The following is a 144,179-nucleotide window of genomic DNA, read 5'->3' on the forward strand; positions in this document are numbered from 1 at the left end:
TTCATTTAAGAAAGAGTTGGATAGAGCTCTCAAAGATAGTGGAATCAAGGGTTATGGAGATAAGGCAGGAAAGGATGCTGATTAGGAATGATCAGCCATGATTATATTGAATAGCGGTGCAGGCTCGAAGGGCTGAATGGCCTACTCCTGCACCTATTGTCTATTGTCTATTGTCTATTGTCTATTGTCTATTGTCTATTGAATGGTATATATTACATACTATGTTTAATAGGTAGATACCCTTAAAAATGCTTTCTATTATTTATAAAAATATGGAGAATATTAATTTGGGCTAATAAGTTACAGGTAAAATTGCAATCTGAAGATACCAATCCAGAACTGTCTCAAAAAGACAATAACTAGCCAACTCTGCAAGATATATTCAAAAGACTGGGTTTCACTTTAATTGGAAAGGGACCAATATTGTGGTGGGAAGATTCCTTGTTCCATTTCGGGAGTCTGTAAAGTATTAGAGAGGGGGGGGAGCTGCGGGGGTTACCTTAGTGGCAGTGAAAATAGAAAGACAGGCTACGATGGTTTTGAATCAGAAAGGAGCAATTAAATTAGAAAAGAGAGACAAGAGCAAGTCAGAGAGCGAGGTGACTCTGAAGAATCAAACTGAGTTTATTTCAATGCGAGTGCTCTTAGAACTAAGATTGATGAACTCGGGCCATATATCAGAAAATGGGACAGGGGTATCATAGCTATTACAAAAACTTGGCTGGGGAAGGACAGAACTGGCAGCTGAACGTTTCCAGTTGTAGATGCTATAGCGAGTATAGTAAAGGAGTCAAAAGAGGATTGGATGTGGCATTTTTGATTAAGGAAAATGTCACTATTGTAATTAGGTTATTTCTGAGGGATTGTCAAGTGGAAATATATGGATTGAAATTAGAAATAAGAAACAGATGATCAGCTTGCTGGGCATGTCCCATAGGCTCCCCCCTCCCAATAGTCAGACGAAATTGAGGAGTAAATATAGAGTGAGATAGCAGATATATGTAAGAATAATAGAGTTATAATAGTAGGGGATTTTAATTTTCCAAACATTCATTGGGACTTCCATAGCATTAAAGGTTTGGATGGTGAGTAGATTTTCTTTATCAATATGTAAATATTCCTCTTACAGAAGCAGCAAAACTTGATCTTCTTTTGGGAAATAAGGGAGGACAAGTGATTAAAGTTTTAGTAGGGGAACACTTTGGGACTCATGATCATAATTCTACTAGTTTTAAAATAGTTATGGAAAAGGATCGGCGTTTCATAAAAGTTAATGTTCTTAAGTGGAGAAAGACAAAGTTTAATTGCATGAGACAAGAAGATTTAAAGCTGATTGGACTAGACTGTCAACAGGTAAAGGGACATTTGAAAAGTGTGAAGCTTTCAAAAGTATGATAGTGCGAGTTCAGAGTTATTATTTTCCTGTTAGAGTGAAAGGTAAGGCTGGTAGGATTAGGGAACATTGGACAAATAAAGATATTGAAGTTCTAACCTCCATGATTCCCTTTTCAGAACCATGCCCCCTACCAGCCCACCCTCCACTCCCAGCATCTTCCTCTGCCACCCAAATGAAGTGCAAAACCTGTGCCCACATTTCCCCCTCTCACCTCTGTCCAAGGCCCCATAGGTTCCTTCCACATCTGAGAGAAATTTAGCTGTACTTCCATACCTGTTATCTACATGTATCCATTGCACCCGATGTGGTCTCCCCTACATCGGGGAGACAGGGCGCCAACTTGCAGATAGTTTCAGACAACATCTCTGGGACACCTGCACCAACCAACCTCACTGTCCTGTGCCTGAACACTTCAATTCCCCCTCCCATTCCACCAAGGACATGCAGGTCATGGGCCTCCTCCACTGCCAAGCTCTAACTACACGAAGCTTGGAGGAAGAAAGCCTCATCTTCTGCCTTGACATATTACACCACATGGGATCAATATAGATTAGATTACATTAGATTACTTAGATTAGATTAGATTACTTACAGTGTGGAAACAGGCCCTTCGGCCCAACAAGTCCACACCAACTCGCTGAAGCGCACCAGATTTCACCAGTTTCCTTATTTCTTCTCCCCCCAACTTATCCCAGTCCCAAGCCTCCAACAGGAACTGTTGAGCCGTCCATCTTCCTTCCCACCTATCCGCTCCACCCCCTCTTCAACCTATCACCTTCACCCCCACATTCATCTATCTGTCACATTTCCAGCTATCTTTCCCCTAGCCCCAGCCCCTTCTCATTTATCTCTTAGCTCTCCCCCCCCCCACCCCTCACCCCTCCCCCACAACAAGCCTCTTTCCTGATGAAGGGCTTATGCCCAAAATGTTGATTCTCCTGCTCCTTGGATGCTGCCTAACCTGCTGTGCTACTCCAGCACCACACTCTTCAACTCTGATCTCCAGCATCGGCAATCCTCACTTTCTCCTATTAGATATAGACTATGGGATTAAATGAATCTCTTGAAGAGTTTAAGAAGTGTAGGGACATTCTTAACAGGAGAATCAGGAAGGCAAACATGGGATATGAGATAACCTTGGCAGATAATTTTAAAGCTAATCCAGAGAGATTGTACGAGTACATTAATAGCAAAAGAACATCTAAAAAGGGAAGGCCCCCTGAAAGATCAATGCGATCATCTTTGTGTTGAAACTCAGGAGATGGAGACGTAATAAATGAATATTTTGTGTCAGTTTTTAATGTAGAGAAAGAAATGGAGGCTCGAGGACCTGGGAGATAAATACTGATGGTTTGAAAACAGTTCATGTTACAAAAGAGGAAGTGTTGATGCCTTATAAAGATGTATAAATCTCCTGAACCTGATAAAATGTATCTCAGGACTTTGTGGGAAGTTAGAGAGGAAATTGTGAAGCCCCTACCAGAAACATTTCTCTCATCTATAAGCACAAATGAGCAGCCGGAGGGCTGGAGTGTGGCTAACATTGAGTCTTTATTTAAGAAAAACTGTAAGGAGAAGCCTGGGCACCTGTGAGTCTGTCATCAATAGCGGAAACACTGTTGGAGTTGATTCTGAAAGATAGGGTTTACATGCATTAGGAGAGGCAAGGAATGATAAGATTAGTCAGCATGGTTTGGTGCATGGGAAATCATGTCTCACTAACTTGATTGAGCTTTTGAGGAAGTAACCAAAATGATTAATGAGGGCAGATATTGCTTTACTTGGACTTTAGTAAAGCTGTTGATAACATTCCATATGGTAGACTAATTAGTAAAGTTAGAGGACATTGGATTCAGAGTGAGCTTTCCAACAGCATGCAACATTGGCTTTACAGTAGGAGGCAGGGATGGTCGTGGAAGATTGGTTTTCGGACTGGAGTCATGTGATCAGCTGTGTTCCAGAGGGATCGGTACTACATCCACATTTGTTTGTCATTGATATAAATGATTCGGATGAGAATTCAGGATACATAGGTAGTTAGTTTGCAGATAACACCAAAATTGGTGATATAGTGGACAGTGAAGAAGGCTATCCAAGATTACAAAGAAATCTTGATCAATTGGGTCAATGGGCTGAGGAGTGGCAGATGGAGTTTACTTTGGATAAATATGAGGTATTGCAATACAAACTAGAGCATGACTTATACAAATAATGGCTGTGCCCTCTGTTGTAGAAAGAGAGACCTATGAGTTCAGGGACATAGTTCTTTGAAATTTGCCTCACAAGCAGACAGGGAGGAGCTGTAAAATGTGTTGCTGGAAAAGCGCAGCAGGTCAGGCAGCATCCAAGGAGCAGGAGAATCGACATTTCAGGCTTAAGCCCTTCTTCAGGAGTGAGGAGGGTGTGCCAAGCAGGCTAAGATAAAAGGTAGAGAGGAGTGACTTGGGGGAGGAGCGTTGGGAATGCGATAGGTCAAAGGAGGTTAAGGTGAGGGTGATAGGCCGGAGAGGGGGTGGGGGCAGAGAGATCGGGAAGAAGATTGCAGGTCAAGAAGGTGATCCTGACTCTGAGGGTTAGGACTGAGATAAGGTGGGGGGAGGGGAAATGAGGAAGCTGGAGAAATCTGCAATCATTCCTTGTGGTTGAAGGGTTCCTAGGCGGAAGATGAGGTGCTCTTCCTCCAGGCGTTGTGTTGCCATGGTCTGGCGATGGAGGAGGCCAGGGCCTCCATGTCCTTGGCGGAGTGGGAGGGGGAGTTAAAGTGTTCAGCCACAGGGCGGTTGGGTTGGTTGGTGCGGGTGTCCCAGAGGTGTTCTCTGAAACGTTCCGCAAGTAGGCAGCCTGTCTCCCCAATGTAGAGAAGGCCACATCAGGTGCAATGGATGGAGTAAATGATGTGTGTGGAGGTGCAGGTGAATTTGTGATGGATATGGAAGGATCCCTTGGGGCCTTGGAGGGAAATGAGGGGGGAAGTGTGGGCGCAAGTTTTGCATTTCTTGCGGTTGCAGGGGAAGTTGCCGGGAGTGGAGGTTGGGTTGGCGGGGGGTGTGGACCTGACGAGGGATTCGCGGAGGGAGTGGTCTTTCTGGAATGCTGATAGGGGAGGGGAGGGAAATATATCCTTGGTGGTGGGGTCTGTTTGGAGGTGGCAGAAATGACGAAGGATGATACGATGTATCTGGAGGTTGGTTGGGTGGTATGTGAGGACCAGTGGCATTCTGTCCTGGTGGTGATTGGAGGGGCAGGGTTCAAGGGCGGAGGAGCAGGACGTGGAGGAGATGCAGTGGACAGCATCGTTAACCACGTCTGAGGGGAAATTGTGGTCTTTGAAGAAGGACGCAATCTGCGTTATTCGGTATTGGAATTGGTCCTCTTGGGAGCAGATGCAGCGGAGGCGAAGGCGATGGCATTTTTACAGGGGGCAGGGTGGGAGGAGGTGTAATCTACATAGCTGCGGGAGTCGGTCGGTTTATAGTGAATGTCCGTGTTGAGTCGGTCACCCGAGATAGAAATGGAGAGGTCTAGGAAGGGGAGGGAGGAGTCTGAGACGGTCCAGGAAAATTTGAGGTCGAGGTGTCAGTAAAGTGGATGAACTGTTCAACCTCCTCGTGGGAGCACGAGGTAGTGCCAATACAGTCATTGACATAGCGGAGGAAAAGGTGGGGGCTGGTGCCAGTGTAGCTGCGGAAGATGGACTGTTCCACATATCCGAGGCAGGCATAGCTGGGGCCCATGCGGGTGCCCATTGCTACTCCTTTCGTTTGGAGGAAGTGGGAGGATTGGAAAGAGAAGTTGTTCAGAGTGAGGACTAGTTCAGTCAGTCAAAGGAGGGTGTCAGTGGAAGGGCACTGGTTGGGTCGGTGGGAAAGGAAAAAGCAGAGGGCTTTGAGGCCTTCGTGATGGGGGATGGAGGTGTATAGGGACTGGATGTCCATGATGAAGATAAGGCGTTGGGGGCCGGGGAAGCGGAAATCATCGAGGAGGTGGAGGGAGTGGGTGGTGTCCCAAACGTAGGTGGGGAGTTCTTGGACTAAGGGGGAAAGGACCGTGTCAAGGTATGCAGAGATGAGATCGGTGGGGCAGGAGCAGGCTGAGGCAATGGGTCGGCCGGGGCAGTCAGTTTTGTGGATTTTGGACAGGAGGTAGAAACGGGCGGTGCGGGGTTGTGGGACGATGAGGTTGGAGGCAGTTGATAGGAGATCCCCTGAGGTGATGAGGTTATGGATGGTCTGGGAGATGATGGTTTGATGGTGGGAGGTGGGGTCATGGTCAAGGGGGCAGTAGGAGGAGGTGTCCGCGAGCTGGCGTTTAGCCTCAGCAATGTAAAGATCGGTGCGCCAAACCACCACCGCGCCTCCCTTGTCTGCGGGTTTGATAGTGAGGTTGGGGTTGGAGTGGAGGGAGTGGAGGGCTGTACGTCACAAGTAGACAGCATAGTTAAGAAGATGTTTGGCAGTCTTGCTTTCATTGCTCAGTCCTTTGAGTGTAGGAGTTGGGTCCTCTTGTTGGGATTGTCCAGGACATTGGTGAGGCCTTTTCTGGGGTAATATGTGCAGTTCTGGTTGCCCTGTTATAAGAAGGATGTTATTAAACTAGTGACGATCCAGAAAAGATTTACTAGGATGGCGTCAAGAAAGAAGTGTTTGTCTTATAAAAATAGGCTGGGACATTTTTCACTAGAGGTTGACAGAGACATTAAAAAGAGTTATTAAACTCATGTGGGTGAAGGATATGCTGAATAACAAATGTATTTTCCCTAAGCTGTTGGTGTTCTAAACTCGGGGGCATTTTTTAAGGCCATAGGAGAAAGATTTAAAAAGGACATGAGGACAACCTTTTACACAGAGAGTGGTTAGTTTGCAGAATGAACTGTCAGGCAAAGTTATGGATACAGATACAGTTACAATGTTTAATCTATGTTTGGATACGTACATCAATAGGAAAGAGGGATACAGGCCAAATGCAGGCAGGTGGAACTAGTTTAGCTTAGGAACGTGGTCAGTGTGGACTAGTTAGACCAACTAGTCCATGCTGTATGATTCTATGCCTCCATGACTCTAAAATCCATAAGGACTATGTAAAAATACATCATTGACATCTTTTCTTCCAATCTCTTCAGTAAAAGCAATTATGCTCATCAGACATGATCTTCCCTTTGTAAATCTGGCTATCTTTAATTAATTTGTGGCTTTCTAAACAGTGCTTCATCTTGTTCACCAGAAATTTCTCCAATAATTTTCTTACCAATCAGGTTAGTTGGGCTTGCTGAAAAATGTTAGTATTATCCTTGCTTGAATACTACAGCTGCAACTAAAGAAGATTAAAATAATTCTAGTATTCTCTTGATTACTTCTCTGATTTTCCTTAACAGCCAAGAATACATTTTGTCAAGCTAACATAGTTTATTCTCTTTCAAATATGTTAAAACCTGAATACTAACCCTCTCACTATGTTAATTTCATCCAATATTTCACATTCCTTTCTTCTGAGCGCAATGTCTGCATCACCTACTCTTTTGTGCAAACACAAATGAAAAATATTCATTCAGAACCATAATGCCAAGCACCAATTTCCAGACACATCTTACTATTATAAATCCCTAATACACCCATACTATATTGTTTTATTTTATTGATTCATGGGATCTCATCGCCTGCAGCTGGTGCAGCACTTGTTGGCCATTTGTTGTTGCTAAATGACTTTGAACAGAAAGGCTACTGCAGAGGGCATGTAAGGGTCAACCAGAATGCTATGGGTCTGGAGTCACATGGAGACCAGACCTGACAGAATGGCAGGATTTCATTCCCTAAAGGGCATGAGTGAGCCAGGTGTAGTTTTTAACTATCAATAACAATTTCCTCAGTCACCATTACTGAAGCTAGCTGTATACTACAGATTTATTAATTAAATTTAAATTCCACCAGCGACCACTTTAGGTTTTGAACTCACATCACCAGAACATCAGCCTAGCTCCAGATTGATAACCCAGTGACATCATTAATCTATCCTTATTTTTTGTTATTTATCTTATTATAAAGACGAAAACTGCATTTTTTCATTGTAATTTGCAATATCGTACATGCCTTCATTTTACTTTCCTAATTTCCTTTTTAATTGCACACCAACACTTTTCTTTCAATTCTTCATGTTTTTTTTTTGCAGTATTGAGTCCTCACTATCTCAGAAACTTTGTATTCTTCTCCATGCTGATGTTTAAACCTCTTGCCCTCTGGATATGCCTGGATTTAATTTCCTGCCATTTATTGTTTCCATTGCTCCCGATGTGATCTCCTCTACATTGGGGAGACAGGACGCCTGCTCACAGAGAGCTTCAGAGAACACCTTCGGGACACCCGCACCAATCGACCCCACCATCTCGTGGCTGAACACTTCAACTTCCCCTCCCACTCCACTGAAGACATGCAGGTCCTGGGCCTCCTTCATTGTAACTCCCTAACGACCTGACGTCTGGAGGAAGAAAACCTTATCTTGCACCTCATCTTCAACCCCATGGCATCAATATGGATTTCACCAGTTTCCTCATTTCCCCTCCCTCCACCTTACCCCAGTTCCAACCTTCCAGCTCTGCACCGCCCTCATGACCTGTCCATCTTCCACCTGTCTATCTTCCTTCCCACCTATCCACTCCACCCTACCCTCCAACCTATCACCATTATCCCCATCTCCATCCATCTACCTTCCTCCTGGCCCCACCCCCCTCCTATTTATCACTCCACCCCCGAGGCTCCCAGCCTGATTCCTGATGAAGGGCTTTTGCCCGAAACATCGATTTTCCCGCTCCTTTGATGCTGCCTGACATGCTGTGCTTTTCCAGTGCCACACTCTCGACTCTAATCTCTGCAGTCATCACTTTCACCTACTGGATTTCATAGATCCACTTTTTCAGCTGAGCTTTGACTTTTTTTTCTCTAACATGAAATATGGATGTCATTGCCAATTCCATCATTTGATACCAAGTTCGGTGGATAGGTTAGCCATGGGAAGTATGCAGAGACCAGAGGACATAAGAGCAGAAATTAGACCATTCACTCATTGAGTCTGCTCTGCCATTCAATCATGGTTGATAAGTTTTCCAATCCCACTCTCTAGCTAAAGATGTTTCTCCTTATCGCCATTCTAAAGGGTCTTCCCTTTACTCTAAGACTGTGCCCTTTGGTCATTTTCTCTTCTACCAATGGAAATGACTTCCAAATGTCTACTTTGTCCCTGCTGTTCAGTATTCTGTAAGTTTCAAATAGATCCCCCCTCATCCTTCTAATCTCCATTGAGTATAGTCACAGAGTCTGCAAATGTTTCTCATATGTTAAGGCTTTCATTCCTGGGATTATTCTCATGAAACTCCTCTGAACCTGCTTCCATGTCCAATTCATCTTTCCTGAGGTATGGGCCCAAAGTTGTTCACAACACACAATATATGATCTTACCAGAGCCTTATTACGCTTCAGAAGTCCATCCCTGTATTCATATTCCGCGATGAATGACAACATTGTATTTGCCTTCCTAACCACCAACTCAACCTGCAAGTTCACCTTAAGAGAAACCTGGACCAGAACTCCCAAGTCTCCTGGCACTTCAGATTTATGGATTTTCTCCCCAATTAGCAAATACTCTATGCCTCTTTTCTTCCTAACAAAGTGCATGACCTCACACTTACCCACATTGTATTTCATCTGCCAATTCTTTGCCCACTCTCCGAACCTAAGTCTTTCTGCAGCCTTCCCACCTCCTCAATACTACTTACCCTCCATCTCTCTTTACCCTCCATCTACCTTTGTATCATCTGCAAACCTAGCCAGGATTTCCTCAGTTCCTTTATCCAGATCATGAATGTATAAAGTGAAAAGTGTGGTCCCAACACTGACCCTTGTAGAACATCAAAAGTCACTGGTTGCATCCTGAGAAAGACACTTTTATCTCCATTCTCTGCCTTCTGCCTGACAGCCAAGCTTCTATCCATGCTAGCATCTTACCTATAACATTATGGGCCCTTATCTTACTCAGTAACCTTTTGTGCAGCACCTTCTCAAAGGCCTTCTGGAAGCCCAGATAGACAACATACATTGGTCCTCCTTAGCCTAACCTGCTTGTTAGCTCCTCAAAGGATTCTAACAGATTTGTCAGGCATGACCTCCCCTTGATGAAACCATGCTGACTTTGCCCTAGTTTGCCATACACTTCCAAGTATTCAGAGATCTCTTCCTTCACAAAGGACTCTAAAATCTTACCAATGAGTATACTTAAGAGGAAAATCAGGAGGGCAAAAAGGGGGCATGAGATAGCTTTGGCAAATCAAGTTAAGGAGAATCCAAAGAGTTTTTACAAATATATTAAGGACAACAGGGTAACTAGGGAGAGAAAGGGCCCCTCAAAGATCAGCAATTCAGCCTTGATGTGCAGCTGCAGGGGATGGGGGAGAGGCTAAACAAGTATTTTGCATCAATGTTTACTCTGGAAAAGGATAGGGAAGACGTAGAATGTAGGGAAATAGATGATGACTACATTACAGAGGAGGAAGTGCTGGAAGTCTTGAAGTGGATAAATCCCCACGACCTGGTGGGCGGCACGGTGGCACAGTGGTTAGCACTGCTGCCTCACAGCGCCTGAGACCCGGGTTCAATTCCCGCCTCAGGCGACTGACTGTGTGGAGTTTGCACGTTCTCCCCGTGTCTGCGTGGGTTTCCTCCGGGTGCTCCGGTTTCCTCCCACAGTCCAAAAGATGTGCAGGGTCAGATGAATTGGCCATGCTAAATTGCCCGTAGTGTTAGGTAAGGGGTAAATGTAGGGGTATGGGTGGGTTTCGCTTCGGCGGGTCGGTGTGGACTTGTTGGGCTGAAGGGCCTGTTTCCGTAATGTAATCTAATCTAATCTAATCTAATATCTTAGAATTCTGTGGGAAGCTAGGGACATGATTGCTGGGTCTCTTGGTGAGATACTTGTATCATTGATAGTCACAGGTGAGGTGCCAAAAGACTGGAGGTTGGCTAATGGGGTGTCATTATTTAAGAAAGGTGGTAAGGACGAGCCAATCTTACTGGTGAGCCTGATGTCAGTGGTGGGCAAGTTGTTGGAGGGAATCCTGAGGGACAGGATGTATATGTCTTTAGAAAGGCAAGGACTGATTAGAGACAGTCAACATGGTTTTGTGCATGGGAAATCATCTCTCACAAAGTTGATTGAGATTTTTGAAGAAGTAACAAAGAGGAGTGATGAGGGCAGAGTGGTGGACGTGATCTATTTGGATTTCCGTAAGGCATTCAAATGGTTCCCCATGGAAGACTGGTTAGCAAGGTTAGATCTCATGGAATACAGGGAGAATTTGCCAATTGGATACAGAAATGGCTCAAAGGTAGAAGATAGTGGGTGGTGGTGGAGGATTGCTTTTCAGACTGGAGGCTTTTGACTAGTGGAGTGCCACAAGGATCATTGCTGGGCCCATGACTTTTCATTATTTATATAAATGATTTGAATGTGAGCATAAGAGGTATAGTTAGTAAGCTTGCAGACGACACCAAAATAGGAGGTGTAGTGGACAGTGAAGAAGGTTACCTGAGATTACAATGGGATCTTGATCACATTGGCAAATGGACTGAGAATGGACAGATAGAGTTCAATTTAGATAAATGTAAGGTGCTGTGTTTTGGGAAAGCAAATTTGATAGGACTTATACACTTAGTGGTAAAGTCCTGTTGAATGAACAAAGAGACCTTGGAGTCATGTTCATTGCTCCTTGAAAGTGGAGTCACATGTAGATAGGATAGTGAAGAAGGCATTTGGTATGCTTTCCTTTATTGGTCAGAGTATTGAATACAGGCGTTGGGAGGTCATGTTGCAGCTGTACAGGACAGTGGTTAGGGCACGTTTGGAATATTTTGGGCAATTCTGGTTTCCTTCCTATCGGAAGGATGTTGTGAAACTTGAAAGGGATTAGAAACGATTTACAAGGATATTGCCAGGGTCAGAGGATTTGAGCTATAGGGAAACATTGAATAGGCTGGGGTTGTTTTCCCTGGAGCGTCCGAGGCTGAGGGGTGACCTTGTAGAGGTTTATAAAATCATGAGGGGCATGGATGGGAAAAATACACAAAATCCCTTCCCTGGGTTGGGAGAGTCCAGAACTAGAGGGCATAGGTTTAGGCTGAGAGGGGAAAGATATAAAAAATACCTAAGGAGCAACTTTTTCACGCAGAGCGTGGTACATGTATGGAATGAGCTGCCAAAGAAAGTGGTGAGGCTAGTACGATTGCAACATTTAAAAGACATCTGGATGGGTATATGAATAGGAAGGCAAAAGTGATGACTGCAAATGCTGGAAACCAGAGTTTAGATTAGAGTAGTGCTAGGAAAACACAGCAGGTCAGGCAGCATCCGAGGAGCTGGAAAATTGATGTTTCAGGCAAAAGCCCATCATCAGGAATAGAGGCAGGGAGCATCCAGGATGGAGAGATAAATGGGGGATGGGGGATGGGGAGGCTGGTGAGAAGGTAGCAAAGCATACAATAGGTGAATGGGGGTGGGGATGGAGGTGATAGGTCAGAGGGGACGGTGGAGCGGATAGATGGGAAGGGAGCTTGGCAGGTCGGACAGGTCATGAGGACAGTTCTGAGCTAGAAGGTTGGAACTGGGGTAAGGTTGGGGGAGGGGGAATGAGGAAATTGTTAAAGTTCACATTGATGCCCTGGGGTTGAAGTACACCGAGGCAGAAGATGAGGCGTTCATATGAATAGGAAGGGTTTGGAGAGAAATGGGCTGGGTGCCAGGTGCTGACAGGTGGGACTAGATTGGCTTGGGATAAAATGGACCGACAGGTCTGTATCTGTGCTGTATATCTTTATGAATGTATGATTGAGGTCAGGCTAATTGGCCGGTAGTTTTACATCTTTTTCCTTATTCCCTTATTAAATGGGGGTGTTACAGAGAAGCTGTGAAGAGATGAATCAGTCAAGTAAGGAACAAGTTGTCAGATGGAGTATAATATTGTGAAATGTCAAGCTTTTCATTTTGGTGATAAGAATTTAAAATTAGGCAATTTTTAACATGTGAAATATGCCAATATCAATGCTGATAGAGATTAGTGCGTCAGAAGACAGAAAAATAGCATTCAATTGTGGCAAGCAATTAGGAAGCTGCAGTGGAAACTAAATCTTTTTTTTTCTGGAAAGTTTTGACAACAGGAGTTAGGTGACACCTTACAAGCTTGTATTTATGGCACTTTCAGCACAAGTGAACTTTGTTGCCCCTTAGATACACATAACTGTTCACCAAAGTTCTCCCAATTGATGCCTCTACCTGCCCAGGCTTCATTTCCAGATCTCAGTCCGGAACGGTCCCTTTCCTGTTGGGATACCACGTGGTACATGAAATACATTTTTTGAGGGAATTTTGAGAGTCATATTTCTTTTGTTCCTTTCAAACTACTTCTGGCCCAGTTAATGTCAGACTGACAGTTATTTCCTACTATTTCTACACTGTTGTTTTCAAATTTCTCAGTGATTTCCCTCATAGATGCTCTTTGATCTCACCCGAAATGTTTGAGCCTTTATAATACACTCCAAGTTATACAAGTGCATTCATCGGAAGGGATATTGAGTACAAGAGTTGGGAGGTCATGTTACAGTTGTACAGGACTTTGGTTCGGCCACATTTGGAATACTGTGTACCGTTCTGGTCACCACATTACCAAAAGATGTGAATGCTTTGGAGTGGATGCAGAGGAAGTTCAATAGGATGTTGTCTAGTATGTAGGGTGCTAGCTATGAAGCGAAGTTGAGTAGATTAGGATTATTTTCATTAGAAAGACATAGCTTGAGGGAGCACCTGAATGAGGTCTTCAAAATGATGAGAGGTATAGACAGGGTGAATAGCAAGCTTTGTCCTAGAGGCGGGGACTCAATTAATAGGAGTTGTGAGTTTAAAGTGAAAGGGGAAAAGTTTAGAAGAGATATGGGAGGAAAGTTCTTTACGCAGAGGGTGGTGGATGCCAGGAACACGCTGCTAGTGGGGGTGGTAAAGGCGGGCACGATAGCATCATTTAAGAAGTATCCAGATAGATACATGAATGGGCAGGGAGCAAAGGGATACAGATCCTCAGAAAATAGATGACAGGTTTAGATAGAGGATCTGGATCAGCGCAGGCTTGGAGGGCCGAAGGGCCTATTCTTGAGCTGCAATTTTCTTTGATCTTTGCCTGTTTTTTTTAGTTCTTCAGTTCAAAACCTATGATCACATCGAAAGATTCCTTCTCTGTGGCTATTCTAAGTCTGGTCTTTCAGTGTCTTGTGGCAAGTCTAAGCCTGGTCTCTCGGCGGATCACGGCAGGTCTTAGCCTAATCTCAGTGGCTCGTGGTGGGTCTAAGCCTGGGCTCTTGGCAGCTCGTGGTTGCACCTTGGCTCAGTGTGTGAGTGGGTCCTGGCCAAGCATGTTCCTAAGACACCGAGTGAAATCAGAGAGGCGGCAGCTTCAGCAGCAGCAACGGCATCACAGCCCAATGTTGGAAGGCTGAGCGGTGAGGGGGTTCTGATCATATCTGTGTAGCGACATCAAGAACATGCAGCCGAGGTCTCCCGGAGAGTGAGATAAACAGGGGACTCATCAAAGAAGTTAAACTTGGGAGTGGTGTGGTCACTTAGTGGTTAGAACAGCTGCCTCATCATGCCAGGACCCAGGTTCAATTCCAGCCTCGGACGACTATCTGTGTGGATTTTGCATGTTCTCACCATGTCTGCATGGGTTTTCTCTAGGTGCTCTGGTTTGCTCCCACAATCCAAAGATGTGCAGGTTAGGTGAATTGGCCATGCTTAATTGCCCTTAGTGTTCAGGGATGTGTGGGTTAGGTGCGTTAGTCAGGAGTAAATGTAGAGTACTTAGGTAGGGGACTGGGTCTGAATGGGATACTCTTCAGAATGTTGGGGTGGGCTTGCTGTGCTGAAGAGTGTGTTTCCACACTATAGGGATTTTATGAAACTTTTCATTTATTCCGTTATTTTCTGAGTTTAAATTAAGAAAGACTTTAATATTAACTATGACCTTATTTCTTTATTTGTCTACTTATGTGATGAAGGTAATGGTTAACTTTTTAATGCTGCTTCTCTTACTATTTTGTTCCTAAACTTTTTGTGCCTAGCTACTTTAGATGGTGCTGTGTGTGTGCATTTTCACTGTGCTCCTATACTTCTGTACATGAGTGCATGTGACAACAAAGTCTAAATCTAAACTGCTCACACTTTCCATTAGTTTAAACAATGCTGCGACTCACATCCTCCCTTTTAAAAAATGCTCTCATCTGGAAATATCTGTAACAGGAAACGTGAACTGCATTCCAGACTTTCTTACGGGTTCTTTTGAGGAGATGCAACTGTTTGAGTGACTGCGCTCGAACGTCTTTGTTTCTGGGCTGTATTTGGCTGTGGGGCTGTCATTGTTTCAGGAGCCTTATCAGGTTCAAGTGGCGAAAAGACTTTTACTGGGATCTGAGAGCTTGCTGAAATATTGAGTTATCACCTTCAATGGAACATTGTTTAGAGATGAATCAGAGCAGGCGACTCTCAAAGAGATGGTGTTACTGGGAGGAGTGGTCAAATTGTAGAATTGTGCTCAGTGTGAACGGGTAAACAGAGTGGAGCACCTGAACCCACTGACTGTGCAGTTTTCAGACTAATTACATTGTGGAATTAGCTTAGGGGTGTAAGTGAAGGCCTGAATTGATTTTGAGACCTAAATACAAATTCCTTGCTTGAGTCATTTAACCAAACAGTCACAGTCACAGTCACAGGGAAGAGCCTTAAAAACAGGTTCCAGTGCAGCACCCTGTTCGGGCAATACAATTTGAATATTAAATGGTATGCGAACACAGCAGAATGAATTGGCTACTGAAAGGAGAAGATATCTGGAGATGAGTCTGATCGTGTTTGAATGAACAACACCATTGCATACATTTTCCAATTTTCGTTAATTAATCAAATCAAAGCTGCTCAGTCTTTAGGGGTTTCTAATTTAATCTCAGCTCTAATTATATTCGATCACAACAGGGAATTAATGTTGCTACCATAATCTATTTGCACACATTTTAAAAGAAACTAAGTTGAGCGCTGGAGATTGAACAGGGGAAAAACTTAAAAGCGCTGTGAGTTCATGACCTCAGAGTTTAATTAGGAAGATTGCCTTCAGCGCAAAGGGACAGATGACTTCACACAGGAAAGAAGGGATATGTTTCCCTTCATCAGGACAACATAATACATTATTCTTGCTGGCATTGATGCTCCAGGTAAGCAAGTAAGTCCATTGGAGTAGTGTAAACCTGTGTGAGAGCTAGTTATTAATCCATGGCTAATTATATGAAAGCAAACCACTCTGCAGGCCTGCAATCCTTGACATTATTTTGTTAAGTGAAATGTCATGAACTGCCTTTGTAGTTTTCTTCCAGTGTTTCCACTGAAGGTAAATCTGTTTGTAACTTGGAGTCTTGCTGAATTACAAAATAATTGTTTTTAGTGGGATACTGCGTACAGCTGAATCAGAGATTAGTATAAAAATTCTCAGAGGGAAGGTATTAGTCAGAGAATCTGTCATTGCTCAATCTGCAATGACAGCAGGGGGTGGCAGGTAGCTCAGCAGTTAGCACTGCTGCCTCACAATGCCAGGAACCCAGGTTTGATTCCAGCCTTGGAGGACTGTCTGCATGGATTTCCTACAGGTGCACTGGTTTTCTCCCAAAAGATGTCTAAGTTAGGTGGATGGGCAATGCTAAATGGTCCTGTAGTGTCCAGGGATGTGCAGGCTAGGTGGATTAGCCATGAGGAATGCATAGTTACAGGGATAGGGTAGGAGGGTGGGATGCTGTTTGGAGGGTCAGTGTAAACTAGATGGACCAAATGGCCTGCTTCCATACAGTATTTATTCTATGATTCTGTCATAACCTACCATTAAGGCAGGTTCAAAGGAGAATGCAGGAGGGCATGCCTGGAGCAGCACCAGGTATACCTGAACATGAGATTTCAACTTGGTGAAGCAGTAAAAAATTGTGTGGCAAACAGGGTAAGCAGAAAATCACTGGCAGTGCCATGTGATTCCACAATCGGCAGTTCAAATCTAATACCATGAATGATGGTGGACTTTGAACAACTCACTGGTGGAGGAGGCTCCACAAATATCTTCGTCCTCAATGATGGGGTAGCCCAGCACATCAGTGCAAAGATAAGGCTGAGGCATTCGCAACAATCTTCAGCTGTAAGTGTCAAGTGTGTGATCCATATCAAACTCCTCCAGAGATCCCCAACATCACGGTTACCAGCCTTCAGCCAATTCTATTCACTCCATGTGATAGCAAGAAATGTCTGAAGGCACTGGATACTGCAAAGGCAGTTCAAATATGGACAAAAGAGCTGAACTGCGGAAGTGAGGTGAAAGTGACAGCCTTTGATATCAGGTGGCCTGGGAATTGGGAGGATACTTTGCTGGTTGGAGTCAACCCTAGCACAAAGGAAGATCATCATCATTGCTTGAGGGCAACTGTCTTACCCCAAGGTCACATGTGTAGAAGTTCCTCTGGGTGGTATTCTCGGCCCAATTATCTTCAAGCTGCCTTATCATTAACTTCCCTCCAACACCATTAGAGGTGGGGATACTCTCTGCTCAATGTTCAGCACCATGCACTACTCCTCAGACTATGTCCATGCACAGCAACGACTCGGTAATATTCAGTCATGGGCTGCTTTGTGTCAAGTAATATGTGACACAATTGCAAAGTAGTGACTATCTCCAACAAGAGAGAATCTAATAACATTCCCTTAATATGAAATGCCATTGTAATCTCTGACTTTCTGGAATTAACAGTACTTGGCAGAAGGATCAAAACATAAATGAGTGAAATGTTCCAATCTGACTTTTGAGGGTTTCTGAAACGTACTACCTGAAAGGGGGCATTGGCAGCAAACATCATGGTATTTTCAATGTAGATTAGGGTGTGTGGGACACTTTGCCACCTGCAGAGATACAGACCAAGTGTTGGAAAGTGGGATAAAGTTGTTTATTTTTTTTATCATAGAGATAGACACAAAGGCCTCTATTTGTGCTCTGATGTTCTCGGATTATATTATTCTCCCTGGCACGTGAACTCAGTGTTGGTTTCATTCCGAAACAGAAAGCATGTTTTGGAGTTGTTGTTCTTCACAATTGTCTCCCACAAAATGGTGTTATGTGAAGCAGTTAATATTTAAATTGTGAAGTCTGTTGCTGTCATTGTTTGAGAGGTTTCTGTCAAATAGTCTGTGATGAGAAGCTTCAGAGAATACTGAAGGAGATCGTAAGACAAGTTCCAAATGTGAAACAGATGTGACTCAATGGATAATGCTCAGTTGCGATTCAATATGCAGTGGAGATTCTTAAGTGCAGAATTCAGGCTGACACTGCTACTACCAGTCCTGAGGGAGCACTGCACTGTCACTAGATAATACCGAGGGAGAGTTGCACTCTCTGAGGAACAGTATGGCAGATGTCTGATTGTAACAAGGTCAGCCAGCTGGAGTTCAGTTATTTGGTCCAATCAGGCTGACATGTAAAAATGGTTGACTATCAGAAATACTGATGCAATGGTACCCGACTCTGAATGAGGCAAAGCCATGGACTGTTCATGTGTAAACAAAGCTAGACTTGTTGATGAGATAACAGCCTCTGTGAAGTTATTTAGTGATGTCAAGAGTGGGATAACTCATAGAACAGTATCTGGAAGGATATCCAGGTGAGTTTGTACTCTTGAAAGTTCACCTATATCTGGTTTGGAACAAATAAATTGTTGAGTAATACCAAAATCAGAACCAATCAAGATAAACATTTGTTAAACGATCATTCCATTTTAATGGAATTCGATACTGGCACAGCCATATCGGTGATCACAGAAACTGATTTTACCAAAATTCACTCTGGACTCCAGCCCATAACTTTACATAAAACTTAAGCCTGGCTGAGAACATATACCAGGGAACATTTACAGATAAAGGATACAACTTCATTTCCAAACTCTTAAGAAAAATAGCTGATTCAGTTACCAGTGATTGTGATAAAGGCTTTAGCCCAAGTTTGATGAGACAAAATTGATTGAGAGAGATTCACCTAAATTGGCTTGACATTTTTCAATTGGAAAATGGCTTTCTGAGTGATGTGTTGATAAATTACCCAGAAGTCTTCCGGAAAGGTCTATCAGAGGAGCCTAGGCCACCTTACATGTTGACTAGAAAACAATTCCATGATTATGTAAGGCCCTCCCAGTGCAATTTGCATTATGGGCAAAAGTAGAGGCATAAATCAGGAGGCCGAAAAGTGAAGGAATCTTCAAATCAATCCAACTCATGGAATGGACAGCGCCAGTCATGCCGATTTTAAAGCCTAATTTACTGGTCCAAGAAATGACCTAAGTTCGTGGATAGACATGGTTTGCCTTTGTGGAGATTTTAAACAAATGGCAAATAGGTTTTTGCTGCTAAATAAACACCCAAACCTTCAGATGGACGATTTATACACAAAGCTGACAGAGGGGATGCTCTCCTCCACAAAGCTGGACATCAGCCAGGCTTATTTGCAATTGCTTTCAGATCAGCATTCCAAGAAGTATGCTGCAATTAATACTCATAAGGGTTTGTACGAATAGACCAGACTACCATTTGCTGTATCATCAGCATGTTCAGGCGAACAATGGATAACATTTTGCCATTTACCAAAATGATGCGCTAATAATAGGAAAATTTAATAATCAACACTCAGAGAACTTGAATGCAGTCTTAAGGCGCTTTTCCAAGGCAGCCATATGCCTAAGAAGGAAAAAATGTGTGTTCCAGGTATCCCAAGTGACCTACTTGCAATGGTTAGCACTGCTGCCTCACAGTGTCAGGGACCCAGGTTCAATTCTAGCCTTGGGAAACTTTCTGGTGTAGTTCGTACATTCTCCCCATGTCACCATGGATTTGCTCCAGGTGCTCCGGTTTCCTCCCACATTCCAAAGATGTGAAGGTTAGGTAAATTGGCCATGCTAAATTGCCCATGGTGTTCTGTGATGTGTAGGTTAGGTGCAGGGGTAAATGTAGAGCAATAGGGTAGGGGAATGGTTTTGGGTGAGTTACTCTTCAGAGGGTCAGTGTGGACTTGTTGGGCTAAAGGGCCTGGTTCCACACTGTTGCAATTCTACGATAATTAGGTTATTAAATCGACAAGACCTGGTTATACCTATTGGAAGATAGAATGAGGTCAATCAAAGGTGCCCCAGCACCCACGTCTGTCCAGGAGCTTGGGTCATTTTTTGGACTGGTAAATTATTACAGAAAGTTCATATATAGCCTGGTATCTATCCTTGCACCTTTGCCTCAACTCCAAAAAAAGGGCCAGCATTGGAGGTTGTCACAGAGACAAACCCTTGCTTTCAGTGATTAAAGAAACAGCTATCATCCTCTAAAGTGTTGGCACCCTATGATCGCAAGCAAGATATAGTATTGATATGCAATGCCTCCCTGTGTAGCATCAGGGTAGTATTATCTCATAGGTGATCCAATGGAGGGGAAACCCAATAGCATATGCATCCAAGACTTTGGCTAATGTGGAGTATAAATGCATCCAGATAGAAAATGAAGGACTAGTGGTCATATTTGGAGTCTGGAAGTTCCACTTTACATGTATGAACATTTGTATTAATGCTGTGGTTCTGTTCGCTGAGCTGGAAGTTTTTGTTGCAAATGTTTCGTCCCCTGGCTAGGCGACATCATCAATGCTTGGGAGCCTCCTGCAGGAGGCTCCCAAGCACTGATGATGTCACCTAGCCAGGGGACGAAACGTTTGCAACAAAAACTTCCAGCTCAGCGAACAGAACCACAGCAACGAGCACCCGAGCTACAAATCTTCGCACAAAATTTGTATTAATCACGGACCACAAATCCCTACGTTGTCTGCATCTTAACTTCGGGCCACACTTAGCAGTGGGTTCTAATATGAAGTGCTTATAATTACAAGTTAGAACACTGTCCGGGAGACCAGGTAGTGAATGTGGATACATTGAGCCAACTCCCATTAAGACTTACGCGACCAGTGGTACCCTCAGTGGAAGAGTCTGTTATATTAAATTTTCTGAACACACTCCCAGTCACAGGTAACAATATCAGACTTTGGATGTAGCTTCCAGTCCTTTTAAAACTGTAACAATTGGTTTTAATGGGGTAAACTAAAAGGTTATCACAGCTAGAATTCTCGCCTTTTGGACCCGTAGAGACCTAAATACAGTAGAAGATGGCATATTATTACAGGGAGCAAGAGTGATTGTCCCAAACAAAGGTCTCCACAAAATTCTGCCTGAATTCCATGAGCAGGAGTCTGGAAGAACACGGCAAGTCAGGCAGCATCGGGAGATGGAGAAGTCGATGTTTTGGGTATAATGCTGATTCAACGTCTACAGCTTTTTTGGTCTCTGAATTCCACTAGCAGCATCCATGGGTCTCCAAAATGAAGATGCTGGTGACGAGCTACGTCTGCTGGCAGGCCTGAATGCAGACATAGCTGCATGGGTAGAGCAGTGCCCAGAGTGCCAACAGGGACAAAAATTACCACCAGCAGCTCCCCCGCATCGTGAGAATGGCTGGGTAAATGTTGAACTCACATCGACAATGCAGGTCCTTTCATGGGTTAAATGTTCTTAGTCATTATATATGCTCACTTAAAGTGGTTGGACATGTGTAGAGTCCATTCGTCAAATACGGGGATGACCATAGAAAGACTATGCACATCTGTTTCAACACACAGAGAAGTGAAAGTGTTGGTCTCAGATAACAGGGAATTTTGTTATTTCTTAAAGTCAAATGTGATCCAACATAGAAGGACAGCTTCATATTACCCATCATCCAATAGCCTGTCAGAAAGAGCAGTCCAAACTTTGAAGGATGTCTTGAGGAAACAGCTTACAACCTCGCTGGATACCAAGCTGTCATGATTTATGTTTGAATATAGGACCACCCCACATCCAACTACAGGGATTACACCAGCAGAGTTGCGAATGAAGAGAAGATTCTATACCATGTTAAGTCTGATCTTTCTGGACCTGGGGGTGAGACTGAAATGGCATCAGGAACTCCAATGCTGGACCCAATACTCCACCAATTAAAATGGACAGTTTGATACAGGGAATGAAGTTTGGGTAGGTGGGGATGGTTCTGAATAAACACGTGGAACATTTGAAAGCTGTGCATTTGCAAACGGTGCCCAAGCAAAACGTGCCCAGCTCCTCGAATCTATTAGAAATGTTGCAGGAATCCGTAGATTCACCCTCTTTGCTAAATGTTGTTGAGTCCTCTGAATCAGAGTTGGACTTGACGGATATAGCCACTTTGATGCCGGAAGAAGAGAGTGAAATTTTGCTGAGGTATTCCTGGCACAAGAAGCAAGTTTTCAGAACCCAAGTCAGAGGAACCTCGCCCAGTGCTCAATCACCTCGGGGGTTCTCTAAGAAAAAGGATTACCCTATGTCCTCAGACTCAGGGGGAGAGGGATGTAATGATTGCAACAAGGTCAACCAGATAGACCTCATAGAATGTGAGTTTCCTGATTGTTCCAGATTAGAAGCACCAATCAGCGAACCCCGGCTGACTTATAAATGGCTGACTCTGAATGAGGCAGTACTAAAATCAAGAAATCTTCACTTGTAAATAAAGTGAGACTTGGTTACAGGATACTGGCCACTGTGGAGATTTCTTCAGCAGGGAACTGAACTTTGTAGTACTGAGGCAGTACTACACAATCCCTATGTCAGAATAGAGTAAGAGCTTGCATGTTGGGGGGTAGCAGCACTGAGAGAGTACTTCACAATCAGAAGGGCAGTTCTGTGAGGTTTGCTGCACAATCCATGGGCTAGTATTGAGGGAGTCTTGTGTGATCAGAGGAGCAATATGTAGGAGGACAACTGCACATTCAAAATGATGATGCCGCCTCACTATTCAGAGGGTAGTACTGACAGAGTGCCGCATGGTTTGAATTTTATTTTGTTTATTGAGGGAATCATCAATCTGAGCCTGCCCACGAGCTTACTTCCTCGTAAACTGGTGGAACAAAAATAACACGCAAGGAGAATAAAAAGTTAATGTTTCAAATGAATAAAGTTTTATCAGAACTCTGTTTCTCCCTCAACAGACCCCCGCTGACCTCCTGTGGGTTTCCAACATTTCCTGGTTTGATTTCAGATTTCCAGCATCTGCGGTACCTTACTTCAGTTTGAGAGAAGAGAAGTATCATGTCATAGATTCCCCTAAATGTAGAACGTATCCCCAGTGAACTGTCCTTTCAGTAAAATTACTTGGGAGATTGAAATGACAGGAAGATAATGACCATGAATCTGAGCTCAGTGATAGTACAGGCTTCAGTTTTAAATATGGAAGGTTGACTTCACAAGAGACCTTTATAGTTAAAGTCATCAGCATCAAGGCCTTTAAAGGTCAAACACAGAAGCGGAGTGAAAATTAGTTCAGTAGCTGAACATTGAACTAACCTGAACTGGAAGAAACCAGCTTTGATTTGATTTCAGCTGGATACTATTGGAGATGACTAAGTAACTCATACATCAACAAAATCTTTAAAAATCTAGGAAGACTTCCCACTTGCTTCGTGGGACCAAATAAATTTCAGCTGGCACCAATTTACATAGTCGCTTTAGAGTTCAACCCATGGTGATCAGTGTCAGCACAACTATTCATGATATTGACTTCTGGATGCAGAACAATAATGAAAACCAAAAAGGAACAAATATCTTCTCTGGAAAAGGAGGGGCGGTTGGGGAAAGAAAAAGCCTCTCCTCCAAAAGAACTGTGACATCATTTATTTTTGTAAGGGTGAGAGTCACAAATATTTCTGGCTTCAATTCAGTTGCAGCCTTCACTCATAAAGTCATGGAGCTCGACAGCATGGAGACAGGCCCCTTTGGCCCAAACTAGTCCATGTCAATCAAAATGTCCATCCGTGCTAACCCCATTTCCCTGCACTTGGTCCATATCCTTCTGAACCTTTCCTATCCATGTATTTGCCAAATGCCTTTTAAATGTTGCTATTATACTCACCTCAACCATTTCTGCTGGCAGCTCATTCCATATGCATACGACCCTCTGTGTAAATAAGTTGCCCCTCAGGTTCCCAGTCATTCTTTTCCCTCTAAGCTTAAACGGATGCTCTCTCGTCCTTGATTCCCCAACCCTGGGAAAAGACTGAGTGCATTCATTCTATCCATGCCTGTCATGATTTTACACACTTCAATAAGATTCCCACTCAGTCTCCTACGCTCTAAAGACAAAAATGTCCGAGCTTCCACCATCCAATCTCTCTCTATAACTCAGTCCTTTGAGTCCTGGCAACATCTTTGTAATTTTCTTCTGCACTCTTTCCAGTTTAATAGCATTCTTCCTATAGCAAGGTGACCAAAACTGAACACAATACTCCAAGTGCTGCCTCACCAATGTCCTGGACTACTACAACATAACTTCCCAACTTCTGTATTCAGTGCCCTGACTAATGAAAGCCAGTGTACCAAAAGCCTTCTTCACTGTCCTGTCTACCTGTGACTACAGAGAACATTGCACCGCAACTCCAAATTTCCTCTGTTCCACTACATTTCTTAAGGGCCCACTATGCCACTCATACCTTGAAGGACTTTCCAAAATACAAGAACTCACACTTATCCGTATTAAACTCCATTTACCATTTCTTGGCCCATTTCTCCAGCTGATCAAGATTCTGCTGATATTGTTGATAACCTTCCTCACTCCATTCTTGATTGTCACTTTTTGTATTTGATTTGTAACCTCAGCTCTGAACTCAGACATATGATAGGTGACTGGTAGGAAAAGAACATTTCACAACTACCACCTCAGTACGGATTTGTTATCACTTTCTTCTGGTACCCACTTGCAGCCACGTTGCCATCATAATGTTTGACATGGCTTTCTAAACCAGGCAGCAACTGAACTGGCAGCAGTGTGATATGCCCAGATTGGGGACTACAGGCATTGGCGAGATGGCAGCTTCATTTGAGCCAAGGTCTCCTGGTTCTTCTCAGCCTGGTTCGAGGATTTCAGGCATCACCGAGGTGGCAATGGCAGTAGAAATAGGGACTCTGGTTGCGATAAGCCCTTAGTAAGGAATCCTGGCTATCGGTGTGACACTGGTGATGGCAGCTCCTGATGGTGGTAGGCCGAGAGCTAGGGTCTCCTAGTTGTCAGAGATTTGGTGGTGGCAGTGGCAGCGGCAGCAGACTCAGGGGCTCCTGGTGGCAGGGCGAGTGTGTATCCAGCATAGGAAACAGCTTTGGCAGTCTGTCAGAGAGGTGGGCCCAGTGATGAAAATATAGAGCCTGAAGAGTAGCAACTCTAATGTTGGTAGGTCCAGCTCAGGTAGCATTGGTTGGCCGGCTCGGAGCTCAGGACTCATGGTGGAGATAGCAGTGTGAAAATGGGCTTTCTTTCAGATTTGTCTTATTTTCTTTTCACTATTAAAATGTTCAAATGATGCTGAATTGTGTCAAAAGTTGAAGCTTTTCATTGTTTTTTACCATGTTGTTCATGGTCGCAGACAAGTGACAATAAATAATCACTAATTCAAAGTGCAAAACACAAAAAGAATCGGGTTCATATTGAGTCAGATATCTGGGAGCTTATTAACTAACTAATTATGTAATTATTTACATAACTATTTATGATCAGTGCAGAAAATCTCAGATTTAAATGCACAGTCTAGGTTTTGTGGTTACTTAGATTATAGTTATCTTATCCACAGAAGTGACTGACTGACCAAATGATTTAAAAGTTTACTGAACACTGACTGAAAGAACGTTGAGCAAGATAAGGACCTTTAACAAAACTGTGCCACAGGTAGTGATACCTTCTTAGCTGTCTTAAAGATATAGTTTTTTTTTCTGAGATCTGTGTAGTCATACAACATTACTTGTCTCCTCAACTGCAGCACCTCCAATTTTCAGCAGATCTCTTGTCTCCAAATGCAGTAACTTCCTGCTCAAATAAATTGCATCAACAGCCCTTCTCCCCAACTGCATCAACTCCCACTCTCCCAGCTGCATTTAAGAACACCTTGCAGTTAACTGGCAATGAAATCCATGAAATCTCCTCAATCATTTGAAGGCCATCCACTTATTAATCAGCACTGTCCTTTCGTAAAGTATAAATTTGTTTTCTGTTTACGTTGCTATTTTGTGTGAATTGTCCCAATGAGTGTAAGACAAAATACTTACACAAAATTCATTTTTTTTCAGCAAATACAAGTTGTTGCTACAAATCAATGAATTGAATATTTGTTTATTTAATGCAAATTACCTGTGCTTCTGTCAGCGCTAATGCAATGTTCCTTTTATTGGAATAAAGTGATAGACTTTCTTTGGTGTGAACATGTTCTTTGCCAACCACTGATTCAAATATAGCATTTATTTTACTTTTACCTCCAGTTGCAGTCAGAGGACTGTGCCAGACTCTCAATGTGCAGTAAGCCAGGATATCCCTCTGTAATATTCATCAAAATTATGAAGGAAATTGCATACATGGAACAGTGTATGATTGGGAGAATATTGATCCTCTATAAAATTTACCCAGATTTTACTCAAATTTTACTTGTATTGTTTTGTTGAGACTCAGCTCAGCAGTGTTGATAGCATCCCAAATTACATGCATTTACTTTCCATTTCCATGTAAAGATTTAAGTAGCCTTTGGCACCATGACTGGCTCTGCTGTAAAGCAGGTTATGGCAAAGTCCAAGTGAGTAATTGTGATAGGGACTGTCTAGTCCAGGGCACAGACAGGCATTTCTGCAGCTGGAAGCAAGACTCTAGGATAGCGTATTGTCTCCTTGCTGCCAGGGTCAAGGATATCTCCGAGCAATTGCAACAAATTCTCAAAGCGGGTCATGAGGAACCAGAGGCTGTTGTACACACTGGTACCAATGACATAGGTAGAAAAAGGGATGAGGTCCTGCAAAGCGAACAGATGGATTGAAGCAGGAGTGGGACTTCAAGGGTAGTCATCTCAGACTTACTTAAAAGTTAGACAGCATAGGTTTAACGTGAGAAGGGGAGGATTTGAAAGGAACCTGAGGGGCAACTTTTTCACATAGATGGTGTGCAGGTATGGAACATGCAGCCAGAAGAAGTAGTAGAGGCAATTAAAGTTACCTCATTGAAAAAAAACATTTGGATAGGTACATGGACAGGTAAGGTTTAAAGCGCTATGGGTCAAATGCAGGCACATAGAGTCACAGAGATATACAGCACAGAAACAGGCCCTTCGGTCCAACTAGTTGATGCTGAAGAGATATCCCAACCTAATCTAGTCCCACTTGCCAGCACCTGGCCCATATTCCTCCAAACCCTTCCTATTCATATACCCATCCTGATGCCTTTTAGTGTTGCAATTGCCTCCACCACTTCCTCTGGCATTTCATTCCATACACGCACCACCCTCTCCATGAAAAGGTTGCCCCTTATGTCCCTTTTATACCTTTCCACAATCACCCTAAGCCCATGCCCTCTAGTTCTACACTCCCCAATCACGGGGATAGGACTTTGTCTATTTATTCTATCAATGCCTTTCATGATTTTAAAAACCTCTATATGGTCACCCCTCAGCCTTCGATGCTGCAGGGAAAACAGTCCCAGCCTATTCAACCTCTCCCTATCACTCAAATCCTCTAACCCTGCCAACATCCTTGTAAATCCTTTCTGAACCCTTTCAAGTTTTACAACAACCTTCCGATAGGAAGCAGACCAGAATTGCATGTAATATTCCAAAAGTGACCTAACCAACGTCATGTACAGCCTCAACATGACCTCCCAACTCGTGTATTCAATACTCTGACCAATAAAGGAAAAGACACCAAATACTTTCTTCACTATCCTATCTATCTGCCACTCTAATTTCAAGGAATTATGTACCTGCACTCCAAGGTTTCTTTGTTCAGCAACACTCCCCAGGACCTTACAACAAATTGTATGAATCGTGTTCTGATCTGCTTTTCCAAAGTGCAGCTCCTCGTATTTATCTAAATTAAACTCTACCTACCACTCCACAGCCCATTGGCCCATCTGATCAAGATCCCATTGTTCTCTGAGGTAACCATCTTTGCTGTCCACAACACTTTCCATTTTGGTGTCACCTGGAAACTTACTAACTGTAACTCCTATGTTCACATCCAAATCATTTATATAAATGACGAAAAGTAGTGAACCCAGCATCGATCTTTGTGACACTCCACTGATCATAGGCCTCCACTCTGAAAAACGATCCTCCACCACCACCCTCTGTTTTCTACCTTTGAGCCAGTTCCACATCCAAATGGCTAGTTCTCCCTGTATTCCACAAGATCTAACCTCGGTAACCAATCTCCCGTGGGGAACCTTGTTGAACACCTTACTGAAGTCCATATAACTCACATCTACCACTCTGCCTCATCAATCCTCTTTGTTACTTCTTCAAAAAACATCAAGTTTGTGAGACATGATTTCCCACACACAAAGTCATGTTGACTATCCCAAATCAATCCTTGCCTTTCCAAATATGTGTAAATTTGTCCCTCACGATTCCCTTCAACAACTTGCCCATCATTGACATCAGGCTCACTGGTCTATAGTTCACTGGCTGGTTCTTACCAACTTTCTTAAATCGATGTACCACGTTAGCCTATCATCAATTTTCCAGCACCTCACCTGTGATGATCAATGATACAAATATCTCAGCAAGGGGGCCAGCAGTCATTTTCCCAGCTTCCCACAGAGTCCGAGGGTACACTTGATCAGGTCCTGGGGATTTATCCACTTTTATGTGTTTCAAGACATCTACCACTTCCTCCTCTGTAATATGGACATTTTTCAAGATGTTACCATCTATTTCCCTATATTCTATATCTTCCATGTCCTTCTCCACAGTAAAGGCTGATGCAAAATACTTGGTTAGGATCTCCTGTGGCTCCACACAAAGGCCGCCTTGCTCATCTTTGAGGGGCCACATTCTCTCCCTAGTTATCCTTTTGTCCTTAATGTATCTGTAAAAACCCTTTGGATTCTCCTAAACTCCACTTGCCAAAGTTATCTAATGTCCCCTTTTTGCCCTCCTGATTTCTCTCTTAAGTATACTCCTACTGCCTTTATACTCTTCTAAGGATTCACTCGATCTATCCTGTCTATACCTGACATATGCTTCTTTCTTTTTCTTAACCAAACCTTCAATTTCTCTAGCCATCCAGCATTCCCTACACCTACCAGCCATTCCTTTCACCCTAACAGGAAAATGCTGTCTCTCGAATCTCATTAGGAGAAAGTGATGACTGCAGATGCTGGAGATCAAAGCTGAAAAATGTGTTGCTGGAAAAGCACAGCAGGTCAGGCAGCATCCAAGGAGCAGGAGAATCGACGTTTCGGGCGTAAGTCCTTCTTCATTCCTGAAGAAAGGCTTATGCCCGAAACGTCGATTCTCCTGCTCCTTGGATGCTGCCTGACCTGCTGCGCTTTTCCAGCAACACATTTTTCAGCTATCAACTCTCATTATCTCATTTCTGAAGGCTTCCCATTTTTGAGCCGTCTCTTTACCTGTGAACATCTGCCTCTAATCAGGTTTTGAAAGCTCTTTCCTAATACCACCAAAACTAGCCTTCCTCCAATTTATAACTTCAGCTTTTAGATCTGGTCTATCCTTTTCCATCACTATTTTAAAACTAATAGAATTATGGTAGATAGCCCCAAAGTGTTCCCCCACCTCAGTCACCTGCACTGCCTTATTTCCCAAGAGTCGGTCAAGTTTTGCACCTTCTCTAGTAGGTACATCCACATACTGAATCGGAACATTGTCTTGTACACATTTAACAAATTCTTCTCCATCAAAACCCTTAACACTATGGCAGTCCCAGTCTGTGTTTGGAAAGTTAAAATCCCCAACCCCCATATCTGCCTTATTATTCTTACAGATAACTGAAATCTCCTCACAAATTTGTTTCTCAATTTCCCACTGACTGTTAGGGGGTCTATAAATATAATCTCCCCCAATAAGGTGATCATCCCTTTCTTATCTCTCAGTTCCACCTAAATAACTTCCCTGGATGTATTTTCGAGAATATCCTGCCTCAGTACAGTTGTAACATGATCACTTATCAGAACGTCACTCCCCCTCCTCTCTTGCCTCCCATTCTATGCTTCCTGTAGCATTTATATCCTGGAACATTAAGCTGCCATCCCTGAGCCATGTTTCTGTAATTGCTATGATATCCCAGTCTCATGTTCCTAACCATGCCGAGTTCATCTGCCTTCCCTGTTAGGCCTCTTGCATTGAAGTAAATGCAGTTTATCAGTCCTACCTTGTTCTCTGCTTTGTCCCTGCCTGCCCTGACTGACTCACTTTTCTCAACTGTACCAGTCTCAGACTGATCTCTTTCCTCACTATCTCCCTGGGTCCCACCCCTCACCTTACTAGTTTAAATCCTCCTGAGCAACTCTAGCAAATCTCCTGCTAGGCTCCTTCCAATTCAGCTACAATCCCTCCTTCTTGTATAGGTCTCTTCTACCCCAGAAGAGATTCCAATGATCCAAAAAATGTGAACCCTTTTCCCATACACCAGCTCCTCAGCCACATATTCATCTGCTCTACCCTTCTATTCCTACCCTCACCAGCTCTTAGCACCAACAATAATCCAGATAGTCCTACCCTCGAGGACCTCCTTTTTAAATTCCTGCCTAATTTTCGATATTTTCCATCCCTTGGTCAAGTTCCAATGTGTACAATAACCTCTGCTGGTCCCTTTCTCCTTTGAGGACATTCTGCACTCTCTCTGAGACATCCTTGATCCTGGCACTAGGGTGGCAACACACCATTCTGATTTTTTGCTACTGGCTAGATAGTTCCCTAACACCATCAATCACTTGGAACCTGATGTATCCCTCATTACATTACAGCCTGCCGTGATACCAGAAATTTGGCTGTTTGTGCTACATTCCCCTGAGAATCCATCACCATCTTTATTTTCTAAAACAGCACACTTGTTTGAAATGGGGATGGCCACAGAAGACTCCTGCAGTATCTGCCTACCACTCTTACCTTACTTGGAGTTAACCCATGGTCAGTGTGGATGAGTTGGGCTGAAAGGTCTGTTTTCATGCTGTAGGACTCTCTAACTCTATGACTCTATTCCAACTTTTGGTCTGAGTTTTTCACCTGGATATATAGAGATGTAACTGAAAAGTCTTCTGAACTGCACTTTAACCCAGAGCCAGCATTTGACAGATACACAGACATGCACACATAGAAACACTCACAAGTACACACACATGCACACACCCCCTGCAAAAACACACACACAAGACTCCCTCAAATACACACATCCATATACAAAAGGATCCACAAACACACATTCAGACACGTACATAGACACCTACAAATATACAGATAGGTGCACACACAGACACACAAATTCACCAAAGCTCCTTTGATAATGTGTACCAAACTCACGACCATGTCTAACATGAAGGAAAAGGGCCTTAAGGTTCACCTCAAAGCTCCACACATCATCCTACCTTGGAAATACTGTATATCTTCACTCCTTCAGTATCCTGAGTCAAAATGCTGAAACTCCCTCCCTAATGGCAGTATGTGTCTATCTATATCAAATGGACTGCCCCAGTGATTCAAAACGTCAGCTCACCACCACCTTCCCAAGGGAAATTGGGGATAGGCAATGAATGATTTACAAAAAAAACTTCCAAGTCTACAACATGGAGGTGTATCAGCAATAAATGCAGCACGTAATTGGAAATATAGGTACAGTGGGACAGATTGGAAGAATAACCAGATTGGACTAGTACTACTAATGATATCACCAGCTTTCCTTGCTCTCCTCAATGGACTACCATTTCAGAATTCGACTTCAATTACCACTTCAGGACTCGGTCAGATGGTAGCAGTTTTACTATCCATTTTTCCCCAGGAGGATGGTGTTTTATGTTATAACAAATTGATGTAGGTGATCTGCATAAGGAGTCACGTTATGATTATTGGCTCTTATTTCACATCCCATGACTCGGTTGAGGTGAAACTGTTCGGTTGTATGAAGCTTCCCAAGCTGTGGGTCTGGATCTGCATCTTGCTGCATCTGAATTAAGCTGGTACAGACAATTTTTACTTTCGTTTGCGAACTATGTGGGTGTGGATTACTCATGACTACTAGCATTTTGTCAGCATCACTCCAGGGCTGTGCAGTTTAGGTGGATTGGCCATGCTGAACTTCCCCATAATATCCAGGAATGTGCATGCTAGGTGGAATGGCCATGCTAAATATAGAGTTACAGGGTTAGGGTGTGGATGTTCTTTGGAGATTAGACGTGATGGGCCAAATGGCCTCTTTCTACATTGTAGAGATTCTATGATTCTGTCAGAGGAGGTCCAAGAGCAAGCGCTGGCTTCATGCATTTCATGAAGCAAACCATGCATTCCCAATTGACAATCTAGAGGGATCAGCCATTTGTAACTCTAATTTAAAATGCATAACTCAATACTTCAGCCGCCTCAAAACACGTCCACCCTTACCTCCGGGCGCTGTTAACAGTTTGAGGAAACTGCATCAGGTGGGCTTGTCCACTGGCCTTAAATGGAGGTCCATTCGAGAGCTGCCGTTCAGCAGAAGCAGCCTCCATCCTCGTCACCTGCTGTGGACTTGGGAGACATCTCCACGCCCCGCCCCATAACAGCCACCACCATTTCTCCCCAACCAGATCCCATTTGCTATCTGCTCACAATCTCAGCAAGCAGCTCCTTCAATAACATATCTCCTGGAAGGGACAGGAGCCAAAAAAAGTCAATTAAGACCCCTGACCCCACCCCAAAACGCACACACACAAAAGCTGAGGTTCCAGTACAACTCAGTGTGGAGTGTCTTAGTTGAAAGAGAAGTTTTTTTTCCATATCAGGGAACAAGCAAATGTTAAAACTGTGCATGAATCTTTAAAATAATCTCTTAGACAAGCGTAGAGTGTAAAGCTGTGATAACGATACCCTGCGGAGACATTTGAAACCTGCTGAACAATTTTCCAACATTTAATCATCTGAAGTATCAGACAAAGGAACGAAGACAATTCCTTGAAACCAAGGAATATACGACAGCAGTTCAGAAGCGATAGTTTTAAAACCGTACAGGTTTGAAAAAAAATTCTCCCAAACCAGGGAGAGAGAGAAAAAACTCAATGGTGATTAATGCCCTTGTCTGGGAAACGATCGGTTGAAACATTTTTCAAGCGAGAATATCTCTTCTGTTTTATTGCAGTTAAAAGCTTTGAACCCTCTGTGAAAATATGACCTCTTCGAATGGACCTCTTTAATGTTAATGTTGATCTCTCTCTGCACCTTCTCGGCAGCTGTGACATTGTATCCTGCATTCTGTTCTGTTACCCTGATGCACTTGTATAGCGCGATCTGTCTATAGAGTAAATAACACGACACTGTTCAGCTACCTGGGTACACGTGACAGTACTAAATCAAATCAAATAAACTCAGGAAGAGTTTTCACGCAGAGGGTGGTACGTGTGTGGAATGAGCTGCCAGAGGATGTGGTGGAGGCTGGTACAATTGCAGAATTTAAGAGGCATTTGGATGGGTATATGAATAGGAAGGGTTTGGAAGGGTATGGGCCGGGTGCTGGCAGGTGGGACTAGTTTGGGTTGGCATGGATGGGTTGGACCGAACGGTCTGTTTCCATGCTGCACATTTCTATGACTCTATGACTCGAAGTGATCTCCTTGCATGGAATGGGGTGTCACAGCAATAACTCACAAATACCTCACAAGTGTACTTTGTGCAAAGTAGCCAATGCGTCAGTGCACAGCAAACATCAAGGTTGGCCCCTGCATATTTTATTTTTTCATCTTGTGCCACAGGGTCGGATGGAGCAGTGGAGCTTATTTTGTACCCCCCTCGTCAACAACTACACTGCGGAAGAGCGATCTCCGTTCCACTGCTTCCCGGAATCTGTAAACCGGCTGGAAAAGATCCGGTGGGAAAAATGCCGCCAACTGCTGGAGACACCCCACTTACCTTCTGGCGAACTCCTTCACTTGTACACAAAGAGAAAGGGAGTGAGGGAAAGAGAAACAGTGAGGGAAGGGATGGCAGATTCATGAAGGGAAGGAGCAGGGAATATGTGTGGCAACAATTAAGATGGTCTTTTCAGATGAAACACTAAACCGACAATTTGCTTCATCGTAAAAGATTCCAATTACGCATCTATTATGAAGAAGAACGTTTCAGTCTTGCGCCCTGATCAGTACTCATCCCTCAGTCATAAATCTGGTCATTTGCCCATTGTCACATTGCGCTTTGTTGGGGAAAAAAAGTTCCTCCAAAGCGCTTCAGAGTGTCCTGAGGTGAGGAAAGATTCTGTCCCAAATTTTGACGGGCCGAGCGGCTGAAAATTGAGAGGATGAGTTATGAGGAGTTGCCCGAGTCCCGTGAAGAGACACAGAGTCCAGTTTCCCCACTGACTGTCCATTCCCTCTTGAAATCCAGTCGGCCTGGGTGACTGGGCGGGCTCAGACCTCAGCTGCAGTTTTCCTTTCCGGGGGGATGGGGGAGGGGGGAGAGGGAAGGTTGGAGCGTGTTTGAACGGCGCCGCAGTAAACGCTGCATCTGTCCTGCCGCTCTCCTCAGCTTTCCGGTGGCGCTGGAAGCGGCTCAGAGCAGCGGGCGGCCGTGGGCGGCGGTGAGCAGCGCGGTCAGCGAGAGCAGCGCCCGGTGCAAGGAGGGCTCCCGGGCCGATTGGGAGACGCAGCCTTCCGCTCCCTTCCTGCACTGGACTTTCTCACACAGGAGCCCGGTGTAGGGAGCGGGGCACCGGCACCTCCCGTTCTCCTCACACACACCTCCGTTCTCACACCGTGTTAGCAAGTTATCGCACACTCCCCCTGCGAGAGAGAAAACAAAACAAAATACACAATAAGGTCAGGCCGTTGAAAATTTGCCCACAACACAGACTGTCGCCACTCTTCATTTTTTTTACAACAAACTTTCACATGTGCAGCCCCTAAACCAACACAATACTATTCAGAGTGGTTAAAAAAAAAACTTGACGCAGAGACACTTGAGAGTTAAGGTGGGCAAAGTGGAATGTTTTTAAGGAGCTCCTTAATGAAAGGGGGAAGGGTTGGATAGGTTTGGGAGAGGGAACTTCAGGGTTTAGGACTGGGACAGCTGAAGGCAGGGCCAACAATGGGAAGATTAAAATCAAAGAAGATCCAGAGGTCAGAATTCGAGGCTTGCAGAGATTTTTGAGGGCTGCTGGGGATACCTCAGGGTTGATAAGTGATTGGGTGGATGGTGAGGCCAACAGAGGGATTTGAATGCAAAAGAGAAATTGCTGGAAAATCGCAGCAGGTCTGGCAGCATCTGTAAGGAGAGAAAAGAGAGCTGACATTTCGAATCTAACGGACCCTTTGTCAAAGCTGGGATTTGAATGTATGGATTAGATATTTCAATTCAATGCAATTGTCGGCTAAGAGCTTTCATATTAGGGTGCAAGAGTCGGAAAGAGTTAATGCTGAGGAGTGCATCCAGCACTGTACTGCCTAACTTGGGTAGAGGTTTGGATTTTGCAAACGCCAAGTTTTAATATTGAAGTCTCCCTCTCAGTGTAACATGTCTAAAGTAAAGGTTCTCCTGTACCTTGGATGCTGCCTGACCTGCTGCGCTTTTCCAGCAACACATTATCAGCTCTGATCTCCAGCATCTGCAGTCCTCACTTTCTCCTTAAAGTAAAGGTTAAGTCACCATTGTCTAACAAAACCAGAGAGAAAAGACACAACTGGCGATGGTATAACCTGAGGGTCATCACATCTAAGATGAGGGGAAAGATTGGGAAGGGGAACCCTTCATGGTCCCCCCCAGCTAGTGCAGGAATTGAACTTGTGCTGTTGGCATTGTTTTTTGTTGTCCAGCCAGCTGAGCTAAACCAACCCCCCCCCAGCCCATCATCACACTATAACTTGATCTAATTGTCATTGTTCAATAAACTACATGTTTCATCAGACAAGGAGCTCATCATTAGACTACCAAGTAGTTTTCCCCTGTCTCAGTGGACCAAGTAGCCCTGTTGGTCCCTGTCAGTAAAGAGGATGTTAGCAATAATTCCAAGATGAACATTTACACCAAGATGAGCTGAGGATTCATCATATAGCATGTTGGCAGCGACGGAAAAATTTCACCTTGCAATTAGATAGCAATCAATGGAGCGCTGTGACCCTATCAATGGCACAAGACTGATTAATAAAGTTAGATCACATGGGATTCAGGGAGAGCTTGGCAAGTGGATGCAAAATTAGCTTGATGATAGATTACAGAAGGTGGTGTACAATTGCCATTTTTCAGACTGGAGACCTGTGACCAGTGGTGTTCTGCAGGAATTGGTGTGAGGCCCAGTGTTGTTTGTCATTCATTTAAACTATTTGGATGAGAATTTTGGAGGACAGTTCATAAGTTTGCAGATAACACTGAAACTGCTGGTATAGTCAACATTGAAGAAAGTTTTCTAAGATTACATAGGGATCTTGATCACTTGGACCAATTGGAGCAGCAGATGAAGTTTAATTTGGATTAATGTGAGGTATTGCATTTTGGTAAAGTGAACAAGGGCATGACTTATACAGTTATTGGTAGATCTCTGGGTAGTGCTATCAAACAGAGAGACTGAGGGGTTCAGGTACATCATTCTTGGAAAGTTGCATCACAGGTAGACAGGGTGGTTAAGAAGGCATTTAGCAGCCTGTCTTCACTGCTCAGATCATTGACTGTCGAAGTTGAGGTTGTACAGGATGTTGGTAAGGCCACTTTTGGAGTACTGTATACAGTTCTGGTTGAGCTGTAGAACTGGTGCCAAGTCAGAAACAGAGAAAACAGGAGCTGAAGTTGGCCATTCAGCTCTTCAAGCCTGCTCTATAATTCAGGATGATCATGGCTGATCATGCAAACTATTTCCTGTTTTCTTCCATACTCTCTGATCCTTTAGCCTGAAGAACTATACCTAACTCCTTCTTGAAAATGATCGAAACTTTAAACATAGAAGCAGGATAATAGAATAGGCCATTGCGTGAAGCTCAACTGGAGAGTGATCAGATGATGAAGACTCAGTGGATGAACTTGTGGAATGGGAGAAAGCATTAAAAACAAAAAGGTATAGTTCACAGGCTGGAAAGGGTAAATGAAAACAAATGACTTACAGGCTTACAGCTCACATTGAACACTGCTATCTTAGTGAGTGGGCACAAAGTGACACAGGGACAGTATAGGAAATCAAAATCAAAAAAGTTTTCTTTAAAATTTCAACAAATCTGGGGACATTGTAACACCAGAATTGAAGAGATAAAGGAGCAGTGTAGAAGCCCATTCAACAAAGTCTGGTGTATTAATGCACAGATCTTGTAAAGCTACTGTACCTGTGAAACAGCTCAATGACATCTAGTGATAATCTAGCACGAAAAGTCTCCACATTTCTCTCAGTTAGTCACTTATGTATATTATGCAATAGTAACATAACCAAGCATAGAACATATCTAAGTCTAAAATATCATAATCACATCATTAGTGTTGTTGATAAACTTCAAGATATCTTTCTCAACAAGAACTTCTTGCATGTGTTACATGGGCTAACATATAGAGAAGCACGTACGGCAATATAATTCTGGCAGTGTTTTTCTACCCAAAGTAAACCACGTCAAAGTCTAATGGAATAAGACAGATCGAAGACTACTGAAGCTTTAGGAAAGGTGAGAGATCCATTATTTAACACCATAGCAAAGGCAGGGAGAATTTATTAAACCATAGGCATTGGGACTATCCAGGAATAAAAAAAACATTAACAGGAATTATGAGCTGAACTATAGACAGGGCTAATCATCTTGGAAAATCCATTTAAGAAACAGGATTAATATTGCAGAGCACAAAGAGGGGGATTATTTTGGTTCAACCATTAAGAGCAATGGGGTTGTTTATTAAAGCCACAGGCAGTGGAAACAATAAGCTTCAGCTTTTAACGAAACAGGAATCATTTATAAAAGCAATGATTCATGGGACTCATATAGAAAAGTCATGTAATAGGCAGCTACATCCATTTTACTTTCAGAAACTTTGACCACAGAAAGATGGGATAAGCTTCCAGCATACAAGCAGCCTGCCGAATTAACAGCTTTTAAAGCAAGGAAAATAAGTAATAATAGGAGGAAGACATAGAGTCATAGAGATGTACTACACGGAAACAGGCCCTTTGGCCCAACTCGTCCATGACCAGATATCCCAAACCGATCTAGTCCCACCTGCCGGCATCCAGCCCATATCCCTCCAAACCTTCCTATTCATATACCCATCCATAGAAACATAGAAAAAATACAGCTCAGTACAGGCCCTTTGGCCCTCGATGTTACACCGATCCAAGCCCACCTAACCTACACTAGCCCACTATCCTCCATATGCCTATCCAATGCCCGTTTAAATGCCCATAAAGAGGGAGAGTCCACCATTGCTACTGGCAGGGCATTCCATGAACTCATGACTCGCTCAGTAAAGAATGTACCCCTAACATCTGTCCTATACCTACCACCCCTTAATTTAAAGCTATGCCTCCTTGTAATAGCTGACTCCATATGTGGAAAAAGGTTCTCGTGGTCAACTCTATCTAAACCCCTAATCATCTTGTACACCTCTACCAAGTCACCCCTAAACCTTCTTTTCTCCAATGAAAACAGCCCCAAGTGCCTCAGCCTTTCCTCATACGATCTTCCTGCCATACCATGCGACATCCTGGTAAACCTCCTCCGCACCAGTTCCAGTGCCTCCACATCCTTCCTATAGTATGGCGACCAAAACTGCACACAATATTCCAGATGCGGCTGCACCAGAGTCTTATACAACTGCAACATGACCTCAGGACTCCGGAACTCAATTCCTCTACCAATAAAAGCCAGTACGCCATATTCCTTCTTCACAGCACTATTTACCTGGGTGGCAACTTTCAGAGATCTGTGTACATGGACACCAAGATCCCTCTGCTCATCCACACTACCAAGTATCCGACCATTAGCCCAGTATCCCATCTTTTTATTACTCTTACCAAAGTGAATCACCTCACACTTACCTACATTGAACTCCATTTGCCACCTTTCTGCCCAGCTCTGCTTATCTATATCCCGCTGTAACCTGACACATCCTTCCTCACTGTCAACAATTCCACCGACTTTCGTATCATCCGCAAACTTGCTCACCCAACCTTCTAGCCCCTCCTCCAGGTCATTTATAAAAATCCAGATGCCTTTTAAATGTTGCAATTGTACCAGTCTCCACCACATCCTCTGGCAGCCCATTCCACACATGCACCACTCTTTGCATTAAAATGTTGTCCCTTAGGTCTCTTTTATATCTTCCCCTCTCACGCTATACCTATGCCCTCTAATTCTAAACTCCCCACCCCAGGGAAAAGACCTTGTCTATTTACCTTATCCATGCCCCTCATAATTTTGTAAACCTCTACAAGGTCACCCCTCAGCCTCCAACGCTCCAGGGAAAACAGCCCCAGCCTATTCAACCTCTCCTTATAGCTCAAATCCTCCAACCCTGGCAACATCCTGTAAATCTTTTCTGAACCTTTTCAAGTTTCACAACATCTTTCCGATAGGAAGTAGACCAGAATTGCATGCAATATTCCAAAAGTGGCCTAACCAACATCCTGTACAGCCACAACATAACTTCCCAATTCCTATACTCAATACTCTGACCAATAAAAGAAAGCATACCAAATACCTTCTTCACTATTCTATCGATCTGTGACTCTACTTTCAAGGAGCTATGTACCTGCATTCCAAGGTCTCTTTTTCTCAGCAATGCTCCCCAGCACCTTACCATTAAGTTTATAAGATTAGTGAAGATTTACTTTCCCAAAATGCAGCACCTTGCATTTATCTAAATTAAACTCCATCCACCACTCCTCAGTCCATTAGCTCATCTAATCAAGATCCCCTTGTGATCCGAGGTGACCTTCTTTGCTGTCCACTGGTAATGCGTTGGATTTTCTGAGCACTGGCAGTCTGCCACTCTGCCCCTCTTTGTTCAAAAGGTGGGAGATCTGCAATGCTGGCAGGAAATTCCAGTCAATGCTCCCTCAGAAATACAGAGCTGTGCTTCTCCATTCTCGTCCCTTGGTTATGCAGATCAGTCAAGGAACTGGGGAGAGGGGTGGTTTCATATTACATTCACTCCTGATGACAATCTACCTTCACATTCTGAACCGTGAAGATCAAGAACAACAGACAGCCCCTTTGAGGAGCTGCCGTGAAACAGTCAAATACCTCAGGTGTGTGTGAGGTTCAAGTGCCAAGACCATAGTGTGCCATTGGGTTAGAAGCCAGAGAGCCACATGGATAGAGTGCCAACTGGATGGAAGAGAATTGACAGGTGCAAGGGTGGGGAAGATTGAACAGCGGAAGGCAGTGGGATGGAATTTGGGTTGGTTACAAGATGAGGATGATACTGGGGTTGACCAAAACAGAGAATGGATCCGAAGCAGGACAAAATGTTTCAGCTCACAAGCATTGAAGTGTCAGTTCTGAAAGCAGATGAACGGTAGTAGGGAGGGGAATCCTGAGTGTAGTAGTGGGAAAGAGGGGTCATTTTTTAGTGGTGGGGGAGTGGAATTGTGTCCAAATCTGATCAAGGGGGGTCCAAAGGAGAGAAGGGGGTGTCAGGTCAGTTGCTGTAGGAGTGTAAGTGGTCTAGGATAGTTGCAGATTGGAGCTCTGGAAGCAATTATAGAGTCAACTGAATCGTTACTCAGATGCTCAAAAAATGTATTTAACAGAGAAGCTTTTCCTGATAATCATTTGCTTAATTTTGATCAGAACCCTGACTTCTTTGTAAGCTTATTTTGCACTCAAATAAGTGTTGTCAGCCCAGAGATGCCCTATATGGTGGCTGACATTTACCCCTGACATGGCAGCAAGGTGTAAATTTGGGGCTTGTTTTTTGTGAGCAGGCACCTGGAGGTTCTGAGGAACAGGACAATGCAGAGGAGGGCCATCCTCTTCGCCCAAGCCCCGCAATAGAGGCTGTGGCACTGTAATCTACCAGCCTGGTCAAGGTTTCCACCCAGGCCAGTTTGTCATGAGTCATCTGGAGTGTGGGAAGAAAGTCAATGTCCTTCTCCTCTCTGTTAAGGTGACAGCTCTTTCTTTCCTATCTCACATTCACTCCATCACTGCTATTGCTCACAGCTCCCACCAAGGCTGAAGTTCTACCATTCTTACTATTGCAAGCAAGATATGTCCGCGTTTGTCCTCATCCACCTCAATATCCAATATCACTAACCCTGCATGCCCAATACGCCAGCCTATTTACTCACTTGGGGCAGCTTGCCTATTTCCTCCAGCCTGTTCCATCAACAATATTTGTGCAGCCATTTTCATCTCACTCAATCACCATTCTCAGCAGACAGGAGAAAATAGCCCACAAGAGAACAGAAAAAACCCGGATCGGTGGTGGCTGCCAGAGATTCGACTGCTGACTCCCAATCAAGATAGAATCCTGACCAAGTGGTTGACTGACCATGTCCAAGCTCCTGGACTGGTATCAAAAGCTGCTGTTGACTTATTATGCTGGAAGGCTCCTGATTGAAGGTCATCTCCCATGCTGTATCTGTGCCATGCGGAAAACCAGCTTCCTGCCTTTGTATCTGCACTGAACAGCAAGGCAAGACAGAACTACTGTGCCTGACAGCTTTGCCTGAGGGGGCAAACTTCAAAAAGCCAAGGCAAGGCAGTGATGCTTTTGAGAATCAAGGTGCGTTCAAAGCAAGTAAGCAAGATGAGAGTGAGCGAACAGCCCTGAGGTGCAGCCTGGTCCAGTCCGTGATCAGAGTGCTTGTCTGTGTGAGGCTGCCTGCCCCTCTGCAGAAACTGTCCTTGCAGTAGCATTTCAATGCTAATTGCCTGTGAATCCCAGCCCCTGAGTTTCAGCATTGAAGTTCAGAGATGTGCCATCAGAATACAGAGAATCTGGCAAGCTGTTGGGTGCAAATGTCCATAGACAAAGTTGTTTATGTGGCTAGTGCCCTGGAGGACATTCTGCAATATCATTGCCAGGTGTTCAAGATGATAGCCCAGGGCACCATGCAGAGAGCAGGAATCTCCAGTTTACCACTGTGATACTGGTGTCTGGAATTGTCAAATTTGAGTTTCCTCGTGGCAAGTGGTAGGCTGGGAAACAGAATAGCAATGAGGCAATATTCAGTGTTAGTTAGGCTGTTAACAGGCAATAATTCCCATTCATAGGCCGCTCACAAACATGAAGGTCACCTTGATGCCTGGAACTCAGAAAAAGCAGACGTCGTGATAGGTCTAGCTAGATTTCACATGTGCCTCTCCCAAATTTCTCACCATGGTCCACATCATTCATGCCCCTCTAAGATTCCACCTAAGAGCTAATGCCAAGATAGCAAGGAGGCCTCACAGCAATAAGCCGTGCCCAGCGCTTAAAAGTGTGCTCAGTCCCATGGGGTCAGCACATCCCATTTTTTGGACACAAGAGTGGGCATGGATTAAAGTGGTGCTGGAAAAGCACAGCAAGTCAGTCAGCATCCAAGGAGCAAGCATGTCTTTTGGAGGCAGACTCATCCATGTGTTGGAGAGCCAAAGTGCACATATTATAACTGAAAGGTTGGCCTAAAGGGTATAAAGTGTCTGGTCAATGAATAGAAGGGAGTAGAAGGCATATGGAATACACAAGTCTATGGAAGCAGGGCTGAGGTGATGGAGGATTCATTCGAGATGAGTTGGCATGAATGGGGCATGAGGTGTATGTAAGAGTGAGAAGAAGTGAAAAGGTTTTGAGTTGTGAAAGCTAGAGGAACACTTCATTATTTATTAGGACACAATGCTAGATGCCTGAGATTGTTTTCTTGCCCAGCCCACCTCAGAAACCAGCAGAACCATGATTCTCAATCGAGCTCGCTTCCCAAGATCAAAAATGGGAAACACAGGTCATAATTTTTTGAATTTGAGTTTGTCAAAGTTGGGTATTCTCCCACCTCTGTGCCCTGACCCCAAGTCGGTCGAGGTGACTTTCAGAAAATGTACCAGAGTACAGCCCAGTCACAGAACCACAAGAACATAGAACATAGAACATAGAAGAATACAGCGCAGTACAGGCCCTTCGGCCCTCGATGTTGCGCCGATCCAAGCCCACCTAACCTACACTAGCCCACTATCCTCCATATGCCTATCCAATGCCCACTTAAATGCCCATAATGAGGGAGAGTCCACCACTGCTACTGGCAGGGCATTCCATGAACTCACGACTCGCTGAGTAAAGAACCTATCCCTAACATCCGTCCTATACCTACCCCCCCTTAATTTAAAGCTATGCCCCCTTGTAATAGCTGACTCCATACGTGGAAAAAGATTCTCACTGAAGTCAAATAGCAACTCACACACAATGATGTTCATGAGGTAGAACAGGTAACAACCGAAGAAGAATGAAAAGTATTCTTGGGAGAACTATGTAATCCAGAACTAGCCATTTGGCAATAAGATATTTAAATCAATGGGCATCTCATTAATTTTGAGTTCAAAATAGGGGCAACTGTCACTGTGTTCTCAGGTAGTATACCATGGGTGGAAAGAAGACTGCTGACAGTCCACAACACAGTCCAGGATGTATACTATTTAAGATTAATGGTATGTTACAAGCAAATCTTACAACCTAAGGCATTCCAGATAGTAGACCATGAAAACTCACTTCAAAATAAAAAGTTCTCCCACTTGAGCGTGAAAGTTTGTCTTGACCTCAAAAGTTTTCAAATGTCAAAGTAAGGAACCAGTATCAATCAGTATCAGTTTGGAAATGGTGATGTTGGCTCAACCTGGAATTTCATATTTTGCAAGATGAGTTCAGACCAGTTCCACCATTTTCACATTTTACTGTTGTTGCTTCTGGTTCAAGTCAAGAAAGAAAATATTGATTTACTTGAAGTTGCAAAACCAAGATGGGACACTTCTGTTCATGAAGAGAGGGAGACAGAAAGCAGGAATCCATAGACCAGTTAGCCTAACTTTTCATTGTATAAAAGCTGAGGTCCATGAATAAAGAATAAATAAAAGGACATTTAGAAACCATACTGCAATCAAACAGGATCAATTAAAGGATGAAATAAAATGCCCACTTAGATTCATAGAGTCATAGAGTCCTTCGGTCCATTTTGTCCATGCCCACCAGATATCGCAACCCAATCTAGTACCACCTGCCAGCACCCAGCCCATATCCCTCCAAACCCTTCATATTCATGTAGCCATCCAGATACCTTTTAAATGTTGCAATTGTACTCACCTCCACCACTTCCTCTGGCAGCTCATTCCATACAATTACCACCCTCTGCTTGGAAAAGTTGCCCCTTAGGCCTCTTTTATACCTTTCCCCTCTCATCCTAAACCTATGCCATCTAGTTCTGGACTGTCCCACCCACGGCAGAGACTTTGTCTACTTATCCTATCCATGCCCCCCATGATTTTATAAATCTCTGCAAGGTCACCCCCACACTTTCAAGTTTCACAGCATCCTTGCAGAGTTCTGGGGATAATGTCTTAGCATGGACTGAGTGTTGGTTAATTGTGATGATGTTGCTCCTTTAACAAGGTTATGTTGTCCTTGTTTTTTTTCAGGCGGGGTCGTGAAGGCAGAAGTTTTGATAAGTCTGGAAATGTCTACTTTAAAACAATGACCGCGGAGTGGCCAGTTCTCCCAGTTCAGGTTTTTATTTTCTAGTTTGCTTTAGTTTTAACGAGGTTGAGGAGGTGGGGGGTCGGGATTGGTGCACAAAACCACTGGGGACCTAGAGAAGCCACTAAAGTTGAAAAGAGGTTTTATGCTTCAACAGAGATCTTGCCTGGATTGTCTCTCTGAAATCTCTCCTGCCTGTACTAACTGTGTTTGAATTTATCTTTTGCCAAGGGGTGTGTTTATGGGATGTAGCAGGGATTAGAACAGCTTTGTTAAATTGTGATATCATGTCAGTTGGGTTATTAAATAAGTTGTTATTCTAAATTCTGCTTTCTTCGTACATGTTTCATCCATAATGTTTAATTAAATTCTGTTTTATTTAGAGCTGATCACTCCTGGAATATCCACGTTACATCTGCCTTTACAAAAAAATAAAAGCTAGTGTCTGGACTACCTTCTTAGAATCTTTTGAGGGGGTCTGACCTGGTCCATAACATGAACACAGAGTCAAGACTAATGTGTCTTTTCCAGGTTAGAAAGCTGCAAATATTTCAGTGCCACAAGGATCATTCAAAACCTCAATTATTTAGTGTTTTTACTAATGATCTGGAGGAGGGACAGAGTTTAATATCTCCAAATTTGCTGGTGATACAAGAATAGGTGGGGATTGGGTGACATGTTGTGATGAGGATATAAGGAACCTGGAAGGGCATATCAATGAATGGGCAAAGACTTGGTAGATGGAGAGTAGTCTCGCAAACCTTATATGTCTTTATGTTGGCGGGTGGTGTAGAATTTAAATCTAGGGAACAGTTGTACAGAGTGCTGCTGAGGCTTCATCTGGAGTGTTCTGCACAGTTTTGGTCCCCATATTTCAGAGGAGATGTCCTGGCATTAGAGGCACTTGAAAAGCGATTCACTCGGCTGATTCTCTGATCTCTAGAGTCTGCTTTAGAAAGGGAATAAAACTATTTATTTGGTGGGTGAAAGTGGAGCTCAGCGTAATTCACTCATTGATAGCCTCTTTGTTTTACCCCAGTAGTATCTCTGCTATTGGATACATAGATAACACAGATCACAGAAACTGGGGTGCAGTGGAAGGGCTGAAGGACTTGTGCTGGAACAGTCACTAAACTCAACAGACCTTCCAAGACTGATTCCTGAGATGGCATGACAGACACATGAAGAGAGACTGGATTATTTAGTATGATAATCACGGGAGATTAGAAGAATGAAGGTGGATCTCATAGAAATCTCCACAACTCTAACAGGACTGGACCGGGTAAACACAGGAAGGATGTCCCTGATTACCAGGTAGTGCAGAATCAGAGGTTACAGGATAAGAATACAACATAAGCTATTTATGACTGAGATGAACATAGAACATTACAGCATTGTACACACCTTTCAGCTCTCGATGTTGAGACAACCTGTGTAACCAATCTAAAGCCTATCTGTCCATTTTTATCCATACTGTTTATCCAATAGCCACTTAAATGCCCTTAAACTTGGTGACTCTACTTCCGTTGCAGACAGTGTGTTCCATGACCGTCCTACTATCTGAGTAAAGAACCTACATCTGACATCTGTTCTATATCTATACCCCTCAATTTAAAGCTATGTCCCCTCATGCTAGCCATCACCATCTGAGGAAAAAGGCTCTCACTGACCACCCTATCTAACCCTCTGATTATCCTGTATCTCACAATTAAGTCAACCTTCTCTCTAAAGAAAACAGTCTCAAGGCCCTCAGCCTTTCCTCATAAGACTTTCTCTCCATACCAGACAACATCCTAGTAAATCTCCTCTGAACCTTTTCCAAAGCTTCCACATCCTTCTGTAATGCAGCTGCAACATGACATAGTGGCTCCGAAACTCAATCCCTCTCACAATAAAAGCTAACACACCGAATGGCTTCTTAACAACACTATCAAGCTCGGTGGCAGCAACATTCAGGCATCTATGTATATGGACACCAAGATATCGATGGTCATCTACACTACCAAGAATCTTACCATTAGCCAGTACTCTTTATTCCTGTTGCTCCTTGCAGTGAATTACCTCACACTTTTCTGCATTAAACTCCATTTGCCACCTCTCAGCCTACTCTTCAGTTTATCTATGTTCCTCTGTAACTGTAGTATCCTTCACCACTATCCACAATTCCACTGGCCTTAGTGTTATCTGCAAATTTACTAACCTTTCTTTCTACGCACTTATCTAGGTCATTTATGAACATGACAAACAGCAATGGCCCCAAAACAGATCCTTGCAATACATTATTAATAATTGAACTCCAGGATGAACATTTCCAATCAACCACCACCCTCTGTCTTCTATCAGCTGGCTAATTTCTGATCCAAACTGCAAAGTCACCCTCAATCCCATGCCTCCATATTTTCTGCAATAGCCCACCATGTGGAACCTTTTCAAAAGCCTTACTGAAATCCAAAAACACCACATCAACCCTCATCCACCTATTTGGTCACCATTTCAAAAGAAATCAATAAGCTTTGTGAGGCACAACCTACCCTTCACAAAATCATGTTGACTAATCAATCTATTCCTCTCCAGATGATTATAAATCATATCTCTAATAGCCTTTTCCAACACTTTTCCCACAACCAAAGTAAGGTTCACAGGTCTATAATTATCAGGGTTATCTCTACTCCCCTTCTTCAACAAGGGGACAATGTTTGCTATCCTCCAGTCTTCTGGCACTATTCCTGCAGAAAATGATGACATAAAGATCAAAGCCAAGGCACTGCAATCTCCTCCCTGGCTTCCCAGAGTTTCCTAGGGTAAATCACATCTGACACAGGGAAACTGATATACTCATTTAGCTCTTCCCCTATCTCCTCAGACTCGATGCACAACTTTCCACTACTATCCTTGATTGGCCCTAATCTTTTCTCTCATCTTTTGTTCCTGATATACCTAATTTTAGGGTTTTCCCTGATCCTCTCTGCCAATGATGAGGAGACATTTTTTCACACAGAGAGTGGTGAGACAGTGGAATTCTTTGCCACAGAATGAGATTGAGCCCAAAACATTGAATATTTTCAAGAAAGAGCTGGACATAGTTCTAAGAGCTAAAGTAATCAAAGAGTATGACGAGAAAATGGAAAGACAATACTGAATTGGATGGTGAGCCATGATCGTACTGAATGTATTAGCAGACTCAAATGGCCAAAGGACCTACTCCTGCTCCTGTTTTCTATGTTTCTCCTAGGAATATTCTGGCAAACATTTGTCAAACTATGGCACTGCTGCAACCTTCTTTCGGCCATATAATCAGTGCCGTGATAGCAATGGTGGAGTGAGCTCCCAGGGTGTTGCACAGCTTGCAGGACATCATATGGATCTGACACACACACACACACACACACACACACACACACACACACACACACACACACACACACACACACACACACACACACACACACACACACACACACACACACACACACACACACACACACACACACACACCAGAAACAACAGTGACCCAAGACACAGGACGGTCAGACCTGGACAATGAAACAAATCTCCCACACTTAAACAGCTTCAATCCTTCACAGACTGATCATAGTCTATGCCTCAAACTATGTACAAGGCCAGAAAAAGCTCACCAAGCACTAGGTTCATCACCATAGGGTTAAATTCAAAAGCAAAGATGTTGTTTTAAACTTGTACTGATCCTTGGTTAGTCAACCTTTGAAGAACTGCAGACAGTTCTGGTCTCCAAAATTGTAGGAACCACATGGAGCACTGGATGAAGTTCAAAAGAGGATAAACAAGAATGATACCAAGGCTGTGAGGCTCTGTCTATCAAGAAAGTCTGAAGCAGCTGGTGCTCTTTCCATTGAATGAGAAGACTGAGGGGTGATCTGTGAGAAACCTTAAAAGCAACGATGAAGCTTTAAGTACAAGAATGCAGTTTCCTCTGGGTGATATGGAGGCTGCACTGCTGCCTCACAGGGATCTGTATTCGATTCCAGCTTTGGGACGCTGTCTGTGTGGAGTTTGCATATTTTCTCTATGTCTGCATGGGTTTCTTCCAGGTTCTCCTGTTTCCTCCCACAGTTCAAAGATGTGCAGGTTAGATGGACTGACCATGGTAAATTGTCTATAGTGTATAGGGATATGTATGCTTGGTGTATTAGCATTGGGAAATGCAGGATTATAGGGATAAGGAAGGGGGTTGGTCTGGATGGAATGATCTTTAGACGATCAGTGTGGACTCAATCGCCTGCTTCCATATTGTAGGGATTCTATCAGTTGTGAGTGAGACAAAAAATAGGGGTTTTACCTGTAACATAGATGATCATAAATCTAATTAGGATGTTAGAAGAAACTCTTTTATCCAGACAGTAGTGAAAATGTGGGGAATGCTACCACAGGCTGCAGTTGAGGCAAATTGCAGAGATGAATTGAAGGGGAAGTTATATAAACAGAGAAAGAGTGCTATATAAACACAAGTTCTTGCTCTCTCTCTTTCCCTCTCTCTCTCCACATGAAAGCATTCATATTGTTTGAGTGCTCCTACCTTGCTTTGGGTTTGTGACCTGAAGTGAGGAGATGCTTTATCATGTGTGAGTCTGCTTTGCATCAGCTGCATGTGTCAGGAGAAAGCAGCAATTATTAATCACAGCCAGAAGACAATGCCTGGCCTGTATGTCACATCTGTACCACAAAACAATATGTATATACATGCACACACTGAAACCGTAAGAGCGTCCAAGAGACAAGCAGCTGTAGCCATCTCACAATTTATCAGATCAAAGCTGATTCTGAGACTATGCAAAGACATCAGGACAGCTGCCCAGAATTTTTCTCAAAGAGGGAGATTTTAAAAAGCATTTTAAAAGAGGAGAGAGGGCTTAAGAGATGGAGATATTGAGGGAGGGAATTGAAGAGGCATAAGGCTTGAGTAGCAAAAATCACTGATCCCAATCCATTCCTGCTCCAGTGTCATGCTTCTGATTAGTCTACAGAATTATGGTCAGTCCCAGTCAATATGGGAAGTTATGATCAATCTCAGCCAACAGGAGGAATTGTCATCATTTTTTGTCGGTGCGGAATATTGGTCACTCTCAATCACTGCGACTACAACCATTTTCAGTCAATGTGGGGAAGTTATACACACTCTTAGATAGTATGTCACTCCTCATCAATTTGGACAGTTCTGGTCATTGTGGTGAGGTTGGGGCTTATGATTATTCTCAGTCTGCATGGGGAGGTCTGCTCACTCCTGGTCTGTGGGGAGTTACAGTCACAGTTGATCCGCATTTGGATTTATTGTAATTTTTCATTAGCTTTTATGAATTTGGTCACTTCTCAGTGTATGTATAAGGGATTAATGTAACAGGTAGTTCAGAATGAGGTGGACAGCACGCAAAGTGTTAAATATATATGAAGCAAAGGTAAATAGATTGATGCCAGAGACACTTATCCAGTTCCCATTCCTGTATCAGGAATAGTAAAATTAAATTTGCGTTGGGAGCATAGGCTGTCAGGGAAGGATGTGGTGGAAATGTGGAACTTTTTCAAAGAGCAGATACGACGTGTCCATGATATGTATGTACCTATCAGGCAGGAAAGAAATGGTCGTGTGAGGGAGCCTTGGTTGACGAGAGAGGTTGAATGTCTGGTAAAGAGGAAGAAGGAGGCTTACATAAGGTTGAGGAAACAGGATTCAGACAGAGCAGTGGAGGGATACAGGATAGCCAGAAGGGACCTGAAGAAAGGGATTAGGAGAGCTAAGAGAGGGCATGAAAAATCGTTGGCGGATAGGATCAAGGATAACCCCAAGGCATTTTATGCGTATGTGAGAAACCTGAGAATGACGAGAACGAGGGTAGGTCCGATCAAGGACAGTAGTGGGAGACTGTGTATTGAGTCGGAAGAGATAGGAGAGGTCTTGAACAAGTACTTCTCTTCAGTATTTACGAACGAGAGGGACCGTATTGTAGAAGAGGAGAGTGTGAAATGGACTGGTAAGCTAGAAGAGATACCTGTTAGGAAGGAAGATGTGTTGGACATTTTGAACAACTTGAGGATAGACAAGTCCCCCGGGCCTGACGGGATATATCCTAGGATTATGTGGGAAGCAAGAGAGGAAATTGCAGTACCGTTGGCAATGATCTTCTCGTCTTCACTGGCAACGGGGGTGGTACCAGGGGACTGGAGAGTAGCGAATGTTGTGCCCCTGTTCAAAAAAGGGAATAGGGATAACCCCGGGAATTACAGGCCTGTTAGTCTTACTTCTGTGGTAGGCAAAGTAATGGAAAGGGTACTGAGGGATAGGATTTATGAGTATCTGGAAAGACACTGCTTGATTAGGAACAGCCAGCACGGATTTGTGAAGGGTAGGTCTTGCCTTACAAGTCTTATTGAATTCTTCGAGGAGGTGACCAAGCATGTGGATGAGGGCAGAGCAGTGGATGTAGTGTACATGGATTTTAGTAAGGCATTTGATAAGGTTCCCCATGGTAGGCTTATGCGGAAAGTCAGGAGGCATGGGATAGAGGGAAATTTGGCCAATTGGATAGAAAACTGGCTAACCGGTCGAAGGCAGAGAGTGGTGGTAGATGGTAAATATTCAGCCTGGAGCCCAGTTACAAGTGGAGTTCCGCAGGGATCAGTTCTGGGTCCTCTGCTGTTTGTAATTTTTATTAATGACTTAGATGAGGGAGTCGAAGGGTGGGTCAGTAAATTTGCAGATGATACGAAGATAGGTGGAGTTGTGGACAGTGAGGAGGGCTGTTGTCGGCTGCAGAGGGACTTAGATATGATGCAGAGCTGGGCTGAGGAGTGGCAGATGGAGTTCAACCCTGCCAAGTGTGAGGTTGTCCATTTTGGAAGAACAAATAAGAATGTGGAATACAGGGTTAATGGTAGGGTTCTTAGTCAGGTGGAGGAACAGAGGGATCTTGGGGTCTATGTACATAGATCTTTGAAGGTTGCCACTCAGGTGGATAGAGTTTGTAAGAAGGCCTATGGAGTATTATCGTTCATTAGCAGAGGGATTGAATTCAAGAGTCGTGAAGTGATGTTGCAGCTGTACAGGACTTTGGTTAGGCCACAGTTGGAGTACTGTGTGCAGTTCTGGTCGCCTCACTTTAGGAAAGATGTGGAAGCTTTGGAGAGGGTGCAGAGAAGATTTACCAGGATGTTGCCTGGAATGGAGAGGAAGTCGTACGAGGATAGGTTGAGAGTTCTCGGCCTTTTCTCGTTGGAACGGCGAAGGATGAGGGGTGACTTGATAGAGGTTTATAAGATGATCAGAGGAATAGATAGAGTAGACAGTCAGAAACTTTTTCCCCGGGTACAACAGAGTGTTACAAGGGGACATAAATTTAAGGTGAAGGGTGGAAGGTATAGGGGAGATGTCAGGGGTGGGTTCTTTACCCAGAGAGTGGTGGGGGCATGGAATGCCCTGCCCGTGGGAGTGGTAGAGTCGGAATCATTGGCGACCTTTAAGCGGCATTTGGATAGGTACATGGATGGGTACTTAATCTAGGTTAGAAGTTCGGCACAACATCGTGGGCCGAAGGGCCTGTTCTGTGCTGTATTGTTCTATGTTCTATGTTCTATGTTCTATGTTCTATGTTCTATGTTCTATGTTCTATGATTCAATCATTTGTTAAGAGAATAGTAGCAGAACACTTAGAAAATTGCAATACAATCAGGCAGAATCAATATGGTTTTCTGAAAGGGTAATAGTGTTTGACAACTTGTTTTATAAACCAGTCTTTGAGGATGCAACACGCAGGATAGTTCAAGGGGAACCAGTAAATGTAGGGAATTTAGATTTCCAATAAGCGTTCAAGAACATGTCACCTAAAAGGTGACAATGCAAGTTAAGAGCTTATACTTTTGAGGGTGCTATTTTCACATAGAAAAGAGGAAGACTGGCTAACTAGCAGGAAACAGAGAGTTGGCAGAAATGGGTCATTTTCAGTTTGGAAAATTGTTACATGTTAAGTGCCACAGGGATCAGTGCTGGGGCCTCAACAATGCATGATCTATACAAACGGCACGTTGCAGGCAAGAACAGTGTTGAAATTTGTTGAAAAGGTAGGAAAATATGTCATCATGTTGAAAAGGTAGGAAAACATGTTCTGAGGAAGCTATAAAGACCGATTTACCATGAAGACAATGGCAGAAGAATTGAGGAGCCCAAATTCCTGTCTTGAAAACCCAGTATTCTTCATGGTCAGGGGAGCAACGTGGTGCACAGTTTCCTGAAATAGTTGGATGTTCAATGATCAGCTAATCATACTGAAATGAGACTTCGAAATGCCTCGGGTTTGGAACCACAGTATGGAGATCAGACCAGGTGAGAATAGGTCCACTTTCAGTTCATTTCTCATGGATTGTCATCCTTTTGAAGAGCTCATATCTTCCTGCAGTTATGGTTTCTGTGCATCATGGAGGTGGTGCTCAGCAGTTTGCTTGTGAGGCAAAGGTCAGCTAATCATTTCGAGTGGGGGTTAGATATCCATTTGGTGGTTCAGATGCCCTTTGACACTGTCCACTGTGGAAAAGGGCCCTCCATTTTTGTTTAGCAGCAGGAAGAGCGGGCGCATGACCAGGAGGCTGCCAGGAAGGTCAATCACTGCTTTGCGAACTTACCTCAAGCATCGAGACCCTCTTTTTTTTTAGCAGCAGGAAGAGTGGGAGTGACGACCAGGGGACTACCAGGAAGTTAAATCACTGCTTACTTCATGAATAGGCAGAGCACACGCTGAGCACGAGCAGACACAGGACTGCTGAGTAAGTGAAGTAATATATTTGGGCTGTTGCATTACCCAAAACACTATGTAGGTAGTGTCTCCCACACATCCTCCTTCTCCATCCTAAAAATAAGTTCTGTGCGCCATATGGGGGAGGTAACTAGCTTTTTTTATTCTTTACTTTTTAACAGTCTCTTTGGGAATTTAGAATAGTGGGAATAGAGGTTAGGGCAGTTGAATGTTCCTACTTCAGCATGTGGGAGGTAAGGGTCACCACTGGTGTTCCCACTGGCTTCATCTGCAGGAAGTACACCCAACTCCATCTCATTGAACCCACATTAGGGAGCTGGAGCTGAAGCTGGATGAACTTCGGATCATTTGAAATGCAGAGGGGATTGTTGAGAGGAGTTACAGGGAGGTAGTCACGCCTCAGGTATAAGAAAAATGCAGGTGGGTTTCAGTCAGGAGACTGAAAGGGTATCAGCAGACAGTGCAGAGATACCCAATGGCCATTCCCCTCAATACCAATACACCATTTTGGATACTGTTGGGAGGGGGGACTTACCAGGGGTAAACCATGGCCTACAGGTCTCTGGCACAGAGTCTGTCCCTATTGCTCAGAGGGGAGTGGGGGAGAGGAGCAGCATTAGTCATTGGGGAGTCCATAGTTAGGGGGATAAATAGGAGGTTCTGTGGGAACGGGAGAGACTCACAGTTGGTGTGTTGCCTCCCAGGTGCCAGGATTCATGATGTCTCAGATTGTATTTTCAGGATCCTTGACAGAGAGAGGTGTACCAGCCCGAAGTCATGTTCCACGTAGGCACTAACGACCTAAGTAGGAAAAGGGATGGTGATTTAACGCAGAAATTCAGTGAGCTAGGGTGGAAGCTTAGTGGTAGAACAAACAGAGTTGTTACCACTGTTTTGTTACCCATGCCACGTGCTGGTGAGGTGAGGAATAGGGAACGAGAGGAGTTGAACACATAGCTACAAGGATGGTGCAGGAGGGAGGGTTTCAGATACCTGGATAATTGGGGCTCATTTGGGGGTAGGTGGTACCTCTATACACAGGATGGTTGACACCTGAACCAGAGGGGTAGCAATATCCTGGGGGGGATATTTGCTAATGCTCTTCGGAAGGGTTTAAATTAATTCTGCAGAGGGATGGAAACCTAAATTCCAGTGTCCAGGAGGTTGAGAGTAGTGAGGTCAGAAATAATGGTTTCCAGGTCACAAGAGTGCACTGGCAAGCAGGAAGGTGGTTTGAAGTGAGTCTACTTCAATGCCAGGAGCATCCGGCATAAGGTGGGTGACTTGCAGCATGGGTTGGTACCTGGGACTTCGATGTTGTGACCATTTCAGAAACATAGATAGAGCATGGACAGGAATGATTGTTGCAGGTTCAGGAATTTAGATGTTTCAGTAAGAACAGAGAAGATGGTAAAAGAGGGGGAGGTGTGACATTGTTAGTCAAGGACAGGATTAAAGTGGCAGAAAGGACATTTGAGGACTTGTCTACTGAGGTAATATGGGCTGCAGATAAAAACAGGAAAGGAGAGGTCACCCTACTGGGAGTTTTCTATGTCCCTCTGAATAGTTCCAGAGATGTAGAGGAAAGGATAGCAAAGATGATTCTGGATAGGAGCGAGAGTAACAGGGTAGTTGTTATGTAGTTGTTAGCTTTCCAAATGCTGACTGGGAATACTATGGCTCAAGTACTTTAGAAGGGTCAGTTTTTGTTCAATACGTGCAGGAGGGTTTTCTGACACAGTATGTAGACAGGCCAACAAGGGCTGAGGTCACATTGGATTTTGTAACGGTTAATGATCCTAGCCAGGTGTTAGATTTGGAAGTAGGTGACACTTTGGTGCTCATGACCACCATTCAGTTATGTTTACTTTAGCAGTGGAAAGGGTTAGGTAGGCGCAGGTAGGTTCACAAAGGCTCAGTTAGGGCACTTGAGAGTTACAAGTTAGCCAGGAAAGACCAAAAGGGAGCATGAAGAAGAGCCAGGAGGGGACTTGAGAAGTCATTGGCGGACAGGTTCAAGGAAAACCTGAAAGCTTTCTGAAGGTATATCAGGAATAAAAGAATAACTAGAGTAAGATTAGGGCCAATCAAGGACAGTAGTGGGAAGTTGTGCATGGAGTCCAAGGAGATAGGGGAGGCACTAAATGAATAGTGTTCGTCTGTGCTCACACCGGAAAAAGGCAATGTTGTTGAGTAGAATACTGAAATACAGACTACTAGACTAGAGGGGATTAAGTTCACAAGGAGGAGCTGTTAACAATTCTGGCAAGTGTGAAAATAGATGGGATTTATCCTAGAATTCTTTGGGAAGCCAGAGAGCTTGCAAAGCCTTTGGGTTTTTTTCTTTATGTCCTCATTGTCTACAGGAATAGTGCCAGAAGACTGGAAGATAGCAAACATTGTCCCCTAGTTGAAGACGGGAGTAGTGACAACCCTGATAATTATAGACCAGTGAGCCTTACTTCAGTTGTGGGTAAAGTTTTGGAAAAGATTACAAGATATAGGATTTCTAATCAACAAGAAAGGAATGACTTGATTATAGATAGTCAACACGGTTTTGTGAAGGGTAGGTCGTGCCTCACAAGCATTACTGAGTTCTTTGAGAAGGTGACCAAACAGGTGGATGAGGGTAAAGTGATTCATGTGGTGTTTTTGGATTTCAGTAAGGTGTTTGATAAAGCTCCTCACAGAAGGCTATTGCACAAAATACTGAGGCATGGGATTGATGGTGATTTAGCATTTCGGATCAGAAATTGGCTAGCTGAAAGAAGACAGAGTGTGGTGGTTGATGGGAAATATTTATTCCGGAGTTCAGTTCCTAGTGGTGTACTGCAAGAATCTGTTTTAATGCACTGCTGTTTGTCATTATTATAAATGACCTGGATGAGGGTGTAGAAGGCTGGTTAGTAAATTTGCATATGACACTAAGGTAAGTGGAGTTGTGGATAGTGCTAAAGGATGCTGCAGGTTACAGAGGGACATAGATAAACTGCAGAGCTGGGCTGAAAGGTGGCAAATGAAGTTTAATGCAGAAAAGTGTGAGGTGATTCACTTTGGAAGGGCCACAGGAATAAAGAGTACTAAGCTAATGATAAGATTCTTAGTAGTGTAGATGACCAGAGAGATATCGATGTCTATGCATAGGCATCCCTGAAAGTTGCCATCCAGATTGATAAGGTAGGTAAGAAGGCATACGGTATGTTAGCTTTAATTGGTAGAGGGATTGAGTTTCAGAACCACAAGGTCATGTTGCAGCTGTACAAAACTCTGGTGCTATCACACTTGGAGTATTGTGTACAGTTCTGGTCACCGCATTATAGTAAGGATGTGGAAGCTTTGGAAAGGATTCAGAGGAGATTTACTGGGTTGTTGCCTGGTATAGAGAGAAGGCCTTATGAGGAAAGACTGAGGGACTTGAGGCTGTTTTCATTAGAGAGAAGAAGGCTGAGAGGTGAGTTAATTGAGACATGCAAGATAATCAGAAGTTTAGATACGGTAGACAGTAAGAGTGTTTTTCCTCAGATGGTGATGGCTAGCACAAGGAGACATAGCTTTAAATTGAGAGGTAATAGATATAGACAGATGTCAAAGGTAGTTTCTTTATTCAGAGTAATAGGGGTGTGGAACGCACTGCCTGCAACAGTAGTAGACTCACCAAGTTTACAGGTATTTAAGTGGTCATTGGATAAACATATAGATGAAAATGGAATTATGTACATAATATGGGCTTCAGATTTGAACAGGTCAGCTCTACATCGAGGGCCAAAGGGCCTGTACTGAGGTGTAATGCTCTAAGTTCTATGTTCTATGAAAAATTGTATGTAGAAGGTGTACAACCTGCACAGAACTGCCCACCTTGACAAGACCTGTCAAGAGGCATCAACAAGTGTACAATATCAAAATATACATTTGTAAACGAAAATGATTTTTTCTCAATAGAGTGTCGACTACAAGTTGGACCTTTAAGTAAGAGAACTGTGTCTTTTCTCCTGTGTGCAAAAAAACTTGTGATTATTCAATAAGGTGGTACAGTAGATGTCGGAGAAAAACTACTGGGTAGAAATAGGCATTAAGTTAGCATTGGAATAGGAGTATCAGCACCACAAGCCTTATCTACCATTCAATGAGATCATGGCTGATCTCTGGTCTAACTCCATATGAGGCATGAGTGCCCATAGGATATGGTACAGACTCATATATTAGAATGGGTGCAGCATAGAGAGAGAGAGAGAGAGAGACAGAGAGAGAAAGAGAGAGAAAGAGAGAAAGATGAGAGTTGCTGGCATGGTTCTGTTTTAATCTCAAGTTTTAAATTTTGACCACAGCATGACAGACTCTGGGCAGGCTTTCCATTCAGCTCACCTCAGGAACTGGCTGGCCTTTAGGTCTATACTGGATCACCTGCCCTTATGGACAAAAAAAATCAGAATTCCAGGGTGGCCACTTTTAAAGATCCAATTTGTCGAGCCAAGATTTCTCCAGAGTCTCTGCACTCACCCCACCCAGGAACAAAATTCAAAGTCTAAGTGTCTGCAGAGGGATACAGAGGAATGCTGAGGGTAGCTTAAATAGGCGAGCAAAAATGTGGCAGGTGGAAAACAATGTGGAAAAACATGAATATTCAGGAAGAATATACAAAACAGAGCATTTTTGAAAGGAGACAGACTGCAGGCCACTATGATGAAAACAGCTGGGTGTCCATTATGTATGGGGTTCTTTATAAAAATACATGCAGGTAGAGCAAGTCAAATGAGCAAATGAAATGTTGGCCCTCATTGCAAAGGGATGGAGTGTAAATGTATGGAAGTCTCATTGCAACTGTACAAAGCATTAGTGAAACCATATCTAGAGTACTGTGTAGGGAGTTGGTCACGTTCTTAAGGAGGGACTTACACTGCAGCAGTTCAGAAATAGGTTACTGGCCTATTGCTGAGATGTGAGGTTTTCTTATAAGGGAAGATTGAACAGGTTGAGCTCTGCAATTAGTGTACTTAGAATAATAAATGCTGACTGTAATGAAACATCCAGTGTGCTGAAGGGACTAGACAGGGCAAATGATGATAGCATGACTCCCCTTATGGGCGAACGCAGAACAAGGTGAAGCAGGTTCAGAATGGACCCTATCCCATTTTAGACAAAGGTAGCAGGGGATTTATTCCCCTTCCCACTTGGAATGTTCTTCCCTGGAAAGTAGTGGAGGGCAGGTCATTAAATATAGAGTCATGGAGTCGCAGAGTTGTTCAGCACAGAAACAGACCCTTTGCTCCAACTTGTCCATGCTGACCAGATATCCTAAATTAATCTAGTCCCATTTGCCAGCACCTGTCCCAGATCCCTCTTAAACCCTTCCGATTCATATCCCTATTCAGATGCTTTTTAAATGTGGTCATTGTACCAGCCTCCACCACTTCCTCTGCAGCTCATTCCAAACAAGCACCATTCTCTGCATGAAAAAGGTTGCCCCCCCCAGGTCGATTTAAATCTTTGCCCTCTCACTTTAAACACATGTAGTCTAGTTTGAATTCTCCTACTCAGGAAAAAAGACCTTGGCTACTCAAATTTCCATACCCCCTCATGATTTTATAAACCTCTATGTTGTCACCCCTGAGCCTCTAATGCGCCAGGGAAAACAGCCCCAGCCTATTCAGCCTCTCCCTATAGCTCAAACCCTCCAATTCTGGCAACATCCTTGTAAACATTTTCTGAACCCTTTCAAATTTAGCAACATCTTTCTTACAGCAGGGAGACTAGAACTGAATGCAAAATTTCAAAACTGGCCAAACCAATATCATAGGCAAAAGTGAGGACTGCAGATGCTGGAAACAACAGTCTGGATTAGAGTGGAGCTAGAAAAGACAGCAGGTCAGGCAGCATCCGAGGAGCAGGAAAATCGATGTTTCACGCAAAAGCCCTTCAACAGGAATCGAGGCAGGGAGCCTCCAGGGTGGAGAGAAAAATTGGGGGGGGCAGGGGGGAGCTGGGGAGAAGGTAGGAAAGAGTACAATAGGTGAATGGGGGTAGGGGTGGAGGTAGCAAAGAGGAGGGTGGAGCGGATAGGTGGGAAGGGAGATTGGCATGTAGGACAGGTCATGGGGACAGTGCTGAGCTGGAAGGTTGGAACTGAGGTAAGGTGGGGGGAGGGGAAATGAGGAAACTGTGAAGTCCACATTGATGCCCTGGGTTGAAGTGTTCCAAAGTAAAAGATGAGGTGTTCTTCCTCCAGTCGTTGAGGGGTGAGGGAGCGGCGGTGGAGGAGGCCCAGGACCTCATCCCTCACCTCCATCCAAGGTCCCAAAGGAGTCTTCCACATCCATTAAAGTTTCGCCTGCACATCCACCAATGTCATTTATTATATCAGTTGCTCCTGATGCGGTCTCCTCCACATTGAGGAGACTGGACACCTCCTCACAGAGCGCTTTAGGGAACTTCTCCAGGACACCCGCACCAATGAACCCCACTGCCCTGACGCCCAACATTTCAACTCCTCCTCCCATTATGCCGAGGACATGCAGATCCTGGGCCTCCTCCACCGCCGCTCCCTCACCACCCGACGCCTGGAGGAAGAACGCCTCATCTTCCGCCTTGCAACACTTCAACCTCAGGGCATCAGTGTGGACTTCACCAGTTTCCTCATTACCCCTTCCCCCACCTTACCCCAGTTCCAAACTTCCAGCTCAGCATCATCCTCATGAACTGTCCTACCTGCCAATTATCTTCCCATCTATCCATCCATCCTCCCCTCTGACTTATCACCCCCATCCCCACCCCCATTCACCACTGTACTCTTTGCTACATTCCCCCACCCTCCTCTCTGACCTATCACCTCCATCCCCATACCTATTCACCTATTACTCTTTGCTACCTTCTCCCCACCCCGTCATTTCTCTCTCCACCACGGAAGCTCCCTGCCTCCATTTCTGATGAAGGGCTTTGGCCCGAAACGTCAATTTTCCTGCTCCTCGGATGCTGCCTGACCTGCTGTGCTTTTCCAACACCATTCTAATCCAAACCAATATCCTGTACAGTCACAACATGACACCACAAATCCTATACTTCAAGGTTGAGTTGAACAGATTTTGCAAGGGAATTAGGGTTCCGGTGCAAAACAGGCTGAAAATTGGAGTCAAGGCCACAATCAGATCAACCGTAATCTTCCTGAATGACAGACGTGGCTCAAAGTGCCGAAACTTACATTCCAGCTTCTATTCCTCAGGTTCTTAATTCTCAATGAGAATGTCTCAGGATTTTTACAAATAATCTCTCCACTTGCCGTTAAAAGTTTCCACTAAGATAGAGTTGAAAAGTATCTTTCTCTTTGTTCTCAATTAAGGTTAGATTAGATTAGATTTGATTGCTTACAGTGTAGAAACAGGCCTTTCGGCCCTACAAGTCCATACTGACCCTCCAAAGAATAACCCACCCAGATTCATTTGCCTCTGACTAATGCACCTAACAGTATGAGCAACTTAGCATGGCCAATTCACCTGACCTGCATAACTTTGGATTGTGGGAGGAAACCGGAACACCCGAAGGAAACCAACGCAGCCACGGGGAGAATGTGCAAACTCCACACAGACAGTCACCCGAGGTTGGAAGATGTGTAATATATATATTTTGCAAGTTATCTGCTTTGTATTTGCCCTAACACTCAAGAGGAGGTTAAACATATTCCAGCAATACACCAACAGGCAGAGTTCTAATTCCAGTCACTTTCCACTCCAACATCTATGCTACACACATTGCCTGTTCACATTGATAATGTGGACTTTTTTCTCCATCCATGAGAGATGTGGGAGGTTTGAGGGAAGCAGTGCTTTCCTCATACAGAAATTGGTTCTGGGTCAGAGGTCACAGGTCAGAGAAGTTAAGTCCTACTTACCGCCACTGGTAAGGGTGTTTGGGAGACCTGGAAAGGGAATCAGAACCACAAAGAGTTAGAGAGACAAACGATTAACAACATTATACTTGCAAATACACTAAAATGACCCATCACATGACCTGTTCATGAGATCAATCTTACTCATACACATGAATAATGTACTCATCGGGAATTTACATGCTGCATTCTCTGAGCACACAGACCATCCATTGGTGAGACAAATTCAAATTGCTACATTGCTCACATCAGGTGAATGTGAGATTAATGACTAAGTATTTTTGCACCACTTGTGATGAAAGTGTCAGTGTACCCAGTGAGTACCCATTGCTGCCACTAATTACTTATAGTCTCTCATAATGTCCATTTGCGCCACTAGCAATCTCAGGATATTCCATACACAGGAATGATGAAAGATAGACAGTGCAGGAGAGAGAGAGAGAGAGAGAGACCTGCACAGTTACTGCCTTTGCTGTTTTTGAATTTGTGTATTGCTGGACATCAGAGTGCATCTGGGAAAATTAACAGACAGTGAAACTCACAACTAATCTTGGAGGAACTGTTGGGCGAAGTTCACAGCACAGAATCAGATAAGTTAATTGTTTTAAGTCTGTCCAAGAGAAAGGCTGCAGTAGTGAGTACAGTGGATTCTTTCTTGATTATATGTTTTTAGAGATAAGTCTCTTGATTAAATTTAAAATATAAGCCATAGCTATTAATTTAACCTGGGGCAGTGTTTGTAGAGGAAGAACATGGTGTTATTTTCTGGGTCTGTAGATTGTGAAGGAGCAAAAATGGCCTTTGCAGTGATATATACTTCATGTCAGATGTGGGAATTTAACGAGTTTAAGGGTTACTGCGGATTATATCTGCCATAAATGCTGTTGGATGCGAATCTTATCAGATCGAGTGGGTCGGTTGGCAAACAGATAGAAGCGATGAGGAATTTGCAACAGCAACAGTATGTGGTGGATGGCAGTTATAGGAAGGGGGGAAGTCTCAGTTACAGTCACATAGATGGGTTAACTCCAGGAAGGGTAAGAGAGGTAGGCAGCTACTACAGGAGTCTTTTGTGGATATACCCATTTCAAACAAGTATGCTGTTTTGGAAAATGTAGGGGGTGATGGATTCTCAGGGGAACGTAGCACGAACAGCCAAGTTTCTGGTATTAAGACTGGCTCTAATGCAATGAGGTCAAGGTCGGGCTTCCAAGAGATCAATTGTGTTAGGGGATTCTGTAGTCAGAGGTATAGACAGACGTTTCTGTGGTCAGCAGAGAAAAAGCAAAATGGTGTGTTGTTTCCCTGGTGCCAGGATCAAGGATGTCTCAGAGACGGTGCAGAATGTTCTCACGGGGGAGAGGGGCCAGCAGGAGATCATTGTCCACATTGGAACCAACGACATAGGAAGGGAAAAGGCTGAGACTCTGAAGGGAGATTACAGAGAGTGAGGCAGAAATTTAAAAAGGAGGTCCTCAAGGCTCGTAATATCTGGATTACTCCCAGTGCTGCGAGCTAGTGAGGTCAGGATTAGGAGGATAGAGCAGATGAATGCATGGCTGAGGAGCTGGTGTATGGGAGAAGGATTCACATTTTTGGATAATTGGAATCTCTTTTGGGGTAGAAGTGACCTGTCCAAGAAGGACGGATTGCACCTAAATTGGAAGGGGACTAATATACTGACAGGGAAATTTGCTAGAACTGCTTGGGAGGATTTAAACTAGTAAGGTGGGGGGGGTGGGACCCAGGGAGATAGTGAGGAAAGAGATCGATCTGAGACGGGTACAGCTGAGAACAGAAGTGAGTCAAACAGTCAGGGCAGACAGGGACAAGGTAGGGCTAATAAATTAAACTGCATTTATTCAATGCAAGGGGCCTAACAGGGAAGGCAGATGAACTCAGGGCATGGTTAGGAACATGGGACTGGGATATCATAGCAATTACGGAAACATAGCCCAGGGATGGGCAGGACTGGCAGCTTAATGTTCCAGGATACAAATGCTACAGGAAGGATAGAAAGGGAGGCAAGAGAGGAGGGGGAGAGGCATTTTTGATAAGGGATAGCATTACAGCTGTGCTGAGGGAAGATATTCCCGGAAATACATCCAGGGAAGTTATTTGGGTGGAACTGAGAAATAAGAAAGGGATGATCACCTTATTGGGATTGTATTATAGAACCCCCCCCCCCCCCCCAATAGTCAGAGGGAAATTGAGAAACAAACTTGTAGGGAGACCTCAGCTATCTGTAAGAATAAGAGGGTAGTTATGCTAGAGGATTTTAACTTTCCAAGCATTGACTGGGACTGCCATTGTGTTCAAGGTTTAGATGGAGAGGAATTTCTTAAGTGTGTACAAGGACATTTTCTGATTCAGTATGTGGATGTACCTACTAGAGAAGGTGCAAAACTTGACCTACTCTTGGGAAATAAGGCAGGGCAGGTGACTGAGGTATTAGTGGGGGAGCACTTTGGAGCCAGCGACCATAATTCTATTCGTTTTAAAATAGTGATGGAAAAAGACAGACCAGATCTAAAAGTTGAAGTTCTAAATTGGAGAAAGGTCAATTTTGAACGGTATTAGGCAAGAACTTTTGAAATCTGATTGGAGGCAGATGTTCGCAGGTAAAGGGACGGCTGGAAAATGGGAAGCCTTCAGAAATGAGATAACAAGAATCCAGAGAAAGTATATTCCTGTCAGGGTGAAAGGGAAGGCTGGTAGGTATAGGGAATGCTGGATGACTAAAGAAATTGAGGGTTTGGTTAAGAAAAAGAAGGAAGCATATGTCAGGTATAGGGCTCATGCCCGAAACGTCGATTCTCCTGCTCCTTGGATGCTGCCTGACCTGCTGCGCTTTTCCAGCAACACATTTTCAGCATATGTCAGGTATAGACAGGATAGATCAAGTGAATCCTTAGAAGACTATAAAGAAAGTAGAAGTATACTTAAGAGGGAAATCAGGAGGGCAAAATGGGGACATGAGATAGCTTTAGCAAATAGAATTAAGGAGAATCCAAAGGGTTTTTACAAATATATTAAGGACAAAAGGGTAACTAGGGAGAGAATAGGGCCCCTCAAAGATCAGAAGAGATACTAAATGAATATTTTGCATCAGTACTTACTGTGGAAAAAGATATGGAAGATACAGACTGTAGGGAAATAGATGGTGACATCTTGCAAAATGTCCAGATTACAGAGGAGGAAGTGCTGGATGTCTTGAAATGGTTAAAGGTGGATAAATCCCCAGGACCTGATCAGGTGAACCCGAGAACTCTCTGGGAAGCTAGAGAAGTGATTGCTGGGCCTCTTGCTGAGATATTTGTATCATTGCTAGTCACAGGTGAAGTGCTGGAAGACTGGAGGTTGGCAAACGTGGTGCCACTGTTTAATGAAGGGCGGTAAAAACAAGCCAGGGAACTATAGACCGGTGAGCCTGAGCCTGACCTCAGTGGTGGGCAAGTTGTTGGAGGGAATCCTGAGGGACAGGATGTACATGTATTTGGAAAGGCAAGGAGTGATTCGGGATAGTCAACATGGCTTTGTGTGTGGGAAATCATGTCTCACAAACTTGATTGAGTTTTTTGAAGAAGTAGCAAGGAAGATTGATGAGGGCATAGCAGTAGATGTGATCTATATGGACTTCAGTAAGGCGTTTGACAAGGTTCCCCATGGGAGACTGATCAGCAAGGTTAGATCTCATGGAATAAAAGGAGAACTAGCCATTTAGCTACAGAACTGGCTCAAAGTAGAAAACACAGGGTGGTGGCGGAGGGTTGTTTTTCAGACTGGAGGTCTGTGACCAGTGGAGTGCCACAAGGATCGGTGCTGGGCCCTCTACTTTTTGTCATTTACATAAATGTTTTAGATGTGAGCATAAGAGGTACAGTTAGTAAGTTTGCAGATGACACCAAAATTGGATGTGTAGTGGACAGCGAAGAGGGTTGCCTCAGATTACAACAGGATCTGGATCAAATGGGCCAATGGGCTGAGAAGTAGCATATGGAGTTTAATTCAGATAAATGCGAGGTGCTGCATTTTGGGAAAGCAAATTTTAGCAGGACTTATACACTTAATGGTAAGGTCCTAGGGAGTGTTGCTGAACAAAGAGACCTTGGAGTGCAGGTTCATAGCTCCTTGAAAGTGGAGCCACAGGTAGATAGGATAGTGAAGAAAGCGTTTGGTATGCTTTCCTTTATTGGTCAGAGTATTGAGTGCAGGAGTTGGGAGGTCATGTTGCGGCTGTACAGGACATTAGTTAGGCCACTGTTGGAAGATTGCGTGCAATTCTGGTCTCCTTCCTATCTGAAAGATGTTGTGAAACTTGAAAGGGTTCAGAAAAGACTTACAAGGATGTTGCCAGGGTTGGAGGATCTGAGCTACAGGGAGAGGCTGAACAGGCTGGGGCTGTTTTCCCTGGAGCGTCGGAGGCTGAGGGGTCACCTTATAGAAGTTTACAAAATTATGAGGGGCATGGATAGGATAAATAGACAAAGTCTTCTCCCTGGGGTTGGGGAGTCCAGAACTAGAGGGCATAGGTTTAGGGTGAGAGGGGAAAGATATAAAAGAGACCTAAGGGGCAACATTTTCACGCAGAGGGTGGTACGTGTATGGAATGAGCTTCCAGAGAATGTGGTGGAGGCTAGTACAATTAAAACTTTTAAGAGGCATTTGGATGGGTATATGAATTGGAAGGGTTAGAGGGATAGGGCCGGGTGCTGGCAGGTGGGACTAGATTGGGTTGGGATATCTGGACGGGTTGGACTGAAGGGTCTGTTTCCGTGCTTTATATCTCTATGACTCTATATCCCTCCTTCGCAACATTCATTCTTGATATTTCAGGTATTTATTACTGATAGGCTTATTCTCCTTTCACCCTCCTTCAGTTGTTCCTCGGATGTTTATCCAGCTATTACAATGCCACTCACACATCAATCCACACTTCATTGCTGTGTCTATTGGTGCATGAGTCTGGATACATCTAAACCATCCAACTTTCATAACCCACCTGCTACATAATGTTAGCCTTGCTCACTGACTCTGACATTACACTGACAGTTTTAACTTCAAGAAATGTTTAAATGGAATAAATAAGGGGAAACGTTTCCAGTGGGAGGAAGGTCAGAACCTAAAGGTCACAAATTCAAAATAATTGGCAAAGGAACCAGAGGGGGAGATGAGGTGATTTTATACAGCAATTGTGATCTGGACTGTGCTGCCTCTAAGTGCAGTGGCAGTGGATTCAATCAGAAATTCCAAAATCCAATTGGACAAAAATCTGTAAAGGAGACATTTGTAGTACTATTGGGAAAAATCAGGGGAGTGCGGTTGATTGGACAGAACTTTTGAAGGTTCCAGTATGATGAGCTGAATGGTCTCTTTCTGTGCTGTCTGAATCTCTGATGGTACTTCTGTACAACCTGTCACGATGTGTCTCTGTTTATATGAGAACACACTCACAAACACCCACTGGGTTGGATTTAGAATCATCGAGTTTTCAGGGTTTGGCACAAGGATGAAATATGAAGTGAAACTCCCCCGCTCAATGCTAGGCCGGGCCGGAGAGATGCTCATTACTCACAGACATTGGCCGTCCCTTTGGGGATGGGAAGGTACGAGCCTGCTCTCCATCGTCGGCCATGAAAACCTTTCTTGCATCGACCACAGTCCGGCCCCGTGGTGTTGTGCTCACACTCACAGCTCAGCTTCCCCTTCTTCATGACACAGTTGTTGGCGTGAAGGTTACACTTGCACCTGACAACACACAACAGCAAAAAGCCACCGGTCAGCTCTGTGAGAGATCACATTCTCCGCACCGGCAGTCTGCTCCCCCTTTTTCAGCTACATTATGAAAACAATTGGTAAGGTGAAAATTAGAGTAAAACTCAGAGTTCATGGACAAGTTGACCACTGGGTCAAGAGAGCTATATCTAACCTTGAGCTGTATCTGTCACTTTAAAAGAGTAGAGGTGGCTTTACTTTCAGTTTAAAAGAGGGAGTTTTACTCAGTAAAAAGCCATGCTGTACCAGAAGTATTTGATGGAGTCCGTGTCGGGATGGCTTTACATGACAGCTATCTCCATGCTGTACCTGTCCTTCAACTGTTTGATGGGTGTATTGTTGACAGAGTTTAACTCTGTGTTTAACTTCATCTATCTACCAGCCCTGTAAGTGTTTGATGGGGATAGCTTTTCTCTGTATCTAATCCTTCCTTTACCTGCCTTGGGAATGTTTGATGTATCTGTATAGAGCAGGTTTTACTCTGTATCTAACCTTGTGCTATACCTGCCTGAGGAGGATCTGATGAAGACAGTGTAGAGGTTGCTTTTCTCTGTAACCAGCCCATTCTGTTCCTGTCCTGGGAATGTTCAATTGGTACAATATGAAGGATGTTTACTCCATATCAAACCTTTCCTGGGAGTATTTTGCCTGGATAACACAGAGAGTTTTACTCTGTATCTAACTCTGTGCTGTATCCATTCTGGGAGTACTTAGTAGGGACAGCATAAAGGAAACTTTTCTCCTATTTAACCCCATTTTTTACCTATCCTGGGAGTATTTTGATAGGGACAATGCAGATGGAGCTTTACATTGTATCTAAACCTGGACTGTCCCTGTCCTGAGAGTATTTGACAGGGACAACGTAGAAGTAGCCAGACTCAGTATTTAAACCCATGCCATTCCCCTCTCTGTTCCAGGAGAACCCGTACATGTGCAACAATGAGTGTGATGCTCACATGCCTGAGCTGGCCCACCCTCCCGAGCTGATGTTGGATGAGGAAGGCAGGATTCCCACCAGCTTGTGGCAATGTGTGTCCTGGAGGAGCTTCCCCAAGCCCCTGGTGGTCAACATCACCCTGTCCTGGAGTAAATCACATTAACAAGCCCGCCTACAGGGCAGGAGGGTTGTCACAATGCTGATGTACACCGACTCTCACACTGCCTCGTCAGAGGAGGTGTTGCAGGTGATAATAGGGCATCTGATAGGCCTAAGGACCCCCATTTAAGTATGTGAACTTCAGCAAGGCCTTCAACAAGGGTTGCCATGGTGGATTGGTTACTAAGGTTCAATCACATGGACCCAGGGAGAGCTTGCCAATTGGATACAAAATTGGCTTGATGGCAGGAGACACAGGTGGCAGTGAAGGGTTGCTTTTCAAACTGGAAACCTGTGACCAGCGGTGTGCTGGGTCGATTGTTGTTCATCAGTTATATAAATCATTTGAATGAGAATATAGGAAGAATGTAAGTAAGTTTGCAGATAACACCAAAATTGGTGACCAAGCAGACAGTGAAGAAGGATGTCGAAGAGTGCAATAAGAACTTGATCAGCTGGATCAGTGGGTCAATAGAGTTTAATTGAGAGAAATAGGAGGTGTTGCATTTTGGTAAGGCACACCAGGGCAGGACTCATGCAGTTGATTGTAGGATCCTGGGGGGTGCGGAAAACAGACTGACTTAGGGGTTCAGGTATATAGTTTCTTGGAAGTGGTGTCAGAAGAAGAAAGGGTGGTTTAGAAGGTGTTTGACATGCTTGCCTTCATTGCTCAGACCATTGAGCATAGAAGTTGGGACATCATGTTGAGATTGTACAGGACATTGGTGAGGCTGATTTTAGAATACTGCATGCAGTTCTGGTCACCCAGCTATAGGAAGGATATCATTAAATTGGAATGGTTACAGAAACGATCTACAAACATGTTACCAGGACTGGAAGGTTTAGGTTTTAAGGGGAGGCTGGTTAAGCTGGGACTTTTTTCCCTGGAGTGGAGGAAGTTGAAGGGTGACTTATGGAGATTATAAAATCATCAGGGTCATGGATAAGGTGAATTGTGAAGGTTTTTTTCTCCAAGGTGGGGGTTTTCAAATGAAAGCACATAGGTTTAAGGTGAAAGGGGCAAGATTTAAAAGGGATCTGAGGGGTAACTTTCACACGGTGGGTAGTGTGCACATGGAATAACCTGCCAGTGGAAGTGTGGATGCAGGTACAGTTACATCATTTAAAAGACATTTGGACAGGTACATGAACAGGAAAGGTTTGGAGGGTTATGGACCAAAAACGGCAGAGAAGAAGGCGTTTGGTATGCTTTCCATTATTGGGCAGAGTATTGAGTATAGGAGTTGGGAGGTCATGTTGTGACTGTACAGGATGTTGGTTTGGCCACTTTTGGAATATTGCATGCAATTCTGGTCTCCTTCCTATTGAAAGGATGTTATGAAACTTGAAAGCTTTCAAAAAGAATTTACAAGGATGTTGCCAGGGTTGGAGGGTTTGAGGAAAAGGGTGAGGTTGAATAGGCTGGGGCTGTTTTCCCTGGAGCGTTGGAGGCTGAAGGGTGACCTTATAGAGATTTATAAAATCATGAGGGGCGTGGATTGGGTAAATAGACAAAATCTTTTCCCTGGGGTCAGGGAGTCCCACTAGGGGCCAGAGGTTTAGGGTGAGAGGGGAAAGATGTAAAAGAGACCTGAAGGGAAAGTTTTTCATGTAGAGGGTGGTGCGTGTATGGAATGAGCTGCCAGAGGAAATGGTGGAGGCTGGTACAAGTGCAACATTTAAAAGGCATCTGGGTGGGTATATGAATAGGATGGGTTTAGAGAATATGGGCCAGATGATGACAAGTGGGACTAGATAAGGTTCGGATATCTGGTCGGTATGGACGAGTTGGACTGAAGGGTCTGTTTCTGTGCAATATATCTCTCTGACTCTAGGACTCTAAAGGCAAGTGGGATGAGTTTTGTTTGGAAAAACGTATCGAAGAGTTGGACCACAGGATGTGTTTCCGTGCTGTATGACCCTATGACGCTAAGTCTGTAAAACTTACAGAGTTACTAAGCACTGACAATAGAAGTGGTGAGAATATCTCACCCTCTTGGAATCTTACATAAAATCAAAAAGACCTCCAGATATTTCCCTCACTACTGCCTTCCCCAAATGTTTCCTGGCTTGTGTCCAGAGATGATGACCCCAACAGTGACCCAGATATTGTGCCTGATGTTGCTCTGCAGATATTGACCCTAATGGTGACTCATGATGTTGACCCTCATGCCAAACTCATAAGTGTTAACACTCTTGGTGCTCCCAGATGTTCTCCGAGTGGTGCTCCCAAAATATTATCCTATTGTGTTCCCCAGATGTGGACCCTGACCCCGCGTTCCCTGAATGTGAACAGTGAGCTGTGACCCTGCCCAGAAAGGACTGTGGAGCTCTCACCGGCCACGGATGTCCAGGTTGGAGATGGCGTAGAAGTACTTGGAGAGATTGTGGGGGTCGACGCTGGTGGGTCCAGTGGCCGGCCGCAGCAGCCGGAGCCGCAGGTCAGTCAGGGTGAAGAAATCTCTCAGCTCCTTGGTGGTGTCCAGTTGGCCATACAGTGAGGCCATGTCCCCAAAGCGGGGACCCCCAAACAGGGCCAGACGCTCCTGGATCTCGAAGCGGACCATCTTGTCCACCTTCCACACGTAGCCCCTGGAGTACTCCTCGGTGCAGATGATGTCCAGCACTGAGGCGGCCCTCAGATCCCGGGCCTTTCTCGGCTCCATCCCGAAGGAGTTGAGGCAGTCGGCTGCGTAGAACTGATAGGGCTGCCAGCTCCGCCCATGGTCCAGGGACTTCTCCAGGACCATCTGCTCCGGCCGGCCAGACTCAAAGGTGATGATGATGTCTTCGGTCAGCTCGATGTTCTTCCCCCAGGACAGGGTGATGTTGACCACCAGGGGCTTGGGAAAGCTCCTCCAGGACACACTTTGCCAAAAGCTGGTGGGAATCCTGCCTTCGTCATCCAGCATCAGCTCAGGAGGGTGGGCCAACTCAGGCGTGTGAGCATCACACTCATTGTTGCACATGTACGGGTTCTCCTGGAGCAGAGAGGGGAACGACATGGGTTAGACACAGAGTAAAGCTCCTCTACATTGTTCCTATTAAATACCTCCGGGACAGTTATAGTCCAGGATTAGGTACAGAGTAACGCTCCCTCTACCTTTTTCCTATTAAATACTGCCAGGTCAGGTACAACAGAGGGTTAGGTCCAGAATAAAGCTCCCTCTACCTTGTCCCTGTCAAATACAGAGGAACCTCGATTATCTGAATGACAAGGGCAGGGACTACTTTGTTCAAATAATCAAATATTCTGATAATCTAATGTTCAGATAACACAGTTTAGCCAAACATCAGGACGTTGAGATCTTGTTTGAATATTCCAAAATTCAGATAATCGACACTCAGGTAATCGAGGTTGCTCTGTATTTGATAGGGACAATGTAGAAGGAGCTTTATTCTGGATCTAATCCAGGACAGGCACAGCATAGGGTCAAATACAGAACAAAGCCCCCTCTACATTGTTCCTATCTAATATTCCCAGGAAAGGTGCAGCACAGGGTTAGACCTAATGTAAATCTCCCTCTACACTTGATCTATCAAATACTTTTAGGCAGGTACAACATGGAGTTACAGAGTACAGCTTCCTCTACATTATACCTATCAGTTACTCCCTGAAATAACTCCACAAACACCAGTATCCTGCCATCAAGTCACCCTTTATTTACACCTGGACAGTCATTGACACTGATCCAGCTCCCTCTGAACCAGCTCTCAGAGTGAACAGAACATCTGACACTTCTGTTTATATCTGTCAGCCAGTGATCCCAGATCAATGACCTTAATCAGGAAACTCATTTCCTGCGAGGTCCAGCTGGCTTACCCGGTCACAATCACTACGCTCCCAGGAGAGGAAAAGCACAGGGTTAGATACAGAGTAAAGATTCTTCTGCACTGTCTGCCATGAAATACTACCAGGACACAGACATCACAGGCAGATTAATCTTCCCTTCTACATTGTCCCTGTTAAACAGTCTCAGGGCAGATACAGCATTAGATTAGATACAGAATAAAACTCCCATCTGCATTGTTCCCATCAACTACTCCCAGGACAGGTACAGCACAGGAGTAGATACAGAGTAAAGCTCCCTCTACATTGTCCCTATTAAATAGTCCCAGGAAAGTTACAGCACAGGGTTAGATATGGAGTATAGCTCTCTCTACATTATCCCTACCAAATACTCCGAGGGAAGTCGCAGCATAGAGTTAGAGATGCTGTTGAATGTGCCACCTCCCACCCTGAAGCAGCACACCCTCCTTTTTAAATGACCACACAACTCTCTTTGTTGGCATGGAATCTGTAAACATTGGCTATTCCCTGCAAACAAATAAGTTAAAGTATGTGCTAAAGATGGAGAGTGTAGCAATACACAAGGACAAACAAGATTAATGAATCTGCAATTGTCACAGCATCATCTAAAGGGATCAACTAAAGCTGTGTAATGGCAAAGATTATTTTTAGCTTTCTATGTAAATGAAATTGAGCGAATATTGATAACAGAATCCTCAAGCTATTTAGAGTATAAATGAATAATTGAGCAATAGCAATGTTAAGTGCTCTTGAAGTACTGTTTTCCTCAGTACATCATTAACAGCACCATGTCCCAGCACTACAACAGAAGCTTCAATGACAAGAGGCAGTTGCAACAGTGAGGGATTTCGAGGAACAGTTTCGGCTCGGAGTTCAAAAACTGGGATCATTTTCATTCCACTGTTGCTCATTGAACTCACAGACCAACATTGACTCCCAGCGCAGCAACACTTCCATTTAAAAATGTTCATCCTTCTTTTCACATCCATCCATGGCCTCACCTCCTGACCTTTTGACTCCCCCTGCACTGCACAATCTCCTGTGATATCTTTGCACTCCTCCAATTACAACCTCATGAGTATTCCCAATTTAAATGCTCCATTTTTGGGGCCGATGTCTTCCATCACCTGGGCCCTAAAGTTTGCAATTGCTTCACTAAACATTTGTCCCACTGTCTATTCCTTTCAGGCTTCTTACAGCCTGTGTGTTTGACAGATCACCTGTCCTGATATCACCTTAAGTGATTCAGTGCCAATTTTGGTCTGACTTAATCTCACTTAAACACATTGGGGGTGTTTCACTGTGTTAACGGTGTGATATAAATACAAGCTGTTGTTGTTGAAACAGGTATTAAAACATCATAATCCAGGCACACAGAAAGAGAAAGAGAGAGAGACTCAACAGGTTCCTGCGGTGTGTGTTTGAATCAAAACAGGAAAGTGAGTGGAGCACTGGAGTGTAAACACAGCAGTTTCTCAATCCTTGTTACTGCAACAAATCCACTCACCCGTTGATGTTTATTTCAGAAGGTTAAGTGCTGTTATCTTGGATTTGCAATGTGTTGTGTGACGAAGATCCTGCTTTCCTTACTAGCTAAACCACTTGCTATCAGCATGCCTCTTTCCCCTGGTTAATGATGTACCTTTGGAGGATTACTAAGGACAGAAAAGTTCACTCCCAGTAAAATCATGTCACTTCCAGGTCATGATTAATCTGACACTTTTGTTTGACTTAATTTATGTAGCGCCTGAACATGTCCTGAGTCATTTCACAGGAACATTAATCTGGAAAAGGCTGACACTCAGCCACGTCATGAGATAGTAGGACTGGTGAACTGAAGGGAAGAGAGAACAGTGGGAGGGGAGAAGCTGTAAAATATTTTGTGATATTCTGAGGTGCTGAAAGAGAGATGAATTTTCTTTTCATTAATGCATTCTGTTTTATTTACAGGATGTGAGCATCACTGACGAGGACAACATTTCATAGAATTGTGGAAGTATGTCATTTGGCCCATTGAGTCTACATGCATCCTCTGAAGAGCATCCCCCATTACCCACCCTCACCCTGTAACTCTACATTTCCCTAGCTGCACACCTCTGAATATTAAAGGCAACTTAGCATGGCCAATTCACCTTATCTGCATGTCTTTTGGACTGTGGCAAGAAACTGGAGCATACCCACACAGGCATAGGGATAATGTACAAACTCTACACAGTTGTCTGAAGATGGCATCCAACCCACATCTCTGGTGCTGTGAGGCAGCAGTGCTAACCACTGAGCTACCTTGCTGCAATATATTTGTTGCTAATGCCTAACTGACCTTGAGAATGTGCCGGGCATTCTATTCTATTTGGAAAGCAGTTCCTTCATTTTGACACTGAAGGAATGGTGATATATTTCCAAGGAAGGATGGTGTTTGGCTGGGAGAGGAACTTGCAAGTGGTATTTCTTTTCTTTCCTACCCTGTGCACAGCTTCAGCCTTTGTTGATCCTCATCACTCATTGTAAGAAGAACAGCTTGCTCGAGGCACTTGCTACTTCTGAAAACTACAAGGAACGACATCGGATTTACAGCACTGAGACAAGTAGGACAGTTCCAAATGTGTTGCATGCACATAACAATATTAGGGTGGAAATGGCCTGGGGTATTATCACAAGACCATTAATTCAGGAAGCTCAGCTAATGTTCTGGGGACTTGAGTTCAAATCCTGCCATGGCAGATGGTGGAACTTGAATTCAATTGAAAAACAAAATCTGGAATGATAACCATGAAACCATTATCAAAAGCCAAAAACATTGGTTCATGCATGTCCTTTAGGGAAGGATAGCTGTCATACTTACCTGGTCTGGCCAACATATGACTTCAGATCCACAGTAATGTGCTTGACACTTACCTGCCCTCTGGGCAATGGGGATGGGCAATAAATTTTGGCTTAGCCAGAGACACCCACATCCAATGAGTGTTTAAAAAAAATCTCCTTTGCATTATAACAACATAATTTTCTACTCCATTATGCCTCAAGTGTTTACCTGGATTCCTCTTAAATGTATCTCGGTTATTAATCTCTACCAGTCTCTCCAGGAACAACTTTCATGTTCTCACCATTGTCCAGATTGGGGTTTTTTTCCTGACATTCCCAGTGGGCATTCAGCCACTATCTTTCATTGGTCAAATGGAGAGAAAAGAAATGTCATCAACACCAATCTCATCCAATCATCCATCTTCAGCTGCTTCCATCCATTATAATGTCAGTGTGGGGATATTTGCCAATGATTGCACAAGGTTCAGTGCCATTCACAACTTGTCAGATGCTGAAGAAGTCCATGTTCAACTACACCAAGATCTGTGAGAGAAAGTGAGGGCTGCAGATGCTGGAGATCAGAGCTGAAAATGTGTTGCTGGAAAAGTGCAGCAGGTCAGGCAGCATCCAAGGAACAGGAGAATCGACGTTTCGGGCATAAGCCCGAAACATCGATTCTCCTGTTCCTTGGATGCTGCCTGACCTGCTGCGCTTTTCCAGCAACACATTTTCAGCTCTACACCAAGATCTGTTCAATATCAAGGCTTGGTATTGCAAATGGCAAGCAACATGCACGCCACACAAATGCCAGGAAATGGTCATCTCCCATAAGAGACAATCTAACCACCTCCCCTTAGAATTCAATGTTATTGCCATCATTGAATTCTTTACTATTAACATCATGGGTGTTCCCATTGACCAGAAACTCAGCTGGACTCATGACCAGAAACTCAGCTGGACTCAGCATGTGAAGTCAATATTTACAAGACCAGGTCAGTGGCTAGAAATACTGCAACAAGTAACTCATCTCCTGACTTCCCAAAGCCTAGCCACCACCTACAAGGCACAAGTCAAGAGTGTAATGGAATGCCTCCTACTTGCCTGGATGGGTGCAGCCGCAACAACACTCAAGAAACTTGAAAACATCCAGGACAAAGCAACACACTTGATTGGCACCACACCCACAAGCATTTATTCCCTCCAACTCTTGATGCTCAGTCAGCGTACTATCTGTAAAGTGCACTACAGAAATTCGCAAAAGATGCTTACACAGTACCTTTCAAACCCATAAACACATTGATCCAGCAGATACAGAGGATATATGTATCTACCACCTACAAATTCCCCTTCAAGCCACTCACCATCCTGATTTGTAAATAGATCGCCATCCCTTCATTATCACTCAGTCAAAATCCTGGCAATCCACCCTGGCAACAGAACATAGACTGCAGCAGTTCAAGAAGGTACCACCTTCTTCAGATTAACCAGGAACAGGCACAAGAGAATGAAAGTAGGCCTTCAGAATGCTCAGACTGTCATCATTGTATTGAGTTCAAATCAGTTCAGGACAGTCAAATGCAATGGAATCTGACAGTGCAGAGGAGAGATTGCTAAGTAATTACTAAACTGAATCAATTTTCTGGAGAACGTGTGTTGAAATCCCATCCTAGAGTTCTTTAGAACTCAATTTAAAAATCTTGGTTCAATCTCAAAGTCAGACTGACTCACAGTGACAGGTATTGGTGGTTTTACACATTATTTTAGAGAGTCCCATGTTGATCAGTCTTAATTGACCACTGCCACCTTTTGCTGGACTCTAAACATCCACATTCACTGTCCTTCTCTGGTTTGGGCCTATATGTGACTCCAGTCCCACACCAGTGCAGCTGACTCTTAACTACCCTTGAAAATCACCAAGCATGTTACCGAACCCACTGTCAATGGCACAGCAGTACCTTCTCACGGCAGGTAGGGGTGGGAATAAATAGCTACGATTCCCACATGCAGAGATTGGATTTTCTAAAGGAAGAACAATTTTATGCCAAGTTCTTGTGAGGCAGCTCGATGGAAATCTTAGCACTGGAATTTAATTATGAAGGAAGTGAGCTGACAGAAATGAATGTTTGCTCAAGTTAATGAAACTCAGAACTCTGCACCTGGTGTTTGTGTCCAAACATTTCAGAAGTGAGAAGACCAGACGGAGGTTCCAGTGAACAAAAAGCACACGAGAGAAAGAATGAGCATCAACAGCAAATCTTCTCTAAACAGTGGTGCAAATCCCACATTATTGCCAGGATGCTTAGTAGGTCAGTCTTTATAGAGCGCAGTCACCTTTCACTACACGCTGCACTCCTACTTTTCTGATAAAGTGTCTCAAATAAGCAACTCTCCCCACCCCCATGTCTCCCATCTCACCCCAACTGATCTCCCCACTGAACCCAGCCTCACTGAAACTCGAAGCTGTGGGCAGCTGGTCAGCTATTGTATGGATTTTATGTGAAAGCATACTGAAAAAATTTCTTCCTCCTAGTCTCCGATCTATCTTCCACCTCTGATCACGTTACTAGGGGCGTGGAAAATGAAATAAGGGCTGCCAGCGAGAGCTAACCTTCCACCGACAATAAACAAGATATGTTTTCTGGTGGGTATGCAAACTGAAGATTTGTGGTAGAGCAAACAGAGGAAAGTGAAAAAGAGGGTGAGAGAAAGAAAGGATGACTGACAGGCAGAAAGAGAAATTGAACAGAAAAGGCAGAGACAGAAAGAGAGAAGTAAAGAGGCTGAATAATGAGTACAGAAAGATTGGGAAAGAAACATTTTTGATTTTTACTAGCTCCACTCAGAACATCAGAACATCTCAAACCGCACTGAATTTCTGAAGAAAGGTCCAAATGTTAAGTCTGCTTTCTCTGCACAAATACTATCATATGGCTCAGTTTCTCCAGCAATTTCCGTCTTTGTTTCAGACCTTCAGCATCCACAGTTCGTTTTCCATTGCAATTATTTTGTCTGTATCCCTGATGTATTTGGAGAACTATGATAGCAAATTGTGCACAGCTCGATCACACAACTACCAGAAGGCCATAAGATATAGGAGCAAAATTCGCCCATTCAGCCTACTGTGCCTATTTTGCCATTCAATCATCTCTGGTATGGTTCACAATTCTATTCTCCTGCCTTCTCCCTGTAAACTTTGATCCCCTTATCAGCCAGCAAGCTATCTCTGTATTAAATGCACTGAGGACTTGGCCTCCACAAGCCTCTGCAGCAATGAGTTTCCCAGATTCACCACTCTCTGGCTGAAGAAATTACTCCTCACCGCAGTTCAAAAGGGTCATCCCTTCATTTTGAGACTGTGCCTTCGGGTCCGAGTCTTTCCTACTAATGGAAACATCTTCTCCACATCCACTCCATACAGGCCTTTCAGTGTTCTTCAAATTTTAATCAGATTCCCTAACATCCTTCTAAATTACAATCAGGCACAGACACTGGTACCTGATCATCAGGTACAGGTACCATCAACCACTTCTCATCTAACAAGCCCTTTATCTCTGGAAACATTCTTGACAACCTCCTGTGGAGTATCCCCAATGCCAGCACATCATTCCTTCGATATGGAGCCCAGTACTGCTCACAATATTCCAAGTGTGATCTGACCAGACTTGTACAACAGTACACCTCTGTTCATGCATTCTAGCCCCTTGAAATTAATGCCTTAAGAGAATCCTAAACCAGGACTCCCAAGAGTCTGATTAGATTAGATTAGATTCCCTACAGTGTGGAAACAGGCCCTTCGGTCCAACAAGTCCACACTGACCCTCCGAAGAGTAACCCACCCAGACCCATTTCCTCCTGACTAATGCACCTAACACCATGAGCAATTTAACATGGCCAATTCACCTGACCTGCACATCTTTGGACTGTGGGAGGAAACCGGAGCACCCAGAGGAAACCCACGCAGACATGGGGAGAATGTGCAAACTCCACACAGTCAGTCGCTTGAGGCTGGAATCGAAGCTGGGTCCCTGGTGCTGTGAGACAGCAGTGCTAACCACTGAGCCACCGTGCCACCCGTATTCGTGCTTCAGATTTCTGAAGCCTTTCCACATTTATAAAATTGTTTTCTCCTCGATTGTTCCTACCAAGGTGTATAACTGCACACTTTCCCACATTTTATTCCATTTGCCACTTGCTTGCCCCATCTCTTAACCTGTCCAAGTCCTTCTGCAGCCCTCTTCCCACTTCATCAGCACTCCCTGTCCTTCCACTTGTCTTTCTGTCATCTCCAAACTTAGCAACAACGGCCTCAGTACCTTCATCCAAACTGTTAATGTATACTGTGTTGTGAACAGATGTGGTCCAACACTGACCCCTATTTGTCACTATCTGCCCCCCTGAAAAAGACCCCTTATCCCAACTCTCTGCCTTCGACCAGTCAGCCAATCCTGCATTCATGCCAGTACTTTGCCCCTAACACCATGGGCTCTAATCGTATTTGGCAACGTCATGTGTGGCAGCATGTCAAAGACCATCTGGAAATCCAAATAGATCATGTCCACCGGTTCTTCTTTGTCAAATTTGTTTGTTACTTCCTCAAATTTGTGAGGTGTGACCTGCCCTTGACGAAGCCATGCTGACTTCACACTATTTTACAATGCACTTACAAACACCAATGAGATCATGATCAAAAGATCTACTTTTGGTGATATTAAATAATTATTGATCAGGAGACTGGATGGCTCTCCGCTGCTCTCTTCAAAACATACCAGGGAATTGTTTTATTTTGTACTCACATTGAGAGGGAAGATCAAGCCTTAACATAATGTTTCACTCTAAAGATGAAAGCACATATTCAGTACTGACCCTGTGAAAATCAGGACTCTCACTGACCCTTATGTGGCACAATTCCTTCACTGCACAGATTCAGCATTGCGTCTGACAGTGCAACACTCCCTTAGTACTAACCCTCTGATGGTGCAACACTCCCTCAGTACTCACCCTCTGACAGTGCACCACTCCCTCTCAATACTGCATGGAGAGTGACAGCCTGGATTATGCGTTCTAGTCTCTTGATTGGACTTGAATCCCTGACCTTGGCTGCCTGTCTCTGTCTGTGTTTATAATTAAGTTTGCACGTGGGTATTACAGAGAAGAGGAAATGGAGAATAACAAGAGATGGAACCAAGACATTCATTCAAATGGATCGATAAAAAAAAAATCCATCCCTGGATGACAGGGTCATGGTCAGTCAATCACTACCACAACAACAGCAAATAATTCTTCAAACATTCCCCCCCTCTCAGCTGCTAAAGTGAGCAGAACATTTCCAACAGTACAGCACTCCGTGGAAGCTCTGATCCAGGAATCAAGAGGCTGGTAACGTTTAACGTGCTACTGGGTTTATTAAGGACAGTGGCCCCAGGGAAAGTGAGTGAGATATTTGTCAGAGTAAGGATTAATGGGGATATAGTCTACAGTCTGAGTTTTAATCCATTTCTTGCAGCCTGTTCCAGCCTCTCCACTTTCCATCTGAGTGCTGAAGCTTTAGTCACAGGAGAACAGACTGCGATATTACAGAGTGAATGTTGGGTTTTTTCAGACTGAAATCCCATCTGTTTTCAAAGCTGCTTAAAATAAACTCATTTAAACTGGGGCGGGGGGGAAATATCGTAGAAGTATACAATATTTGAGGAGGCCATTCAACCCATTATGTTAATGCTGCCTAGCTGGAGGCACGATAGGAACACTCTAAAAATGGGGGAAAATATATAACTGAAATGAAAAGAAAGTATTTGGTGACTGGGAAAGAATGAAAGAGGTTTACTAATTAGATAGCTCTTTCAAAGAGCCAACGAAGGCCAAGTGGATCAAATTGTCCTCTTCTGTGGTGTTAGACTCTATGAGCAGCTGACAAAGAAATGAATCATGGCATTTACATTAACAAGAATAACTCATGATTATCTCAGTTCTTGGGAGATGCTGATGGGCCCAAACTGGCTGCTGCTTGCCTATTACAACAGAGACTGAACTACACATGGACTTGACTGGCAGTGAAGTGTTCTGGGACAAGGGGAGGTTGTGAAAAGCTCAATACAAACACAAATCCTTCATTTCAAGATGAAACCCAGAGACTAAACATTAACATTGACGGTCAAGACTAGTTTGAACTTTAGGAGTTGGTACTGGGATTCAGAAAAGATTGCTGTCGGACATTTAGCCAACCAAGGCACAAACTGCACCTTCTGAAGAATTAATGATTTTTTAAAAATTTGTTCAAGTTTGTCGGTGTCACTGGTTGACAAGCATTCATTGCCTGCCTCTATTTGCACTGGTGAAGGTGGAGGTGAGCTGCCTGTTTGAGCGATTGCAGTCCTTGAGATGTAGATAAACTGACAGCGCTGTTTGGGAGTTCCAGGATTTTAAGCCAGTGACACTGAAGGAATGGCGATATTGTTGCACGTCAAGATGGCATGTGACACTGGAGCCGAATGTGCAGGCTATGGTGTTCCCATGTATCTGCTGCCCATGTCCTTCTAAGTGGGTTTGGAAGATACTGTCAACCTAACCTACACCAAATGGCTTGCTCTGATTCAAGAAGGCAGAATGTCACCACCTTCACAAACTAGGGATGGGCAACAAGTGTTGGCCCATCCAGTGACACCCCCATCCCATGAATGAATGAAATAAAGGATTGGGGTGAGTTGGGTAGAGCATCTTAGAGGTGGTAAATATTGGTGTAGCTGTGCATTAGTAGTGAATTGAATGATTGTTGAAGGTGGATGGGTGCTAATCATGTGAGCTGCTTTACCTTCATAGAATCATGGAATCCCTACAGTGTAGGAGCAGGCCATTTGGCCATCGAGTCCATACTGACCCTTTGAAGAGCAGCCCACACAGATCCATCATCCAACCCCATCCCTGTAACCCTGCATTTCCAATGTCTAATCTACCTATGCTGCACGTCTTTGAACTATGGGACAAAACCAGAGAATCTGGAGGAAACCCACGCTGACACAAGGAAACTGTACAAAGTCCTCCCAGGCAGTCACCCGAGTTTGACTGTTGTGACTGCTGTGAGGCAGCAGTGCTAACCACTGAGTCACCATGCTACCCCTTGGATAGCATCAGGCCTTTTGTTGGAGCTGCACCCATCCAGGCAAGTAAGGAGTATTCTATCACACTCGTGATTTGTGCCTTATACATAACGGGCAGTCAGCAGATGAGTTACTTGCTGCAGTATTCCTAGCCTCTGATGTGATGATGAAGCCACAGTATTCACTTGGCTGGTCTAGGTCAGTTTCTGGGCATGTTAGTAATGTAGCTGAATGGAAAGGAACAATGATTAGTTTCTCTCTCATCGGAGATGGACAATTGCCTAGTATCTATCTGACTCAGATGTTACTTGATACTTATACTTAAGTGTGGATATTGTTGAGGTTTTTCTGCATTTGGACATGGTCTACTTCAGTATCTGAGTTGTTGCAAATGGTTCTGAACATCGTGCATTCATCAGCAAACATCCCCACTTTTGAACTTGCGATGGAGGGAGAGTTAATGCAATAGCTGCAAGTTAGTTCATGCAATAGCTTGGGGGACCTAGGACACTCTGCTGAGGAACTATTGCTAAGTGAGAGAATTGCAACAAGCACATCCATCCTCCTATGTACTAGATCTGATTCTATAGATATAAAATTTCTCCCTGACTCTCACTGAGACAAGTTTCACTCCAATGCCTTGATGCCATATTCTGTCAAATGCAAACTTGAAATCAAGGGCAGTCACTCTTATCTCACTTCAGAACCTCAATCATTTAATCTACATTTGGTGCAAGTTTGTAATGAGATCTGAAGCTGGTGACCCTGGAAGAACCTGACTGAGTGTCGGATTATTCCTTTGCAAATGTGCCTGACAGCACTGTTGATGACCCCTTCCATCATTTCGCTCAGGATCTAGCATAGGTTGTTAGAATGGCAATTAGTTGAGTTGGATGTGTTCTGATTTTTGTCTGCAGGGCATATCTGGGCAGTTTTCCACATTGTCAGAATGATGTCACTGGAAAAGCTCAGCCAAGGGTGTGGCATGTTCTGGTGCAAATGTCTTCAGTACTATTGCTGGAATGTTGCCTGCACCTGTAAGCTTTGCAGCCTTCAGTGTCTTTAGTAGCTTTTAGATGTAGCGAGGAGTGAATGAAGTTAATTGAATGCTGGAACTACTTCAACCTCATACTTTGCTCTGATGAGCTGGGTGGCCCAATCATTGATTCATGTGGAGCCTCCACCTCCTGTTGCTTGTTCAATTATCAATTATGAATTTGAGAGGATTGCAATGCTTAGATCTGATTCATTGGTTGTGGCATAGTCCGTCCATTGCATATTGGTTCTGCTGTTTGGCATGAAGTAGTATTCTGCAGCAGCTTGACCAATAGACATTTAATTTTTAGATATGCCTGGTGTCGCCCCTGGCATGTTCTCCTGTACTTTCTGTTGTATCAGGTTGATCTCCTGGCTGATGATAATGATAGAGTGCAGCTTATGCTGGGCCATGAGGCTACAGATTGTGGTTAAATATGACTCTGCTGTTTCTGATGATGGCCCACAGTATCTGATGGATGTCCAGTTGAGTTGCTAGATCTGTTTGGAGCCTGTCCCATTTAGTATGATGGTAGTGTTGCACAATGCAATAGAGAGAATTCTCAATGAAAGGATGGGACATTGTTTCCACAAGCAGTCACTTCTACTGATGGTTACACATGAATACTTTTGGCAAACATTACAACACAGATTGTGAATTCAGTGACACAAGGCTCAGACAATTCTGAGTGGTTCCAGATGGTATTTAGAGATCCCAGTATCTGTCCAAATTACGGAAGACTACAATGTAATAAGTGTGATTCCTAACTTTAAGAAAGAGACAAGAAATGAAGCATTGAACTGAGAAGCTTTGCTTTCACTGTTTGCAAAGTGAAATTTTTGTGAGGGATTGTTTATAATACTGTTTAAGAGCATCTTGTGAGACATGAGGGAATCCAAGTCAATAGGCGGTCATGGTTGAATGATGAATAGTATGTATTTGAAAAGGTGATTATCTTGGAGATGGTAGGTGCTGTGTGCCTAGCTTTCAAGAAAAAAATTGACTGACTCAGAGAATAGTGCAATTCACTAGCTCCAGGTATATGAGACAGCAATCTCTTAAAGTAGTTGACAAATGGTTATTTGGTACATTCAGTGTAGTAAATCGACAGGTATTTGAACAGTCTATGGTAGCATCAGAGGGCATTAGGTTCAGAACTGGTGCTACTGCCTGTCATTTTCTTTTAACTGAGTTTAAATAGCAATTGCATCTAAATTTACAAACTACGCCAAATTGATGGTGAAATAACTCCACAGAGGTTTTGTATCTGTGGGAGAATTGTTAGATAAGTGGCAGCCATTTTGATACATTTTAAAAGCCTGGAAACCATTTAGAATCTCATCTTAGTGCCAACTTGCCAAAAGTCTGTGTTTTCCATGCCCAGCTCAGATGGTTGGCCTTGCAGTTGTACTGATACTTGAGAAGCCAATTCATTGCTTGCATGGGGCTATTCTTCTCTTTGCAAGGACCTATTGTACATTAACACCTGCTATCAGCAACTAATTAACACTGTCCAGACATTACTAGTGATTGAAGCTAGTGACTGGGCAGGGTGCCTAGCTTGCTCATTATCCTGCAATTAACAGTTTGCTAATTGTTAAACGATTGTAATCTGTATAATCACGCAACTCTATTGTCCTTTTATGCACAAATGTCATTGTCACTATCTTTTATATGTGAAACTGGGATTTGTGGTTTGTCCTCATCGCCCTGTAAACTGGTTGAACGGTAGTGTTTGGGGCCTAGTTTTGCTGCTCCTCTCCATTGTAAAATTGCTGTTGTATACAGCTGTAAATGTTAACTGTTTTTTGTAAACTGTTTTGTAATTTTGTAATAAAATTTTTAAAAATCACCCAACTCTCTCTATCTCTTCAGAATGACTTGTGACCATTTGGTCGATTTGTCTCTCCCTGTGAGCTTACAAATAAACCAGTCAATACTCAAGGCTTGCGTGTGGTGCTTCACTTCTAACTTGGGCCGCTATGAGTGAGTCACACACTGCATAATTTTCTTCCACTCCCAACAGTTGGTGTAGCCGGCAGGACCTCTACTTCACGACGTTTCCTGGAACCTGTTAAATTTTGTCCCCTATCCTGTTGAGTGCCTCCCTGCGACAAGACGGGAGATGAAAAGTGACTGCTGCAGGCAGGCAAACTTTGAGCTACGAGCTGGAGTGAGTGGGATTGGGCTGTGGCGAGAGAGGCTAGTTTCAGTTTAGCGATTCTTGAGCCACGAACCAGTCAGACTGTGGCGATGGAGGTGACTAGATTTAGTTTAGTGGTCCTTAGTTGAGAGGAAGAGGTTGAGATTTTTTGGTAAGCCTTGAACCACGGGCCAGTTGGGCCATGGCAATAGAGGTTAAGTTTTGGAGTTGCTCCAAACGTTTCCATCGGCAGTTTGTGTCCGTTCCTCCTCTGAGCCAACAAGCGGGAGGAGGGAGCTGGGTTCCCTTGTAGCTATGGAATGTGAGACACTGAGGCAAGATTGGGTTGAAGGAGACTGCGCTGGACTTTGTAACTAATTAAGCCGTGTCCGAATTGAGAGATTGACCAAGAACCCGATATTTGTTATCTGTCTCAGCTTTTCTGTTGTCTCTTTCTTTTGGCTTGGCTTGTTTTGCTTTGTTGTTTTGTTTTGCTCGTTTGACCGACACACAAATCAGCTTTCAAAGATCGGCAGTGATGGGCTGCCCCTGGGGATGACGTTACCTCACCCTGCTGAGCCAGGTGGCCCTTCAACCTTTCGCTCCCTCGGAAAGGATACGTCAGTGCCACGGTAAATATGGGAAGTGCAAGAATGAGGTCAGAAAACTGCTGGTGCCACCAGGTTCACCAGCCACCATGGTTTGGAGGGAGACGGGCGACAGTCGTTATGTTATTCCTTTTACCTTTGATTTCTATGGGTGGACCCATGGAAATTGGCCTGACGCAGGTTAATTTAACTTAGACAAGATTGATTACTGGTTAGTTAACATCGAGTGAGGATGTGGCGATACCACCTGGGAGAACAATTGCATGCTCTGATGCATAGAAAAGTTTAAGAAAATTGCAAAAGGGCACCACACCCCCAAGATTAAGGATCACCACCATCCTTCTGGAAATCCTCCCTCTACTGCACCTATTCCCACTGCACCCCTGCCCTATTCTCCTCAATACCCTAAAACCCCTGCTTCAACTTGGGCAGCATGGTGGCACAGTGGTTAGCACTGCTGCCTCACAGTGCCAGGGACCTGGGTTCAATTCCCGTCTCAGGCAACTGTCTGTGTGGAGTTTGCACATTCTCCTTGTGTCTGTGTGGGCTTCCTCCGGGTGCTCCGGTTTCCTCCCACAGTCCAAAAGTGTGCAGGCCAGGTGAATTGGCCATGCTAAATTGCCTGCAGTGTTAGGTGTAGAGGAATGGGTCTGGGTGGGTTGCTCTTCGGAGGGTCAGTGTGGACTTGTTGGGCCGAAGGGCCACACTGTAAGTAATCTAAAACTCCCGAAACCGAACCTTTAATGGATAAAATTGCTGCCTTTGTTGCTACTCGCAACGGAGGACAAGCCGGCGCTGCAGCCAGCAGTGCTTCTGCTGTTGCAACAGCACCTCTGCCTGCATCTAGTGCTTCACTGCAGCAGGCGCCTGACTCTACAACCTCTGGCCACTGCTATGACACCCATTTAAATCGGCAACAGCGCACTGATTCGAAGGGAGGCACCACCTCAAAGGTTGATAGTCATCTCATGCCACAGTTGCCCAGAATTGTGATAGGTAATACGCCGCTTGACAAACCCTGGACCCTTGCTGAGATCCGCGGCATGCTAGAGGATACCTCAGATCCCATTAAGGGCCCTGTTCCTTTCTATAATTGGCTTTTACAAATTTGCGGCATTTACATCTGCGTTCCACAGGAGGTGTAGACTTTACTTCAACTGGCTTACGGTTCCCGTTGGGCCACTGTTAAGGGCACCATTGATTTTCCCTGCACACACTGGGTCACAGCTGAAGAGCACTCTGCCTGGCTGGGTAGATGTGTTAAGGATGCCATCATGAATACTGCTAGACAGCACAGTGAGGTCACTCGCTGCCTGCAAAAGACAACTGAAACTGTCCCTGATTTTCTTGCTCATTTTAAACATACATGTGTGAGTTCAGCAGGCATCCCTACAGAGGACAATGAGACCTTACTTGGCAGATAGCCACTTGAAAAGATACACTCACTACCCTTAATAATATGGACAGACACGGTCCTTTTGACACCAAGTGCAACGGAGAGATTTTTCCGTGTTTAGAGAAATACACCTCCTCAGTCACAAAGGTCATTTCAGCTGGATAGGAAATTTGGTAAATGCTGGTCTTGTAGTCAGTTTAGCCACTGGGAGCATAACTGCCATACAGCTGCTTCACAGTGACTCACGCCTTCACAGCCTCCATTTGCGCCACAACGCCATCCCCAAGTGGATGACCCTTCTCTCCATTTCCCTTATGTTTAGGGCTCCTGTGGTGGGTGGGGACGTTCAGCAGACTGCTTCGAGACACCTCTCCCGATTCCCATCTGAAAACCCCATGACAGTGGAGACGTCGGGGCGCGTGCCATTCTAGTTTTGATGGATTCTGGGGCTACTCACTCTTCTGCACCTCCCTCTGCAGATCCACCCCTCAGTTCCGAATCTGTCCGTACAGTGGGTGTCTCCAGTATACTAATGGTTGATCCCCTGTCTGATACCATCCCTCTTACCATTGGACACATCACCATTCCCAACTCGGCTATCATCTCCCCCTCCTGTCCAGTTACTTTACTGGGCCGTGAGAACCTCTGTAAATTAAATGCTTCCATTTATTGTTCCCGTCAGGTCTTGGCTTAGAGGTTTCTGAATTTCACTACGCTATGCTGTACTGTGCATTGACTGACTCACCACCGCCGTGGTCTGCGAATACTGTCTACACCTGATACTGTGCCACTGACCCATTTGCTCGCTTTTTGATTCCCTCATTACACAGTTGCCCCTTGTGCCTCTTTACTGCACTGGGTCCTGTTGACTGGTCATCTCCTTCATGATTTCCACTACACAGCTGCTCAAATCTGCACTCCCGACTCGTCATATTTTGCGCTTGCAGATTCTAACTTGAGTAAACAGACTGACATTACTCTTACAGGTCTTTGCTATGTTGGACAGCAGGGACTCTCTGCTGAAGTCTCACTGACATGGCAGCAGTCTCAGCTTTTCCTCCCCAGTGCTATATGTTTTATTCCCATCATCCTCAAGACCTCCTGGACACTTAGCAATTTGGCTTCCATGCACGTGCACCTCCATGAGCTTCCCTGTTCATTCGAACCCCTGACAATTCATCGTCATTGCATGCTGCTCTGCTCAATCTAACCAGATTCTGTGTGCGTTCTCCTACTCTCACCGTTACCGCTACCTTCGCTACTCAGGACCCCTCAGCCTCGCCTTCCTACAATCGCCCACGGCTCCTGGAGGGCTCACCCCATGCTTCAGGCGCGCCACCCTAACCATGCCGGTTTAGTCCTTTCTGCCCCACCACATACCGTCACCTTGAAGGCTGGCGCTCGCTGCCATCAGTCCACCAGAATGCATTAACACCTGCTGCTACAGAAGGGATACAACCAGACATTACTTCCTCTCCTACAGCAGGGCATCCTCGTGCCCACGTGGAACCTCTGCAATACTCCCATCTTGCCGGTCCCAAAGCCTGGAAAGCGGGACAAATAGAGGTTTGTGCAGGATTTATGTGCTGTGAACGCCATTGTTGTTCTCTGTGTTGCCTGATGCCAATGCTATTCTCATGAATGTCCCTGCCTCCGCTGCTTGTTTTTCCATAGTTGACCTCTGCTTTGCCTTTTTCTCTATTAAATTGTCCCTTGAAAGTCAACACCTTTTTGCCTTTACTTTTGGCTTCCAGTCTACATGGACTTGGCTTCCCCAAGGGTATACAGAGAGCCCCACTGTCTATGCTTTCATTGTGCAGTGGACTCAGAACCCTCCACGTGCCTAACACTGTCTCGAAAAGTATATTGATGACTTACTTGTCACCTCCACCTCTGATGATGTCTGTGTGCAAGATACTGTTGCCCTGCTTCAGTGCCTGACACAGGATGGCCACAAAGGTTCTGTTGACAAGATGCAGCTCTGTCAGCCTAAAGTATATTACTTGGGCTTCGCACTCTTGCAGGATACCAGAGCCCTGGCCCTTGACCATCTCACTGCCATTATCAGAGCCCTCCCCCTGCTACACGCACTGAACTGATGTTTTTCCCCGGATAATAAATTACTGTAGGCTTTGGATTCCTGACCTTCGTGAGATCGATGCACCTCTCAGAGAGGCGTCTTCACAAAACAACTGACGAAAGTATGATGGACACCTGAAATGACACATGCTTTTGAAGAGTTAAAAGCAAGACTGAGTTCTGCGCCCACCCTGGGTCTTCCTGATTACGCACAACCGTTCCAGCGTTACGCTACTGAGAAGGAGGCATGTGTTTCAGGCATTGTGACACAAATGCATGGGTATCTCCAGCGCCCTGAGATGCCACTCTCTGATGACTGGCCATGACTGTTTGCCATGTTGCTCATGAGATCGTCACTCCTGTCCCTGATCTTTCTGAGACCCCTTTAGATATCCTCAATATGGTCCTTTTCCCCAATGGCTTCTCCTTTCAACCTTCTGATCATGAGAATCTAGCTGGTGATGCAGTATGCACGCCCACTGAACGTCTTGAGTGTGCTGCACTCCCTAATGGTATTTCAGAGGGCAGCTGAATTGTTCGCTCTCACCAGGGCTTACATCTGAGTCACTGACACATCACTACACTTTTGGAGTGGTTCACGATTTCAGCACCCTCTGGAAGCATAGAGGCTTCATCACCTTCTTGGGGAAACCGTTACAACATGGCCAGCTTACTAACAATCTTTTGGAAGCCATCCTTCACCCTTCTGCTATAGCGATCATCAAATGTACTGCCCATACGACTGCTGGGGATCCTGTTACCGTGGTAATGCTTTTGCTGACAGGCGGCCCGTATGGCAGCTACAAATCCCCCTACCCAGGCTTTGCATACACCTAAGATATGACAAATTCAAGGGCAGCATGGTGGCTCAGTGGTTAGCACTGCTGCCTCAGAGCGCCAGGGACCCGGGTTCAACTCCCGCCTCAGGCAACTGTCTGTGTGGAGTTTGCACATTTTCCCCGTGTCTGTGTGGATTCCCTCTGGGTACTCCAGTTTCCTCCCACAGTCCAAAGAGCTGCAGGTTAGGTGAATTGGCCATGCTACATTGTCCATAGTGTGAGGGATAGGGGAATGGGTCTAGGTGGGTTGCTCTTCGGAGGGTTGGTGTGGACTTGTTGGACTGAAGAGCTTGTTTCCACACTGTAGGGAATCTAATTTCCCATCATTCCTGACCTGACTGAGGGCATCCGCATGGCTCGGTATTCAGACCCCTCAATGTGAGAAGGACTGGTGGGCCCATTTGGGCGCCACAGAATCACGCTCACTGCATTCTTTCACACATCTTGATGGCTGCATCATTTGCCCTCAACCTCACCTGCATGTCCTGGCCCTAGCTGCCCTTGGAGTTGGGCATGTTGGGAAGCAGGGCATGCCACATGCTGTTGTGCATCCCTGGTATGTCCCTGGTTTCACAGCGGCTGCTTTCACTTGGCTATCATGGTGCCTCATTTGCCTGAGGAACAATACCTCGAAATCAGTGATGAAGTATAACCACCTACAGCCCCTGGAGGCCCATTTGCTCAACCGCAGATCGATTTTGCACATATGCCAACAAGGTAGGGTTTCCACTACCTGCTAGTGATTGTTGACATGTTTTCAAAATGAGTTGAGGTTTTTGCAACCAAGAAAGATAAAGCTCGAATGGTGATTAAATGCTTGTTAAGAGATGTCATCCCCAGATTTGGGTTCCCGTGCTCCATTGACAATGATACAGGCACTCATTTCACTGCAGGTATTGTCACTGCAATTAGTATGGCTCTGGGGATAATCTGTAAACATCACATCCCTCACCAACCGCAGTCCTCGGGCATGGTACAAAAGGATGAATGGCACTCTCAAAATGGTCGTTACTAAAATTGTGCAGGACACAGGCTTGCCCTGCCCTGACGTGTTGCCCCTGGCTCTGTCCACAATCCGGAATCAGGTGAACCGAACTACAAGCCTTACCCCTTTTTTACGTCTTGATGGGCAGGCCCATGCCTACTGTGACCAGACCCCCACGCCTCAGCCTCCCTTCTGATCTGGCCTTGCTCCTGACACAGGAGTCTCTCCTTGATTACACCAAGGTTGTATCGCAGCTCAGTACTGAAAATGTGTTGCTGGAAAAGCGCAGCAGGTCAGGCAGCATCCAAGGAGCAGGAGAATCGATGTTTTGGGCATAAGCCCTTCTTCAGGAATCCTCTCCTTGGATGCTGCCTGACCTGCTGCGCTTTTCCAGCAACACATTTTCAGCTCTGATCTCCAGCATCTGCAGTCCTCACTTTCTCCTTGTATCTCAGCTCATCACACAAAATCATGACCTCACTAAGGCAGTCAACCCCATCCCTAGTGGTGAGCCCAACCTGGGGACCACGTTATGATCAAGTCGTTTGAGAAGAATTCTCTTTCTTCTTGGTGGAAAGGCCCATTCCAGCACTCAAGGTCGAGGGGAGGCCCGAGTGGATGCATGTCCCCGCAGAGCAAGACAGCACCACCCCCGGATGAACACCAGAAGAACACTGCCTAGACACTCGTACTGTCTCCAACCGCAGATGGCTCAGCATGATTGTTATGCCCCTCATTACGCTGCTGCTGCTTCTGCTTCTGTCTCTGACGTTAATAATGTTTGACTCGGGTGCTGTGGACAGCCTAATGGTCTCTAGCAAACGGGAATTACACTTCAAAATTTTTCTTTACATGGCTTACCTTTATGCACAGAAGGTCAACCACTCTAGCTGCTGGGATCATGCCCACGTCCCCATCCTCTCCAGGGGAGGAATCCCTCTGTGGCTCATTCCATTTAATGAGTCTGATTCTGCTGAGTGGTGGCTGTGGTTATGACCACATGCTTCCCTTCCAATTTCCCTAACTGGGTGGGCTTCCCCAAACCCTTATAGGGATAATACCCGGCTCTGCTGGCAATTAGTGGGGTATACAATGGATACATTCAAGGGTTGGTTCCAACATCAATGCAACTTCTCCCAAACACCACCCTCCCTGTTGCTCACCAATTTCATGGCCACGACCATACCTCTATGCGGTATTTGCATCAAGAGCAGGCACGCTGGTTTCAGTAAATGGGTGCACTCCCTACTTCTTACTTCAACTGCATTTCAGTCCACATCAGAAGGGAGCATTCTTAAACTCGGAGTTCCCAATAAGACCTCCATCACTTCCACTTTTACCACTTTTTGGACTAGCACTCAACACAACCATCTGAGGGCATGCAATGGCACTTATTCCATTTGTGGCCAAAAGGCCCATCCCTGTCTGCCTGCCTCCTGGAGTGGGACCTATTATTTTGGTTATGTTGTCCCTTTCCTTTACCACTCCCACTCTTCGCATTTTCAGACTTGCAGCAAGAGGGCGCTCACAACTTTACAGTGTCTTTTATCTATTTTCTCCCCTCTCGATGCCATCCTCCAACTTGAGGTTGAGGTTAGACAAATTGCTGCCCCTCTGGAAGAGATTGCCAATGCCATGTCTTTGGCTTTTGACCCACTCAAAGGCCGCTGTCCGCACTGCTGCCCTCCAAACTCGCATGGCCCTCGACTACCTCTCAGCTGAGAAAGGAGGCACTTGTACTCTTACCGGCTCTGATTGTTGTACCTACATCCTTGACTCCAGTGGAAACATGACTAACATTGCCACACACATAAGTAAGGCGGCCTCCTCCCTCCATGACACTATTCCCGGACGGGAACTGGATGGGTGGGTGGCTTGGCTCCTGGGATAACGCCCTCCTCCACAGTCTTGTGGTTCTCATTGCTGTTTTTGTTTGCTTGCACTTATTATGATTTTCCTCAAACAATGTTGTGTTCGTTTTGGCTCCCTACTGCTGCCAAATATATCAGCCTCTTCCCAACTTGTCAGGATCCCCATTCCCAACATTCTCCCATCAATGGATAATTTTCCTGATTTTTATTTCCTCGAGCCTGATGACCCTGACTCTGAAGGTTACCTGGATGACTATACACCCCCATTATCTGACAACCCCCACTGGGTCCGGCTCTGTTCCTCCTTTTGCCGGTTCCTCTGAACTGCCCTCCTGATTTGGTGAAAACAATAATGAAAGGAATTCTGAGAGAATTGTTGGATTTGTGGCAGCCATTTTGTCATATATTAAAAGCCTGGAAACCATTTTGAATTACAGCTTAGTGATTGCTTGTTAAAAGCCTGTATTTCCCAGGCCCAGCTAAGATGGTTGACCTTGCAATTGTACTGATACCTGTTAAACAAATTACTTCCTTGCATGGGGCTATTCTTCTCATTGCAAGGACCTATTGTATACTAACACCTGCTATCAGCAACTAACTAACACTGTCAAGACTTTATGTGACTGAACCTAATGATTGGGCAGGGTGCAAAGCTTGCTCATTATCCTACAATCAACAGTTTGCTAATTGTTAAATGATTGTAACCTGTATAATCATGCAACTCTCTGTATCTCGTTGGAGTGATTTGCAACCATTTGGTCGACTTGTCTCTCACTGTGAGCTCAGGAATAAACCAATCAATACTCAAGGCTATTCTTCTCTTTGTATAATAACACTTGCCTCAGTGACTAGCCTCAGAGCATTCATAATCTCAGAGTTCTCAACAAGACATCCATCAATTCTAGGTAAATACAATGACTGCAGATGCTGGAAACCAGATTCTGGATTAGTGGTGCTGGAAGAGCACAGCAGTTCAGGCAGCATCTGAGGAGCAGTAAAATCGACGTTTCGGGCAAAAGCACTTCAGGAATACAGGCAGAGAGCCTGAAGGGTGGAGAGATAAGTTAGAGGAGGGTGGGGAGAAAGTAGCATAGAATACAATAGGTGAGTGGGGGAGGGGATGAAGGTGATAGGTCAAGGAGGAGGGTGGAGTGGATAGGTGGAAAAGAAGATAGGCAGGTAGGACAAGTCATGGGGACAGTGCTGAGCTGGAAGTTTGGAACTAGGGTGAGGTAGTGGAAGGGGAAATGAGGAAACTGTTGGAATCCACATTGATGCCCTGGGGTTGAAGTGTTCCGAGGTGGAAGATGAGGCGTTCTTCCTCCAGGCGTCTGGTGGTGAGGGAGCGGCGGTGAAGGAGGCCCAGGACCTCCATGTCCTCGGCAGAGTGGGAGGGGGAGTTGAAATGTTGGGCCACGGGGCAGTTTGGTTGATTGGTGTGGGTGTCCCAGAGATGTTCCCTAAAGCGCTCTGCTAGGAGGCGTCCAGTCTCCCCAATGTAGAGGAGACCGCATCGGGAGCAACGGATACAATAAATGATATTGGTTGATGTTCAGGTAAAACTTTGATGGATTTGGAAGGCTCCTTTAGGGCCTTGGATGGAGGTGAGGGAAGAGGTGTGGGCGAAGGTTTTTCAATTCCTGCGGTGGCAGGGGAAGGTGCCAGGATGGGAGGGTGGGTTGTAGGGGGGCGTGGACCTGATCAGGTAGTCATGGAGGGAACGGTCTTTGCAGAAGGCAGAAAGGGGTGGGGAGGGAAATATATCCCTGGTGGTGGGGTCTTTTTTGGAGGTGGCAGAAATGAGGGCGGATGATTTGGTTTATGCCCACCTACAATGCACTGCATCTACCTGGACACCCCGCGCTGGCCTATTACCTGCCCTTGAACTCTTCATTTCCAACTGCCACCGGGACATTAACCGCCTCAACGTGTCTACCTCCCTCCCCCACTCCAACCTCTCACCCTCACAATGCGCAGCCCTCCAATCCCTCTGCTCCAATCCCGACCTCGCCATCAAGCCAACAGATAAAGGGGGCGCAGTGGTAGTCTGACGCACTGACCTCTACACCGCTGAAGCCAAATGCTAACTCGAGGACACCTCTTCCTACCGCCCCCTCGACCATGACCCCACTCCCCATCACCAAACCATCATCTCCCAGACCATAGAGAACTTCATCACCTCAGGAGATCTCCCACCCACAGCTTCCAACCTCATAGTCCGGGAACCCCGCACTGCCCGGTTCTACCTCCTTCCCAAGATCCACAAGCCTGACCACCCTGGCCGACCCATTGTCTCAGCATGTTCCTGCCCCACTGAACTCATCTCTACCTATCTCGACACTGTCCTATCCCCCCTAGTCCAGGAAATTCCCACACACGTTCGAGACACCACCCATGCCCTCCACCTCCTCCAAGACTTCCGTTTCCCCGGCCCCCAACGCCTCATCTTCACCATGGATATCCAATCCCTCTACACCTCCATCTGGCATGACCAGGGCCTCCAGGCCCTCCGTTTTTTCCTCTCCCGACATGCCCAACAGTACCCTTCCACCGACACTCTCATTCGTTTGGCCGAACTGGTCCTCACCCTTAACAATTTCGCCTTCGAATCCTCCCACTTCCTCCAGACCAAAGGGGTAGCCATGGGCACACGTATGGGCCCCAGCTATGCTTGTCTCTTTGTTGGCTTCGTAGAACAGTTGATCTTCTGTAATTACACCGGCATCACTCCCCATCTCTTCCTCTGCTACATTGATAACATGCTCCCGTGCAGAGGTTAAGCACTTCATCAACTTCCCCAACACATTCCACCCCGACCTTAAATTTACCTGGATCATCTCTGATACCTCCCTCCCCTTCCTGGACCTCTGCATCTCCATTAATGACGACCAACTTGACGCTGACATTTTTTACAAACCCACCGACTCCCACAGCTACCTGGATTACACCTCTTCCCACTCTACCTCTTGCAAAAATGCCATCCCGTATTCCCAATTTATCCGCCTCCGCTGTATCTGCTCCCAGGAGGACCAGTTCCACCACAGAACACACCAGATGGCCTCCTTCTTTAGAGACCGCAATTTCCTTCCCACGTGGTTAAAGATCCCCTCCAACGCATCTCGTCCACATCCCACACCTCCACCCTCAGATCCCACCCCTCCAACCGTAACAAGGACAGAACGTCCTGATGCTCACCTTCCACCCTACCAACCTTCGCATAAACCAAATTATCCGCCAACATTTCCGCCACCTCCAAAAAGACCCCACCACCAGGGATATATTTCCCTCCCCACCCCTTTCCACCTTCCACAAAGACCGTTCCCTCCGTGACTACCTGATCAGGTCCACGCCCCCCTACAACCCACCCTCCCATCCTGGCACTTTCCCCTTCCACCACAGGAATTGCAAAACCTTCTCCCACACTTCCTCCCTCACCTCCATCCAAGGCCCTAAAGGAGCCTTCCACATCCAACAAAGTTTTACTTGCACATCCACCAATATCATTTATTGTATCCGTTGCTCCCGATGCGGTCTCTTCTACATTTGGGGAGACTGGGCACCTCCTAGCAGAGCGCTTTAGGGAACATCTCTGGGACACCCACGCCAATCAACCACACCGCCCTATGGCCCAACATTTCAACTCCCCCTCCCTCTCTGCCGAGGACATGGAGGTCCTGGGCCTCCTTCACCGCTGCTCCCTCACCACCAGACGCCTGGAGGAAGAACGCCTCATCTTCCGCCTCGGAACACTTCAACCCCAGGGCATCAATGTGGACTTCAACAGTTTCCTCATTTCCCCTTCCCCCACCTCATCCTAGTTCCAAACTTCCAGCTCAGCACTGTCCCCATGACTTGTCCTACCTGCCTATCTTCTTTTCCACCTATCCACTCCACCCTCCTCCTTGACCTATCACCTTCATCCCCTCCCCCACTCACCTATTGTACTCTATGCTACTTCCTCCCCACCCCCACCCTCCTCTAGCTTATCTCTCCACCCTTCAGGCTCTCTGTCTTTATTCCTGATGAAGTGCTTTTGCCCGAAACGTCGATTTTAATGCTCCTCGGATGCTGCCTGAACGGCTGTGCTCTTCCAGCACCACTAATCCAGAATCCATCAATTCTACTTTTGCCACTTTTTGATCTGTCACCCAACGCAACCATCTAAGGAGATTAAATGGCACTTATTTCATTTGAGGCTGAAAGGCCTACCCCTGGCTGCCTACCTTCTGGACTGGGAGCTGTTATTTAGGTTATGTTGTCCCTTTCCTTTACCAATCCCACTCTTCGCCTTTTGAAACTTCAAGGCTTGTGTGTGGCACTTCACTTCTAAATTGGACTGCTACGAGGGAGGCACCCACTGCATAATTTTCTTCCATCCACAAGAGTATCCCATCACCAAGTCACCCTTTATTTACACATGGGAGTTCTTGGCACTGATCCAGCTCACTGTGATCCAACTCTCAGACTGAACAGAACCTCTGACATTCCTGTTCTTACCTGGACCCCCTGATTGGACCAAGTTAACAGCCCCAGATTAGGGAACTCATATTCTGGAGGCTGGTACAATTACAGCATTCAAAAGGCATCTAGATGGTTATATGAACAGGAAGGGTTTAGACGGAGATGGGTCAAGTGCTAGCAAATGGGACTAGATTATGTTAGGATGCATGGACGAGTTGGACCGAATGGTCTGTTTCTGTACTGTACGTCTCTATGACTCTATGGGGTCAAACTGGCTGACCGCATTACAATCACGCTGATGTCAGTGGTGAAATATGAAATATCAATCTGCACAAATTCAAAGCAATTCACAATTCATCTGGACAAGCTTGAGTAGGGAGCAGAGAAATGGCAGGTACAGTTTAATACACAATCATCAAATTTCCTTGTTATTAGTGGGGTCAGGAGCACAGCCTTCCTGCTGATAGCAAAAAACACAGATACCGCTCCAATGTCTACCACTCAGGACAGCATGATCAGACTGGATGAGTCAATAGGGGAAGAAAATGATGGCATCTGGCACCAACAACATGAGCGCCCAGATCTTCAGGTTGCAAATCAGCACATAAGAACACTGAATACTGTGAAATTCTGAGATTGGCCAGGAGAGAGGATGATTTTGAGTATTTGCTAAATTGAAGTGAACTTGCAACATTAGATTAGGGAAGAGATTTGGTTTGAATGAACAGGTCACTTAGACTATCAGCACAATGCTCTCAGACTGCTTACCAAACAAAGTAACTGTCAGCAGGCATTGCTAGAGGTGGAGCAGACAAGCCTAGGAAGGTCCTTTTCAAATAACTAAGAACTTTGAGGTGATTACATAAAGTCCTCTAGTTCAGCCTAAGGCCATTCAGCCTATCTTACCCATACTGACTCTTTGACAGAATTAGCTAATTTGTCCCTTTTCCCCGTAGACCTGCAATGTTTTCCCCATTTTCAAGTGTTTATCAAGTTCCATTTCAAAAGTTATCATTGGATCTGTTCCCGCTGCCCTTTCAAGCAACACATTCCAGATCACAAAAAAAAACTCACAATATAAAAGAAATGTACCCAGTGCCCCATCTGTTTCTCTGAGTCACACTGCAGATCATTATAGCCAATGTGCTATATCGCTCTGGGATACATTGCGTCTCACAAAGCAATCAGCCATCTCTCTCTCTCTCTCTGGGTCACAGTGTGTATCTCTCTATTCAGTGTCCTATCTCTCACTGGGCCACACAGTGTGTCTCTAAATTCAGTGACTAGGAGAAAGTGAGGATTGCAGATGCTGGAGAATCAGAGTTGAAAAGTGTGGTGCTGGAAAAGCACAACAGGTCAGGCAGCATCCAAAAAGCAGGGGAGTCAATGCATCGGACATATTCCTGATGAAGGGCTTATACCCAAAACGTTGACTCTCCTACTCGTCGGATGCTGCCGATCTTGCTGTGCTTTTCCAGTACCACACTTTTCAACTCTATACTCACTGGCTTACTTCTCTTCTGTAGTGATGAGTTCAATGTACTCTCGGAATCCCAGATGTGGTTAATCTACCGTTTTGTGCAGAGTCACGAATTTTGTTTTGCAGCTCAAGAAACATTAAAATCAATGAACAAATTGACACGAAAGTGGAATTGGATGGGAATACTTTGAGCCGATGCCAGAGATTAATCAAATTGGGGATTACAGAATCAGCAGAATATCCATTTACAACATTGAGATCGATGGGAATTAAGTGAAGCCTTTTATGTCGAAGAACAAAGAAAATAATCATCTCCTCTTCATTCTCGTGACAGCATCCTCCCATTTCCATAACAGCACCCGTCTCCACGCTTTGCTGCAGTATGTATACTGAAAATTCGTTGGATGATCCTTTGTTAAAACCAGTATATAAATTGAAGCGGTTGTCCTAAAGGGAAATAACACTGAAAATGGCTGAATCCAGATAGTATCCCTTTTTCTTTGTTCATTAATTGACCCATTGAAACATTCTCAGCATCCTCTACTTAAAGAGACGAAAAGCTGAACTCTTTTTAAATGGTAACATATTAGGGAAGTGTGGATGTACAAATGGATCTTAGGGGCTATGTACAAATCATTTCAAGTAGATAGGAGGGTACAGTGAGCAATTACTATATTGGCCTTCAGTGCAAGAAATTTTGAGATGAAAAGTCGGGATGCCTTACTGTAGTTATCCAGGGCCTTGCTGAAACCACACCCAGAGAATTGCATGTAGTTTTAGTCTCCCTACATATGAACGGGTACACTTATCACAGAGGGAGTGCAACAGAGGTTGAATTGGCTGATACCAGGATGGCAGGACTGTTTTATGAGGAGAGATTGGTTCGACTTAGCCTGTAATCATTAAAGTTTAGAAAGATAAGAGAGGACTTAATTGAAACAAATAATATTCTGACAGGTCTAGATAAACTAGGTACAGGGAGGATGTTTCCCCTGGTTGGAGAGTCTAGAACCAGGGTGGGTTATTGTGTCAGGATACAGCACTGGCTATTTAGGAATGAGGTGAGGAAACATTTCTTCACTCGGAGGGTGGTCAACCTGTGGAATTCACAGCCACAGAAGGCTGTGGAGTCCGGGTCACTAAGTATACTCAAGAAAAAGATAGATTTTGTTTAGATATTAAAGACATCGAGCAGTATGTGATGCTGAGATAAACAATCAGCCATCACTACGTTGAATTTTGGACAAGGTGCAAATGGCTGAATGGCCTCCTCCTGGTCCTAGCTCCTACAAGATCAAATGTTGAAAGGTTAGAGAATTGGAATAGCACTGACAAGCAAAGTGCAGGTTACACTTCTTCTTGACACAGCATTGCTGATCCACAGTTAGGGCAACAAAAACCCATCCAGAAACAATATCTCCCTTAAAACATACATAAACCCTTTCCTTTCTGAAACCCATCCATAAATCATTTCTCTTCAACAATCCACAATCTCTTTTTCCTTTAAACTCACGCACAAGCTACCATTTTTTTTTAAAGAGTGAACAGACTACATAGTCCAATAGGAATTGACCTTGAGAGGAGTCAACTTCTGATGACAGAGTCTCTTGCTTGGTTACTGCAGACAGGAGTTCAAAGCCACTGCATTGCTGTGGTCTAGAGTCACACATAGGCCAGACAGGGCTCCATAAAGACTGCAGACTTCTTTCCCTTAAAGGAAGCTCAGTGAACCAGATGAGATCTCTCTGACAATTCAATAGTTTCATGGTCAATATTCTTGAAATGAGCTTTTTATTTATCATTGTTTCATTGAATGTATATTCCCCAGCTGCTGTGGGGAGATTTGAACTCGTGTCACTGGATCAGTAGATCTCCAGATAATTAGTTCCCTGGTTGCTCACAGCGCTAATGTTCCTGGTATCTAAATTAATATTTACATTTCATCTCATTTACAATTGAAACACACGATTGAATTGTAAAGTAGATTGAATGCGGTCCATTTCATTTCAACCCAGATATTTAATTGATGAATTAATCTGGTTGAGGTTATGCAGTTTTTGTGAAGGATTGATAAACTGAATCATTCTTTGCTGTGATGTCCTCTGTTGCACAGTGTTTGTGACTGACTGTTTTTCTTATCCCCTTACTCTTTTGAGTATGCAGACCATGTGTTAAAGGGGAGGAGATGCAGGGACAGAGTGACAGGTCGATAACTTGATCTTTGAACTGCTGTCAGAGCTGTCCAGGGAACAGGCGGGGTTTCTGTTGAAAAGTGCTCCCTGCTCAGATAAGGTTGGAAGAGGGAAATTAATACTGTGACTGGCCGTACAGCAACAGTAGAGGATTTGAATCAAAACAAGGTACAGTGTGGAAAAGACAGGAGATTGGCACAAAGTCATACTGCTCATTCTGTGAAGATGATGGGCTCAGAGCTGTCCTCTGTGCCACAGTGATTCTGTGGATACCTTCAGCATTCTGCTCAGCCCAGTCTCAACTGCCAACATGGGATTGGAAGTCCCATTCTCTGGTTTACTGCTTCAGCAGCATAACTCCTACACCACCGAACCCCGATACATTATATCACCACGGCATCTGTGCAGGAATTAGTGACTTTGCACCAACGTCACAGCCACAGTCTGAATGCATTCTCACTCTCAAGTTTTCCATCTCACTCACCCACTCACACTGAATACAGAATCAGAGAACAGAAGTTCAGGAAACCGAACAGATTGGGAAAGAAGGAACAAGAAAATGTGCAAAAAAAATACACAGTCACAGAATTTTTCAAAAAGAAATGGCTAGACAAAAGGCTCAAAATTCAGGCATCCCTTCCAGATGTCCACTGGCCTGTAGAGCCCTGACATCAACAGAGGGGAAGCAAAAATTTAACCCTGAATGATCGCCATGAGAAACAGTTAATCTGATCATGGCTGTCTGTGGGATATTGCTGTGCACAAATGGAATGCTGTATCTCCTACTTTGCAATAGCTATCACCTTTCAAGGAGTGAAGTACTTTGGGAATTTCTGATGTGCCGCAGCTAAGACAGAAACAAAGACTCTGGTCTCACAGGATCCAGTCAGTATTTCAGACACTGCTCTGATGCTGCAGTATGGAACATTTGTAAGATTTACCTCGAAGACTCATATTATTGTTATACAGTGACAGGTTACTAATTGACCTGGAGAATAATTCCCTCTGATAAACTACGTGTTCTGCAATAAATTATACATTTTCAATTATTGCTGAAACATGTGGATGATGATTAAATCAGGAGTTTTCCCTCAAACAATGATGTAGGAACTAGTTACCCTGAGGAGATGATTAAATTAATGACAGGATAATTAATATTTAGAAACAATCGTGAATTTACATCTCAATGACTTCATCGCTGAATAGTTTATCGGACTGAAACCCAATCAAATCAGCTTGTCAGACACATTGAGATGACAACTCCCACAGGAATCCAGTCTGGTGCTTTTTGGCTGAAATCGGAATTTCACAAAATGAAATGTTTCACAGCAGCCCCAAAGAATTTGAATGTTATAATATCAGTAACCATAAACAGAATTGGACAGATTCCCCACCTGAGATGTAACCCCAGATTCTCCATGTTAAGCAAAGACCCTCATCTCTGGAGTAATTCCTGTAACTGGCCTCAGCACCCTCTCTGAGACCTCACCATCCTGGATGTTGTCTAGAAATGGATACAATCCTCCAACTGGGGTGTAATCAGTGACTTTTAAAGGTTTGATATCACTGCTGACTCACAGAACTTTTCAGAGAACATCTCTGGGACATGCATACTAAATAACCCCACAACCCTGCAGCCGAACATTTCAACTCCCCCTTCCACTCTGCTAAGGACTTGCAAGTCCTGGGCCTCCTCCATCACCAAATCCTAGCCACCCGACGATTGGAGGAAGAACACCTCATCTTCCTCCTTGGGACCTTCTGACCACACAGAATTAATGTTGATTTCTACAGTTTCATCATCTCCCCTCTACCCACCTTATCCCTGATCCAACCCTCCCACTCAGCATCGCACCTTGAACTGTCCTACCTGTCCATCTTCCTTTCCACCAATCTGCTCCAACCTCCGCTCTGATCTATCACCAACACCCCCGACCAGCAGCTACCTGTTGCCTTCCCAGCTACCTTCTGCCCCCAGCCCTATCCTCCTCCCAATTATCTCTCAGCCCCTTTGGGCCCTTCCCTACATTCCTGATGAAAAACTTATGCTTGAAACATCGACTCTCCTGCTCCTCCAATGCTGTCTGACATGCTGTGCTTTTCCAGCGCCACATTTTTTGACTGATCTCGAGCATCTGCAGTCCTTACTTTCTCCTTTGTACTCCATGTGTCTAGTAATGAATCCAATATAGGAGTGCGAACAGAATTCACTTTGACAGAGGCTATTCAGTGAGCTTCTGTTCACTGTGCCACACACAACAGAGACTGCTACAGAAAAGGTTGTACTCACCAGAGTGCAGTACATCTCGGGGGTCTCTCCACACGTGCTGTTTGGGGGATCCAGACTGATCTTCAGGAACCTGGTGAGCAGGGTGGTCTCAGGTTGGCAGGCCATGTAATCCCAACTCATCCACTGGTCCCAGTGGACCCGGGTCTTACACAGGTCATAATGTCCCCAGGATGGGAAGTGCTGTGCAGAGAGAGACAGGGTCACATAGAGGGTGTGAAGGGGCAGCAGACTTGATAGATGCATCACTCCAACTGGACCCCACTTAGGGAGGAAGGAATCTTAGTTCTTCTGGGAGTGATTCAAGGCAGTCTCTGATTGGACTGGACTTGCACACAGAGGCAGTAGATTTGGTGTGTTCAGCTATTCCTGTGGTTCATCTTGCAGCTGTTTGTCTCAGTGTTGCTGCTGCTATTCCAGCTGCTGTCCCAGCTGTTTACTCTGCCAGACATATGCTCTGAACGGCTGTTCAGGCAGAACAGAGCCAATATGATCACTGTCTGCTAAAAAGTAGCAGTTTCCCAACGATCACCCCTCCACAATGGAATCTGACCCCTGTTGAGAAAGAAATCGAATCAATGAAATTCAGAAAAGGAACTGACCTCTAATTTTGAACATTGATCTCAAATCACAGGACCACAGACCTCCAACCTCAAGTAACACATTTGCTGGAATATGACAGGAATGCCGAGCAGCTGGGATTGTAGCATTGATAGTCCGTGGATCAATGACAGGAAAATAAAAGTTGCTGGAAAAGCTCAGCAGGTCTGGCAGCTGAAGAAAAATCAAAGTTAATGTTTCGGGTGTGGTGACCTTTCCTCAGAGAAAAATGTTGGCTTATATGCAGAAGAGAGGGCGGGGGAGGGGGTAATGAGAAAATGTTAGATAGTCATAGAGCCCAAAGAGAGAGAAGAACAGTTGGACCGACAAAGGAGTTAATGATATGGCTGGGAGGGTGAATAGCAGTTAATGAAGACTGTTAGCAGCTAATCATAGGTAGCGTGTAATGGCAGACAATGGTAACAAGGTCTGGTGTGTGTGTGTGGTCGGGGTCTAGGACATGGGGGAGTTCAGGCCCGAAAATTATTGAACACGATATTAGGTCCAGGAGCCTGCAGGGTCCCCAAGCAGAAAATGGGGTGTTGTTCTTCCAGTTTGCACTGAGCTTCACTGGAGCACTGCAGCAAGCCCGAGACAGAGATGTTGACCAAGGAGCAGGTTGTGTGTTAAAGTGGCAGGCAACTGGTAGGTCATGGTCTTTTTTGCGGGCAGAACGTAGATGTTCTGCAATGTGGTCACCTAATGTGTGCTTTGTTTCCCCAATGTAGAGGAGACCTGATTCTCAGCAACGCATGCAGTAGACTAAGTTATGAGTCTACAACACGGTATGAGTTCACACATCTATGTTCTGCGCACAAAAAAGACTCTAAGCTTCCAATTGCCTGTCACTTTAACACACCATCCTGTTACCTGACCAACGTCTCTGTCTCAGGTTCCTGCAGTGCTTCAATGAAGCTCAGTGCAAACTGAAAGAACATACCTCATCTTCCACCTGAGGACCCTGCAGCCTTCCAGACGCAATTTCGAGTTTGATAATGTTAGGGCCTGAACCCCTTCCTCATGTCCTAGCCTCCTACCACTCACACCAGACCTTGTTATCACCTAGTCTGCCATTACACATGACTAATTATACATGACTAATTGTTAGCCACTAACAATCTCCATTAACAGCTATTCGCCCTCCCAGCCAGATTGTTCTCAACTCCTTTGTCCAGCTGTTCTTCTCTCGCTTTGGGCTGTATCCCTACATATCATTTACTCCTTACCCCTCCCCCACCCTATCTTCTGCTTATAAAGCAACATTTTCCGAGCTACCATCAGTTCTGAGGAAGGGTGACTGGACCCGAAATGTTAACTTTGATATCTCTTCACAGATGCTGCCAGACCTGCAGACCTTTTCCAGCAACCTCTGCTTTTATTTCTGATTTACAGCATCCGCAGTTCTTTCAGTTAAATGACACACATAGAGAGCCCAAACTGAGACAACAAACCTGTGTTAATAGTGCCTCATTAGAATACGTATTGGCTGCAAAAACACAAACTTTCATCGGTACTTCTTAGTGATCTTTTAAAGTCTAACCAGAAAGAATGCATCTGTCTTGTACATCAATCCATTAGTGCTGGTTTGCTGACAATAGCACAGCACTCCCTCAGTAATGACCCTCTGACAGTGCAGAACACCCTCAGTCCTGACCTTCTGACAGTGTAGCACTCCCTCACTACTGATCTCCTGACGTTGCTGCACTCTTTCCATACTAATGATTTGACGGTGCAGTCCTCCTTCAGGACTGAAGCTCTGACAGTGTGGCACTGCTTCAGTACTGATCCTCCAACAGTGCAGAACTCCTTCAGTACTCACCCTCCAATAATGCAGCCCTCCCTCAGGTCAACACTGAGAGTGTCAGCCAGAATTTTAGTCTTGAGTCTCTGCACAAGGATTTAAACAGGTCCAAAAGCAGATGTCAGGGGAACTGCAAAAAACAATAAAAAGATTTCCTTATTCTATCACTTCTCCTCAATCTCAGGAGCCAGATAGCCTGGAAAACAAAAGTAGCCTGGATCCAATATTGTAAAAGGGATTGCCTTTAAAACACTGATGCTATCAGAATACAATGACCCCACCCAGAGCCTCTTTTCCAAGACAAGGTGTTACTCTGAGCTGTGAATGATACACACATTAGTAACTCAGATATTTATAACACATTCTAGAAAAAAAATACGAGTGTTTATAAATTGCTACAAAATTGCAGAAATAGTTTGTGAATGTCTCACTTCCTCCCTAAATAATTCAACTCTGTCACAATCAACAGCAAACATTCTTTAAATAACGACAGGACTCAATACCCCCACAACACAGTCATCATCTCAAACCCCCAGTACACACTCACCATCTCTAAGCCCCCCCGATGCATTCACCACCTCCAAACCCCCAATATACACTCATCATCTCCAAATTCCTAATACACACTCACCATCTCTAAGCCCCCCAGATACATTCGTCACCTCCAAACCCCCAATATACACTCATCATCTCCAAATTCCTAACACACACTCACCATCTCTATACACCCATTACACACTAACCATCCCCAAATTCCCACACACACTCACCATCTCCAATCCACTAACACATACTAACCATCTCCAAATCCTCAAAATACACTCACCATCTCCAAACCCCCAATACCCAATTGCTATCTCCACAACCCCAACACACACGCACCATCTCTAAACTCTCAACACCCACTGACCATCTCTAAAACCCCAATACACACTCACCATTTCGAAAACCCCAACACACACTTATCATTCACAAACCTCCAATGCACACTCAACATCTCCATAATCCCAACACACACTCACCATCCCCAAACTCCAACACACACTCACTATCTCCACAACCGCAACACATACTCAACATCTCTAAACTCTCAAAACCCACCGATCATCTCCATACCCCCAATACACACTCACCATTTTGAAAACCCCAACACATAATCACCATTCGCAAACCTCCAACACACTTTTGCTATCTCCACAACCCTAACACACACTCAACATCTCTAAACACTCAACACCCACTGACCATCTCCAAACCCCCAACACACACTCACCATCTTGAAAACCCCAACACATACTCACCATTCGCAAACCTTGAACACACTTTTGCTATCTCCACAAACCGCAACACATACTCAACATCTCTAAACTCTCAAAACACACTCCACATCTCAGACCCCCAACACACACTCACCATCCCAAAACCACCAACACACGCTCACCAACTCCACACCCCAAAACACACTGAACATCTCCAAACTTACAACACACACTTACCATTTCCAAACCACCAACACACACTCATCTCCACACCCCGAACACACACTCAAAATCTCAAAGCCCTTGACACACACTCACCATCTCCAAACTCACAACACTCACCATCTCCACAACTCCAACACACACTTACCATCCCCAAACCTCTGACACACATACACCGGCTCCTGAAAGAGAAACAGCATGAATTAGAGCTGCACGGAAAAGGTGGAAGCTGAGAGAAAGTAGGGATGAGATGTCAGAGAAACAGACTGAACTTGAATAGTGAGAACAAAGGGTAGGGATGATCGTTAAAGATAGTTTGATGAATCTCGAGAGATGAAGGGTTGGACTTTATCGGAGCCAGAGATTCCCAGAATGAAATTTAAATTGGCGACAGACTGGAACCATCCCCTGCTGAGCTGTGGCCCTGGTTCACAAGCTTTTAAGTATTTCCCAGATCCTGTTGCACTGCCCGGCATTCAGTATGGTTTCAGATGGTGGAATGCCTTCTGCTGCTCTCTGCATGAAATAGACGAAATAGAAAGTGTAAGTAAAAAGCGGGGAGCATGAGAGATGCGCGGGTGCAGAGCTGAGGTTAGATACGGAAAGCTCTGCCCTATTGCTATTTTCATTCCCCGGCGGAACTTAAGACCCATACAGGGAAGTAGCGTGTGTGTGTGTGTGTGTGTGTGTTGGGGCGAGGGGAGGGATGTGGCAGTGACGAGCAACTGACAGCGATAGAATAAACCTTTTCTTTCAATTGATTAGAAGAGCCAGTACTGGGTGGTTGGACCGAATGGTCTCCTTCCTCCAAGTCTATTTCCGACCCCACATTATTCCTTCAAACATCCCGCGCCACCTTGTCCCTCTGAAGAATTAAACGCACCTCCTGATCCTGGATCGCCCGCAGGTTTCCCGGCCGCATTCCCAGTTTTCCCGAACGCCACAGACCCAGGGAGCAAACGACTGCTGGTGGCCCGCACACTGCCACTTGTGGGATCTTGCCGTGCGTAATCCGGCAGCTGCATTTCCGCGGTGACTACCGTTTTAGGAAAAGAAGTGTTTGATGGCTAGGAAAGGGTTTTGGGTTCATTGCTGGGCTGGTGAAAAAACAGGTGCTTCAGAAATGCAATTCCTTTGTTTCAGCATCACCAAGGGATGATAGTGAATATCTGAGTGGGGTGGACCCTGTCCAGCGGAATAGAGAAGAGGTTTTATTCACTTCTTTGGTGTGTGAGAGGGTCTGTCTCACTCTGACCCTCCGTGTTCAAATGGCCCACAACCAACTCCCATCTCCTAACGCACCGCCCTCAGTCCCTCCCAGCTCCCGAATTGTTGGCATTCCAGAGCTTGAAATCCCGACTGGAAACAGAAATGAACTGGGAGTCGAGTGGGATAAAAGAAAGAAACATCCGACAGGAATGCTCTGCCCCACACTCTGCCTCCCCCCCCCCCCCCCCCCGGATAAACAGCGGGCAATGGGAAACGTGAACAAATCAGAAATTGCTGGAGAAGCTCAGCATCGGTGGAGAGAAAACAGAGTTAACGTCTCGGGTTCAGTGACCCTTCCTCAGAGAAAAGTGTCAGCCCACTTTACAAAGCCCGGGACAACTGCAGCAATAAAACTCGGGGTTCATTGGAATGTAGGAAGTGTTCTGGAAACTGATCTTAGATTCGACTTAAAAGATATCCGAGGGCAGAGAAATAAAACCGGAGTGTTTCCTCTTACTCAAAGTAAACCAGGATGTCTGAACTCCGCCACTTCTAGCCCGTGAAAACGCCTCAGGACGGTGTAAAGGCGCTACACCAATGCAGTTTATTTGCGGCCACGTGGACGGTCCACCTTTTGTAACACCTCACTGATCTTGGACTGCAGGAGTCTATAGTCACCAGAAACCCTCCCCAACACCTCTCTCTCTCTCTCTCTCTTTCTGTCGCTGTGTGTCTCTCACTCACCGGCTGTTTCTGAAGGGGGTTTCCTACCCCGGGTTACTGCAATCTCCGATTGTGAACAGAGACAGTTCCATTTTGAAGCTCCCAATTGGAGGCCGCCTTGATGTGCTGAGAGCCCGTGTGTGTGTGTGTGTGTCACTGGAGACGGGCCGAAAGTTCCCTCCTCCCCAGAGCTCAGCGCGTCCACACCTCCCAGATCCAGAGCACCAGCAGCGTCGGCGCTGAATGAATCACACGAAGGCAGCGCTCCCCGGCAGGCTGGGGAGAGGACATCACTTTCGCTGAGAGGAAACAGCAAAGGGGTGGAGGTAGTGGGGGGGTGGGGAGGTGGGGAGGGTGTCGCTTGAAAGCTTTTGGAGATGGCAGTGAACTTGGACGCACGGTCCAGAGGATCTGGCTTCAAATCCAAATCTGATCAATTTAAATTCAGTTCAGAAAACTGTCATTCTCGGGTTAGTATGAGGAGCACGGAAACATTGGTGCGGACAAACCAACCCACACTGGTGGGTTTTCAGTCAAAGGTTCCAGACCCACAACAATGTGGTCGATCCTTAACCGGCCCCTTTGAATTCCGCAGCAATTTGCTCAGTTCTGCGGTAGCCAGTATCGGGTAACCAGTGTTAGACTTGTCCATTAGAGTTCACATTGCACTAGAAGCATGGTAAAGGCGGATAGGAAGCAGCTATTCACCTCAGTTGAAAGGACAATGACGAGTGGGCTCAATTTGAAGGAGGCTTAAAGAGGGTTTGTTGGGGGGCGGGTGGTGGAGGGGGCTGATGGGGTGGAGAATCACCCAGAGGGTGGTGGAAATGTGGAATGCACTGTCTTGGAAGGTACTATAGAGGCAGGAAGTCGCAGACCCATTTGAGAAGCGCTTGGGTGAGCTCTTGAAATGCCAGAACATTCAAGTCTGTGGGTCAAAGTCCGAGAAAGGGTGCTGGAGGGATTGTGTCTTGAGTAAAGGCTAAACGGGTTTGGACTTTACTCTCTGGAGGTTAGACGATTAAGAGTTGGTCTCATTGAAATATGTTGGATTCTTAAAGAGTTTGACAGGGTCAATGCTGAGAGGATGTTTCCCTTCTTGGAGAGTCTTGAACCAGAAGGTACAGTCTCAGAATGAAAGGATGCTAGTTTAAGAAGGAGGGAGGAGGAGGAATTTCTTCACTCAGAGTTGTGAGTCTTTGGAACAGATAACTGTCTGGGCAGGGTCCTTGTGTATATTTAAGGCTGAGATAGACTCTTGATCAGCAGAGGAATGAAGGGTTACAGGGAAAGAGCAGGAAAGTGGACGTGAGGAACGTCGGATCAGCCATGATCCATATGAATGTTGGAGCAAACTTGAGGGGCTGAATGGCCTTCACCTGATCCTATTTCTTATGATCTTATGTAGCTAGATTGGTGCAGACTCAAAGGGTCTCCTTAGCGCTCCATGACAACCCTTGCAATGTCAGGAAAGTGGGATCCAGAAAGCTTTCAGATCTGAAGCTTGGAGTAAAGGAACACCCACTGTCCCTCACCACTGCAGGTCTCACTGGAAATGCCCTGCCTCAGGGTTTCAGGGGAATGACAGAGGGCTAGCACCCCGATGGCATAATGGTAATAACACTTGATCTGTGGTCAAGGCTTCGCCCTCAGGGGACATAGATTCATAACCCCACCATGTCATTCTTAAAATCAATGACTAACCAGTAATAGTGACCACCTTGTTCACCAAAGCCCTTTTTGGGAAGGAAATCGACCATCCTTACCATATCTGGCTTTCAAGTGACCCCAGGCCAGAGTGATGTAGCTGATTCCCAACTGCCCGCTGCCACTCAGTTCATGGATATTGCTGCCCTTTGGCAGGTTTCGTGGGAAAGAAAAGAGGGCAAAGAAAAAACAGGAGTTGTGATGTCATATTACAGGTATACAAGAACACTTCTTTGGAATCCTGTGCTCAGTTCTGGTCTCCCTGCTATAGGAAAGATATTGTGAAACTTGAAAGTGTTCAGAAAATATTTACAATGATGTGGCTAGGGCTGGAGAGATTGAGCTACAGGGAGAGTTTGAATAGGCTGGGGCTGTTTTCCATGGAGCATCGGAGGTTGAGGGGTGTCCATATAGAGGTTTATTAAATCATGAGGGGCATAGATTGGGTGAACAACCAAGGTATTTTCCCCTGGGGTAGGGGAGTCCAAAACTAGAGGGCATAGGTTTAAGGTGAGAGGGGAAAAATTTAAAAGGGACCTAAGACGCAACTTTTTTTCACACAGAGGGTGGTGCGTGGATGGAATGAGCTGCCAAAGGAAGTAGAGGAGGACAGTACAACTGCAACATTTAAAAGGCACCTGGGTGGGTTCAGGAATAGAAAGGGTTTAGGGTTTTTGCTGGAAAAAGGGACGAGATTAAATTAGGGTATCTGGTCGGCATAGACGAGTTGGACCGAAGGGTCTGTTTCCATGATGTACAGCTACATAACTCTGTCCTGAGTGTTTGTATGGTTAGGCCAGACAAATAAATGTCTATGTGCAGCCTCATTATCACACCCAATTACAGCAATAGATATACAAGTGAACATTTCTGACCCCATGCTTCTGTGAGGGTTTTATTAAAAAAACATTTTTTTTTGACTGCTGGAAAACAAATCTGCCTCCCGCTCTAAAGCTCCCCAAGGGCCAAGTATCCAGCGTTTAACGGGTTAAATGTAACCCTACGATTCCTGAAGATCCCATGGCGGATTTTGATGGTTGGGTGGCGAGGTACTGAACTGGTGAATCCATAGGATCGAAACCACTGGGAGAGAAAAGGAAGATGATATAAATAATGAGGAACAAAAACAGAAATTACTGGAAAAGCTCAGCAGGTCTGGCAATATCTGATTTCTCGTCGCACTTGCTGAGCTTTTCCAGCAATTTCCATTTTTATTTCTGAATTCCAGCATCCACATTTCTTTCGGTTTTTATTGAAAATAATGAGGAACTGGATTGAGGCAGGGTGAAGGCTGAGAGCTGGAGTGGGAGGAATTCCTCGGAGGGCCACATTGTGTGACATGCATCCCGATCCCCTGAATTCCCATTTCTGCCCAATTCTCGGGATTGACAGCACTCCGATCTGGCAACAGGGCATGGTGGGGGCGGGGGGTTGGGGGGGGGGGGGAATTTGGGGGATGTGGGACGGGGAGTGGTAAATGGCCAGAACTGGGCGGGACGAGATCCTCACATTAACAAAAAAAACTCATCTAAGCATAGTAAATACGAGCAGAGGGCCAGACGTGTGAGTAGGGAAAGAGCGAAGCCTGAATTCCTTTTTTTTATTTCTGATTGTTTAATCTTTACCATTCACTCTGTTTCTAGTTCTTTATCTGGAAGTCTCGCTGGACTGAAATCCTTTAATGATGAATTTATATTCCAGGATTTGTCAACCTAGACAGATATCTAGACAGCCACATTTTTTCTCAAGCCTAATATTCTGATCTTTAACTCGTTGCTGAGAGAGCTCCGTGCTCACATTAGGTGAGGAATATTTACCTTTGAAGATTGCTGCAGGTTGTTTGATAAAATATTGCTCCCGGGACTTAATGGACAACTGGCCTGCACTTATCTGAAATAGTGGCTGTGGGATTTTTAATACTAGCATTGAAAGGAATGAGTTGAATGTTTGATGTTTTGTTGAAAAAAAGCGCTTCTAACAGTGCAGCCTTCTCTCAATAACGTTCCTCTAGAAATGCAGTCCACCTGACCCTGAAGAAGGGTCACTGGAGCCGAAATGTTAACCCTCTTTGTATCTACAGATCCTGCTGGATCTGCTCAGTTCGTTTTTTCGCATGTTCTGATTTTGTTTCTGATTTCCAGCAGCTGCAGGGTTTTTTTTTCGTTTTTATCTCAGTATTGTCTAAACTGGAGTCAGTACTGACTCTACCATAGATCAGTATTCACTCAGTAACCACCTTTCAAAACTGCAGGAACCCCCACCTCCTTGCCCTTGGACAGTTGCGCATAGAAACATAGGAGTTAGGAGCGGGAGTAGGCCGAGGGATGGCTCAGTCATTCATTCTGGCCCAAGGCTGATCAGAGAGCTCCATTCCGTAGTCCAGCCTTTCCACCAAATCCCTTGATTCCTTTCAGCTACAAGAGGTATATTTCCCTGCTTTTTGAAACTTCTTGCACTCACTCTTCAGCTGTTTGGCTGTCCCTCCAGGTCGAGGATGGGAGTGATGGCTAAATAATCTGACCCTGGAGTAATGAACTCTGCCAGGGGTGCAGAGGTGGAGAATTATATGGTGAATGGGTGTGATATTCTGTATTCTATGTACACTCCCTCAGTACTCACCCTCTGACAGTGTGACACTCCCTCAGTACTGACCCTTTGGCAGTGCAGCTCTCCTTCAGTATTGACACTCCACAGTGTGGCACTCCTTCAGTACTGATACTCTACAATGCTGAACGCCCTGAGTACTGACCCTCTGACAGTGCGACACTCCCTCAGTACTGACCCTCTGACAGTGCGACACTCCCTCGGCACTGACCCACTGACAGTGCAGCACGCCCTCAGCACTGACCCACTGACAGTGCAGCACTCCCTCAGCACTGACCTTCTGACAGTGCGGCACTCCCTCAATACTGACTCTCTGACAGTGCGGCACTCCCTCAGTACTGACCCTCTGACAGTGCAGTAGTCCCTCTGACAGTGTGGCATTCACTCAGTACTGGCCTTTTGACAGTGTTGCACTCCCTCAGTACTGACCCTCTGAGAGTGCCGCACTCCATCAGTACTGAACTTCTGATAGTGCAGCATACTCTCCAGACCTCTCCTTTAACAGTGCTGCATGCTCTCATGACTGCCCATCATCAGTAGAGATCTGTTTGTCAATAGTTTGCTCGTGAAAGATGTGATGTCCGATTCTGCACGACTATGCTTTGGAGCTGAATGTTAAATGTGGCCAATGCATCAGTGAGCTGAGTGTGTGAATTTGCCCTGAGGAAAACTCACAGCCCAATCAGCTGCCTCTCCCATCTCTCCAGCGAACTGTAACACCTAATTACAGGATATGTGGCCAATGGGTTTAACACAGATAGATCAGGACAGTGATGTGCAGGAACCCACTCCCACTGCCATCCTGCTGATCCTCAGACAGCGCAGTATGGTGCTGTGTCCTTCCCTAATGCAGAAACACTCTTCCTCTTCAGGATGAAACATTAAACTGAAGCCCAGGTTCCCTCCAGCCTGTGATATTTCAACATTTCAACTCATTCTTACAACCTGCACAACATCATTTGTTTTCAGCCATCTGTTAAAGTGAATATTGAGGTTTTGGTGTTAAATATTTATACCTTGTCGACTGATTAAAGATTCTCACACACCACATTAATTCACCAAACATTGAAATGAAGGAGCAATTTATATGATGACATTAGCATTGTTTATATATTCCACATCCATTGGTAATCAGAATCAATTATTTAACATCAACATTTGGGATGTGATTATTTTCCCATGGTTGGAACTGTCAGCTTTTTCACACATTCGTCCTGGGGATGTGGGCGTGACGAGCAAGGTTTGCATCTATTCTTCACTCCCTGTTTACTGAGATGTTGTTCATTTTTACGATCTGGCTCAAGTTAACCCTTCATTGCTCTGAGAAGGTGGGAATGAATTTTCTCAAAGCTCCTCACAGACAATGGAATACTTCAGGAGTTGAGTCAGTCAGAAACATTGCTGCCAAGTGTGCACAACAATGTTCCATCAATAGCAATGAAATACATGATCAAAACTCGGCTTTTATATTCCAGAGACACTTAGTGGGCACCGCTTTATACTGTGACAGGAAAGAGGGTGGTTCAGACAACATCTGCTCCAGTCTCAGGTGGGGTGGGGGGGGGGGGGGGGGGAGTTAGATCATCATTGAGACCAACGTAGGGGGCAATCATTGAGGAAATAAAATCACAGAAGTTTATAGTATATAAGGAGGCTATTTGACCCATCCTGTTCACATTGGCTCCGGGTGTAGCTACCCAGTTAATCCCACTCTTCAGTCCTACCTCCTTAGCCCGGTAACTTTGTCACTTCAAATATATACCCAGCTTTATTTTGAAACGTCCTCTTGGATTCACCTTCATCACCCTCCCAGGCAATGTATTCCAAATCGTAATAACTATTTGAGTGAAGAAATTCCTCCTCATCTCACTCCTAGCTCTCTACTGCTGACAGTCTTGACATTGTGACCCCTCATTACTGACATACCAGCTCGTAGAAAAAGAATGCCCTTCCTTACACTGTCAAAATTGTTTGTTATTGTCAACACCTCAATAAGGGAACCTTTTAATCTTCTCTGCTCCAAGGAAAATAAATCCAGTTTCTCTAATCTTTAATTGCATGCAACATCCTTCATTGATGGTATCATTTGAGTAAATCTCCTCTGAATTCTCTCCGGGGCTTTAACATCCTTTCTTAAATAAGGCACTGAGAACCGAATACCACACTACAAATGTGGGCCGACCAATGATTTGTAAAAGTTAAATAACACTTCTGAGATTTTACTCTCTATGCCTATATTTCTAACCAGATGATCAATTTAGCCTCTTAAAAATTGCCTCGCATCCTTCAGAGAATCATGCACATGATGCTCCTGTACTCCTCTCAAATTTGTACCAATTAGTCTGTATTGTCTTTCTGTGTTTCTTCTGCCAAAATGTATGAGCTCACATTTCTCTGCATTGAAATTCATTTGCCAGGTGTTATCCCATTTGGCCAACCGGTCAATGTCCCTCTGACGTCACTCAGCACCATCCGTACAATTCACTATTGGAATGTTTCTGGCTCACACAGTGATTTGGGAGCCTGCTGTTTCCATATCAGAGGTGAAATTACAGCTCAGTGCATCCACTGCACTGCACTGGCAACTCAGTGCTCCCAATTCCATCCAATAACAGCACAAAGTTTGCAGAGATCAATAAATCTGTCCCTTTGTTGCGCTGATGTTCTGCCCTTTTTCTTGTATCCTGTCCTTTCTCTCACGCTCTGTGTCTCAGTCTTTCTTTCCCTGTCTCCTTCACTTTCCTTCTGTTTCACAACTCCCCCCACCCCCCACCTCTCTCCTCGTTCTCTGGTCCAAACCTTCTGTCGCCAGCTGATCGGAATGTGGATCCAACATGAAACTTGAGATCCCTGTGGAGTTTCTGATGCACTGACCTTAAGCACAACTCCCCTGTTCCTCAACACCCTCCAACAAAGTCTCAGTCCCTAAGCTGAAGTCGGAGAATATGGGTCGTTTCCGATATATTTTTGTACATGCACTCTCTGCATGTTGTATCAGCTCTCTGTTCGAATGCTCATTGTAATTTAAAGGCACCATTCTCTTGCAGGGCTGGAAGCTACAGAGCATGCTTGCTCTAGTGAGGGAGAGAAAAAACGCTTGGTAGTTTAATGAGGTGAGGCTTTTTCTTAAATAAGACCTCTAAAATAATGACAGCAGCTAAACAAAAAAAAAAGAACTGTGGATGCTGGGTTGAAGATTCTTCAGCACTGTGGTTGACAGGGCCATTAGCTGTATCAACACGCCCCCACCCCCATCTCCCAAAATTCAGCTCTCACCTCCCCCCCTTCCCTCCCACAACAGCATGAGGGACCTTTTTGTCCTCAGCGACCATCCCATCAGCATCCACATCCAAAGGATCATTAACTGCCATTTCTGCCACCTCCAGTGGGATGCCACCAACAGATTTCCCTCACTTGTCAACCTTCCGCAGGGACTGTTCCCTCTGGGACACCCTCATCCACTTGTCCTTCACTCCTAACACCCCATAACTCACAAGGCACCTGCCCTCCTCAGTACCCAAGGCCTTCCAAGTGAAGCAGTGCATTACCTGCACTTCATTCAATGTAGCCTATTGTATTCACTGCTCACAATGTGGCCTGCTCTACACTGGGGAGATGAAGTACGGACTGGGTGATTGTTTTGAAGAATGCCTACATTCAGTCTGCGGAAATTACCCCAATGTTCTGGTTGTCTGCTGCCTTCTTCATCACCAAATCCTCACCACCTGATGCATGGAGGAAGAACACCTCATCTTCTGCTTGGGACTCTAACCACACAGCATCAACATCAATTTTGCCGGTTTCCTCATATCACCTCTTCCACCACCTCATTCCAGACCCAACCCTCCAACTCAGCACCACCCTTTTGAACTGTCCCACCCGTTCATCTTCCCTTCCACCTATCCACTCTACCCTCCCCTCCAACCTATCACCATCACCCCCACCTTCATCTACCTTTCGCCTTCCCAGCTACCTTCCCCCCAGCCAAACCCACCCTCCTATTTTTCTGTCAGTACCCTTCCCCCACCATTCCTGGTGAAGGGCTTATGCCTGAAACGTCAATTCTCCTGCTTCTCAGATGCTGCGCATGTGTTGTGTGTTGCCAGTGCCACACGTCTTGACACTGCCATCTAAGCACACCACCTTGTTCCCATCATGCTTGCTGTAATGCTTCAGCAAAGCTCAGAGCAAGGCTGAAAAAAATATATCATTTTCTGCTTGGGATGGGCGGCACAGTGGCTCAGTGGTTAGCACTGCTGCCTCAAAGTACCAGCGTCCCAGGTTCGATTCCAGCCTCGGGTGAATGTCTGTGTGGAGTTTGCACATTCTCCCTGTGTCTGCGTGGGTTTCCTTTGGGTGCTCTGGTTTCCTTCTACAGTCCAAAGATGTGCAAGTCAGGTGAACTGGCCATGCTAAATTGCCCGTAGTGTTAGGTGCATTAGTCAGAAGGGAAATGGGAGTCTAGATTAGAGTGGTGCTGGAAAAGCACTTCAGGGAGGGGAAATGGATTTGGGGTGGGTTACTCTTTGGAGGGTCGTGTGGACTGGTTAGGCCAAAGGGCCTGTTTCCACACTGTTGGGAATCCAATCTAATCTAACTCAGCAGCATTCTGGACTCAATATTAATTTCAATAATTTTAGGGCCTGAGCATTTCCTCTTGTTTCCTTACACATACGCAACAGACATTGTCACAAGGTGGGTTGCTACACACCCATTGTCAGCTATTGATCATCTCCATTAGCAGCAATCCATTCCTGAAGAAGGATCACACCCGAAACATCGACTTCTCCACCTCCTGATGTTGCCCGGATTGTTGTGTTCTTCCAGTCTTCTGCTTGTCTACAGTCATTCCCACTGGCTGAATTTACTCAATCCTTTGAGCAGAGTCATTAGGGACATTTAAGCGACTGCTGGACATGCATATGGACAGCAGTGAATTGAGCGGTGCGTAAGTTAGGTTATTTTATTTTACATTAGGATTAATGCTTGGCACAGCATCATGGACCAGAGGGTCTGTTCTGTGCTGTACTTTTCTATTTTCTATTCTATGTTCTTTGTCTTCACAACTGTTTTTTTCTCAATTTGGCTCTATCTCCACCCAGCGTTTACTCCTCTCCCCACCCCCCCACACCCCCAGCATAAATACCTACCTTTCCCTAGATACCATCAGAACTGAAGTAGGGTCACTGGACCTGAAATATTAAACTCTGTTTTCTCTCCACAGATGCTGCTAGATTTTTTCATCCAATTTCAGATTTTGTTTCTGACAGCAATAAAATTTGATGTGACAGACATTGCTACCCAGACAATGAGGTGGATCTGAATTTCAGATCTTGCTCCTATGAGATCCCGAACTATCCTCCCACCAAACCCATATGACATTATCAAGTGGTGGTTCCTGAGGCAATCTTTCCCATAGGCAGCACGGTGGCTTAGTCATTAGTACTGTTTCCTCACAGCACCAGTGACCTGGGTTTGAATCCAGCCTTAGGTCACTTTCTATTTAGTGTTTGTCTATTATTTCCCCAAGTCTGCATGGGTTTCTTTTGGGTGCTGCAGTTTCCTCCCACTGTCCAAAGATGTGCAGCTTAGTTGGATTGGCCATGCTAAATTGCCCATGGTATTGAGGCGAGTTGGGTAAACCGGTGGCAATGCAATGTTACAGTGATAGGATAGGGGAGGTAGATCTGTAGTGCTGGAAAAGCATAGCAGGTCAGGCAGTATCTGAGGAGCAGGAGAGTCAATGTTTTGGTCATAAGCCCTTTATCAGCCCTTCGTCATTCCTGATGAAGAGCTTATGCCCGCAACATCAATGCTCCTGCTCCTCGGATGCTGCCTGACCTGCTGTGCTTTTCTAACACTATACTGTCAACCCAGATCTCCAGCATCTGCAGTCCTCACTTTCTCCGAGGGGAGGTAGATCTGGGTGGGATGCTTTTTGGAGGGTCAGTGTGGTCCCGATGGTCCAAATGGCCTGCTTCCACACTGGAGAGATTCTATGATTTTCAGCGTTATCCCTAACAGACTTTCACGGTGCTTAGCTAAATATTGATACAAGACATGTTATACGGTCATTGAGATGTACAGCATGGAAACAGACCCTTCGACCCAACTTGTCCATGCTGACCAGATATCTTAGCCTAATCTAGTCCCATTTGTCAGCACTTCATCCATATCCCTCTCAACCCTTCCTATTCATATACCTATCCAGATGTTTTTCTAAATGCTGCAATTGTACCAGCCTCCACCACTTCCTCTGGCAGCTCATTCCATACATGCACTATCCACTATGTGAAACGGTTGCCCCTTAGGTCCCTTTTACATCTTTCTCCTCTCACCCTAAACGTATGCCCTCTAGTTCTGGACTCCCCCACCCCAGGGAAAAGACCTTGTCTTTTTATCTTATTCATGCCCCTCATAATTTTATAAACTTCTATAAAGTCACCCCTCAGCCTCTGATGCTCCAGGGAAAACAATTCCAGCCCCTTCAGCCTCTCCCTATAGCTGAAATCCTTCAATCCTGGCAACATCCTTGTAAATCTTTTTTGAATCCATTCAAGTTTCACAACATTTTTCCGATAGGAGAGCGACCAGAATTGCATGCAATATTCCAAAAGTGGCCTAAACGATATCCTCTACATCCACAACATGACCTCCCAACCCTTATACTCAATGGTCTGACCAATAAAACAATGAGTCTGATGCCTGGCTAATCACAGAATTGACACCGTAGTCATTTACTATGATCCCCTGATGTGAATCTGCAAACACACCACCGACTCTCTGATGAAGTACCTGAGCTTCTGACACCCCTAGCCTTCTGATGTTAACACTCCACTAGTTCCCTGAATCTCTAGCTATGCCCCAACACTCTTACTACACCCCCACAAGCCCATGCCTTTGAGATCCCATATACCTCCCATCTGAAACCCTCCACCCCATCAATCCCTTTGAGATCGCATGACCTTCCACTGATCACCTGACTATCCAATTTATCATCCAATTATATCCAGTCTCAACCAACAGATCACTACGCAGCCACACTTCTAAGGGACCTATGGGACAATCGTTCAGACAGTGAGTAGTGCGTGTATGGAATGAGCTGCCAGAGGAAATGGTGGCCTAAGGGATTGAAAATCTTTCCTGTTCAGTAATCTTATTGGATGGTATCATGGAATTCCTCAATGTTATTGAAGGTCCCTGTGTTCGAGGAATGTCAGTGATGGTTGCAAATCTAATGGCTTGGGCACCTTGGCATTCTGGATCCGTTGCCATTGGACAAACAGCATGGCTTTCCTAAAAAGGACATCTGTGCAATAGCACATGCACTTGTGGGCCACAGATTGGAAAATGCCATGTGAATTCCCAGTTGAGGCTTGAAAGGAAGTTCAAATGCGGCTGTGACCTTCAGTGCCATGGGATTGCATTGCCTCCTGAACAGCCCAGATGCAGAACTGCCAGCAGCATGTGGCAGATGTGGAAGATGGGCATCCCCAGTGATGTAAAGGCTTCACAAGCAATGCCTCTCACATTTTCAGGTAGACCCACGCTCAGCGCATGGACAAAGTCAGGGATATGGAGTTAAATCACAGGTCAGCCAAGATCCCGTTGAGGGGCTTGAATGGCCTACTCTTATTCCCATGTTCCAATGCTCGATGGTGCTGAAGTCTTTGGTTCCCCTCTTCATGCTCAACTTGTTCAGCCAAAGCTGCACCCTGTGTGTCCCCGCTTCTCTTGACCTCCTTGCTCCCTCACCCTTATCTTGAAACTAACTAAAGCAGTGGCCTGTGCAGGTTAGTGGGACATCTGGCATGGAGGTACTGATCAGTAAATAAATATCAGGAGTGAGGAGTTTGTATTCTATTTGAGATCTGCACATAATCAATCTAATATTTGGGCCCTTGATTTCAGCCCATGTGTTGGCTGAAAGTCTGCCACACAGCCCCTCCTCTATCAAATGAGGTGAAACTCCCATGACTGGTTTTTCCCTACCTCCGTTTGCTTTGTGCACGATCTTTAAGGCCTTGATGTTTACATTGTTGTTCATGCATGTGATAATGATCTCAATTGACCCTTGGTGGATTCTGTGTCCACTGAGATATAGCCCAACAAACTTGGAATCTGCAGCCGACATAGTGGTTTCATTCCCATGTCATTGCCTTTCAGACAACATGAGCTACGTATGGAATAATGTCTCACCCCAATCCCATTACCAATATTGAGGAGTTAGTTTTTTTACCATTGATACAGCTTATTCACCTTCATTCTGCAGTGAATGTTTCCTTTCAATTCTAAGCTCTAAAACCACACAGTATTTATTTTCAGTTTCTGCTTTGAATCCTGTGCAAATAGGTCTTGGCTCCATTATGTTTATACTATACATTCTCTGTGAGATCTTCTTTTGCAAGCTGATTTAGAAGAGAGATGGTGTTTGTCAAATTTCCGTTTTATGAGTTCATCCTCCACTATCCCCATAGATGACACTTTATCACTGGAGATCATTTTCCCTTTTCCTTAGGCACTTCCATCATCCTTCTTCAAATTCCCATGTAACTACTGGCCTTAGCAGCGCTCTGAAAGCTAGTACTTGCAAATAAACCTGTTGGACTATAGATTCGATTTTTAGATTAGATTAGATTCTCTACAGTGTGGAAACAGGCCCTTTGGCCCAACAAGTCCACACCGACCCTCTGAAGATTAACCCACCCAGACCCATTTCCCTCTGACTAATGCACCTAACACTATGGGCAATTTAGCATGGCCAATTCACCTGACCTGGACATCTTTGGACTGTGGGAGGAAACCAGAGCACCCGGAGGGAACCCACGCAGACACGGGGAGAATGTGCAAACTCCATACAGTCAACCGAGGCTGGAATTGAACCTGGGACACTGGTGCTGTGAGGCTGCAGTGCTAACCACTGAGCCACCGTGCCGCCCGGTGGTGTTGTGTGATATTTAACTTTGTCCACTCCAGTCCAACACCAGCATTTCTTCATCATGATTGTCATCCTAAGTATTCCTGCTCTTCTCCATGATACTACATTCATCCATATCTCCATGCCCAGACGTAGCCTTGCACCATCCCTTCGTCATTTCACCTGGTCCCTCCAGTGCACCAATCTGCACCATTACATTCACCAACCTAAGTATGCAGTTTCCACCCTTCTTTTCCTATGGCTCTGCTACTATGCCTCTCTCCAACAGTGAATCACCCACTATTGACTTTGCACTGTTGACTAGAAACTGAACTGCAACTGCCACATAAATCTTGTAGCGATAACAAGTAGGTCAGAGCCTGCAAATCCAACATGAATTAACTCTCTTCCTATCTTCCCAAATCTTGTCCAAAATCTACACAACAAACTTCGCACTCAAGACTTCTTTGACATCAACTTACAACTTTACAATCTCCACTATCTAGAAACCATGTTGTGAAGTTACTGGTGTTGGATTGAGGAAGACATGCATATTCATGTACGGATACACACAGACACAAGCACAGACACACACACACGTCGATGGGGTGAATTTGTATTTGCAGATTTGTATTCGCAGATACATTCAAAAAGCACACGATCTGTAGACAGTCAGTCAATGTGATGATTTATAAATTCCTACTTTGGAAATAAAACCAGTCTGAAAGATACAAAAAGACTTGAAACATAGCCTCACACTCAAATTATATTGTCTGACCAGAGATGTCACCTTTATTCTGATAAAACCTGAAGTTATCTTGTGGCTTGAAAGAAATTCTGGGATTTGCGTATTAATCAATCAAACCTTGCAACGCCATTCTAATTGATTCAAGACTTAACAGCCATCTAGGTTTGTTCAATACTTTTGCATACGTTGTTTGACCCTTTAATCTTTAAGTTATAACTTCTGTGTGTGATGTATTCTCTCTCACTAGCGGCCTGAGGAAGGAGCAGGGGCTTTGAAAGCTTGCAGTTTCAAATAAACCTGTTGAACTATAACCCAGTGTTGTGTGATGTTTCACCACATGGAAGGATACGGGCAGCAGGTACATGGTAACATCACCAACTGCAAGCAACATACCACCCTGACTTGAAAATATATCACCACTCCTTCAACATCACTGGGTCAAAGTCCTGGAATTCCCTCCCTAACAGGACTATTAGTTTACCTACTCTAAATGGACTGCAGAATTCGAGAAGACAAATGACTGCCACCTTCTCAAAGATTGTTAGGGATGGAGAAAAAATGAAAGCCCACGTCTCCTGAAAGAATAAAAAAAACCTTAATTTCACCCATTAGATTACAAGCTCTTAAGAACAACCAGCAAGGTCACTTATCATAGAATTCTAGAATCCCTACAGTGTGGAAACAGGCCATTCAGCCCTCAAGTCCAGACTGTTCCTCTGAAGAGTAACCCACCCATATCCATTCCCCTACTACACTGCATTTCCCCAAACTAATGCACGGGGTTGAAAAATGTATTGCTGGAAAAGCGCAGCAGGTCAGGCAGCATCCAAGGAGCAGGAGAATCGACATTTCGGCATAAGCCCTTCTTCAGGAAAGCAGCATCCAGCATCTGCAGTCCTCACTTTCTCCGAAACTAATGCACCAAACCTACACATTCCTGACACTATGGGCAATTCTTTTTAGCATGGCCAATTGACCTAACCTGCATATTTTTGGATTTTGACTGAGACTTCCCATGAGCTAGTTGACCTGGTCAGGCTTCAATGTGTTTGCTGTAAGCATTTGTGCGAAAGAAGATGCTTCATTAGGGATGAGCCAAATTCGTGAGAAGGTTGTACTCAGTGGAGGTGGGACAAAGAAGTTAATTTCAACTAGTATACATCCTTCATACTTTGAGTCAGGTTCGTGGTCATAATCATTTCCCTGTGTTCCCTAACAAAACTGTGCTCCTGTATATGATTTCATTGGAGTGCAGTGTCAATAATTATTCATAGCATGCTAATGAATGCGAAATCGGCTCCTGAAGTTGACCTGCCTGAACATTTCTGAGAATGTCAGAGCAAAACTTGGTAGAGTCGATTTTTGCCTGCCATCTGATCAAATATCTCTTCCCACTCTTCTAACAGATGGGCCTGGAAGATTCCAACCTGTACTTGTGCTTCTGAATTGGATTTTCAATTTCCTAAGTATTTACGGATCCTTCAGTTCACCAGAGGATCAGTATTGGAACATTTCCGTTAGTCTGAACATTTCCTGTTTTTTTGCAGGTTTTACTTTCTGCTGGTATGCTTGCCTTTAAAGATCAGTGCATTGAATACAGGATTGGGAGGCCGTGTTGCTGCTGTACATGACATTGATTCGGCAACTTTTGGAATGCTGCAATCAATTCTTGTCTCCCTGCTATAGGAAAGATGTTGTCAAATTTGAAAGGGTGCAGAAAACATTGACAAAGCTGCTCTAGAGTCACAGAGATGTACAGTACAGGAACATGACTTTTGGTCCAACTCGTCCATGCCAACCAGATATCCCAACCCAATCTAATCCCACTTGCCAGCACCCATCCCATATTCCTCCAAACTCTTCCTATTTATATACCCATCCAGATGCATTTTAAATGTTGCAATTGTACCAGCCTCCACTTCTTCTCCTGGCAGCCTGTTCCTTACACGTACCACCCTCTGCATGAGAAAGGTGCTCCTTAGGTCTCTTTTATATCTTTCCCCTCTCACCTTAAATCTATGCCCTCTAGTTCTGGACTCCCCCACCCAGGGAAAAGACTTTGTCTCTTTATCCTATCCATGTCCCTCATGATCTTATAAACGTCTATAAGATCACCTCTCAGCCTCGAACACTCCAAGGAAAATAGCCCCAGCCTATTCAACCTCTCCTTATAGCTTAAATCCTTCAACCCTGGCAACATTCCTGTAAATCTTTTCTGAACCCTTTCAAGTTTCACACCATCCTTCCAATAGGAAGGAGACCAGAATTGCAAACAATATTCTAAAAGTGGCCTAACCAATGCCCTGTACAGCTGCAACATGACCTCCCAACTCCTGTAGTCATTACTCTGACCAATAAAAGAAAGCGTACCAAACACCTTCTTCACTATCCTATCTAATTGCAACTCAACTTTCAAGATGCTATGAACCTGCACTCGAAGGTCTCTTTGTTCAGCAACACTCGGACCTTACCATTAAGTATATAAATCTTGCTAAGCTTTGCTTTCCCAAAATGCAGCACCTCGCATTTATCTAAATTAAACTCCATCTGCTACTCCTCAGCCCCTTGGCCCAGCTTTTGCTGGGATTATAGGGTTTGAGCTTTAGGGAGAGGCTGAATAGGCTGTGGCTATTTTGCATCATGCATGTGAGAATGAGGTGTGATCTTGTTTATGAAGTTATGAGGGGCATGGATAGGATGAATAGCCAAGGTATATTTTTCCAGAGGAGGAGAGTACAAAAACTAGATAGCCTATATTTAGGGTGAGAGGGAAAACATATAAAAGGGATCTAAAATGGTAACTCCATGCAGAAGGTGATGCGTAAATGGAATGAGCTATCAGAGGAAGTGGTGGATTCTGGTACAATTACAACATTTAAAAAGCATTTCAATGGGTACATGAATAGAAAGGGTTTCGGGGGATACAGGCCAAATGCTGGTAAATGGGACTAGACCAGTTTATGATTCGGAGGTGCTGCTGTTGGACTGGGGTGGACAAAGTTAAAAATCACACAACACCAGTTTTTGATTTGGAGGGACTAGCTTTCAAAGCTCTGCTTCTTCATCAAGTGCTTGTGGAGCAGAATCATATGACACAGAACTTATTGCAGTTTAGGATATCTGGTCAGCATGGATGAGTTAGACCAAAGAGTCTGTTTCTGTGCTGTACAACTCTATGACTCTAATTTCCTCCATCACTGTTTAACTAGCAATTTGATTTTCTTTTGTTCAAGTTTGCTCATGAAATGTAGGCACCACTGACTTCGGTCAGCAGATGCTGCCTATCCTGAACTGTCCCAAGGGCTGCTTAAAATCCACCAACTTGCTGTGGGTCGCATGTAGGCCAGATCGGGCAAGAATGGCAGATTTCCTTCCAAATGAGACATCGATGAACCTGGTGGTTTTTTCTGACAATGATCAACATTTGGCTACACTAGAGATGCTTACCAGCCTCGTCATTCATCTCACCCATCAGAGCACAGGAGGCAGCTAGTTAGCTGCAACATTCTGCAAAGCACAACAGCAGGCGAGGAGCCGAACTTGTGTCTGAGTAAACTTGTTTAGAATCAAAAAATCTAATAGCCCTGGGGGATTGTTCAATGATATTGTAATGTGTCTTCCTGTCTCCATAGCAACAAACAATCCTACACTGCTCCACTGAATCTAATTGACCATATTTCACCCAGCACTGGTAGTGAGGCTGCGGCCTAATTCTGCATAAAGTAAGCTTTTCAGACTAATTTGAGTATTTGAGAATTGGATGCAGTAATGATCATACTTTGTTCACTGTCATGAGCTGAGTGTTAATACAATTTGACTCATAGCACTGTCCCAAAAGCTGACACAATAATTTCTAACCTTTCACCATATTGATCAATTCAATTACATTACAACCATAGTGTCATAGGATCTGTAGAACAATGCAGAACACAACAAGGTCATCCATGTCAACATACCCAGACTAGCTCTTGGAAAGAGTTATCCATGTGCTTCCATTTCACTGGACTTTCCCACAACTTTCAGATTTTCCTTCAAAATTATTCCTCCACCTTCAATTTGAGAGCTAATATTGAATCTGCTTCCATTGCTTTTTTAGGTAGCACGTTCAAGTTGATAGCAACTTTTTAAAAATTCGCCTCATTGCCTGAAGGTTCTTTTGCCAAGTATCTTCGATCTGTGTCCCCTGATTACTGACCTCTCCTACGACTGGAATAAATTTTTCCTCACTTACATTTTAAACGTTTTAATTACATTAGAGTACAGTTATAAATCACAGGGGTTGTGTCGGCTTCCTGGTCTCACACTTTAGGAAGATGACAGGATCTTGGAGAGAATGCAAGGGAGTTTTAGTGGAATGATATCAATAATAAAAGACTTCAGCTGTTGGGAAGAAATATAAGAAGCTGAACTTATTCTTTTTCATGCAGAGAAGAGGAGGGGCAAATGCGATAAATGCGTGCAAAATTGTGAAGGTCTTTGATAGGGTATACCAAGTAAAACTGTTTCCAGGGGCAAGAGGGTCAGCAGAAAATATTAGGGGCATACATAGGAACATACAGGAAGAAACCCTTCCTCTTAATCAAAGGATTAGCAACTAGGGACATAGGTTTAAGGTGCAGGGCAGAAGGTTTAAAGGGAGTTAATTTGTTCACCAAGAGGATGATGAATGTTTGGAAATCAGAGCCTGAAAGGGTGGTTAGAGGCAGAAATCATCACAACGTTTACTAAGGTTTGAAAGGTTTGAGTTGTAAGGAGAGGTGGATAGGCTGGGACATTTTTATCTCCAGTGTAGGAGGCTAAGGGGTGACCTTATAGAGGTTTATAAAATCACGAGAGGCATAGATAAGGTGAATAGGCAAGGTATTTTCCCCACAGTAGGGGAGTCCAAAACTAGAGGGCATAAGTTTAAGCTGAGAGGGGAAAGGTTTAAAAGGGACTTGAGGCACAACGTTTTCACACAGAGCATGGTGCATGGATGAAATGAGCTGCTAGAAGAAGTAATGGAGGTTGGTACCAATACAACTTTTAAAACACATTTATATAGGTACTTGGATCTGAAAGGTTTACAGGGATATGGGCCAAATACAGGCAAATAGGACTAGTTCAGTTTAGGAAACCTGGTCAGCAAGGATAAGATGGACCAAATGGCATGTTTCCATGTTATATGACTCTAATGAGATGATCATTTGAAGTGCCGTAACAAGGCAATGGGCCAATGAAACGAGAGTAAATAAGTGTTTGGTAAACAGGGCAGACACAATGGGCCAAAGAACCTCTTTTCATGCTGTAAAACTCTCTGACCTCGAAAACTCAAATGGATATAAATGGTCTTTCTCTGTGATTTTCAGCTTGTAGCACATTGCAAGCATGTCACAGTACAGTTACATCCCAGAAGTTTGTTATCAATACTTGTGAATCTAATGATCACAAAAATAAAAGTTGATGTTGTCCATGTGGCAACTCTAGAAGAGTAAAGCTCTCCTTTCCCATATGTGAGTGAAATTGACTGCAGAAACAAGTCCCCTATCTCACAAACTTTCAGGAAATCAGTCATGCTGTGTGTTTTCATATTTATCAACATTGTTGACAGGTCAGTGAATGAAATTTATGCCCACTGGAAGAGCTATCAGCAACATTTCTTTCCGCTCCCCTTTCTTCATGACCAGTCTAAGACTGGCCTCTAACACACTCTGACCCACTTCTGTCAGGGGAGATTAGTTTTCTCCACAGGTCCATTTAAAGCTGTGATTGAAGGCCAACTTTGGAATACAAAGATTTCAGACAGAAAGCATTGCAGGAAGAGGCAGGCCTTTGGTCTGGGCTACAGGTGAACTAAGATCAGTGACGTAAATCTGTTCTATCTAAGCATGTTAAGAGAGTGCAGTTTAAAACACTGTTCTCATCCATTAAAATGAACCATGTTATAAAATAACAGCACCAACAGGATAACAACACTTGATCGAGCTGTTGAACATGCCTGAAGTTTGGAAGAGGCACACTTTATGCAATCTCTCTTTCAACAGTTGACATACAGTTCCATTTTCCCCCTGTGAATAAATTTCCATGTTCAGCGGCTGTTTGTGTGAGCTGGTCACACTCTGCAGACTGCTTTGTGAATAAATCCATTTCCAATCGTTCGCTCCTCGGCTGATCAAAAACACTTGAGGCGATGAATCACGTTGTCAAAATTTAAATGTTAAGCAGAGCAGAAACAGGCCATTTTGCCCAACAAGTCCGTGTGGATTTTTGACACTCCACATTATCCCCTTCACACCTTCTTCCTCTTATCATCATATATGCTTCTGACCTCTTTTCCCACTCCGCCATGTGTTCTGCCTTTAAATATATTTATCCAATGCACCTCATTTAATCCCTGTGCTCCACAATCTCACTTTTCTCTGAATGACAAAATTTCACTTGAAATTCTTATTGGGCTCTTGAGTAATTTCTTTCATCTATGGTTAGCCATGATCTATCCTGTTCCTGAATGGTGAATGGTAGGATAGGTTCATGGGGGTTGAATGGTTTTCTCGTGTTTCTATTATGGAGCTGAATAGCCTCCTCTTTGTCATATGAATGATGGAAAAGACTCAAGGGAGCCAAATTACCCACTCTTGTTCATTTGTTGCACTGAATATTGGAACCATTTGAAGGGACTAAATGCTTTTCTGTCCTTACAAATGGTGGAATGGGCAAGAGAAGCTCCAATTTCTATGAATTGGCATAGTAAGGGGCTGAATGGCTTGTTCCAATTGGAAGGAATTGCTATCTGGAGATTTGATATTACTGACTGCATCAGATTATGTCTGTCACTGTCTCAATAATACAGCAATGAGCAGAACTGAGAGAAATGTTGATGAAAACCTATCATGAGCATCTTCCTTCTGAGACAGGCTTACAGGTTTCCACAAATAATAAGGTCAACATTTACACGACTTCTTTCTCCCTTTTCTGTGCGTGGGTGGCCCTATGTGATTATATAATGGTTTGCAGACTCTGAATCGGGCAGTGGAAAGCAATACTTGTTCTGACAATGCCTGGCCTTGGCTCAGTCATGAACATTTCTTCCTCTATGTTGTATCTGTGCACAATCTGAAATGGCATTGAAGGGGGGAGGTTTTACTGCAATTGCACAGGACGTTGGTGAGACTACATGGAGTTTGCAGATTAGCCACCTGTTTATACAAAAAATGTAGGAGCAGGAGTAGGTCATGTGGCCCATTGAGATTGTTCCACCATTCAGTGGGATCATGACCTATCTGACAATCTTTTACTCTACTTTCCTGCCTAAACCCCAAATGTTCAGCTCCTGTCTCCTGATTCCTTTGCTGGTTAAAAAAAGTCATAGCCATTGAATATACTTAATGAACCAGCCTCAACACCCCTATACCAATATAGAATCCTACAGATTCATTAACATATGAGAGAATTCCTCCTCATCTCCATTTTAAATGTGTTTTTCTGAGATTCTACCCTCTGGACTGCAACTCTCCCACAAAGAGGACAACTCTAATAAGTCCCCTAAGAACAGAATGCATTTAATGAGGTCACCTCTCATTCTTCTAAATTCCAATGAATGCAAACCCAATGTACTCAACCTCTCTTCATAAGACAATTTCCCCCAATCTTAGAATCAGCCTAGAGAACCTGGTCTGGTCTACCACCAATCCTCATGTGTCTTTCCTTAGGTAAGAGGACCAAAACATTTCCAGTATTCCAAGTGGTCTGATTAGTGCCTTGTATCTTTTTAGCAAGGCTTCCCTATTTTTATGTTCTATTCTCTTTAAAGTAAAGGCCAACATCCTGTTTGGCCTCTGTATTCCCAGTTGAATTTTCATGCTGAGCTCCTGTGCCTTATGCACAAGGACTTTCAAATCCTCCGTGCTTCTGCAGCCTTACTCCATTCAAATAATGTTCAACTTCTCCAGCCTTCCGACAAAAGTATAGAATGTAACATTGTTTCTCATTATATTCCACCTGCCAATATTTTAACTGCTCACTTACCCAGTCTATATCTATCTGTCGGCTCTTTGTATCATCCTGGGGACTAACCTTCCCACCAATTTTAGTGTCACCCACAGAAGTGACTACTGTACATTTGCTTCTGTCATCTGAGTCATTATTATAGGTTATAAACAATTTTGGCCACAGCACTGATCCTTGTGGCACTTATAATCATCCTGAAAATCATTCCAAGTGTTTGTTTTCTATTTGTAATCCTGCTAATAAGCTAGCACCATGTGCTTTTACTTATTAATCAACCTAATGCAATATCTTACCAAATATTTCTTTAAATTACAAATATATTAAAGCTACTGGTTTACCTTTATTATTTCTACTTGTTACCTCCTCAAAGAATTCTTGGCAACTTGTCAGCCACAATTTCCTTTTCATGAAGCAATGCTGAGGCCACTTGACCATATTGTGTATTTCTAAATACTCTGCTATGACATCCTTTAACACTCTTTGACATTTGCATCACCTTTATGATAGACTTTGACATTTTCCCAATGACAAATGTTATCTACCTAGCTTATAGTTATCTGATTTTCAGCTTCATCCCCATTTGAATAAGGGAGTCACATTAGCAGTTAACCAATCCTCTGGAAATATTCCAGAATCTGATGATCCTTGGTATATGACTATCACTATCTCTGTAGTTATTTTCTTCAATATCCTAGATGCAAGCTATCAGATCTGAGGGGCATTGACTAACTCCATTAGTGGGCAGCACGGTGGCACAGTGGTTAGCACTGCTGCCTCACAGTGCCAGAGACCTGGGTTCAATTCCCGCCTCAGGCGACTGACTGTGTGGAGTTTGCACATTCTCCCCGTATCTGCATGGGTTTCCTCTGGGTGCTCCAGTTTCCTCCCACAATCCAAAAGATGTGCAAGTCAGGTGAATTGGCCATGCTAAATTGCCAGTAATGTTAGGTGAAGGGGTAAATGTAGGGGTCTGGGTGGGCTACGCTTCGGTGGGTTGGTGTGGACTTGTTGGGCTGAAGGACCTGTTTCCACACTGTAAGTAATGTAATCTAACCCATTAGAATTCCACATACTTTTTTCTTTAGCTATTGTATCTGTTATCATCTTCCACCCTCCCCACCCCCACCTTACATTTTGCCCATAATTATTTAGTAATTTTGGAATGCTATCAGTGTTATTTACCATAAGGCTGATGAAAATTATGCATTCAACTCCTCTACTATTTCCTTTGAGTTCTCTCTGTTTACATAGTGAAAGAAGATCTTACTGTCTTTTTTTTGGTTTATTTGCTAGCTTAAGCTTATATTTATTTCCTCCCTTTTTTGTTATCTTCTGTTGGCTTTTAAAATTCTTCCCAATGCATTGCCATGTTGCATGTTTTAGTGTTCAGTTTGATTAACTCCTAAACTTCCCTGGTTAACCATGTCCGGTTAATCCCCTTAGAATCCTCCCACCTCACAGCGATATACATTTACTGTGAGTCATGAACTACTTTTTAATGCCTGTTATTGATCGTCAACCTTATTTCTGCTAAATTCTATTCCCAGTTCTCTCCATCTAACTTCGTTCTCATTCCTATGTAATTACCTTTATTTAAAGATTGACACAGTTGTTTCTGACCCAAGTTTCTAACTCTCAAACTGAATGTTGTATTCCACAATGTTATGCTACCCAGAGAATCTTTTACTTATTATTAAATTATTTACTTATTATTATCTTAATTATGTATTAAGCCAGCCCTATCACTCTTTAACAGAACCACAATATCCTGATCCTTGGTTGAATCCAATCATATTGTTGTCAGAAACTGTTCTGAATGCACTCTACAAATTATTCCTCATAGCTAACTCTGCCAATTTGATTTTCCTAACCTACATGATGTTTAAAGTCACTCATGGTTAAAGGACTGTATCTTTTTACATCCTTCATGATCTACAGGTTTATTCTTTCCCTACACTGTAGCTACTATTAGAGGGTCTATGGAATAATTTTATCGTTGTCTTCTTCCCCATGTGTTTCTTACTTATACAGTTGCTACATCATTATCCACACATTCTAATCGAATGCTGCCATATCTTTTGCTTTGCAAACCTATGCATTCAACTATCCCAACCACCCCCCCCGCCATCCTGTAATTCGTTTAAAGTGCTCCATCCAACCCTAGGTATTCAATTGGCCAGAATTCAAATGAAGGCTGTAACACCAGAACATCTCTCTTCTGCTCAAGTGCTGGTGCTAGTGACACATGAACTGGAAACCGATTCCACGCCCGCCAGTCTTTTGAACCAATCATTTAACTCCTTACCCTTTTATTTGCCTTCGGCATAGTAATATAGATTGTAAACGTGGAGTTTTTGCATTTTAGCTTTTCTTCATTGTTCAAAATCTTTCAGCAGCACCTCTTTTACAATCATATTATTGTCATTTGTACCAACATAGATGAGAGTAAGTGGATTCCTTCAAGCTACTTCAAGTTCCTCTCCAACCCCGAGGAGTTGCCCTTAACCCTGACACCAGGCAGGCAAGAGGGCCTTCCGAACCTGGGGTCCCTGCCAGTGAGCACAATATCTATCCCTCAGGGTGAGGTAGAGGCAACATTCTAGTTGTGTTGTCTCTGGACTCACAATTCAGATACCCAGGTAATGTTCTGGGAACCTGACTTTGAATCCTACCACGGCAGATTAAATATTTTGAATTTAATAACAAGCTGGAATTAGAAGTCTAATTGTGATGATGGAATCATTGTGCTTGAGACAATTTATTGCTGGCTTCTTTATTTTTGGCAATTTCTGACGATCGCCTCCATTACTTAATGTGAGGGTTAATTTGCAGGAGACTACGGTCTTGTAAGAATGACCTGCTCGGTTTAACAGCTTCACAGATTCCAGTCTCTTAGGTTTCTTAGTATGAGTCACCACATAGAAATAGTACAATAAATGTGACAAAGAGTGATCTGAGATTTTAATCACACATACATTTCTGTGCACTGAAGTATGATACTGTGAAGTATTTGAGGTGAAAAGGACAGACTACAATATCCAGTGAGGTTTGAGGATTTAATGTAATCCTCTGTAATTCAGGATAGGATAAACCTTACATTTCGATAGTGTGTTTCCCCACCTCATGCCTTCCCAAAGTGCTTCAGACCAATGAGAACTTTGCATATGAAGTCACTGCTATGACCTATGAGTTGGGATAGCAGAGAGTGCATTGCAAGATCCCAAACACAATAGGGGAAAGAGAAGCCTCTGTAGACTGTGTTCCATCATTTAAGTTGAATGTTGCTAATTTGTAGCCCAACTCAATATATGTACATTGGCTCCTGACCCTTAATTGTCTCACTTAAGAAACAATCCATCAATCTTAGTTGTATTTGAATCACAGCATTAGTGCGATGGTTGATAAGGCATGTGATAAAGGAGGAGAGAAAGGCACAGAGGTTTATGGAGTGAAGTCGAGTGCTGAGGAACTCTGCAGCTGAAGCTACAGCAGCCAGTGGGGGAAGCATGAGGTTTCACAAGGGGACAGAATTAGACAAAAGCAGAGATTGTGTAAGGCCCGGAGAGAGAGGGAGGCTTGTGAGAGCTGAGGTAGATTCCAAAGATAACAGTGGTGTAGAGCCTGGAAGTGATTACAAAAAGTGGGTTAGAGGGGCTGGAGGAAGTGCACAGATAGGGAGGAATGGAGAAGGTTACAGGGATAGGGAAGGGTGTAGAAATTCAAGGAGGTTACATTGATAGGGTAGGAATTAGAGGGTGGAGACGTTACAGTGATGGGGAAGAGTTTAAGGGTTAGAGGAAATTATACATTTAGGGAGGGTTGTGGGGACTGTAGGAGGTTACAGTGATAGACTCGGGATTGGGGACTGGAAGAAGCTACAGCAAGAGAAAGCTGTGCAGGAGCGAGAGGAAGGGACAAAACTAAAGAGGGAAGTTAATAGACAACCTTCAAACAATGGGGATCCATACTTACTCTAATAACAGAGATGAAGAATATTTATATTTGGTTTCCCAACAGCAAGTGCGCAGTAACATATAAAAGGGATTTAAGGAAATGAAGCATATAGTTAAACTAACTCAATCTGAAACTTATTCATGAAGCCGATTAAAATAAAGACAGAATAGAATGAATAAATTTTTGAAAGAATGAAGTGGGGGATCAGGATTAATTCAATGATGTCCTGACTCAGCAAGCTCTGAGTCTGCTATTGATTAGTCTGTTTGTTACCCCGTCTTGTGGGTGCTCAGAATTTAATTATTTGTCAAGATCAAAAATAAAACCCTGCATTTCCCAAGTACAATTAACATGCGATAAACATTGCAAAGTGTTTCACAAAATCCACAAAAGACACTGAGCCACTTAAAAGGATATTAGGACATGAGGTGAGAAGCTTGGTCAAAGAGTTTAAGAATTGTTTTAACGGAGGAGACAGGGTGAGAGAAATGTACAGGTGAAAGGGAGAGGGATTCCACTGCCTCTGGTCCAGCCAGTCAAAGACACTGAAAGCAATTGCAAAGTGGATTGAGCAAAAACCAGATGTGGATGAACGCAGAGGTCTCGGAAGATTGCAGGATTCATGGGAAGGTTGGTTACGTGCTCACGTTCCCAGGAAAAGAGGAAGAGTTCAGAAGGTTGTTCACACTGCATATTTGGTCAATGCATGGAGTTATACATCACAGAAACAGACCCTTTGGTCCAACTCGTCTTTGCTGATCAGCTGTCCTTAAGTAATCTAGTCCCATTTGCCACCATTTGGCTCTTATCCCTCTAAACCTATCCCATTCATATATCCATCCAGATGTATTTTAAAGGTAGTAATTGAACTAGCCTCCACCACCTCCTCTGGCAGACCATTTCATACATGCACCACCTTCTGTGTGGAAACGTTATCCCTCATATCCCTTTTATATCTTTCCCTTCTCACCTTACAATGTTGAATATTGGCATTGAGATGTCACGTTGCAGCAGGACATTGATTAGGCCACTTTTGGAATACTGTGTGCAGTTCTGCTCTCCCTGCTATAGTAAGGATGTTGTGAAACTTGAAAGGATCCATAAAAGATTTATAAAGATGTTGCCAGGATTGGAGGGTTTGAACTACAGGGAGAGGTTGAATAGGCTGTGGATGTTTTCGTTGGAGCATCAGAGGGTATGGGGTGATCTTATAGAGGTTTATAAAATCATGAGGGGCATGGATAAGGTAAATCAACAAGGTGTTTTCCCCAGGCAGGGGGAATCTAAACCTAAGTTTAAGCTGAGATGAAAAAGATTTAAAAGGGACCTAAGGGGCAACTTTTTCATGCAGAGTGTGGTGCATGTACAGAATGAGCTGCCAGAGGAAGTGGTGGAGGCTGGTAAAATTACAACATTTAATAGGCATCTGGATGGGTGTATGAATAAGAGGGGTTTAGCGGGAAATAAGTGAAATGCTGGCAAATGGGACTAGATTAATTTAGGATATTTGGTCGGCATGGATGAGTTGGACCAAAGGTCTGTTTCCGCGCTATATAACTCTACGACTCTACGCCCTCTAGTTTTGGAATCCCCTATCCCCTTTGGCTATTCACCCTATCCATGCCCTTCATGATTGTATAAACCTTTATGTTACCCCTCAGCCTCTGACGTTCCTTTTAAAATAGTCCCAGCCTATTCAGCCACTCCCTGTAGCTCAAACCCTCCAACCTTGACAAGATTCTTGTAATTCTTTTCTGAACCCTTTTATGTTTTACAATATCTTACTGTTGGGAGACCAGAACTGAATGCAATATTCTAAAAGTGGTCCAACCATTATCCTGTCGAGGGAGGAATCTTTAAAGGGAAACAGGGAGATTCCCTTCCTCTTCATCTAATAAGATAACAGATGAATCTACAATGGCTAACGTCTTCTCTCCCCATGATAGTGAGTGACAGCATGGGCTCAGTGTGTGTAGAAGCAGTCTCTATGCTCAAGCAAAGCCAGGAACTGAGCTGACCGCTAGGCTACCAGTTCCCGCACTGAACTGAGTAACATTGCATTACTGATGTCAGCTCCAACTCATCCTTAACACTTCACCTCACTTCACACTCTGACAGCAGGCAGGCAAACAAGCTCGTCACTAGTCCAAGTCTTCACACACTGAGAGACAAGGACAGAAAATCATTGCACTCAAAATATCTCAACCCAGACTCATTATCATCACAAGTTCAATCAGTCACCTTGAGAGGAGATAATGGAACTGGTGAGGGCTGGAAGATGAAAACATCAACTGCTTAACATCGGTATTAATCATGTTGGTGATCCTGTGGAACAGCTACATGACAAGTTAGGTTTACCAGCTCATAAGTAGGGTAGCAAACATAGAAAATACTGGAGAAACTCAACAGGTCATACAGCATCTGTGGAGAAAAAAAAAGTTAATGTTTTGAGTCTAGCATGACTCTGCTTCAGAAATGAAAAGTGAATAAAGTCCTGGTTATAGAATCCCTACAGTGTGGAAAGAGGTCATTCAACCCATCAACTACAGCACTGATCCTCCAAAGAGCATCCTAAACCGACATAACATGATTCCCATTTTATCATGAGTAATCTACCTAGATTTTATGTCGCTGTAGTCTTATCAGACCATAAGACTGCACTCTCATTCAACAAATATGACTGGCAGTGATTTAACCTGAGGGCCGCCATACCTCAGTCGAGAGGAGAGGTTGAGAAGGAGAGTCCATCATGGTAACCTTGCTTGGTGATGGGAATTAAACCCACAATGTTAGCATCACCCTCTTTTGCCAACCCACTGTCCAGCCAACTGAACTAAACTGACCCCCACATAGCTTGCACATCACTGGACAATTTGGACAAGTTAGCATGACCAATCCACCTAATCTGCACATCTTGCTAACTGTGGGAGGAAACTGGAGCACTCAGCAGAAACGCACACATACATGGGGAGAAAGTGCAACCTCCACAGAGACAGTCACTCAAGGCGAGAATTGAATCCGAGTTCCTGGAGCTGTGAGGCAGCAGTGCTAACCATGGAGCCACTGTGTGGTTTACTGCTGCCACTGATGAATAGAATCCCAGAGCTGTTGCTTGTTGCAGGGTACATCAGGAAACTGTTACACTGAATGATGACATTACTAAAACTAATGGGCAAAGCTTCAATATAAGGGGGAGCAGATTTAGGACTGAGTTGGGGAGGAACTTTTTCATCTAAAGTGTTGTGAATCTGTCAAATTCCCTGCCCAATGAAGCAGTTGAAGCTACCTCATTCAAAGTTTTTAAGGCAAAGATAGATTTTGGACAGTAAAGGGATTAAGGGTTATGGTGAGAGGGCAGGTAAGTGAAGCTGAGTTCACAAAAAGATCAGCCATGATCTTACTGAATGATGAAGCAGACTCAAAGGGCTAGATGGTCCATTTCTGCTTCTAGTTCTTATGTTCTTACTGAGCAGAGAAACTGAAAGAACTCTGGATACTGGAAATCAGAAAAAAAAACAAATGATGGAGGTTTTCAAGCAAATTCTGTCTGAGCAGGGAGATTCCCTCTGAGGCGCAGCTCTTTCCTTCCCTAACCAATGCCCAAGGAACCAAATGTTTCCTTATATTCCATAATTCACCATCCTTGCCATCTGTTGATGACAACATAATAATATGAAGAGCCCATTCAACTTCTCTCGCTCATCCACATTTTGTAGGAAAAGAAACAAAAAGGAAGAAGCCATTCAGCTATTCAAAGCTGTCCCACTCTTCAATGAGGTTGTGGCCATTCTGTATCCTAACCCCATTAACTCGGCCTGGCTCCACAAACCTTAACATCCTTAGCAATCAGCATCGACTGATTTCTGATTCAGAGTCAAAAAGTGTGACGCTGGAAAAGCACAGCCCGTCGGGAAACTTCCGAGAATAAGGGGAGTCAACATTTCAAGCATGAACTCTTCATCAGGAATGTGAGGGTGTCCCAATGGGGCTGAGAGACAAATGGGAGGGGGTGGTGCTGGGGATATGTTAACTAGGAATGCAACAGGTGGATGAAGGTGGGTGGTGATGGCGATAGGTCATACTGGAGGGTGGAGCAGATAGGTAGGAAGGAAGGTGGACAGGTAGGACAGTTCAAGAAGGTGGTGACAAGTTGGAGGGTTGGATCTGGGATAAGGTGGGGGCAAGGGAGGTGAGGAAACTGGTGAAATCGATGTTGATTCCACATGTTTGGAGGGTACCAAGGCGGAAGATGAGGTGCTCTTCTTCCAGTCGTCAGGTGGCTGGATTTGGTGTTGGAGGAAGCCCAGGACTTGCATGTCTTTGGCGGGGTGGGAGGGGGAGTTGAAGTGATCGGCCACACAGCAGTGTTCTATCCTGTCTCCCCAATGTAGAAGAGACCACATGGAGAGCAACGGATACATGCTTGGAGGTGCAGAAAAATCTCTGCCGGACGTGGAAGGATTCTTTGGGTCCTTGGATGGAGGTGAGAGGGGAGGTGTGGGCATAGATTTTACCCCTCTTGCAAGGGATGGTGCAGAGAGTGGAGGTTGATTCAACTTTGAGCCAGCTTCTTCTGGGTCAGGCAAAGGAATAGATATCTTTAATCAATCTCTTCAGAGATGTTATGGCATCCGCCTGGAACGGGTAGGATTTGAACGTGACCCTTCTGGTTCAGTCGGGTGTCCACCACTGCGCCCCAAGAGTCCAATCAGAATGATTGTAAAGTGCTGTTGGAGACTGATGTTAGCTCTCATTCTGTTTGTGAAGGCCTCCCTGTTAGTGAGTTCTCAAATCACTGGCATTCAATCCTTTAGTTTCAGCTGTTTCCATGATTAGAATCGGCAGAGAGTGGATTTTCTCTGAGGGCTGAATGAACATACATTTGAGGCTCAGTCACTGAGACTGGTTTCATTTATTAGCCTCATTTATGCCACGCTGACCCTCGATCCCGGCTGTCGGCTAATTGGGTTGCGAGGAATGAAATAGTAGCTTTAAGATAACAGCAGGCTTAAACTCAGAGCCTGGATCATTTACAGGAACAATCTTCATTTCCAAGCTTCCTCCTCGACCAAGGCATTAAGCTGTCATCATTTCTGAATATTTCTTTTGTGTTCTGAGCAGACGCTGGGGAGAGGACAGAGCTTTGTTGCTGTGTATACAAAGAACTTTGTCACCCTCCGTGTACAAACTCTGACAATGGGATTCTTTGTACTGAGAGAGATGCAGCATCGACTGCTGGAGGAGGGAAGGGTTTTGATCTCAGACAGTTTGTCGAAAGAGCCCCCCTGCAGAATCGGATCTGAAGCACGCAAGGGAAATTTGCATTTCTACAGCGCCTTTCACCGCCGCAGGCCATCCCAAATGCTCCAGTTACTGAAGTGATGTTGAAGTTTGTTAGTGCAGTCAATTAGAATATGTTGGAAATGTCAGAAGCTTAAACAAGATTCTGCTGCTCTTGTGTTACCGCACACTAAATTCCCTTCCCCTATCTCCTCCTTGTGTTCAGTGATCTGCCCCCTGCTGCCAACTCATGAAAGACGACATTGAAACATTTTTTTTCAAATTCTTGGTCCTTCCCCTACCCTTGTAATCTCCTCCAGTTCTCAACCTCCAGGATCTCTTCTGTCCTGCAATTCTTGAGTGTATCTGAGCTGAGCTGCTCCACTCCATCATTGGTAATTTGTCTGCGTCCTAAACTCTGGAAATCCCTCCGAGATCCTGTCTGCCTCTCTTAGAACAAAGAACCTTACAGCACAGGAACAAACCTTTTGGCCTTCCAAGCCTGTGCCGATTCAGATCCTCTATCTAAACCTGCTGCCTATTTTCTCAGGATCTGTATTCCTTTGCTCCCTGCCCATTCATGTATCTGTCCAGATACATCTTTAATGATGCTATTGTTCTGGCCTCTACCACCTTCGCTGACAACGCATTCCAGGGACCCACCACCTCTGCGTGAAGAACCTTCCACGTATATCTCACCTAAACTTTTCCTCCTTTCACATTGAACTTGTGACCCTTAGTAATTGAGTCCCCACTCTGGGAAAAAGGCTTCTTGCTCTCCAACTTGTCTGTACCTCTCATGATTTTGTAGGCCTCAATCAGGTCCCCCCTCAACCTCCTCCTTTTCAATGAAAATAATTCTAGTCTACTCAACCTCTCCTCATAGCTAGCACCCACCATACCATGCAACATCCTGGTGAATCTTCTCTGCACCCACTCCAAAGCATTCACATCCTTTTAGTAGTGCAGAGACCAGACCTGTATGCAGTATTCCAAATGTGGCTGAACCAAAATCTGATACAATTCTAACATGACCTGCCAACTCTTGTACTCAATACCCCATCCAATGAAGGAAAGCATGCCATCTGCCTGCTTGACCACTCTACTGACCTGTGTAGCCACCTTCAGGAAACAATGGATCTGAACACCCAGATCTCTCTGTATATCAATTTTCCCAAGGCCTTTCCATTTACTGCATAGTTCGCTTTTGATGCATCTTCCAAAATGCATCCCCTCGCATTTGTCCGGATTGAACTCCACGTGCCATTTCTCTGACACTGTGAGGCAGCAGAGCTAACCACTGAGCAGCCTCATCCGACGATTGAAGAAATGAAGGAAAAGTATTGATGATTACCTGTGGGATAAGAATCGGGGAGAGGGATTAATTGGATGGCTCTTACAAAAAGCCAGCACAGGGTCCGTGGGCTGAATGGCCTCCATCTGATCTGTAGATTTGCATGAAGTTTTATCCTGACCTTTAAAGACGTGTGTTAGATCATGCCTTACCCTGCATCTCTCGAGTGACAATAAATTCTTCCCACCTTAAAATATCTCCTCTCAGAACTTTTCATTTGTAAATCAATTTTGTGTTAAATACAACGATAAGATGTGGCAAATCTCACTGGGAGCCACCTTTAAAGAGCAGGAATGGAGCTAAACGATACCAGAGGTGAGGAGCTGCTCATTATTTGTCTCTGTCTCTGTGAAGGAGCTGAATTATTCATCGGGTACCTGGATCATGCTGAGAGTCACATTGAAACTGGTTCACATCTTTTACAAAACATTGATAATACTCCAACAGTGGAACACTTCATTTAATATTATTGAAATAATAAATAAATGACTGGGTTTTGTGCCCCAGGACTAAACAAAGAGGAAAGAATTTATCATGACAGAAATGTAAATCAACAACCAGGTTAAAATCACAGAGTCTTACAACACAGACTGAGGTTATTTGACCCATAGTGCCCGTGTTCAGTTTGAAAGAACAGTACAATTAGCCCCACTTCTATTCACCTTTCTTCTTTTAAATATTTTTCCAACTTTATTTTGAAAGTGTTGTTTCCACTTTCCAGGCAGCACACTTAAGATTATCATAATTTCATGGAATCCCTACATCCCTACATGGAAGCAGGCCACTCGGCCCATTGTGTCTGCACTGACCTTCCAAAGAGTATCCCACCCAGAGCCATTCCCTTCTATTCTATTGCCCACAACCTTGCAGTACCTAATGCTAATCCACCTAACCTTCACACCTTTGGATTGTGGGACAAAATCGGAGCACGGAACGGAAACCCACGCAGACGCAGGGCAAATGTGCAAACTCCATACAGACAGTTTCCTGAGGGTGGAATCGAACCCAGGTCCCTGGCACTGTGTTAACCACTGAGGCACCTTGCCACCCTCAGCTTGTTTCTTCATACTGCCTCTGATTGTTCTGTCTCTCAGCTCAAATCTGAGTCTTCAATCCTTGAGCTGGTGAAACCAATATTTTCCTTATTTGCTCTGCTAAACCATTCCAAACATTGATCATTTTCATCAAATCTTCTTTAAATCTTTTCAGCTCGAGAGACATCAATCCCACCTTTTCCAGTCACTTTACATTAATCAAAGTCCCTCTATTGCTTGTAGCCTCTGGTAAATCTCCTGTGCACCCTCTCCAAGTCTTTGACATCCCACCTAAAGTTAGTGCTCAAAACTGGGCAACTTACACCCTCTGAAGCCAAGCCAGACTCCCTGTTCCATACCTGTTCCAGACCTGTGTTAGGGGAGGGCCTCTTTTCATGGCAACCACTTTCCCAATGTGATCCTTGAAGATTGACATCATTGGACATGCCTTTTAATTGAAAACAAAGGTTATTCCAACAATGAGAAAAAGCTGAGATTTATACATCAGCTTTTACAGTCTCAAGGTGGTTTGTAATTCAGGAGGGAAGACAGAGCAGGTGGTGTTCCCAAGTATCTGCTGTCCTTGTCATTCTAGATGATAGGGGAGAATGGGGTGTTTAGTAAATGCTACCCAATCAGCCTTCGTGAGTTGCTACAGTAAAACATGTGGATGGTGTACACCAGAGCCACAGTGTACCATTGGTGGAGCTGATGGGTGGAATGTTGATCACAAGCATGGCTTTCTCAAAGAGAAGAGACATCATCATTTTCTGAAAGTATGGAACCTTCTTTCTTTAGAGCTGGGGACCACTTTTTGTGTTTCGTTCTTTGATTGAATTCAGTCCTCACCTCACTCAATCATCATTCCCTACAGGTCAATCATTTCAATTCTGTTAGAATCCCTTTTCTTATTTTTCTCCAGGAGTGTTATTCTCCAGCAGATTTGACAAAAGTGAATCCATTACCGGAGATAAACCACGAAGGTTGAAAGTCAAGCCAGCATTGTGTGTGGTGATTTGATGAATACCATACTGAAATGATCTTTCTCAGGCGGGCCAGTGGTGACTAATATAAAACACTGGCAGTTTGTGAGCACAATACAAGTATGTCAGATTACTCTCTGTCCACATATAACTGAGAAATCTTTCCAATGTTAGGAAAAATGGACCCTGTTATGATTTGAGACTATGACAGACATGTTGCATAAACTGTGTGACCAGGTGGGAGACTCAGTGTTGATGCTCCAAGTTAAACTGATTGGAATTTGCAAGTGATTTTCAGCTTCACTTCACTTGTCGTTCCATCTGAATTGCTCCTTCTTTACAGAAATTGTAGCTGTAAATATAATTACAGTCAAACCTGCTTTATCTTGTGGTTTAAGACAAAACTGTGAACTGAGCATGGAGCTAGGTGCCTGGAGTATCCTGGACAGTAGTATTTGTAGATGTATGGTATGTAGAATGTACCAAACAGCACCATGGGGTGTTCCTTTACCACAAGGAGTGCAGCATTTTAAGAGAATAGCTCATCACTACATTCTCCAGAACAATTAGGAATAGACAACAAAGGCTAGCATATATAGCAATACCCAGATTCCCAAAAACAAAAGGATTTAAAATTGTGATCAGTCTCCATCAACGAACTCTAACTGACTCCGATGTGTAGTGATGGGCTTTTCAAATCACTCATGCACATCATTTCTCCAGTGACTCAGATACTAGAGTCTGATCTGTAATTATCTGAGAGATGGCATTCTAAATTTACATCTGAATCCACACTAAATAGCTTCCACCATCTGTCTGGTAATCTTGTCCCATAGATAGTCGACTCATTTAGGGAAATGTTGGATTCCCAGCCTAGTTTTGCATAAGGGCCCCCAGTTCCTTCAAGTTCAGGTTGTGTACTCTGGTAGGACTGCCCTGAGAGGCTGAGATGGTTGGTCATGGCCTGTGTTACCAGGTCCCCTTAGAATATC

The 144,179-nt window shown here is 44.4% G+C and overlaps 1 protein-coding gene across 13 annotated transcripts; it reads right to left on the reverse strand.

Annotated features, from left to right (window-relative positions):
- Positions 1–32,482: 32,482 nt before the first annotated feature.
- Positions 32,483–108,884, reverse strand: LOC122541318 (netrin-G1-like). 13 transcript variants are annotated; one of them, XM_087979514.1, is made up of 10 exons: positions 108,642–108,884; positions 107,572–107,780; positions 106,961–107,204; positions 106,837–106,870; positions 105,226–105,337; positions 102,810–103,361; positions 70,060–70,703; positions 66,427–66,599; positions 60,855–60,881; positions 32,483–34,357 (listed from the first exon to the last, which is right to left on the reverse strand). In XM_087979514.1, exons 6-10 carry the CDS (start codon positions 103,050–103,052, stop codon positions 34,128–34,130), a joined length of 1,317 nt encoding a protein of 438 aa, XP_087835640.1. In that variant the 5' UTR covers positions 103,053–103,361; positions 105,226–105,337; positions 106,837–106,870; positions 106,961–107,204; positions 107,572–107,780; positions 108,642–108,884; the 3' UTR covers positions 32,483–34,127. The 13 variants fall into 13 exon arrangements, with proteins under 13 accessions (XP_087835640.1, XP_043533896.1, XP_043533905.1 ...); XM_043677961.2 differs by having other exon boundaries at positions 107,572–107,785; XM_043677970.2 differs by lacking the exon at positions 107,572–107,780.
- Positions 108,885–144,179: the final 35,295 nt, after the last annotated feature.

Source organism: Chiloscyllium plagiosum, unplaced genomic scaffold (assembly GCF_037043375.1).
Source record: "Chiloscyllium plagiosum isolate Xiang-an unplaced genomic scaffold, Cpla_swu_hap1 HiC_scaffold_35, whole genome shotgun sequence".
NCBI lineage: Eukaryota > Metazoa > Chordata > Chondrichthyes > Orectolobiformes > Hemiscylliidae > Chiloscyllium > Chiloscyllium plagiosum.

What these genes read in the sequence shown, in the direction of transcription:
- LOC122541318 (XM_043677975.2), bottom strand. Translation starts at nt 103,052, where the DNA reads ATGCATCTATCAAGTCTGCTGCCCCTTCACACCCTCTATGTGACCCTG. An exon ending in AACCTGGACATCCGTGGCCG is followed by an intron (nt 66,600 to 70,059) that starts GTGAGAGCTCCA and finishes GTGTGTTGTCAG; the next exon opens with GTGCAAGTGTAACCTTCACG. An exon ending in AAACACCCTTACCAGTGGCG is followed by an intron (nt 34,358 to 60,854) that starts GTAAGTAGGACT and finishes TCTCTCTCGCAG; the next exon opens with GGGGAGTGTGCGATAACTTG.